Source organism: Mesoplodon bidens, assembly GCF_964165515.1.
Source record: "Mesoplodon bidens genome assembly, chromosome: 9".
NCBI lineage: Eukaryota > Metazoa > Chordata > Mammalia > Artiodactyla > Ziphiidae > Mesoplodon > Mesoplodon bidens.
The window spans coordinates 94,675,362-94,795,822 of NC_138166.1; the positions used below are offsets into that span (position 1 = coordinate 94,675,362).

The 120,461-nt window shown below is 41.7% G+C and overlaps 1 protein-coding gene across 1 annotated transcript; it reads left to right on the top strand.

Moving 5' to 3' along the window:
• Window positions 1-20,155: 20,155 nt before the first annotated feature.
• MGAM (maltase-glucoamylase) lies at window positions 20,156-107,536 on the top strand. The gene is made up of 48 exons (XM_081243929.1): window positions 20,156-20,208; window positions 20,343-20,469; window positions 22,759-22,901; window positions 28,925-29,045; window positions 30,116-30,225; window positions 31,019-31,170; window positions 31,766-31,937; window positions 33,975-34,074; window positions 36,238-36,350; window positions 36,645-36,770; window positions 37,571-37,702; window positions 37,853-37,969; window positions 39,409-39,522; window positions 40,583-40,667; window positions 42,014-42,131; window positions 48,692-48,863; window positions 50,148-50,264; window positions 50,831-50,985; window positions 53,202-53,286; window positions 54,554-54,610; window positions 55,147-55,271; window positions 58,137-58,225; window positions 58,882-58,931; window positions 59,363-59,530; window positions 62,292-62,444; window positions 63,506-63,703; window positions 65,722-65,876; window positions 67,195-67,363; window positions 67,640-67,736; window positions 68,820-68,932; window positions 70,068-70,193; window positions 71,567-71,695; window positions 71,939-72,049; window positions 72,348-72,410; window positions 76,971-77,105; window positions 77,574-77,661; window positions 78,489-78,627; window positions 79,475-79,608; window positions 79,727-79,761; window positions 79,855-79,971; window positions 83,240-83,388; window positions 83,999-84,083; window positions 84,983-85,039; window positions 93,906-94,030; window positions 95,157-95,245; window positions 96,565-96,614; window positions 97,209-97,379; window positions 107,291-107,536. Exons 2-48 carry the CDS (start codon window positions 20,343-20,345, stop codon window positions 107,444-107,446), a joined length of 5,592 nt encoding a protein of 1,863 aa, XP_081100055.1. The 5' UTR covers window positions 20,156-20,208; the 3' UTR covers window positions 107,447-107,536.
• Window positions 107,537-120,461: the final 12,925 nt, after the last annotated feature.

A 120,461-nucleotide genomic window follows, 5' to 3' on the forward strand; every position in this document is an offset into this window, starting at 1 on the left:
TACCTGGTCTGCAGGTCTTACTGGTTCCCAACATTTCTTTTTTTTCTTTTAACGTTTTGTTTTATATTGGAGTATGGTTGGTTAACAATGTTGTGTTAGTTTCAGGTGTACAACAAAGTGATTCAGTTATACATATACATGTACCTATTCTTTTTCAAATTCTTTTCCCAATTAGATTGTTACAGAATATTGAGCAGGGTTCCCTGTGCTATACAGTAGGTCCTTGTTGGTTATCCATTTTAAACATAGCAGTGTGTACATGTCAATCACAAACTCCCTTTTTATTTATTTATTTATTTATTTATTTAATTGGAGTATAATTGCTTTACAATGTTGTGTTAGTTTCTGCTGTACAATGAAGTAAATCAGCTCTATGTATACCTATGTCTCCTCCCTCTTGGATCTCCCTCCCACCGCCCCCCCCCCAAGTCCCACCCATCTAGGTCATCACAGAGCACTGAGCTGAGCTTCCTTTTCTGTTGGTCGATGAAATGAGAAAAATAAGGACAAGAAAGTGAACTTTTCAAAAAGATAAATTCATTCCATTTTAATAATCTGTGTCGACAATGAAATAATGATAATAGATGGTGACTTTTGTTTAGTTTTTCTCGGTGATACACAGGTTATAAATTTAGGTCCCTTGGCCTAAGTTTCTCTTGAATTTTTACTGACCCATAAAAGCAAATGACCAGGAATAACAGTAGCTGAGCAGAGCTTTTAAAATGATCCATGGTAAAAAATCAGGTTTTTTAAAAAACAAAAATTTCCATTATGTCACAGACTGAGACTTTTGTAGATATAAAATAAAAATACATTACTAGAAAAAGAAAATTAAAAACCATGTATATACACAAACACAAACTCCAGTTTTTAATTATTAGGGTCAATGGACATAAGTTACCATGACAAGTGGCAATAGAAGCTTCTAAATATTTATCCTCAGTTTTGGTACTTATTTCCTTGGGACTGGCAATAATGGGTTCATGGATCACTGGCATCACTTGGAGTGGCACCCAGGCAAGGACACTGCCCTCCTTTGAGGGAGGGTCTGCCTAGCAATAGAGTGGAGTTCTTAACCTGGGGTTTGTGCATTTAATTCAGAGAGCAGGTGAACTTGGAAGGGGAAAGTGTTTATGTTTTTTTCTTTGCTGACATACTGACATTTAATGTGTCTTTCAAAATATAAAATTAGGCCACAAATCACAGTAGTGTGAGCAGTACCTAAGACTTTGATTCCAAGAGAGGTCACGGATACTTTTATATCATATGTTGAAGATAATCTCAAAATACTGTTTACACTATCTTGAAACTGCAGTAGCTATTAGACCAGCTGCTAGATTTGTTAGTTAATACAATATATCATTAAAGAAGCACATACATTACTATAATTTAAAAAGTATTCTACTAACTGTAATTCAATGAAATTGGTTTCTTTTGTATGCTTATTTTGTATTTTGTCTCATGCATTTAAAAATGTAATTCTAAGAAAGATGTAATTCCAAGAGAGGTACCCTAGGAGGTATTGGATGGCCAAAGGGCCTCTTTAACATAAGAAAGCTTAAGAATAACCCTCCTAGAGGCAGGAAAAGAAGAAACTATTTTGAAAACATTTTCAGAATTATTTCCTTCAAACACAGATCAGTGGATGAGATTAGGGGTCATTGGGAGAGATGGGGCCCTTCTGGGGCAGCAGGATCATTTTTTTTTTTTGCTCTTTATCATCTACACTTTGTGTCAGTCTTGTTCTGCTACCAGGCACAGGGAGCGTCCTCACTGCAGCAGAGACATTCAGTGCCCCAGGGGTCAGGGTGGTTACTTCTTGCCCCAAGGGCTTAGGGATGACTGCTTCAGGGAGACTTTGATTACTAATTAACTAGCAAATCTGATCCTGAGAAAGAGCCAGGGTGGTCATTTGCTTTTGAACTCCGTTCACATCAGTACAGTAATCAGTTACCAGGGCTGTGGCTGCTTTCTGTGGACTGTGCTCTGCCTTGATTGCCAGCCCATCCTTCAGAGAGAGGGAGCAGCAGCGGGGGTGATGAGGTATGTACCTAAACTGTGTGCTCTCTTATGGCTACAGATATATATGTGCAAGTGTGCCTGGACTTGTGCTCATCTCTTTCAATCAAATGCCCTTGTGAACTGGTTAAACACAGACAAAAAAAAACCCATCAACAACAAACCACAAAATTACACAAACACATATTAAAAAAAATTCAGCTCTTTTTTTCTTGGGATGTATGTGTGTGTGCATGTCTGTGTGGTGATGAATGATTTAATATTCAGGGTGAGGTAACTGGTAGAAATTCTTTCTGATTCTTGAGATGAGGTGGGGGAAGCGAGGGGAAGGAGTTAGAATTGGGAAGTTAGAGTAGGGCATTTGAGGATGTTCCTCTAAAAGGATGTGGAGCTGTGACTGAGAAGTGGTATTTAGAGAACCCATCACGGTCAGGAAATTGAGAAATCTATATATTTCTATCCCTGTGAGTTTGGTGCCTTTATTGATCAAATAAAGAATTATTATGGGGAAGAGTCTAAAAGTGTATGTGGGGTGTGTGTGTGTGTGTGTGTGTGTGTGTGTGTGTGTGTGTGAAGTACTGGCGTGTGTGCATGCTTTGGTGTGTAGTGATTTCCTGTGGGGTCTGGAAGGAGGTTATGAAGGGAAAGACTTGGCATCTGAACTGTCTCCTGTCAAAATGGAACGAAAGTGCCTAGGGGAAGGGGGAAGGTGATGGATTGTTGCAGGCTCCTCTCTGGTAAAACAAAGTAAGAGAGGGTGGTATCCTCACTAGTTGTTGAGAGTCTAGCTAAACACACGTGGGCATTCCTTTTCTGATGGGCCATGGAGGTGAGAAGGGAGAGTTGCAACTGGAGAAACAGGAGACCAAGATCAGTCCCACAGGTCTCACTAGAAAAAGCTTCCATGGGTTCCTGATAGAGGGTCTGAATGGCAACTTTCATGCGCTAAAGGGACCTCCAGATCTCCAAACTGTCTATTGCTCTTTGTCACGGTGTGGAGCAGTGTGTATGTGTGGTGGGCAGGTAGGAGGAAGAGGGAGGGGTCTTTGGTTTGCTGTGCTGAGAAGGACCAAATGATGTGGAGGACCTTCTGTCCTGTACCCCCAACTGAAGATAGCTCATCGCTGTTTCACTCACGCCTCCGCAGATGCCAATGATTTTTATTATCCGGCATCCCTCACAAATGAGAGTTTTGATGGGCTAATAACGTTACTCTATAAACTGCTCCCTGAGCATGGAATACTAAGGACTAGATGGCCTTAGAAGAAGAAATTATCCATCTAAAAATTTCCAAAACTGCAGAACGTGGTGGAGCAGATAAGCCTTTGCACACCCTGCTGCTGGGGTCACTGTAGGTCATAGCTGTCTTCTAGACACAATCCCTTTGGGTTCAGATGAGGAAAATGAGGCTCAAGTTTTTCCAAGGCCACACAGCTAAGTCGGGTCAAGCTGGCTTTTAGATCTTTGCACTTTGGATGTGACCAGACTAGGGAGAAAAAGATCGTTAGCTCCTTTTTTCCTTCCCATTCTCTAAGTATCCGGACGACAGTGTACAAAGTCAGTAAATTTTGCCCAGGAGTTTTGAGGAATAGCTGTGACTTGCTGGGGTCCTCTTTGCAAGTTATTCTCGGCCTCTGTAAAACTAACCCTCTCTTTTCCATGAGAGCTCTTGCCTTGTGTTATCACAGGATTTTTGAAAGGAACGCTTAGAATGCCATATGTAAATCAGCTAATGGCTATAATTCAGAAAAAAATGAAAATTGATTATCCAGTTTTTCCTAATGAATTCAGATAGCCATCTCAGTAGTTTGGGCCCTACCTGCTTTATCCATCTACTTTGCCTAAATGATTATAACAGTACCAGGAAAATGAGCTTTGGCAATTATTCGTATAACCATTTTAATTCAAGGAAAAAATTACCGTTGGAGTCTGCACGATTTATGTACAGTAATAATTTGCAGCTTTTCCATGAGATTTTCCCTAAGCAGCCTAATTAAAATTGCAACCCTCATTCACGTTCCTCGTCCTTCCCCCGCCCAAGCTTTATTTTTCTCCACAGCATATTCATTTATTTTTTTTGTCTCTTTTTTTCTACCCACAGGAATATAAGTCCCATGAGGGCAAGAATTTTTACCTTTTTGTTTGTTGTTGCATAACCAGCTCCTGGAAGAGTGCTTGGCACATTGTAGGAGTTTAATAAATAATTGATGAGTAAATAAATAAACTGCAATCCGATCTCCTGTTCCTCCAAAGACAGAGGATTGATAAACACGGGGGACTCCTTCTCCTGGCTCTCACAGAGAATGTAAAACAGTCCTGTGGGTTGTAAACTTCAAGTGAATTGACTACTACAACAGATGCTTACAAAACTGCTTCGAAACCCCCCAGGGGCTGTGGAGACGGAGATGTTGCAGAATTCTTTCCTTTTCTTTCTGTAAGCTTCCTACCGGAGGTTGTCTTTGGAAGGACACAGGCATCTCCCATGCATGCTCCATCCTCTTAAATTAAAAACTTTTATCATCACGAATGTGTAAGTTTTCTGTACTTGCATCATATTTGGAAGTGGGCTTTGGATTCAGACTGCCTGGACCTCAGGCAATCTGGGGTCTCTGAGGCTCAGTTAGCTCATTTGTCAAATGGGGATAATACAGTCTCAGCTTAGAGGGTGGTTGTGGGGACGAAATAAAATAATGCATCTAAGTGCTTCGCCCAGTGCCACACACGTTCGAAGTACGTGGTTAATGACCCAGGTACTATTTGACGAAAGCACAGTCTCACCAAAAGCCTAAGCTGGAGTACACTGCGGGCATTATTACATGGAATACAGGGTAGTGCTCACAAGTTCTGGCTGTGAGGTCCAAAGGGCGGGTATTCAAATTGTGGCTTTACTCCTCATCAGCTGTGTGACATCAGGCAGGTTATATGGCCTTGCTAAAGCTTAACTTCCTCATCTGAAAGCGAAGATGGTAGCAGTAACTCACTGGGGGTCATAACAAAGATTACATGCAATGGATTATGTAAACTTCTTAGAATGTTACTCAATTACTGGTAGCAATTATTATCATTAAAATTGCACAGTTTATGTTTCTCATATGAAATAGAATATCCAAAGATTGATGACAGACTGCCAAGTAACAGTTTTTTAAAACATTTTTTCTTTGATCTTGATTTTTTTCTAAATTGCATTTCAAATTGAGATTATAGGTTTCACTACTGAGATCCATATAATTTGGGAAGTAAGGTGAATCAGATGATGCTGATGAGGGTTTTTTTTTTTCCCTTAAGGTTTGAGGAAATGTTTCTCTTCTATAGCTAGAAAGTAATTATCATTGTTCCATAGAGCCAGTAGCCATATTTGAATATGATGCAAAAGGACTTTTGATAGGAGGCAAACAGATTTTTTAAAATGCAAGTGATATTTATTCAAAACTCATATTTACCCGTGTATATTAATCATCTATTGCTGCATAACAAATTACCCCAAAATTTCACAGCTTGAAGCAATGAACATTTCTTATCTCGCAGTTCCTGTGGGTTAGGAATACTTAGGTAGGTGGTTCTGGTTCAAGGTCTCTCCTGAGGTTGCAGCCAGGATGCTGCCCAGGGCTGCTGTCCTGTGAAGGCTTCACTGGGGCTGGAGAATCTGCTTCTGAGATGCCTCACTCACATGGCTGTTGGCAGGAGGTCTCAGTTCCTTGCTGGCTTTTGGCACTTTCTGTAGGTCTGCTTGAGCGTCATTATGGCATGGCAGCTGGCTTCTCCAAGAAGTGATCCAAGAGAAAGAGGAAGGAGGAAGATGTAATGCCTTTTGTATCCCAGGCTTGGGAATCACACACCATCCGCTCTGCTGTATTCTATTTGTTAGAAGTGAGTCACTAAGTCCAGCCCACTCTCATGGGCTGAGGGATGGGGGGCTTGGCTCCACCTCTTGAAGGGAAGAGTATAGAAGAATTTGTGTATCTTTATTTAAAAAAACCCCACCATATCATGATTTTGAATAATATTAAGTTTTATTTCATAATTTACTCCATCCTCTCTCTATAGGTATCTACACTATTCGCAATCTTTTGCTGTTATATATCATGTTACAGTGAAGAACCTGTATCTGTACATACATTGCTTTCCACACATACAAGTGTATTTTTTTTAACATTTTTATTGGAGTATAGTTGCTTTACAGTGGTGCATTAGTTTCTGCTGTATAACAAAGTGAATCAGCTATAAGTATACATATATCCCCATATATGTATGGGGATATATGTATCCCCATACATATATCCCTCTTGCGTATCCCTTCCACCCCTCTAGGTGGACACAAAGCACTGAGCTGATCTCCCTGTGCTATGTGGCTGCTTCCCACTAGCTATCTATTTTACATTTGGTAGTGTATATATGTCCATGCCACTCTCTCACTTCGTCCCAGCTTACCCTTCACCCTCCCCGTGTCCTCAAGTCCATTCTCTATGTCTGCATCTTTATTCCTGTCCTGCTCCTAGGTTCTTCAGAGCCTTTTTTTTTTCTCTTTTTAGATTCCATATATATGTGTTAGCACATGGTATTTGTTTTTCTCTTTCTGACTTACTTCACTCTGTATGGCAGACTCTAGGTCCATCCACCTCACTACAAATAACTCAATTTCGTTTCTTTTTATGGATGAGTAATATTCCATTGTTTATATGTGCCACATCTTCTTTATCCATTTATCTGTCCATGGACACTTAGGTGGCTTCCGTGTCCTGGCTATTGTAAATAGAACTGCAGTGAACATTGTGGTACATGACTCTTTTTGAATTATGGTTTTCTCAGGGTATATGCCCAGTAGTGGGATTGCTGGGTTGTATGGTAGTTCTATTTTTAGTTTTTTAAAGAACCTCCATACTGTTCTCTATAGTGGCTGTATCAATTTACATTCCCACCAACAGTACAAGAGGGTTCCCTTTTCTCCACACCCTCTCCAGCATTTATTGTTTGTAGATTTTTTCACGATGGCCATTCTGACCGGTGTGAGGTGATACCTCATTGTAGCTTTGATTTGCATTTCTCTAATGATTAGTGACGTTGTGCATCCTTTCATGTGTTTGTTGGCAATCTGTATATCTTCTTTGGAGAAATGTCAGTTTAGGTCTTCTGCCCATTTCTGGATTGGGTTGTTTGTTTTTTTGATATTGAGCTACATGAGCTGCTTGTAAATTGTGGAAATTCTTTGTCAGTTGCTTCATTTGCAAATATTTCTCCCATTCTGAGGGTTGTCTTTTCATCTTGTTTATGGTTTCCTTTGCTCTGCAAATGCTTGTAAGTTTCATTAGGTCCCATTTGTTTATTTTTGTTTCTATTTCCATTTCTCTAGGAGCCGGGTCAAAAAGGATCTTGCTGTGATTTATGTCATAGAATGTTCTGCCTATGTTTTCCTCTAAGAGTTTGATAGTGTCTGGCCTTACATTTAGGTCTTTAATCCATTGTGAGTTTATTTTTGTGTATGGTATTAGGGAGTGTTCTAATTTCATTCTTTTACATGTAGCTGTCCAATTTTCCCAGCACCACTTATTGAAGAGGCTGTCTTTTCTCCATTGTATATTCCTGCCTTCTTTATCAAAAATAAGATGACCATATGTGCATGGGTTTATCTCTGGGCTCTCTATCCTGTTCGATTGATCTATATTTCTGTTTTTGTGCCAGTACCATACTGTCTCGCTTACTGTAGCTTTCTAGTATAGTCTGAAGTCCAGGAGCCTGATTCCTCCAGCTCTGTTTTTCTTTCTCAAGATTGCTTTGGGTATACGGGGTCTTTTGTGTTTCCATACAAATTGTAAAATTTTTTGTTCTAGTTCTGTGAAAAATGCCATTGGTAGTTTGATAGGGATTGCATTGAATCTGTAGATTGCTTTGGGTAGTATAGTCATTTTCACAATGTTGATTCTTCCAATACAAGAACATGGTATATCTCTCCATCTGTTTGTATCATATTTAATTTCTTTCATCAGTGTCTTATAGTTTTCTACATACAGGTCTTTTGTCTCCATAGGTAGGTTTATTCCAAGGTATTTTATTCTTTTTGGTTCAATGGTAAATGGGAATGTTTCCTTAATTTCTCTTTCAGATTTTTTGCTGTTAGTGTATAGGAATGCAAGAGATTTTTGTGCAGTAATTTTGTATCCTGCTACTTTACCAAATTCATTGATTAGTCCTAGTAGTTTTCTGGTAGCATCTTTAGGATTCTGTATGTATAGTATCATGTCATCTGCAAACAGTGACAGTTTTACTTCTGCTTTTCCAATTTGGATTCCTTTTATTTCTTTTTCTTCTCTGATTGCTGTGGCTAAAACTTCCAAAACTATGTTGAATAATAGTGGTGAGAGTGGGCAACCTTGTCTTGTTCCTGATCTTAGTGGAAATGGTTTCAGTTTTTCACCATTGAGGATGATATTTTTATCATAAATGGGTGTTGAATTTTGTTGAAAGCTTTTTGTGCATCTACTGAGATGATTATATGGTCCTTTTGCATTCCTTGGATAAACCCCACTTGATCATAGTATATGATCCTTTTAATGTGCTGTTGGATTTTGCTTGCTAGTTTTTGAGGATTTTCACATTTATGTTCATCAGTGATATTACTTGTAGTTTTCTTTTTTGTGACATCTTTTTCAGGTTTTGGTATCAGGGTGATGGTGACCTTGTAGAATGAGTTTGGGAGTGTTCCTCCCTCTGCTATATTTTGGAAGAGTTTGAGAAGGGTAAGCATTAGCTCTTTTCTAAATGTTTGATAGAATTTACCTGTGAAGCCATCTGGTCCTGAGCTTTTGTTTGTTGGAAGATTTTTAATCACAGTTTCAATTTCATTACTTGTGATTGGTCTGTTTATATATTTCTTCCTGGTTCAGTCTCAGAAGGTTGTGCTTTTCTAAGAATTTGTCCATTTCTTCCAGTTTGTCCATTTTATTGGCATAGAGTTGCTTGTACTAATCTCTCATGATCCTTTGTATTTCTGTACTGTCAGTTGTTACTTCTCCTTTTTCATTTCTAGTTCTATTTATTTGAGTCTTCTCCCTTTTTTTCTTGATGAGTCTGGCTAATGGTTTATTAATTTTGTTTATCTTCTCAAAGAACCAGCTTTTAGTTTTACTGGTCTTTGCTATTGTTTCCTTCATTTCTTTTTCATTTACTTCTGATCTGATCTTTATGATTTCTTTCCTTCTGCTAACTTTGGGGGTTTTTTGTTCTTCTTTCTCTAATTGCTTTAGGTGTAAGGTTTGGTTGTTTATTTGAGATGTTTCTTGTTTCGTGAGGTAGGATTGTATGGCTATAAACTTCCCTCTTAGAACTACTTTTGCTGCCCATAGGTTTTGGGTGTCGTGTTTTCATTGTCATTTGTTTCTGGGTATTTTTTGATTTCCTCTTTGATTTCTTCAATGATCTCTTGGTTATTTAGTAGTGTATTGTTTAGCCTTCATGTGTTTGTATTTTTTACGGATTTTTTCCTGTAATTGGTATCTAGTCTTATAGTGTTGTGGTTCGAGAAGATACTTGACACGATTTCAATTTTCCTAAATTTTCTAAGGCTTGATTTGTGACACAAGATATGATCTATCCTAGAGAATGTTCCATGAGCACTTGAGAAGAAAGTGTATTCTGTTGTTTTTGGATGGAATGTCCTATAAATATCAATTAAGTTCACCTTGTTTAATGTATATTTAAAGCTTGTGTTTCCTTATTTATTTTCATTTGGGATGGTCTGTGCATTGGTGAAAGTGGGGTGTTTAAGTCCCCTACTATTATTGTGTTACTGTCGATTTCCCCTCTTATGCCTATTAGCATTTACCTTATGTATTGAGGTGCTCCTATGTTGGGTGCATAAATATTTACAATTGTTATATCTTCTTGGATTGATCTCTTGATCATTATGTAGCGTCCCCCTTTGTCTCTTGTAATAGTCTTTATTTTAAAGTCTATTTTGTCTGAAATGCAAATTGCTACTCCAGCTTTCTTTTGATTTCCATTTGCATGGAATATTTTTTTCCATCCCCTCACTTTCAGTCTGTATGTGTCCCTCGGTCTGAAGTGGGTCTCTTGTAGACAGCATATATAGGGTCTTGTTTTTGTATCCTTTCAGTCAGTCTATGTCTTTTCGTTGGAGCATTTAATCTGTTTACATTTAAAGTAGTTACTGATATGTATGTTACTATTACCATTTTCTTAATTGCTTTGGGTTTGTTATTGTAGGTCTTTTCTTTCTCTTGTGTTTCCTGCCTAGAGAAGTTCCTTTAGCGTTTGTTGTATAGCTGGTTTGGTGGTGCTGAATTCTCTTAGCTTTTGCTTGTCTGTAAAGTTTTTAATTTGTCCATCAAATCTGAATGAGATCCTTGCTGGATAGAATAATCTTGGTTGCAGTTTTTTCCCTTTCATCACTTTAAATATGTCCTGCCCCACCCTTCTGGCTTGCAGAGTTTCTGCTGAATGATCAGCTGTTAACCTTATGGGAATTCCCTTATATGTTATTTGTTGCTTTTTCCTTGCTGCTTTTAATATTTTTTCTTTGTATTTAATTTTTGGTAGTTTGATTAATATGTGTCTTCGTGTGTTTCTTCTTGGATTTATCTTGTATAGGACTTTTTGCAGTTCCTGGACTTAATTGACTATTCCCTTTCCCATATTAGGGAAGTTTTCAACTATAATCTCTTCAAATATTTTCTCAGTCCCTTTCTTTTTCTCTTCTTCTTCTGGGACCCCTATAATGCGAATGTTAGTGCGTTTAATGTTGTCCCAGAGGTCTCTGAGACTGTCCTCAATTCTTTTCATTCTGTTTTCTTTATTCTGCTCTGTGGTATTTTATCTTTCAGGTCATTTATCCATTCTTCTGCCTCAGTTATTCTGCTATTGATTCCTTCTAGAGAATTTTAAGTTTCATTTATTGTGTTGTTCGTCATTGTTTGTTGGCTCTTTAGTTCTTCTAGGTCCTTGTTAAACGTTTCTTGTATTGTCTCCATTCTGTTCTCATGATTTTGGATCATCTTTACTATCATTACTCTGAATTCTTCTTCAGGTAGACTGCCTATTTCTTCTTCATTTGTTTGGTCTGATGGGTTTTTACCTTGCTCCTTCATCTGCTTTGTATTTCTCTGTCTTCTCATTTTGCTTAACATACTGTGTTTGGCGTCTCCTTTTCGCAGGCTGCAGGTTTGTAGTTCCCGTTGTTTTTGGTATCTGCCCCCAGTGGTAAGGTTGGTTCCATGAGTTGTGTAGGCTTCCTGGTGGAGGGGACTGGTCCCTGTGTTCTGGTGGATGAGGCTGGATGTTGTCTTTCTGGTGGGCAGAACCATGTCCAGTGGTGTGTTTTGGGGTGTTTGTGAACTTATTATGATTTTAGGCAGCCTCTCTGCTAATGGGTGGTGTTTTATTCCTGTGTTGCTAGTTTTTTGGCATGGGGTATCCAGCACTGGAGCTTGCTAGTTGTTGAGTGGATCTGGGTCTTAGTGTTGAGACGGAGATCTCTCGCTGATTGATATTACATGGGTCTGGGAGGTCTGTGGTGGAACAATGTCTTGAACTTGGTTCTCCCACCTAAGAGGCTCAGGCCTGACACCCGGCCGGGGCACCAAGGCCTTGTCAGCCACATGGCTCAGAAGAAAAAAAAACAGAAAGAAAGAAAGATTAAATAAATAAAATAAAGTTATTAAAATAAAAATATATATTATTAAAATAAAAAAGTAATTAAAAAAAAGAAAGAAGAGAGCAACCAAACCAATAAAAAATTCCACTGATGATAACAAGTGCTAAAACCTATTTTAAAAAAAGCAAAAACGGACAGACGGAACCCTAGGACAAGCGGTAAAAGCAAAGCTATTCAGACAAAATCACACAAAGAAGCATACACATACACACTCATAGAAAGAGAAAAAGGAAAAAAATATATATATATCAAAAAAAAAGGAAGAGAGCAACCAAATTAATAGACAAATCTACCAATGATAATAAGCTGTAAATACTAAACTAAGATAGACATAAAACCAGAAAGAAATTGCATGCAGAAAGCAAACCCCAAGTCTGCAGTTACTCCCAAAGTCCACCACCTCGATTTTGGGATGTTTCATTGTCTATTCAGGTATTCCACAGATGCAGGATACATCAAGTTGATTGTGGACATTTAATCCGCTGCTGCTGAGGCTGCTGGGAGAGATTTCCCTTTCTCTTCTTTGTTCGCAACTCCTGGGGTTCAGCTTTGGATTTGGACGCGCCTCTGTGTGTAGGTCACCTGAGGGCAACTGTTCTTCGCCCAGACAGGAGGGGGTTAAAGGAGCAGCTGATTAGGGGGCTCTGGCTCACTCAGGCTGGGGGTGGGGAGGGGTTCGGAATGCTAAATGAGCTTGCGTTGGCAGAGGCCGGTGTGACGTTGCACCAGCCTGAGGCGCACCGTGTGTTCTCCCGGGGACGTTGTCCCTGGAGCACGGGACTCTGGCAGAGGCGGGCTGCACAGGCTCCTGGGAGGGGAGGTGTGGATAGTGACCTGTGCTTGCACACAGGCTTCTTGGTGGATGCAGCAGTAGCCTTAGCGTTTCATGCCCATCTCTGGTGTCCGCGCTGATGGCCACGGCTTGGGCCTGTCTCTGGAGCTCGTTTAGGTGGTGCTCTGAATCCCCTCTCCTCGCACACCCCGAAACAATGGTCTCTTGCCTCTTCGGCAGGTCCAGACTTTTTCCCGGACTCCCTCCCAGCTAGCTGTGGTGCACTAGCCCCCTTCAGGCTGTGTTCATGCAGCCAACCCCAGTCCTCTCCCTGGGATCTGACCTCTGAAGCCGCAAGTGTATTTATGGGCTAAATTTCTATAAATGGACATCCAGATTACGGATGTAAATAACTTGAGTAGCTTTTGCCAAATCTTTGTTGAGCATATAGTGTTTACAGTTTGATTAGTAAATGGTGGGTGGCTTTTTCTTCATAGCGTGTAACACAGTATGTTAATAACCATTTGGGAAAAATTTAAATATTAGTATGAAGAACAGTCTCCTATTTCACAGCTGTCAGCAACCACCAAAGAGAAGGAGACGTGGTCACTTCCATAGGCATTCTGATAACACTGTTCCTTGCCAGTGAACATGAGATCGCTCTTGATCTCATTCGTTAATTTAATTATAGCAGGCATGGAAGGCTATTAATATTTATGGAGTTTTACATGCAAGATTAGTATTATGGAATATCTTATAAAGCCTTTGGGGATGTGATGTATTGGGGACAGGACAGGTATGAAAGATTAGAGCTGGGTCATTTACTTTAGAAAAACCAAGGCAATCCTTGTTGTAGAGAAGGGTACAGCCCGATTTCCTTTTGCATGTTAAGTGGGTATTACGGTGACAAATAGAGATTTCTCATCAGTGTATGAAAAAGGTTTCTTCTGCCTGAGGACCATCTGGAGGTTGTGTGAGGACACATTGATTGGGTGGACAGTGAGGCTGCAAGAAAATATCAAGCAACTAAGTTGAGCTGAGGATTTAAGATTCGCAAGCTGGGGAGTTTTGAATGAAGACTTCAGGGAAGAAGAGAAGGGATGTGCTTTTTGAGTAAAAATAGTGTGATTTACAAGGCAGCCCGGGAGAGGAGCCATGAGTGGGCTGGTGGAGAATCGGACTTTGAATGAGCAAGATTGCTGCTCATAGCTCCTGCTGCTTCTTCCTAGATTTCTGCACCTGTGTCTCAGGTACCACGTGCGTCACCTGAACCATGGGGCCGTAAAAGCACTTAACAGATAGGAGTTCATATCAGAACAAGTTCATAAGGACAGCTGCCAGGAACGTGCATCTTCCACTTTACAAAGCACTGAGTAAGGTGGGGTGCCACCCTCACGGAGAGAGGGATTGACACAGTTCTTAGGAACATGCTGTTTTGTACCCAAGAGTATTTTCCCTATGGTAAGTAATAAATAAGGATATGTAATGCTTTATTATTTAAGATGTTTTTATTTGATTCTCACAATAAGAAGATGATGATAGATAGTAATAGATATTCTTAGTTCCATTTTTACACATCAGAAAACTGAGATTCAAGAGTGTTTAATAAATTCTTTGGCCACAGCAAGAAATGGTAGGGCTAAAAAGCAAGCTCAGGTCTTCTCAAGCTGTGCTTAGCATGCTCTCACACTGAGAAAGAGAACTTGGGCATATAATGAAGAAGGAAAATGCCAATGATGTATTTAGCACGGGGATCTTCTGTGGAAGAGAAGAGTAAAGTAGCAAGCAATTTGGGTGACTCACTCAAACATGACATATAAAAGCTGGTATGAATTTTGTAGATCTTCTCGTTCAACCTCTTTAATTTGTAAGCGAGGAGACAGAGAACCAGAAAGCTTAAGTAAATTTCTTAAGGTCATCTGGCTAGTTATTTTCAGAATGAGGAATAAAATTAAGGTCTTCTGATTTTCAAGAAAGAGCACATCCCTTCTCTTCTTCTTTCTACCATACATTGCCTTTATTGGGTAGAAGGAAATAGTGGTATTGGAATTTAAGTCCACTTAAGGCAGGTACCATCATTGTATCCTCTAAAGTACCTTCAAGGTGTACTATAATTAGGAAGTATTCAGGTTATTTTATAAATACTCAGTCAAGGAATAAAATGTTATTGGTCAGTAAGTACTGATTATGTAGATTCTGCTTGTAGGTATTTAGGAAGGAAATAAAGAAGAAGAAGCAGGCATAATTCTCACACCCTAAGAGCTTACAATTTGAAAAAGAAAAGGGGTTTTGTAAACCTAAGAAAGTAGACATACCTTTGGGGGAAAAGCCTTAGGAAAACTTATCCTTGGTCACAAATGAGCTGAGGTTAGAGAGGGTGCATTGATATACTGGAGATACTGGAAGAGTTGGGAGGGGTGCTTTGATGGGGCTGAAAACTTTCAAGGAGCCACCCATCCCCCACTACTCCCTCCAAATGTATTTCATTTTTCTTTATTACTGTCTCCTACTTCATTTTTGACCTGTATTGCACTGTCCTTAATTTACACCTGCTGTTCCCCCTCCCCCTCATAGGGTAATGTCATTCAATGTTATTAAATCCACTGAACTCAAGGTTTCCCAAGTGATTCTCAAACAGGAGTGGAGGGGAGGTGAACATCAAAGTGATCTAGGGAACTTTTAAAACCTACATAGAAGGGTTCCAGATGGTAGACTGATCACAGGATTTTACCTTTTTTCCTTTCCAGACTTCCCTTGACATTCTAATAAAGATATACTAAATGAAGTGAGTCTGTAACAATATGGATGAAGAAAAGCAGACAGAACCACTGTGCTGGGGATTCAGAGCAGAGAACAGCTCAGCTCATAATCAGCCTGGGAAAGGGGGTCTGCAGTGGAGTTGGGGGCAGTTCTGAGCTGGGAGTAGGAGGGTACAGAGAGCAGGAGAGGGATGTGGGGCTGTGTTCAGCTGTGGTTGGGCTTAAGAAGGGGCTGTGAAGAGTGTTGTTTTCCAGAAGGGCATTTACTAGGATATATTCTGGTAAAGAATATAAACTATTCATTTATAAAGAGATGGTTTTCAGCCATTTCTTTGTATGTTACAACTCACATGAAGGCTATTACTGGTTATGAGCAATCGTTACACAGGTCAAATGGAGAGGGAAGTAGCTGTATATTCTTAAAAAAAATCTCCCTGGAGATATTGATGTACCACTCCTTCATACTTCAAAGATTGATTTAAAGAAAGCTTGACTTGGATCCTTTTATAAAATAAATAACTGCCCTCTATCTTATATTATTTTTTAAATCCAAATTTTATTTTTTCTTTCCTTTTCCCTAGTGCCCCTGTGATTACTGGTGAGGTTCCTGGGATGAAGGCACACTGGTTCCCATTCCTTCCCCACCTTTCCTCTTGGGAAACAGGAACGAGGACCCTGCAGTACATGCATGGCCAAAGGATCCTGTGGTGGTGTTTCCACTCAGTCTTGCTCCCCAATCAGCAAATACTCACTTAGAGCACCTGCCAGGTAGCGTGCACTGAGGCATGGTGGAGTTCTTGCCAGCACTGTCCACATCAGAGAGCACAAGGAGAAGGAAAAAAAAAAAAACAATTATTAAGAAAAAGATACAGTGATAACAGACTTAGAGAATGAACTTATGGTTATTACTGGGGCAGGGGGTGGGGTGGGATAGATTGGGAGATTGGGATGGACACATCCCAACACACTGCTATATTTAAAATAGATAAGCAATAAGGACATACTCTATAGCACAGGTCTGTAATAACCTAAATGGGAAAAGAATTTGAAAAAAAGAAAAGATATAGGTACATGTATAACTGAATCACTATGCTGTATACCTGAAACTAACACAACATTGTCAATCAGCTATACTCCAATATAAAATAAAAAATTTAAAAATGATACAGTGATTAAAAAAAAAGGAAGGTGGCATCACTCGGCTAATTGAAAGGGATCTGGATTTCCAGGGGCGGCAACTGCCAGCAGAAGAATGGCCCTGGACTCTGCCCTGGCTCCACTCAGCTGCCCCAGAGCCAAGGGAATCGGTATCTGAGATTCTCAGGCCGAGAGAGATGACTTGGGGAGGGGCAAGAAACTCGTACTCACTTTCCTCTAGTAGCTTCAAAGTTAGTAGGGAAGACAGATTCTCATCAGGGTTATAAGTCTAGATAGAGTGCTTGGGAGCGAGAGAGGGAGGGTTATTAATTTGAAGTCCTGGAGGAGATATTGTTTGACCTGATAAGTGGAGAAGGTGCTGTCGGGGAGTGTGTGTTCCGAGAAGCCAGTCCCCGGAGCGCAGACTGGTAGTGAATTTCAGCTCCACCATTTGTCTGTGGTTGCTGACAAGTTTTATACCGTTTTGACCTCTGTTTTCTCGTTTATAACGTAACTACCTTTCAGGGTTATACAGATATCTAATCAAGCTTGGAAAATACCTGGCACATAGAAGACCAGAAACTTAGTGATAATGATTTTTAAGAGTCAGATGGTAATAGACGACACAGTATTTAGTCTCATAAGCAATGGAAACCATTTTAAACTTGTGAGACCTCAAAACCAGTGGCCCATTAGTATAGATAATTCTGCTCCTTCCACTCTCTTCTCTCCTCTTCTTTCTCTTTACACTTTTCAGTATGTCTGATTCTAGATATGGCTAATGTACAATTTTTCATAACTTGTGGAAATACAAGAAGCTAGTTAGGTCAATGAAACTCATTTTGGGAATCATTCCAATCACACCACTCAACTTGATAATGGATTTGTTTACTTCATCTTTCGACAAGATATTTCTCCCTTTCTCTGGTTTGTGTATTGATTGTGACTAGCTCTAGGTTTCACTCCCTATTGAGTAGTGCATTTCTGCATTAAAGTATGGCTCTACATAGTTTCTCATGCTTTTGGAGAAGTGCTATATCTGTGTCCACATTCTTGTACAAAACGTAAAAGATGGTGTGCCCTCCCCTAAGAGACAGTGAGGTCCTTCTAAAGAAGGACAGTAGTGGGGTCAGAGGAAAGAGGTACATGCAGTCATATCTGGGCCATCCAGGGGAAGGACGTGAAAGGAGTGATGGGGGTTTATTTACTTGCTGCCCATGGAGGGTAGAGCCACAACTCAGTCCAGAATCAGAATTGATCCAAACAAAGGACCAAGTCCAAGGATGGAAGCACTGAGGAAGATTTCTAGAAAGGACTGCATGTGAGGCATAATCCCCATTTGAGTTTGTGCATGGTGGTCTGTGCCTTCCTGGTCAAAGACTAAGGGAGTCTGCACAGAGGCCCGGGTGACACTGATGGTCCCAGTGGTCCCTGCTTTAATAGCTGTCAGGTTTTTCTCTCCTCAAGTCCTGTTTCTGTGTCAATCACAATACTCACTCTTAGGAACGTGGTATTTTATTTCTTCGTTCAGACACGTGCTGTGTTGCTATGCTCCATATCTGGACAAATGATATCAGTGTTCATCCCTCTGAGCAGTTGAGTTGATCTCTGGGCTCTCTAGGTTTCCCTGTGACCTCCCATAGCATGGAAAGAGTAAATGTGGATGACTTTGCTGAATCCTTCCTCACTAATAAGAAGATACTTCAAAGCCCAAGTTATGGTGGATCTTTGAATATAAAGGATAATGTTTTTAGGTTTTGAACTTCATGAATCTTTACTTCAAAGCCAAATTTTGGCTTAAAGTACTCTAAATTTAGTATCCCAACAAGATGAGCTTCATGTGTTCGATCTCAGTGTTCTATACACTTGAAGAGCACACAGGATTCCTAGCGCACTGCAGAGATACTATAGTTTGTTTGGCAGGGAGCCAACAGCGAACCTATAATAGACGGGTTCACTGCTTTTGAAACATGATTGCATATCAGAATCATCTGTGGAGGTTTTTTAAAAATCAGATACCCAGGCCTTATCCCCAGAGATTCTGATTCAGTAGGAGTGGGGCAGGGGCAAGTGCCGAGTGTCTGATTTCAACTTCTTGACAAAATATTGTAATCCCTAGCTAGGGTTCATAATGAGTCTAACATAGATAAATGTGCAATTTCTGTATTTTTTTTGAAATTAAAAATCCTCAAGGACCCCTTGGGGCTCCAAAGGCAGCACTGGTCAAGATGATCCATAAGGTCCCTTCAGTTCTGGAATTCTAGGTTAAATTTCACAGACTCTATCCAGATTATAGTTTCTAAATACTGTTGCCACTAAAAGGAAGCAGGACTCCTTAGAAATGTTTGATTTGAGACGAGGGGCAGGAAATGTAGGAAAGGAGCCTAGGTTATCATGTTAAATCAGCAAGCAGGGAAAGTGCCAAAGGGTACCAAGAGCCAACTTGCAGAGACCGTCAGTGGGCAGAGATGGGGCAATATGAGCATTAATAATAATAATAACATCAATGGATTAATACAGATGAAGTGTATTTAAATCTATGAGTTCATAAAGATATTGGACCAAAAAATCTCATTGATCCCCTTTGGAGGATGCTAGGGAAACTACTCCTTATTTTGAAAACCAGTAAATAAAGAGTCAAACATTTATCCTGCCTTTCCTATACAAACTGTACCTTTATGAAACAAATGATAGATGAGGGGAAGTTTCTTTCTATAGGAATATTTCATTTAATAAGTGAACAAAGAATGATAAAATTACAGTGTCACTGCATCACAACTCCTAATGAAATAATGGATCGAAGAAATGCTCGCCAATGGCTGTGAACATTTTTTTAAAAAAAGGAGACTGCTGGATTTTATGTTTCTCTTGCTGGAAGATGTTGTACCATCTATGCACCAGTCATATTAAAAAGAAACCAAACTGTATCTGTCAAAACTGTAGATATAATAATTTATAGGACATACAAGGATAGAGAAACATGTTGGCATGCATGGAGATGCAATCAACAAAATCCAGATTGTGGGCAGATCTACAGAACAAATCTTACTGGTTAAAAAAGACTTAACAGGGCTTCCCTGGTGGCGCAGTGGTTGAGAGTCCGCCTGCCGATGCAGGGGACGCGGGTTCGTGCCCCCGTCTGGGAAGATCCCACATGCCGCAGAGCGGCTAGGCCCGTGAGCCATGGCTGCTGAGCCTGCGCGTCCGGAGCCTGTGCTCTGCAAGGGGAGAGGCCACAGCAGTGAGAGGCCCGCCTACCGCAAAAAAAAAAAAAAAAAAAAAATACTTAACAGACATAAATCAATTAGTCATATATAAATCTTATTGGATCCTTATGAGAGTAGAACAAACAAACTATAAAATGCTTATCAGACAATGAGGGAAATTTTTAAAAAATAATTCTTTAATTTGATGATTAAAGAATTATTTTAAAAATATTTTAAGTGTGATAACAGTATTTTGCTTGGCTTTTGTGAAATTTCTTATTTTTAAAAAAATATGCTTAAATATTTTCAGAATAAAAGATATGAAATCTGAGATTTGCCTCAGAATAACCCAAGGTTAAGGAGAGACATGAATAAGAATAGATATAAGAAAAATAAAAGTTTTTATATTACCTTTAAAAAAAAAGAATAGACAGAATGAGATTGGCCACTTGATAATTGTTTTTTTTGCGGTATGCGGGCCTCTCACTGTTGTGGCCTCTCCTGTTGCGGAGCACAGGTCCGGACGCGCAGGCTCCACGTCATGTGGGATATTCCCGGACCGGGACACGAACCAACGCCCCCTGCATCGGCAGGCGGACTCTCAACCACTGCGCCACCAGGGAAGCCCCACTTGATAATTGTTTAATCTAGGTGATGGGTACCTGGGCGTTTATTATGTTTTTCATTTCTCTTATGTATACCTTTGAGCTTTTCTGTTAAAAAAAGTTTGCTAATCACATGTTAAATAAAACTCAAATCTAAAATTGTTTTCTCTTTCTTTGTAGATGGCAAGAAAGAAGTTGAAAAAGTTCACTACTTTGGAGCTTATGCTCAGTGTTCTTCTGCTTGTGGTGTTTCTCATCACTATTCCTCTCTTTGTGCTTTCAGCCAGAGATTGTTTGGAATCAGAAGGTAACAAGGAACTCTGGTGTTCCCCCCTCCATATATTGCTCTTATCAGAGCAAACACCTCAGAAATGGCAGGGCAGTGATGCTTTCATATTCACTGGTGTGAACGTGTGTGTGTGTGTATTATATGTGTGTGTTGGGGACCACCTGACTCAAACTGTGACAGCACAGTAGGTATTCATTGTAGGCCTAACTCTGACACTTTCGTTTCCCACCTTAGCACAGCGCAGGATTCTGCAACTGGCACTTGAAATATATTTGCTGAAGTTCACTGAAGAATTGTAATTTTGTTAAATAGTAATCAACAATACCCTTATATGAAATGTAGTCAAATAAGTATATAATGAATTAAAGTACCTTCGGCCCAAGTTTGGTTCTTTAAAAAAATAACAGCTACCAGAGTTTTTGTATTAAAAGTTTATTGAACTGTTTTATTTTAACAGAAGGGCTGGATTGTGCTGAGTTATCCATGATTTCTTATCTGGGCTTCAGCTAGGAGCAGCTTCCTAGGTGGGGCAGATGATGAGGGGCCAGTGTGTTGCCAGAGGAAAACCTTTGCCCCCTCCCCCTACCTCATTCTCAGTCATGCCATTTCTACTTCTGTGGGAAGTTAGATTAAATAATCTCAAAGGTTGTTCACTTCTTAAAATTCTATGATCCTGAAGATGAAACTAAAACCCTTATGTGGAAACTGGCACAAATATAAAGTTCTATTACTCCACCACTTTTGAATTGGAAACCTTAGTGAAAAGAAAACTTATTAGGAGCCTCATTGTTTTTTTTTGTTTTTTTTTTTTTTTGCTGTACGCGGGCCTCTCACTGCTGTGGCCTCTCCCGTTGCGGAGCACAGGCTCCGGACACACAGGCTCCACGGCCATGGCTCGCGGGCCCAGCCGCTGCGCGGCAGGTGGGATCTTCCGGGATAGGGGCACGAACCCGTGTCCCCTGCATTGGCAGGCGGACTCTCAACCACTGCGCCACCAGGGAAGCCCAAGCCTCATTGTTTTGTCTTAATATTGTTACCAGCTTATTGTAGACTGCCCTAAAGAAATCTAACTTCCTTATGTTAGAATGCAATAAACGTGCCTTCTTTATTTTACTGACTTTTTAAAAAATTAATTAATTTATTATTTTTGGCTGTGTTGGGTCTTTGTTGCTGTGCGCGGGCTTTCTCTAATTGTGGCGAGCGGGGGCTACTCTTCGTTGTGGTGCGTGGGCTTCTCATTGCGGTGGCTTCTCTTGTTGTGGAGCATGGCCTCTACGTGTGTGGGCTTCAGTAGTTGTGGCACACGAACTCAGTAGTTGTGGCTTGCGGGCTCTAGAGCACAGGCTCAATAGTTGTGGTGCACGGGCTTAGTCGCTCCGTGGCATATGGGATCTTCCCAGACCAGGGCTCGAACCTGTGTCCCTGCATTGGCAGGCGGATTCTTAATCACTGCGCCACCAGGGAAGTCCTATTTAACTGATTTTTATGTCTGAATCCATCAATCAATTGGCATAGATTCTAGATGCCAGTTTCTAGTTTGGTGACCTCCCTTTACATTTTTTGTCCTATGAGATTTTACATTTGTATAAGAATGCCATCACTCAGAAGTGTTCCTTGTCAAGGGATTGCCTGTTGACTGAGCAAGGAGAATTGAGGTTACTATGATTAGGGTAACATTCAAGAGAACAATATATATTGCATGTGATCTGTTTGCAAACATTTCGTGAACCAGCTGCCTGGGTGGAAGTACAGGACCAAAGCAGAGTGTACAGACTTCTCTGTAAAGGGCCATATACTTAATACTTCAGATTTTGTGGGGCAAACGGTCTCTGTCCTAACTACCTAATTCTGCCTATAATAACAAAAGCAGCTATAGACAATACATAAAAAATCTGGGTGTGGCTGTGTGGCAGCAATATTTTATTTACAAATCAGGCTGTGACCTGATTTGGTCCACAGGACATAGTTTACCACCCCCTGGAGTAGAGAAGGTAGATTTGGTTCCCATTTTGATTTTGGTGAGCTTCCAATCTAATGTTGGAGTCCAACTCCTTGCTCTTATATGCACTGTCTCATAGGGGAGGGCCTTGCTGGTAGAAGGAGATGGTGCAGGTATATGTAGAGTTAAATACAGTCAGCAAGAACAAAATGAGACTTTATAAAGTGAATGTGTACATTTCAAGGTCATAGAGTGAGGCCCAATCAGTAGTGGAGACCATATAATTGGAGGTGTTGAGAACTATGGGGGTATTGAATGCCTGTGATATTAATTCTGTCACCTTATGTTTGCTTTTGGGGTTATCCCAGGTCCTAGGACAACAGTTACCTCAGGTCCTGGAATGACAGTTACTCCAGATCCTGGGAAAAGTACCACTCCTGGTTCTGCTGAGTGCCCAGTGGTAAATGAATTGGAACGGATAAACTGCATCCCTGACCAGTCACCAACAAAGGTTTGACTTTCAGATCTTGTTTTCATTTAAGAGTTTGTGCCATTGGATAAGGGTTTGTTTTCTTTTTTTTTTTTTCTGTTTGTAGCCCCCAGAGTTGTTTATTGTTTGCATTGCAATTATTGGTGGCTCAGGAAAAGAAATCCTGTATTCATGTTTATATGACAGCTCAGCCTTGGGAGAGGAAGAACTAGAAAATTTCCTTGTGTCAACAGATTCAGCAAATAAAAGTACATGCTGTCCATTTAGGTTTGAATTTCAGATCAACAATGAATAAATTTTTAGTATAATTATGTCCCGTGTAAGACTTGGGACTTACTTATACTAAAAGTATATTTGTCTTTTATCTGGCAACACTACTTGGTTACTAGTTCTCTCTGACTCTGTTTCTGACTCTGTTTCTTGGCCTGTCTCTGTCTCTCTTTTTTCCTTATACAATTCTAAAAGGTTATCTAGGCTCTACAATAAAAAGTCATCCATAGGCATAAAAGAGTATTTCAAATAAGGATAAAGTTTCAAGAGCCAAGTTTTGAAGGAAAAAGTAATAAATACCAGATTAAAGATAGTGCAGGCATCTGGGCATTTACTTTTGGGCAGTGTTTCCTGATCATCACCTGAAGTCCAGTTGAATATTTGATTATAAAATGCATTGCACACACCATATCAGTCATGTTTCATGTTGAGAGTGAATAAAAACAAAATGCAGCCTTCTGAGTGAAGTCCACTGACCTGAAATGGCAGATTTGTATCAGACACAGAAAGGATGCTTGCTGCATGTGATTCTTGGGCATGTGGCACTCTCACATTTATCTCTGTAGCCATCCTGTTGTTCACGGGCTGGAATAATCTGTGATGTTCTTGAGAGTTACTATTTTGGTTTGTCTAAAGGCCCTAATACCAAAAGACATTTTATTTCTGCATTTTGTTTTCTTTCATACTTCTGAAGGCTAGAAGTCCAAAATCAAGGTGTCATTAGGGTTGGTTCCTTTTGAGGGCTCTGAGGAAGAATCTGTTCCATGCCTTTGTCCTAGCTTCTGGTGATGGCCACAATCCTTGGCGTTTCTTGGCTTGTAGCTACATTACTCCATTCTCTGCTTCCATCTTCACAAAGCATTCTCTGTGTGTGTCTGTGTTCAAATTTCCCATTTTTATAAAGTCACAGATCACATTGGATTAAGGGCCCACACAACTCTAGTATGATCACACCTTAACTAATCACATTTGCAACAATCCTATTTCCAAATAAGATCAAGTTCTGAGGTACTGAGTATTAGGACTTCAACATATCTTTTCTGGGGACACAATTCAGCCCATAACTTGGACAGAGTCACAGAATGTGAACTGTGGAAAGTGAGAATGGTTACACAATTTGAGCCTTTGGTATTGATTGAAATAGCATAGATGCTGAGTCATAGAGAACCAAGACGGCAAAGAAATAACAGATGAGAAATCAACCGTAGTGATAGACTGGGGTTTTGGGGAAGCTGGACGTTAAGGCAGAAAAAAAGAACCAGAGCCAGATAAATAGCTTGGAGTAGAGAAAATGCCTGGGAACTGTAGTTAGGAGCAGAGTGATTGGACAAAACTAGTCAGGAAGTTCAGAGGCTATGTTGAAGGCAAGAGAGAGCACCAATATGGTAAATAGTCGAGGATCAGGAAATCCCCAGGACAGGACAAAGCAGTGAGAGCACAGAAGGGCATCAGCCTGGACAGCAAGCCTGCCAACGTGGGAAGGAACCCCAGTTAGAGCACTTCATCTTACCAAGACTATTGCAGTATTCAGTCCCTTTCATCTGGCGTCTTACCCTGACTGAATGAATGTAACTTTCTCTTGGATTAATGAAGAGACATGCCTGCTTGGAGTAGGGAGAAATGTGTCTGAACAGAAAAGGTAGATTCAGATTTTGGAAGACCTTGGATTTCTGGTAGAGGAGGTTGGCTTTTTATGTGATACATAACAGCTAGGAGCAGCCACTTAGGGCTGAATGAAATCACGAAATGGGAAACCAAGAAGAGAGAGAATAAAAGACAGAAATAAAGGAAAAAGAAGATAGAAGAGAAAAAGAAAAAAAAGCGCTTCATATGGGGCCAAATGTCATAAAGTTTGGTGTTTTAGATGATAGGTTCAATAGGTAGAGGAGATAAGCTAAGTAAATGAATAACTAGAATATAAAGCAAACCTTTATAAGATATAAACGAAATACTGTGTGGATCACAAAGCAGAAGAGATTATTATCAAGGAGAAGGTGACAGTCTGGAATTAATAATAAGCAGGATTTTGACAGAGATGAGAGGAATGGAAAGTGAATTCAGAATAGAGGAGACAATGCACACAAAGTGACAGAAGAGGATATTGTGGGGCACATACATGACATATTGAATGGTCCCATATGGCCAAGATACAGGATGAGTGCCAGATGGCATATAATGTTTAAGACTATAAGGTAGTTTGGAGCTTGATGATAGAGGACCATTAATTAATGTGCTGCTTTGCCAATAGGAATGGGATGTCGTGGTCTAGATATTGCTGTACCTAAACAGGACGTTTCCAGAAAGTTGGTCCACACCCATTTACTTGCCCCTGTCATAGTGTGCTAGGAAACTACTTGCTCAGAAGCCCACCTGGAAGACTAATGCATCCTCAGTCTGTACACTTTCCTGCAACAGCCCATCTTGTTATTGGCTACATGAACTTCAAATGTCATTATTGCCTCAGTAATGCTTCTTTGGTTTTATAATAAGACTGTTTAATACTGTGGTATCAAGATTGTAGTTCAATAAACAACCTTTGCCTTTTTTCTAAATGTTATACCCAAGTGAATTAATCTGTGACCTTTGCATTCATTCACTGGCCTGCTCCTCTTTAGCTCAGCCAGAGAGAAATACTCTGGGAGCACTTTCAGTGACCTCGTTTTTCATAGAAGGTATTTCTTAGGTATTTTGTTGTGTGTTTTAAGTATCCTGGGTGCCATATGCTAATCTAAAGTGTTGTTGAGAGGCTGATTCAATGGATAATGTTGTGTATATGTATATATATATATATATATATATATATATATAATGTGTTTGTTGAAGGAAAGTATATGGCTATGTGGAGGAGGGGAGTGGGAAGGAATTATGAATATGACACCTGCCTAGGCAAAATGTTTTACTGCTGAGGCCATTGCTATATCATTTTATCATTCCTCTCTAGTTCTCTCCTCTGGGATTAAAGAACTAAGAGTATAAATGTCCCTTCAGACGATTCTTTGTTGTAAATTCCATTGTTTCTTATCCCAGTAAAGGGAGGGAATTCTGTGTCTAAGACAGGACACATAAAGGCTGTGGAGAGATACTGGACAGTACAGAAAGAACAGGATGGAGGGATACAGGGTTAGAGGAGCCAGCACCCAGGACAGGATGGTTGGCAGGGCTGAATGAGCAAGGTCCACTGTGGTCCCATTCCCTCCAGTGGCAGGAGATGGCTAATTCTGATTCACTCAGGCCAACTCTCACTGCACCTGGGACACTTCCTTTTCACCTGTTTGCATTTGTCCTTGCAACTTTGCTTTCTGTCTTTTATAAATGCTACAGTTGCTGAGGTCCTGATTTGTTTTTTTGCGGTACGCGGGCCTCACTGTTGTGGCCTCTCCCGTTGTGGAGCACAGGCTCCGGACACGCAGGCTCAGCGGCCATGGCTCACGGGCCCAGCCGCTCCGCAGCATGTGGGATCTTTCCGGACCAGGGCACGAACCGTCTCCCCCGCATCGGCAGGCGGACTCTCAACCACTGCGCCACCAGGGAAGCCCTTATCCTTGTTTTTTAAATTAAGTATTTAAGCCATATGATAATTGACATGAAAAACTTTTTTCTAGGGTCTCATTTTGTGTTTTCCATTTGGTCTGTTTTTTATGTACTGCTCCCCATTCACGCCTACCCCCCGTATACATGTTTTCTTTCCTTATTTTTTGCATTGAGAATTTTTCCCCTTACTTTTCCCCTCAATACTGTATTAGAAATTATACACTCTATATTATTTTGGCAGTTTCTCTTAAATTTTATTTCTCATGTTCAACTTAAAAGGACATTTTGTGTCTCAAGTTTGGGTTTAATTCCTTTTGGGTGCCTTCAGTCCTATTCAGGTTGTCATTTTTTTATAGCTTCTCTCTACAACTCTTTTCTGAGGTTTCACCTACTCTTTACTCTCTTGTCTATTTGCCCTGCTCTCTGCTTCTCCCCACATTGCTCCTCATAACTGCTTGGCTCCGCTGCAGGGCCTGGGATTTCCAGGTGGCCAAGAGGCTGTTCACTTTTCATGCTGCTTTGGCCACTCTTTGATCTTTGCCCTTTCCAGTTCAGTGAAGAAGTTATTAAGCTCTGGGGAGCATGCAGAAACCGTTCTGCTTAACACTCTTTTCAACATCTTTCTCTTTTCAGGTTATACTGAAGTTTCATATGAGTGGGTTTTGAAAAGAAAAAACAAAAACTGCTGACTAGTTGAGTTCACAGTGAAGCCTGATTCCATAGCAATAGAAACCACAGATGGACACTGTTTTTCGATCCTTAATATTGGTTATTAGCAAAAAAAGTAGCATTTGATTAAATCTAATTGTTCATATATCTAAGCAGTTTTTTTGTCTTACATTTGTAAAGCATTGCCATATCCTCCTGAAAATATGCTCAGCAGATACTCAACCCAGACTATAGAAAAAAGGAAATAGATAACAAGAGAACTAAGTTTTGGTCCTTGTCTTCTCAATAGCTAAGTGACCTTTGGCACATCACTTCACCACTGTGAACTTTTACCTCTGTGGCCTGAGGTTCTTCATCTGTAAAATAATATAGCAGGGTATGTTAGTTATCTATTGCTGTGTAACAAATTATCCCAAAACTTAATGGCTTAACACAACAAACATTATTTTCTCACAGTTTCTGTGGTCAGAAATCTGGCCTTGGTGTATCTGGGTGCTTTTGGCTCATAGGCTTCCAGAAGACTGCAATCAAGGTGTCTTCTGAGACTGAGGGATGATCCTTTTCAAGCTTGTGTATTGTGATTATTAGCAGAATTTAGCTGCTCAAGGATTGTTGGGCTGAGGACCTCAGTTCCTTGCTGGAGACCTCCCTCAGTTCCTCACCATGTGGGTCATTCTGCAGTCCAGCACCTCACTTCTCGCAGAGTGAGAGCTCCAACAGAGCAAGTGAAAGGGAGGGAGCAAGCAAGACAGGAGACACTCTGTAATCTAATCGTGGAAGCCACAACCCATAATTTTTGCTATGTATTTTATTAGTTACTCTAAAGAGGAGTGGTTTCCTTGTACTTTTTTTGTATTTAACCTGATTGCTTCTTCCAAATTAGTTATATGAGAAAGAGATTGTATCCATTTTAGTCTCCATGTGATTCAGTCATTAATTGTAGTAAAAGGCAGGTACCTTTCTTAAATAAGAATCAGAATCTATTTGGGTTTCAAGGAACAATTACTTACTGCCTTGGGAGGAGTTAAGAGACTATATATACACACACATATATATACACACACACACATACATACTTATACTGTGCATATATGTATAATATATATGTATATATGTCACATATACTAAATATACCCATTTGTAATATACACATTTAAAAGTCAAAGCAAAATTGCCTTGATTTCAAAGCTTCTGATTAAAGTTAATTGCAAAGTTTTTTTTAGAGCCCAAAGCCAATATCAATGAAGCTCCATTTGTCATTTTGGGTTACTGGTGGTATAACTATATAGTAGTTTAGAATATTTAAATAAATTTACCAGGTTTATTGTGATGACAGGTAGAGAATGCATTGTGATCATATATTGTTATATGATAACAACAACAAGGAAGGATATTGACCAGAAAAGTGAGTTTTGAGTGCAAGCACTGCACTGGCTGGGATACAGCACAATTTCTTTAAATATCAGGTCCCTTATTGGTAAAACAAGGCTCATGAGACTGCAAGCTCAAATTATATTTATCAATGATAGTGTTCTATACATAGTGGAGTTACTCTAACTAATCTCTTATTTCAGGCCATGTGTGACCAGCGTGGGTGCTGCTGGAAACCTCAGGGAACCATAAGTGTGCCCTGGTGCTACTATTCTAAGAGTCATGGCTATCAAATGGAGGGCAACCTTGTGAACACAAATGCAGGTAAGCCAGACTCAGCCTTGAGGAAGGAGCTCCAGATCCTCTGGGGAGGGAGGTTTGCAAGCATTTATTGTAGGCCAGGCACTGGGCTGTGTCCTCTGCAGGTTGGCTCTGTACACTGCAGAAGAGAGCTGTAGCAGCAGGCGGGGTGTTACTCTGTACGGCTACCACAGCGTGTGACAGGAGGCGGCCACTGCCCTTGAGCAAGGACTAGAGTCTATTTTGGCATCAAGGAAAAATATCACTCTCTGTCTTGGGAGTCAGGAGACATGTTCTATTCCTGACTCTGTCTTTATGTACCTTTGTAACCTTGTCCAAACATTGTAACTTCTTCGTTCCCCAAGTTTCTAACTTTTAAAGAGAGGGATTTGAACTCAGTAACCTCTGAGACTACTAACAACTCTAATATATAATGTAATTTTAATGATATGGAAACAATTCCAATTTTATCAATGTTTTATGAAAGTTAGCTAGCCAGTGTCAGTGTTCATGGACTAAACATCCCCCCTTCTTTTTTTTTTCTTTCTCCCACCTCAAAATGCAGACATAATAATGAACATGCTGGGGATACTTGGGGAGGCTCTTAGCATAAAGGAAGAGGCGTGCTCCTCTTCCAGGGCCTCTTGGCCTGATGGGCTTTTCTAATAAGGTCTCGACTCTCACCTGGCTTGTCACATAACTGGGGAGATGGCATCAATGCATACGATCACCTGTGGCGTAACATGAAGATAACTGAGAAGGAATAACGGATGTGAACACCTTGAGGGCTCAGAATATAAAGGGTATATGAGTGATGGATGGGCTGGTGTAATGACAGTTAGGCCTTTGAGGGATGTTTCCATTCAGATTTTGGAGAAGAGAGGCATGGTTTTTGAATAAGATAATGACAATACCTAGCTTCAGAATCTGGCCCAAGACAGTATGTGTGTATGATGAGGTACACATCCGTGTCTCCTCTTCTTATGGGAAGTAAAGGCTTTTCGCCAGCCCCTTTGACATAAAGCTTAATAGTATGTGGCTGTTTGTGAATTTACACAGCCAGCTATGAAAACTCTTTACCCCCTTCACATTAGGATTCACAGCCCAGTTGAAAAGGTTGCCTTCTCCATCTCTTTTTGGAAATGATGTCAACAACGTCCTTCTCACAGCGGAATACCAGACGTCTAACCGTTTCCACTTTAAGGTTGTAGTTTGTTTCTTTTTTTCATATTCTTTTCCATTATAGTTTATTACAAGATACTGAATATAATTTCCTGTGCTCTACAGTAGGCCCTTGTTGTTTATCTACTTTATATATGGTGGTTTTTATCTGCTAATCCCAAACTCCCAATCCATCCCTCCCTACCTGCCTTTGGTAACCCTAAGTTTGTTTTCTGTGTCTGTGTGTTTCAGTTTTGTGAATAAGTTCATTTGTATCATAGTTTAGATTCCACATGTAAGTGATAGCATATGATATTTGTTTATTTAACATTTTTTTGGAGAAGTTCTTGTTCCCTACCTGATGACTGCAGTTACTACAAAAGAGAAAAATTTGCTAATGGAGGTATTTTTCTCTACTGTCGTTATTCTCAGCATGTGTATGTTGAGAGCATTTATAGCCTTCCTTCAGTGTGATAACTTTCTAACTGTATATTATGGAGTTCACTGGTGAGCTCTGGCTTTCATTTTTTTCCCCCTTTATACCATGTGAAATGATATAGGGACGGAAAAAAAGAATGATCACAACTTTGAAAATTCTAGAGATAGTTTATGTCTGCAGACTTGTAGTATATATTTCTACCTAAAGACTAACTTATGTCCAAGTGTTAAACATCTGAATTTGGTGACATAATTTCAGACATAATGTCATTTGCTGCACAGGTTCCTGTACCAGGAGCACAGATGTTGGGAAGCGCTGGTGTTGGTGGGCATGCTTCTATTTTAGAAAAACAGAGACATTTTCATTTTGACTGTCTTTCCCTAATCTCTCTGGACAGTTAACTGACCAAAACCAGGACAGATACGAAGTGCCCCATGAACATGTGCAACCCTTCAAAGGAAATGCTGCTTCTTCCTTGACCTATAAAGTTGAGGTCTCCAAACAGCCATTTAGCATCAAAGTGATCAGAACGAGCAACAATCACATTCTGTAAGTTTTGCGAACCTATCTGGAGATTCAGTATGAAGGTTATGGGGGAGGGAGGTTTGAAGCCTGAAAAAGGATGCATTTCTACAATATTCCTGAAGGTTGTGAGCCCACTGTTGGTGACCAGACTCTCTACCTCCAAATGTATACTTTTTTTCTGCCTTCCTTCCTCCTCTTCCTCGTCCTCCTCCTCTTTTATTACTAAGCATTTATTGTAGGCCAGGCACTGGGCTGTGTCCTTTTTCTCTTTTTTCCTTCCATTTGGTCATTTTTCCTCCTTATTTTCCCTTTTTTCCCTCCATCCATCTAACACCTATCCAGCAGTAACTCTCTATGGAGCATCTACTATAATGTATGACTAATATTCTGGTCATGTGATAGAGAGTCAAGGGGACAAATCTAAGAAATGTGCTGAATGGTACCTGCCCTCAGGAAATCCTGATCTCTTGATGTCCATGGAAAAATGTCACAGGAGGGCAAATGGGGCCGATTAAACAGGGAGTATTGAGTCTCTGAGATACAAGAACAATTTTCTAAGCAGTTGCATTCCCTCCTCTCCACTTGCCCACCCATCCCTGTGTTTTCCACCCATGTCTAGGTTTGACTCCAGCATCGGGCCCCTGCTGTTTGCTGATCAGTTCCTGCAGCTCTCCATCCGACTGCCTAGTGCTAACGTGTATGGTCTGGGAGAACACGTGCACCAGCAGTACCGGCACGATATGAATTGGAAGACCTGGCCCATATTTGCCAGGCACACAATCCCCAAAGGGGTAACCTTTCAGTATGGGACCCTTTCCACTGAATATCATAGCCTCTTTCATGAAGGTCACTCCTAGCAGTACAGTATAACAGTTAAGAGTCAGGTGCTCGGGTGAGGCTATCTGGGTCTGAATTCTGGCACTGCTACTCACCAGTTTTGTGGTTCTGGGCAGGTTTCCTCTCTGTGTCTTTAGTTCCCCATCTATGAAATGGGGGTAATATACTTACTTCATAGGGTTGTGATGGGAATTAAATGAATTGATACATGTAGAGTCTCTAGAAGAGTGTCTGCCACATAGAAAATTCTCAATAAATACCAAGTTTTTTTCATCACATTTTCGTTTTGAACTAACTAGTTGTGGAGAAAACTAATATTGATTCGGCACAATATGCTGGTTATGATTACCATATTTTAGGTTGACCTTTACAAGTCACCAACTTACCAGATTTGTCAGCAAAATAGGATAAAATATCAACTAAAATTCTGTATTAATCATTCTTTGTGTGAAGAATGTTTGGGGCAGTGAAAGAATAGAAGGAGTAGAGTTTTGTTGTTATTATTTCATTTTGTTTTTTCTCTCTTGGTTTTGTTTTGACTGCTAAAACTCAAAGCAGAGGTATTTTCTAGACTCAGCAATACTACATTCAGGTCTTGTTTAGCAACTTTCCCAATTAAGCAGAACTAGTGTCTGGATGAAAGGAAATTAGAGGAATAATTTATTAAGTGAATTTTTAAATATATTATCTCTATTTACCAAAAGGACTCTGAGAAAAATAAGTCTAATTTACTCCATTTAACAGACAAGGAAACTGAGGTTTAGAAAAGCCAAATGTATAGCCCAATGTAAAAAAAAAATAGTTCGTAAGGAGCAGAGATAGGACTAATCCCTGGCCCATGCTCCTCACCATACCATAGGCCTATCAGAAAAACAGGAAAGGTGTTGGGTCCGAGCAGCTCATCTGGGATATGGCTGGTGATGCTTGTTTAATAAGGAGCCTTAGATCCTCGCTGCTTGAAGTGTGCAGTATGTGCACCACCACGTGACAAATTTGGGCTCTCGGCTCCCTCTTCCATCTACTAAATTAGACCCCACACTGAAATGAGGTTCCTTTGTAATTTGTATGCACACCAAATTTTGAGATATGCTGTCCCAGAGCAGTGATTCTCAAACATGATTACACATTGGAATCACCCAGGGAAATTGAACAAACTATCAATGTTTGCTTCTATTCCCAGAGATTCTGTTTTAATTGGGGTGGGATGCAGCCCAGGTTGAGAACTACCGTTCTAAAGTCTAGAAGACCAGCTCAAGTTCTAATGTATGCTGTTGTAAAGACTAGAAGACCAGATATCTTAAGTAGAGCTCCATCTAGTTGCAAATTAGAAAGGTGCCTGATTTATATTAGGGCTTGATGGAGTTTTTGCAGATGAGGTTAGGTCAAGACTCTTTGAGTCAAGGTCAAGCCTCCTTGAGAGAAGAGCTCTTTTTTAAAAAAAAAATTTTTTTATTGGAGTATAGTTGCTTTACATTGTTGTGTTAGTTTCAGGTGTACGGCAAAGTGATTCAGTTATACATATAAATACATTCATTCTTTTCTCATGTAGATTATCACAGAATATTGAGTAGAGTTCTCTGTGCTATACAGCAGGTCCTTTTTAGTTATCTATCTTATATAGTTCACCCCAAGCTCCTGATTTATCCCTACCCCCAACGTGTCCCCTTTGGTAACCATAAGTTTGTTTTTGATATCTGTAGAGAAGAGCTTTTTTGAACTACAGTTTCAAACCTCCTGTTCTCCCACATCCTAACATATCACAAGTTCTCACATTTCTATTAGATAAGTGGTCATAGCTGGCTCATTCTATATGAAAGTGCTAATTCACTTGATTAACATCAACCAAGTATAGACCTTATATTAAAAATTTGTATCTTCTTTGACATGAATTCCTTGTCAATTCCTCACATGATTAACATTGATTTCCTAAGCTATTTCTGGCCATGTGGGGTTTATTTGTAAATTTTTGGTTTTAAATTCTCTTTCTGCAGGATGGAACTAACTTGTATGGTGCACAGACATTCTTCCTATGCCTTGAAGATGCTAGTGGATTGTCCTTTGGAGTGTTTCTGATGAACAGTAATGCCATGGGTAAAAGACTAAAGGAATATTCACATACAAGCATGATTTTCAGTCCCTTTCTTACAGCATTATGATAAAGGAATGGCGCCCTTTAGGAATGGCTGAGCTGTAGCTTGGGACCTTGTATGTTCTCTGCTTGTGCCATTCATACTTCATTACCTGTTGACCCATGGAAGCCATGAGTAGAGTTTTCTCTCTTAGCTTACGATTTTCTTGAATCTGGCTGCCTCTGTGGGAATATTTACTATTATAGTGTTAAAACAGCTAACCCTTTCCTATAATCTATTCTAAGGCAGTTTCTACCAATTTGTTCTTCTCCTTCCTCAGACTTTCATCCAGTACAGGGCTTAATAAAAGCTCTGGTAAGAAACAGGTAATAGCTGTAATAGCAGGGTGTAACCAAGGAACTACAACTGAGCTGTGAATGTTACATCGAGACATCCAAGGGTAGCAAGGTAAAGTGGAGTGTGAGGGTCAGGCAGAATACAATCAGATTGTTTAAGACCAAATGGTATACTATCATAGGATTCCAGGAAGTAGCTTGCTTCCTTATCTTTGAAGGTTTTAGATCAGATCAATGATTCTCAACTGTTTTTCTGCTTGTACCGGTAACAACCAATCCCAGGGCAATGAATCAATCCCTACAGGGAAAGAGGAGTTGTCAGAATCTCCCAGGGTTGATGGTCAGCACAGGATATTGATCCCCACCCTCTTCTCAACTGGGACTTGATGGACTAGATCAGTACTCCTTAAAGTGTGACCCATGGAGTGTTCAAAGACTGTTTCAGGTCTACAGTAAGATGAGTATAAAATTAAGAGTAAACATTGCTGTAGCATCCAAGTGCATGTATGAAACTTTTTCTAATAATTCATTTTCATGTTATTTTATAAAAGTAGCAGTTTGCAAAGAACTGGAAATTTAAAAAATAAAGATCTGATCCTTTACCACAGATTGTTTGAGAATCACTCTAAGGGATCTAAGATGATTCTAAGATACCTGATAGTCAAAGAATAGACTGAGATAATACAAGGATTGTACAGTTTCAGGTGGCTGAAAGGAACCAGAAAATAATCTGTGTCAGGCTTAGAGGGAAAAGTCACAGAATCCTAGATACTCCGTGTGAGTTCTTATGCCTGAAGAGTACATTTTAGTCGATCTTGAGACCTTTTATCCCTAATGCAAATCAAAGCTGTGGGGAGACTTCATCTCTGAAAATTGCATTTGGGGCTTAGAGGGATTTTGAATGTATAGTATCATCTCTGACATCTTTTTAGTGTGGCTCTTGCTTGATGTGAGATCTGCTGAGGCTAGTACCTCCATGTGTCTAGCCAGGTTATGTTCCTGCAATAATGATGGGATATGGGGTGGGAACAGCATATTCTGTAGTTGTGAATGTCAGAGAAGAAAATTTTTTTCTCTGTCCTCTTAGGTTTGGTATTTGGGGGCCTGTGAATCAATCTGACAAAAGACAGGTTAGCAAGAGAAAAAACTAGGTTTATTTACATGTGCAACCTGCATATACACAAGAGTGCTCAGTGAGTAACTCAAAGGGGTGGTTAGAATTTGAGACTTAGAAACCATCCTAATAGGGGAAGAAATGTACTTAGGATGAAACAAATGGCTTCTTAGAAGGGGTGAGAGGGATAAAGGGCATTTAATGGAACAACAAATGACGTTTTGGAAAGATCAGTGAGCCCTTAGGAGAATAGTGGGGGCTGGGTATTGTGTGCTGCCAATTTATTGTCTCAGAGGAGATTAGTTTTGCTCCAGGGCAGGGGGTTTATGACAACTGAGTTCATTTGGGAGGCTCTGCGTTTAGGTGGATAAGGGATTTCAGAAACTCAAACGTTTTCAGCTTACAATCATTTTTATGCCACAATGGCTTATTCTGGACCCCTTCCTGAAACTGGTTGCTTTTTAATGAAATCTTGACACAGCAGTTAAGACACTGCAGTCACCAGTTATGGAAATCTGTCACAGAACAAATGCTTTGGCCTCTTGTGCTGTGAGGGTGGACTTGGTCAGAGTTTGTCCCTTTTTATACAAAAACTGAGGCATTAGGATCACTTCATTAGTGTTCAGATGACTGGTGATCCTCTGGTCTAAAGCTTTGCAATTATTACTCTAGAATAAATTCTAATGTTTATTTGCTTCATTTTTAATCTTTCAAGAGGTTTCCCTCCAGCCCACCCCAGCTGTCACTTACCGCACCACTGGGGGCATTCTCGACTTCTACGTGTTCTTGGGAAACACTCCAGAGCAAGTGGTTCAAGAGTATCAAGAGGTAAACTTATAATGTTATGGTTATGACTGAGGAAATTGTAAATAAGAGCAAAGAAATGGAAATTTAATATGCAAGTGTGACTCACAAACATATGCTATTATAAGCAGCTATTATAAATGTGCTGTTAAAAATTGATCCGAACCTCAATGGTTTATTAAAGGGGCTAGCGTTCTAATATTAAGGAAATAGTGTGTTGGAAAGTGGGGTATGTTTTGTGCCCCCAAACTAATGCATAGAAAAAGTTTTGTTAAAAATAGAGTATTTGCTAACTTTCATTTCACATCATTCTTTCAGCTCATTGGACGGCCAGCCCTACCCTCATACTGGGCACTTGGGTTTCATCTCGGTCTTTATGACTATGGAACCCTGGGTAACATGAAAGAAGTCATGGAGAGAAACCGTGCCGCACAGCTGCCTTACGTAAGTGAGGCAGCAAAAAATCCTCCAAAAATAAAAGAATTTTCTTGGGGAATAAGAACAACTGTTTATACTGTCTCCTCCTGAGTTTTTTTTTTAAATATACAACAAAAATATTTTTATATATTCAGAATGCTGGACTTTTTTGTTGGGCCAACCATTCCTTGAAGGAACTGATTTTCTTATACTTACTGTATTGATGACATTCTACACAATGCATTCTTATTTGTATTCTCAAGGCATTTCTTTCCCTAGTTTAAGGGAACAAAAGAATACAGTTTATACATGTAATAAATATTTTTATGATTTAAGTGGCTAAATTTGAATGTGTCTATTATATAATGAGTAACGAGGTCTTACAAGAGATGCAAAGAGAAACACCCAGTAGTCTCTGGAATAATCCTCTTCTCTCCCTTACCCCATTCCCTTGGAGGCAGATGCTTAGGTCTTGGAGCAAGAGTCAATTTCATTCTGGGCTCCACTATTTTCATACAAGTAAAATTAGGAAAGAGCAAATACCAAAGAAGGCTTGAAGTGGAAGAGAAGCAACAATACAAAATGTAGTGTAGTCAAATGCGGGAGAAGTGGGAGAGACAGTCCCTTCTCTCCTTTATCTTGTGGATGACATAGCATTTAGGTAATGGATATGTTTTGATAGCCTTAGTGATATTTTTTGTAACTGTTGTGGTTTGTTTGTTAGATTGGTTTTCAATGCCAGCGCGCCAGGCAACAAGGTAGGGTGACACAGCTAATCTGATTCCAGGGGTGGGCTCATAAATTGTGGACGTTGTGTATTCTTTCAGGACGTTCAGCATGCTGATATTGATTATATGCATGAGAAGAAGGACTTCACTTTTGATCCAGTAAATTTTAAGGGTTTCCCTGAGTTTGTTAAAGAGTTACACAATAACGGACAAAAATTGGTCATCATTGTGGTATGTGCTGTCCTCTTATTCCCCCACATCAGGTCCTTGCTCTTCCTTGTTATTACACCCCCTTCCCCTCCCTCATCCCTCAATCCCCAGTTTCCTTTCAGTGCTTCTAGCTCAAAGCTAGGTCCCTCATTGTATTTTTCCCCTTCTTAGGATCCAGCCATCTCCAACAACTCTTCCCCAAGTAATCCCTATGGCCCGTATGACAGGGGTTCAGATATGAAGATATGGGTGAATGCTTCAGATGGAGTGACTCCACTCATTGGGGAGGTATCTTAATGGGGAAGTGGGGGCTGGTGGAGGGGCTGTGGCAGTGTGTGTGTGTGTGTGTGTGTGTGTGTGTAATTGTTTTGTTTTACATTTCCAGGTGCCTTATATATGCTGGGGATCAACTTGCCCTTGTCCTTTTCATCCTCAAATACCTACCAGTCATCCCAGTTCTTACATTCCCTTCACAGCAAAGTCCCTTTAAAAAGTAGACTTAGGGCCTCCCTGGTGGCGCAGTGGTTGAGAGTCCGCCTGCCGATGCAGGGGATACGGGTTCGTGCCCCGGTCTGGGAGGATCCCATATGCCGCGGAGCGGCTGGGCCCGTGAGCCATGGCCGCTGGGCCTGCGCATCCGGAGCCTGTGCTCCGCAACGGGAGAGGCCACAAGAGTGAGAGGCCCGCATACCGCAAAAAGAAAAAAAAAAAAAAAAAAAAATAGACTTAGATACTGAATGTCCACCTCCTCACCTCACCCCCCATTCACTTTTTTTAAAATTTATTCATTTTATTTATTTATGTTTGGCTGAATTGGGTCTTCATTGCTATGTGCGGGCTTTCTCTAGTTGCGGCGAACAGGGGCTACTCTTTGTTGCGGTGTGCGGGCTTCTTATTGCGGTGGCTTCTCTTGTTGCAGAGCATGGGCTCTAAGCGCACGGGCTTCAGTAGTTGTGGCACGCAGGCTCAGTAGTTGTGGCGCACAGGCTTAGTTGCTCCACAGCATGTGGGATCTTCCCGGACCAGGGCTCTAACCCATGCCCCCTGCATTGGCAGGAGGATTCTTAACCGCTGTGCCACAAGGGAAGTACCCCCCCCATTCACTCTTCAGCTGACTGCAGTCTACTTTCCTCCCCCATCACTCCACTGATGCTGCTTTGGCACCAGTTACCTCCTAACTGGCAAATCCAATGAAACTATTTCATTCCTCTTCTTACTCAGTTTTTCTGTTATTTGGCAAGTTTGACTAGTTCTTTCTCAAACTTATCTGTCCTTGTTTTCCATGAAGGTATTATCTGCTGGTTCACTTCTAACACCTCTGCTGACCCGAGTGCCTAGTGTCTGAGAAGAAGTGGATAGGAAGAGAATAGAGAAGAGTAATTGATGGTTAGAACCCATAACTTGTCATGGGTCAGTTGAAATTATACAGTACTCTCCCTCATTTACCATTCCTAGGATTAGGAGTAGAGAAAGTGTGAGGAAAGGGTGAGGCAGAGTTGAAGATTAGCAAAGACTTAACCATTTTTTTGAAATAAGTTTTTTCTCAAGTGACTATTTGACTCCTCCTATTTAGTCTAAATATTTAAAGCACTTTACATTCCTAATTGAAAAGGACCTGTGCCTGGGCACCTCTTTTGCCATGATCGTATTAGGAATTTCTTTGTACTCTGTTTTACTCTGTATTCATTTAACTTCCTTTGATCAATGTTTTTCTTTTCCTCCTGCAGGTCTGGCCTGGAAAAACTGTGTTTCCTGATTACACCAACCCCAAGTGTACTGCTTGGTGGGCAAATGAATGTGAGCTTTTCCACAATCAAGTAGAATTCGATGGAATCTGGATTGTGAGTTCTTAACATTTTGATTACTAAGTGGCTAACATTCAGGCTGTGTATCTCTATATCATCGAGTCATGGAGCACAGGGGGAAGAGGAGGAGAGGAAAGCAAGTATGACAATAATTCTAGATATTCTCTCTCTTACTATTCAAATAAGCTTACCAAAACATGTAGCTTAGACTTCAAAATCAGATTGTTAGAAGTGGAAGGAAGTAAACCGAGATATCTGTTTTTTCCGAGTCTAGCTCTCCTTTTACAAATGAATGAGCTGAAGTAAAAATAGGTCATATACTCCTTACGTTGTCACAAAGTACACAAATTGTTCAATTGCCACTTCAGGCCTCTTTCACTTGGACGTGTTGGATAAACTGATCAGAGCCAAAGTACTCAAGTGAGCGACAGAACTGTGGCTGCAGAAAGGATAAATGTCTCACATGATGTCAAATGAAAACAAATGCAAAGCAGCAGGTGTCCGGCACAATTTACAGAGCTCTAGAGTTGAACTTTTTTCTATTTATAAGAGAAAGGTAGAAAATGCAAACAATACAAAGAGCTAAACAGATGAGGAGAGCTAAAGTGATATCAACCAAAGACATCTACCATCAATATTTCAGTATGCATCTTTACAGAGCCCTCACTTGCACAGCTGTGGGTACATGCTTGTTTTCTCACTCTCTCTGCATATGTTTGTATTATATATGTATATGCATTTATATGTGTGTGTATTCATGCTATATTTGAATATTTAGAGAATGTATAAGTTGATATACATGGGACCATATAAATTGAAATATTTCTCACCTAATATTTTTGGAAATTTTTCATTTTCAATGATTATATACATATATCATTTTGAAGGGATTTTAAGAACCTTCTCCACAAAGCCTTCAATGGGTAGAGAAGACAGGACAGGAACATCTATTTCTCTCCTTAACATAAGAACCTCGTTAAAAAAAGAAATATCTAGAATCATTTCTCTGAATCCTAAAAAAAAAGAAAGACACCATCAGTACAACATACGAGGACATGTTACATTTTCTTAATAGTCTTTGTTCTTTGTCTTCTAGGATATGAATGAAGTCTCCAACTTCGTGGATGGTTCAGTTTCAGGATGTTCCACAAGCAATCTAAATTATCCCCCATTCACTCCCAGTAAGTGCTGATTAGTTTGATTAAAGTGGCAATGAATATCTGGTATTTTAAATTCATAAGGATATATATGAATAACCTGGCAAGGGATTTTTTACATAAATTGCATAGGGGAAGGAAAATGTGGGTACTGTGCAAAGAAAATCAAAACACTCTATGCTTTCCTAAATGAGGCATAAATTCAAAAGGAGCAATCAATCTAGTCCTTCTACCTACATCTGATCTGTTTCTGTTCCAGAGAAGATATGGTGCAGAAGCAAGAGGTTAGTGGTTAGTTCATTTTCCTCTCAAGTGTGTGCCCAGATAGGTTAGGGCTAACCAGAGAGAGACTAGGTAACCAGGTTAGGTCTTCATATGAAGGTCAGTCTGGTAATGTCAAGACAGTGAAGAACAGATTTGGACCATAAAATGAAAGGAAGCCAGAACCCATGGCTTGGTTGGTGGGGGGGGAAGGGGGGCGGGTCAACGTCAGAGTCAGTGAATATGATGCTAGTGAGTTCTGTTTGAACTTTGAACAACACTGTATCCCAGGGTGTGGCCCTGGAATCATAGCATTTATTGTAGTTTGAAGAAATCTAGAGGCTCACAGATAAATTGTATCTTGATTAAGAAAGGAATGAGCTGCTAGAATTATAGCATCTTATGAAAACTTCCAGTCTGATGGAAACATAGGAAATTAGGGCAGATGGGTCAGGATCAAATGCTGAGAGACTCAGATGGGAGGCTTCATTCTTTTGGTGATAGAAATTATTTAAGTTTTAGAGGGAAACATGACAGTCAAATGGTTTTGGAAATATTGATCTGGCATTAATGTGTGCTTCTAATATGAATTAGAAGATCAGTAGATCAGAGTTAAATAAGCCATTAAGAAAATGATTGCAATGGTTAAGACAAAGGTAATTTGGATCTGAACCATAGTAGTGCAAGGGGAGCAGAAAAGATTGGATGAATGAAAGAGAGATTGGCCAATCATCCCTTATAACAGCTTAGAGAAAGGGTGAGAAATTAATTTACACTTTCATCTAATATTTTTATTCTTAGACCACTTAATTTAGCTCAGTTTGAAGACTTCAGATCTAACTTCAAGTCTAACTAGATCCACTTACTTCCAAATACTTGCCTCTGGTCACATGTGCACCCAGGTGGGAGAATGTGTATGGGTCAGCACAATTTTTTTATATATCAGAGAAACTACTGAAAGTATATATCCTTCTGATAGTGAGGAAGCTGTATGATCATTTCCAGGATGGCCACAAAAAATGCCTAGGGAGCCACAGTTTCAGGTGGTAGTCGAGAAACAGGGAATATGCATCTCAGGCTCTCATTGACTGATCCCTCTTTTGTCGCAGGAATCCTGGATGGGTACCTGTTCTGCAAGAGTCTCTGCATGGATGCAGTACAGCACTGGGGCAAGCAATACGATGTCCACAATCTGTATGGCTACTCCATGGCAATTGCCACAGCAGAGTAAGGCCATTATTGCTATGGACTTAATATATGATCAGATTTACTTAATACATGATCAAATTCTTAGTCTCACTAGATGCCAGTTGCCAGTGTGTTATTTTTAAGAACTCAGCAAGGGAGATTGGTTCAAGATGGTGGAGTAGAAGGACACACGCTCACTTCCTCTTGCAAGAGCACCAGAATCACAACTAACTGCTGAACTGCTGAATCATTGACAGGAAGACACTGGAACTCACCAACAAAGATACCCCACATCCAAAGACAAAGGAGAAGCCTCAATGAGATAGTAGGAGGGGCGCAATCACAATAAAATCAAATCCCATAACCGCTGGGTGGGTGACTCACAAACTGGAGAACATTTATACCACAGAAGTACACCCACTGGAGTGAAGGTTCTGAGCCCCACGTCAGGCTTCTGAAGCTGGGGGTCTGGCAATGGGAGGATGAATTCCCAGAGAATCAGACTTTGAAGGCTAGTGGGATTTGACTGCAGGACTTCGACAGGACTAGGGGGAACAGAGACTCCAGTCTTGGAGGGCACATGCAAAGTAGTGTGCGTATCAGGACCCAGAAGGAAGGAGCAGTGACCCCATAGGAGACTGAACCAGACCTACCTGCTAGTGTTGGAGGGTTTCCTGCAGAGGCGGGGCCAGCTGTTGCTCACCACAGGGACAAGGACACTGGCAGCAGAAGTTCTGGGAAGTACTCATTGGCTTGAGCACTCCCAGAGTCCGCCATTAGCCCCACCAAAAAGCCTGTAGTCTCCAGTGCAGGGTCACCTCAGGCCAAACAACCAACAAGGAGGGAACTCAGCCCCACCCATCAGCAGACAAGCAGATTAAAGTTTTACTGAGCTCGGTCCACCAGAGCAAAACCCAGCTCTGCCCACCACCAGTCCCTCCCATCAAGAAGCTTGCACAAGCCTCTTAGATAGCCTCATCCACCAGAGGGCATACAGCAGAAGCAAGAAGAACTACAATCCTGCAGTCTGTGGAACAAAAACCACATTCACAGAAATATAGACAAAATGAAAAGGCAGAGGACCATGTACCAGATGAAGGAACAAGATAAAACCCCAGAAAAACAACTAAATGAAGTGGAGATAGGCAACCTTCCAGAAAAAGAATTCAGAATAATGATAATGAAGATGATCCAGGACCTTGGAAAAAGAATGGAGGCAAAGATCGAGAAGATGCAAGAAATGTTTAAAAAAGACCTAAAAAAATTAAAGAACAAATAAACAGAGATGAACAATACAATAACTGAAATGAAAAATACACTAGAAGGAATGAATAGCAGAATAACTGAGGCAGAAGAACGGATAAGTGACCTGGAAGGCAGAATGGTGGAAATCACTGCTGCAGAACAGATAAAAGAAAAAAGAATGAAAAGAAATGAAGACAGCCTAAGAGACCTCTGGGACAACATTAAACGCACTGACATTCACATTATAGGGGTCCCAGAAGGAGAAGAGTGAGAGAAAGGACCCAAGAAAATATTTGAAGAGATTAGAGTCAAAAACTTCCCTAACATGGGAAAGGAAATAGCCACCCAAGTCCAGGAAGTGCAGAGAGTCCCAGGCAGGATAAACCCAAGGAGAAACACACCGAGACACATAGTAATCAAACTGACAAAAATTAAAGACAGAAAAATTATTAAAAGCAACAGGGGAAAAACAACATACAAGGGAACTCCCTTTAAGGTTAACAGCTGATTTCTCAGCAGAAACTCTACAAGCCAGAAGGGAGTGGCACCATATATTTAAAGTGATGAAAGGGAAGAACCTACAACCAGGATTACTCTACCCGGCAAGGATCTCATTCAGATTCGATGGAGAAATCAAAAGCTTTACAGACAAGCAAAAGCTAAGAGAATTCAGCACCACAAAACCAGCTCTACAACAAATGCTAAAGGAACTTCTCTAAGTGGGAAACACAAGAGAAGGAAAGGACCTACAAAAACAAACTCAAAACAATTAAGAAAATGGTAATAGGAAAATACATATCGATAATTACCTTAAATGTAAACGGATTAAGTGCTCCAACCAAAAGACACAGGCTCCCTGAATGGATACAAAAACAAGATCCATATATATGCTGTCTACAAGAGACCCACTTCAGACCTAGGGATACATACAGACTAAAACTGAAAGGATAGAAAAAGATATTCCATGCAAATGGAAATCAAAAGAAAACTGGAGTAGTAATACTCATATCAGATAAAATAGACTTTAAAATAAGAATGTTACAAGAGACAAGGAAGGACACTACATAATGATCAAGGGATCAGTCCAAGAAGAAGATATAACAATTGTAAAAATATATACACCCAACATAGGAGCACCTCAATACAAAAGGCAAATGCTAACAGCTATAAAAGAGGAAATTGACAGTAACACAATAATAGTGGGGGAATTTGACAACTCACTTATAACAACGGACAGATCATCCAGATAGAAAATTAATAAGGAAACACAAGCTTTAAATGACACAACAGACCAGATAGGTTTAATTGATATTTATAGGACAGTCCATCCCAAAACAGCAGATTACACTTTCTTCTCAAGTGCACACAGAATATTCTCCAGGATAGATCACGTCTGGGGTCATAAATCAAGCCTCAGTAAATTTAAGAAAATTGAAATCATATCAAGCATCTTTTCCAACCACAACGCTATGAGATTAGAAATAAATTACAGGGGAAAAAATGTAAAAAACACAAACACATGGAGGCTAAACAATACGTTGCTAAATAACCAAGAGATCACTGAAGAAATCAAAGAGGAAACCAAAAAATGCCTAGAGACAAATAACAATGAAAACGTGACAATCCAAAACCTATGGGATGCAGCAAAAGCAGTTCTAAGAGAGAAGTTTATAACAATACAATCCTACCTAAAGAAACAAGAAAAATCTCAAATAAACAATCTAACCTTACACATAAAGGAACTAGAGAAAGAAGAGCAAACAAAACCCAAAGTTAGTAGAAGGAAAGAAATCATACAGATCAGAGCAGAAATAAATGAAATAGAAACAAAACAATAGCAAAGATCAATAAAACTAAAAGCTGGTTCTTTGAGAAGATAAAGAAAATTGATAAACCACTAGCCAGACTCAACAAGAAAAAGAGGGAGAGGACTCAAATCAATAAAATTAGAAATGAAAAAGGAGAAGTTACAACAGACACTGCAGAAATTCAAAGCATCCTAAGAGACTACTGCAAGCAACTCTATGCCAATAAAATGGACAACCTGGAAGAAATAGACAAATTCTTAGAAAAGTATAACCTTCCAAGACTGAACCAGGAAGAAATAGAAAATATGAACAGACCTAGCACAAGTAATGAAATTGAAACTGTGATTAAAAATCTTCCAACAAACAAAAGTCTGGGACCAGATGGCTTCACAGGTGAATCCTATCAAACATTTAGAGAAGAGCTAACACCCATCCTTCTGAGACTCTTGCAAAAAATTGCAGACGAATGAACACTCCCAAACTCATTCTACGAGGCCACCATAATCCTGATACCAAAACCAGACAAAGATATTACAAAAAAAGAAAATTACAGACCAATATCACTGATGAATATAGATACAAAAATCCTGAACAAAATACTAGCAAACAGAATCCAACAACACATTTAAAAGATCATACACCATGATCAAGTAGGATTTATCCCAGGAATGCGAGGATTCTTCAATATATGCAAATCAATCAATGTGATGCACCATATTAACAAATTGAAGGATGAAAACCATATGATCATCTCAATAGATGCAGAAAAAGCTTTTGACAAAATTCAACACACATTTTTGATAAAAACTGTCCAGAAAATGGGCATAGAGGGAACCTACTTCAACACAATAAAGGCCATATATGACAAACCCACAGCCAACATCATTCTCAGTGGTGAAAAACTGAAACCATTTTCTCTAAGATTAGGAACAAGACAAGGTTGCCCACTCTCACCACTATTATTCAACATAGTTTTGGAAATTTTAGCCACAGCAATCAGAGAAGAAAAAGAAATAAAAGAAATACAAATTGGAAAAGAAGAAGTAAAACTGTCATTGTTTGCAGATGACAAGATACTATACATACAGTATCCTAAAGATGCTACCAGAAAACTACTAGAGCTAATCAATGAATTTGATAAAGTAGCAGGATACAAAATTAATGCACAGAAATCTCTTGCATTCCTATACACTAACAACAAAAAATCTGAAAGAGAAATTAAGGAAACGTTTACCATTTACCATTGCAACAAAAAGAATAAAACATCTAGGAATAAACCTACCTATGGAGACAAAAGACCTGTATGCAGAAAACTATAAGACACTGATGAAAGAAATTAAAGACAATACAAACAGATGGAGAGATATACCATGTATTTGGATCGGAAGACTCAACATTGTGAAAATGACTATATTACCCAAAGCAATCTGCAGATTCAGTGCAATCCCTATCAAACTACCCATGGCATTCTTCACAAAACTACAGCAAAAAATTTCACAATTTGTATGGAAACACAAAAGACCTCGAATAGTCAATGCAATATTGAGAAAGAAAAACAGAGTGGGAGGAATCAGGCTCCCTGCCTTCAGGCTATGCTACAAAGCTACAGTGATGAAGACAGTATGGTACTGGCACAAAACAGAAATATAGATCATTGGAACAGGATAGAAAGCCCAGAGATAAACCCACACACCTATGGTCAACTAATTTATGACAAAGGAGGCAAGGATATACAATGGGGAAAAGGCAGCCTCTTCAATAAGTGGTGCTGGGAAAACTGGACAGCTACATGTAAAAGAATGAAATTAGAATACTCCCTAACACCATACACAAAGATAAACTCACAATGGATTAAAGACCTAAATGTAAGACCGGACACTGTAAAAATCTTAGAGGGAAACATAGGAAGAACACTCTTTGACACAAATCACCGCAAGATTTTTTTTGACCCATCTCCCAGAGTAATGGAAATAAAAATAAACAAATAGGACCTAATGAAACGTAAAAGCTTTTGCACAGCAAAGGAAACTATAAACAAGATGATAAGACAGCCCTCAGAATGGGAGAAAATATTTGCAAATGAATCAATGGACAAAGGATTAATCTCCAAAATACATAAACAGCTCATGCAGCTCAATATTAAAAAAACAAACAACCCAATCAAAAAATGGGCAGAAGACCTAAATAGACATTTCTCCAAAGAAGATGTACAGGTGGCCACGAGGCACATGAAAAGCTGCTCAACATCACTAATTATTAGAGAAATGCAAATTAAAACTACAATGAGGTATCACCTCACACCAGTTAGAATGGGCATCATCAGAAAATTTGCAAACAAATGCTAGAGAGGGTGTGGAGAAAAGGGAACCCTCTTACACTGTTGGTGGGAATGTAAACTGATAGAGCCACTATGGAGAACAGGATGGAGATTCCTTAAACAACTAAAAATAGAATTATCATATGACTCAGCAATCCCACTAGTGAGCCTTTACCCAGAGAAAACCATAATTCAGAAAGACACATGCACCCCAGTGTTCATTGCAGCACTATTTATGATAGCCAGGTCATGGAAGCAACCTAAATGCCCATCAACAGACGAATGGATAGAGAAGATGTGGTGCATATATACAATGGAATATTACTCAGCCATAAAAAAGAACGAAATTGTGTCATTTGTTGAGACGTGGATGGACCTAGAGACTGTCATACAGAGTGAAGTAAGTCAGAAATAGAAAAACAAATATCATATATTAATGCATATATGTTGAATCTAGAAAAATGGTACAAATGAAGACACAGATATAGAGAACAAACATGGACACCAAGAGGAGAAGTCGGGGTGGGGGTGGTGGGATGAACTGGGAGGTTGGGATGGACATGTATACACTGATGTGTATAAAATAGATAACTAATAAGAACTTGCTATATTAAAAAAAATAAACCAGCAATACAGAAAAAAGAATGTAAAAAAAAAATTCGGCAAGATAAGTATGGTTGTTATTATTGAATGAATGAAGAAAATCCTGGTCACATAGGGAGGAAGGAATCCAATAAGTATTTGTGTACTGTGTATAATGAAAGAAAAAATGAATAAATGAATGAATGGAAGGTTGGTAGAAAGAAAGAGAAGTAATTTGACCAAGGTCAAACAGCTAATAAAATGTAAGAGCAAAATTTGGACTCATTTCTGCGTGAGTCCAAGGCCCATGTATTTTCCTCTCTGCCATACTGTTATAGACTGGTGTATGGAGGGTTAAGTAACTTATAGACTTCATGTGCTTTGGGGTTTTAGGTACTGGCTTAGTATCCTTCTACTGAACTTTGAAATTATGGAGTTAATGATGTACATAAAATGCCTAAAACAAAACGAAATATAAACGTACTCAATGGTACAGTCTGCTCCCAACAGCAACTCTAACTCTACAGGAGAGAACTAGAAGAGAAGAGTGAGGTATTAACTTGAGATCCTGGATATTATCACTCTGTCCTCTGGGCTAAGACACACTAAGGTCAACATTGACTCCCTAAGTCTCTCTCCCTTTCTAGAGCTGTCAAGAGTGTGTTCCCTAACAAGAGAAGCTTCATTTTAACCCGTTCTACCTTTGCGGGGTCTGGCAAGTTTGCAGCCCACTGGTTAGGAGACAACGCAGCCACCTGGAATGACCTTCGATGGTCCATCACTGGCATGCTCGAGTTCAACCTTTTTGGTATCCCAATGGTGAGTCCACATCCCAGTCCCCAGAATGCCTCATGCTAGAAGTTTTTCAAATGATAAAGCTCCCCTCTACTGCCCTCCATGGCCCAGGGATTTACAGTCTGGAGGGTTATGTGCTTCATCCACATCAGTATGACACTGATGCCACGACATTCTTTCCTGTACTGCCTTATAAGGATAGAAGGTGCAAGCTTGAAGTGGTATCGTTGGAATATTTTTTTTTAAAGTACAACATACACACAAAAAAGTGCACATGTCCTTAAGGTTACAGTTGGCATCTTTTAGTTAAATTCAGCATATCTGTTTATTGAGCTCTTACTTCGAGCAAGGCATTGAGCTAGGTATGCATGGTGAGGGGGGAGAGAAACATAAATATAGTAACAGAAACACCTTCCTTCCGCACACCCCCAAAGTCTCTCTTTATCTGTCTCTGTCTCTGTCTCTGTCTGTCTCTCTCTCTCTCTCTATATATATATATACACACACACACACACACACACACACATATAATTATGACAAGCTAGAGTAAAAGTGCAAACAGGAACATATCATTTCAATGTTACAAGAAATCCTGAGAAAGGGACTTAACAACTCTAACAAGACTACAAGGAACAATGGGAGTCCCGGGAGGGAGTAAACAGTAACTTCATGCAAAAGATAGCACTTGAGTTTAACCTTGAAAGTGGGTATGTTTTATCAGACTGATGGGGGGAGGTCATTTTAAGACTGAGAAATGTTAAGACTGAGACCAGCAAGGGGCAGAATTTGAGTGTCCCTAAGGAGTGGAGTGTAGGACTGGAGTGAGACATGATGCTGGCAAGGCGGGTTGGAACCGGGTTTTGAGGTGCTAGCAGGGCAGGCAGCAGGAGAGCCTGGGGATTTGTGAATAGATGAATGACCTGATCAGAATTAGGCTTTGGAAAATTAATCCTCCTCGGGCTGTGGTCAAAGTAATAATGTCAACGGTATTTCTAGTTGGTATCCACCAAAAAACTACCGTGCATCAAGTGTTGTACTTCCATTTTCTCATTTACTAAAACCCTAGAGTGCCCACTTTAACAAAATGAGGAAACTGAGGCACAGAAAGGTTAAGTAATTCATTTGCATTCACCTGGCAGTAAAGAGTGGACATAGGATTTAGCCCAGTTCCATCACACCGAAGTAGCCTTCTCAGGAAGAGGTTAGCCAAGTACAGCTGGTAGGTCCCTGGTGGAAAGCAAAGCCCAGGAGCAGGGGCGGTAATGGAAGTGAGGTACACATGCCGTCGCTGTCTGTGTGTCCTTCCAGGTGGGTTCTGACATATGTGGCTTTACATTGGATGCTCCCGAAGAGCTCTGCAGGAGGTGGATGCAGCTGGGAGCGTTCTATCCATTTTCCAGGAATCACAATGGCCAAGGCTACAAGGTAAGTCTCCCAGGAGATATGAGCAAAATAGACTTGGCATACATTAGGACTGGATCTACCTGCATCCTGTCCAAGAAATCTGTTGAGCCAGCTTCCTACCTGGTGCTTCACTTAGGCTAATTGGGACCACCGTTTGCAATTAACCAGGACTCATGTTGCACCATTAAAATGCCCTGCCGACGCAACCCCTGCTATTTCTACCGCGGCAGTCAAGGAAATGGCGAGTGTGAAGGTTTTTAATCAAACCTCTATATACTTTATTTACATTGCTCATTTTGTAGTGAGAATCAAATGAGGAAATACTTCAAAGTTATTTAAATGGCAGTCTACCAAGAGCACCCATAGAATGAATGAGGGGGGATGCAGTGCAGGGTGAAGAATGGCCCCTTAACTTGGTGGAATGATATCCCTTTGCCCAACCCTACTGCTCAGAGGCAAAATTTGCAAGGTAGGCCCCAGGTCTTGCAGAAACAAAACTCTTGGTTGTGATGAATGGGGTCTGATATCTCCAGAGGCTTTTCTTATTTGTAACCAGGTGTCAATTGCAACCTCTTGTTTCTTCCCAGGCCCAGGATCCTGCCTCCTTTGGAGCTGACTCTATGCTGTTGAATTCCTCCAGGCACTACCTTACCATCCGCTATGCTCTATTGCCCTATCTCTACACCCTCTTCTACCGTGCTCACAGCCAGGGGGACACGGTGGCCAGGCCCCTTCTGCATGAGTAAGTTTACCTAACCCAAAGGAATTTTGTTAATGTAACTGGGTGACATTGACTGTATCATCAAATATAAGAGTGAAGGGACTTCCCTGGTGGTCTAGCAGGTAAGACTCTGTGCTCCCAATGAAGGGGGCCTGGGTTCAATCCCTGGTCGGGCAACTAGATCCTGCATACAAGTCAAAACCAAGAGTTCTCACTCAACTAAGAGTCTGCATGCCGCAACGAAGATCCCACGAGCTGCAACTAAAACCGGCAGCATTCTAAATGAATAAACAAATATTAAAAAAAAAAATGAGTGGGGCTTCCCTGGTGGTGCAGTAGTTGAGAGTCCGCCTGCTGATGCAGGGGACCACGGGTTCATGCCCAGGTCCGGGAGGATCCCACATGCTGCGGAGCGGCTAAACCCGTGAGCCATGGCCGCTGAGCCTGCGCGTCCAGAGCCTGTGCTCCGCAATGGGAGAGGCCACAACAGTGAGAGGCCCGCGTACCGCAAAAAAAAAAAAAAAAAAGTGAAAATTAAAACAAACAGTTACTCAGATATATTTTTTTAACTTGAATAATGAGTTGGTATTTGCAAGGCTATTGCCTATGTACTATTTTAGTTATATTTAAGTATTATAGCCTGTTCCCTTCTGGGGAGAGAACTAGACTAAAAGTTGTGGAATTTGGGGTCTTTGTTCCACCAACTAACTCTATACCTTAGACAAATCATTTAAGTTCTTTCATCCTTAGTTTCTTTAGCCTTAATTTAAAGGATTTGATAGCTTGAACCTGATGGTCGCTTTTGTAATGCACCATGTTCAGGCTCTAGGAATGAGCCTGTCATTTACATACTAATAAGAATAGTATGGAGGATTTCCTGAATTCAGACTTTTTACTGTCAGCCAATGAGTATCTCTAATTTGACTCTAAAAACAGAACACTTAAGAGACTTTCCTTAAAGCTGGCCACTTAGTATGAACTGATGCCTCTATAATATTAGCCGGCAAATAGCTCTGGGGTTTCCAGGCAATGCTGTTTTGGGGCTGGAATCTCGGGGAAGCTGCTGTGAGGCACCGGGGAAATTTAAGCTTGGTGGAGATTTGTAGTAGGAGAGGGTGTGTCCTCGCTTCCTAGCTAATGCTGTGGGACCCTCTGGTGGCTGCGGAGTGAGTAGCTCTGCAGTGGGGTTTGCTTTCTCATGACTGGCCCTGGCAGAATTAGGAGCCGGAAGCCTTGTTTAGAAACCTGAGGATTGAAGATGGTGCTGGGAAGTGTACGGAACTGGCTTGAGACGGAGGCTGTGATTTAGGCGGGGACCCTGCCCCAGTCGCTCATGCCTTTGGTAGCATTTCTCAGGGCTTGAACGGTGGGAACAGTAATGCTCTGTGTACATGATGCAAAAAAAAAAAAAAAACCATGAAAATAGAGATATTAGGTTGAACTATGTTTGATGCTATGTAGAGAAAAGCCTCAACCAGTTTTATTGGTTGGCTTTTAAGTGAATTCATTCTAACAGTTTTGAGCACAGATATTCTGAAAGCCAGAGTGCCTGGATATTGGAGGATATACTTGCTGGTCATCAATGGGGGCATCTTTGAGGTCTATATTGGTCATATCATAGAAAAAGAAAACAGTAACCCAGGTCTCGCTTATTAAAAATTAACACAATAATTTTATAGTCTATGAAATAAAAGACTTTTTCTTGTCAAAATCAAAATACAGTTAATTCCCTTCTGTGTCTGACATTTTAGGCCCTCAGGCATATATTATTATAATATATATTATATATTCATTATTGTGGGTAAGTCCTAGCTATCTCCCAGAATGCTCTATTAAAAGGTAGGTATCCTAAAAGAGAAAAGAGTAAAGTTTTTGTCTGCTTTTTTTGGGTGATCAGATCTAGTTCCTTTTGGATAGCTGAAGTTTTAAAATGTCTTGCTTGTTTTACTTATTTTTTTAAGGGGGATATGACAAATAGAATTGTAGCCTGGAACCTGCCTAGCATAGAGATACTGAAATAGGAACTTCTGTCCAAATTGGGGAAAGAATAGGAGGGTGCAGGGGCTAGGGAAGGTGGATCTGCCTGCAGGAGTGGGGAGACAGGGATTGAATAGGTGTCACGGAATAATTTTGGGAATTTGCCCCAGGCAGGGAGCCTGCAAGTTTTAGACAGGCTTGGGGGAGAGCTGCCAGAAAGCACTGGCCCAAATGTCATTGAAAATTTCTCTGGTCTCTAGGTTCTACGAGGACAGCAACACTTGGGATGTGCAGCAACAGTTTTTATGGGGGCCCGGCCTCCTCATCACTCCGGTTCTGGCTGAGGCAAGTGTTCCCGCCGAGACACACTGGTGGTCTCTGTTCTGCTCCTGCTAACTCCCGACTCCTCTCTTCTTGGAGCCATTTGTCCTCTTTCTCTTCCAAACCCATTTCCAACATCTGTGGCTGGGGCAGCCTTGAAGATGGTGTGTTGGAGTTTGGGGAAGATGGGTATCTGATGGGTACACATTTTTGTCTCTAGAAGTCTTTTGTCCTTGACCAAGCTTCCAATCAGTATAGAAGCATCTACGGGTGCCTCTGGGTTTAAGAATTGTCCTATGTGTTGTCAGATTCTCATAGCAGATGATGACTTGTCCCAGGATGCAGAGGCAGGAGGGAGCAGTGACCCAGCACTCACTCTAAGGTCAGGGTGATCTGGGTGTGTTTGTTGTCTCTGCCACTTGGTACCAGTGCCATCTGGGGGAAATTATGTGCTGCTTCCTCAGCTGTAAGATGAGATAATAATAGTATGTATCACTGGAGACTAGTGGGAAGATTAAATGAGGTACGCAGTGTAAAGCTGGAATTAAAAAAAAAATATTCAAAATCCCACCCTCCAGCCCTGCCCTCTCTGCCAAGCCCAGCTTCACAGCACTGATGTCTCACGGCACTTCTCTTACATCCTTTCCTCCAAGCAGAACTTGCCTCTCAACCAGTGAAGGGAGTCCCAGATTTTCCTGGTTCTTGTTTCATCACTTCTATACACCGTCATGTCCTTGTTCCTGTTTTCCACCTGGCTGCAATTGACTTTGCTAACTGGTCTGGTTTGTGTCTAGAGAAGGCTGTATTAGTTTCCTATCGCTGCTGTAACAAATTACCACAAATGCAGTGGCTCATAACAACAAAAATCTATTATCTTACATTTCTGGAGGTCGGAAGCCCAAAATGGGTCTCACTGGGCTAAAATCACCATGTTGGTGGGGCCGGTTGCTTCTAGAGGCTCTAAGGGAGAAATCCATTTCCGTGCCTCTTCCACCTTCTAGAGGCTGCCCGCATTCCTTGTTCTGTCTCTTTGCCTCGCTGTCATCACATCTGCTTCTGTGACTCTAAAGCTGGAATTTTTACCACAACACCTATTTCAGTATTATGATTATTCCTAATATGGTTCCATCTGGAATTTTTCTTTGAGTGGCAAGTTATTGCCTCTGTTAGAAGAAAAGCACAAGTTGGTAGAGAAAAGAAAGGCCATTTATGCATTCTCAGTGTGTGATTAAGAAGTTTTATCCCCTTCAGAGGCTGGGCCATAAAGGACAATAGTTTGTTTTAATTTCAGGGTGCAGAGAAAGTGACAGCATGTGTGCCTGATGCCATCTGGTATGACTATGAGACTGTAAGTAGCTTTGACTTTTCTTAAACTCTTCAAGCTGCATAGACAAGATACGTCTGGGTAGACAGAAACATCTATCCATGCACTGAGGAATGTTTCTATCGTGTTTGCAGTGATTTCATAGCAGAGTCAATAAAGTGAGACGAAGTCACTCGACATCAGTCATGATGAAATCTGAAAAAGATACTTTCATATACTTTATTCAGCAGCAAGATAAAGATGGAAGTAGAATGTCTCGTGGGCAAATATTGGGGCCGATGGACAATTTGAGCCTGGTTATAAGTGAGATTCTTGTTCAGAAAACTATCAGTTTGTATAATGTATGTCAAATAGCCTCAGCGTGATATATTTTCCCCAAGCCCCCAGCTGATCACAAAACCCGTTGTTCTTAAATTCTTTCCCTTTTCTTGCTTGATGCCTGACTAGATAGCAATTCAACTAGGTGGGAGAAGGAAAGAGCTGGAGATAACTCTGCATGTGGTTAAGAGGTAGCGGTGATGTGCTCATGCCAATGTGTTTGATTTGTCTACGTGTATCAGGGGGGCCGAGTGAAATGGAGGAAGCAAAAAGTGGAGATGGAACTTCCTGGAGACAAAATTGGACTTCACCTTCGAGGAGGCTACATCTTCCCCACACAGCAGCCAGCCACAACCACTGTAGCCAGGTATAGCATGGCTGGGAGTTTCCTTTAAGGGGGAGGCTGACAAACCTAGTTGTTTCTGTTCCCATCTGTTGCCCATGTAGAAGATGCTGAAGCATTACGTGGAATGTGGGGAGGAAGGGTACGTGTGTGTGTGTGTGTGTGTGTGTGTGTGTGTGTGTGTGTGGTCATCAAACTGTTCCCTGGATTTCTGTGGGCCTCTTCTGGGGAAGCTGTGATTTAGAGCTGCATCCAAATGGATTTTGAAAGACCTAATCCTGTCCTTCCTTAACCCCCCGACTTTCCCCTCGAAACATACTGACTGCTAGGATGGTGAACCTTCCTAGTTTTCCTAGGAACATGTCAGTTTTAGCCCTGAAAGTCTCATGTTTTGGGAAACTTCTCAATTCCGGGCAAATGGGGTCTGTTGATCACTCCACCTGCCTTTATCAGACCATCGTTCTACCTTGCTAGGCACTCGACTCTTCATTCTCATTTCTAGGGAGTGGGGTCCACTTTCCACTCCCCTATAATCTCAATTTCCTGTTTCTTTCTTCCCACTGAGCCATTTCTTTCTTGTGATGCAAAACGTGGTTCAAAAATTACGTCCTGTGCACTTCATATCTCCTTCATGTCACTCATTTCTCCTTGATGATTCTTTGATGCTCAAATTATAGACTCCATCTGTACTAAAGAGGCACACATTCACATCTGTGTCTCTAAACGTATTAGCTAATTTGCTTTTAATAGATGTAGTTTTTTGGAGGTTAGAAGTCTTTTTCTTTTGAACCTTCCTTACTGCCATAATTTTTCAGATTTAAACTTTTGTGATACTGATGGAAAATACATATATATCCAAATACTACCTGGTTTCTTTTTCTCTAACTATTCAACTTCATGCTGTTCTGCACACTGATACCAAAATTGTCTTTCCACAGTGAAGATCTCAATTTGTTGCTTCCCAGATTAAAGTCTAAATTCTATCATTAGTAGGTTGTTCAAGGCCAACCATAATCTGGTTTCAAGTTAACCTGTGTCTCCTGACACACCTTACCACACACCTATAGAACAGCCATGCCAAAAATCTTGTTATTCTCCAAACATACTCATCTATTTCCCTGCATTTGGGCTTCGGCACTTATTACCCTTTTCAGCATTCTTTGCCTGATACATTCTTAATCATCTTCCAAATTACACTCTGATTTCATCTGCGAGAAATCGTCCCCTACAATTCCCGCAGGGGGTGTGCTGCCACTTCCAATTTTCTGGTCTTTTTTTTCTTTTTTTTTTTTTTTGCGGTACGCGGGCCTCTCACTGTTGTGGCCTCTCCCGTTGCGGAGCACAGGCTCCAGACGCACAGGCTCAGCGGCCATGGCTCACGGGCCCAGCCGCTCCGCGGCATGTGGGATCTTCCCGGATCTGGGCATGAACCCGTGTCCCCTGCATCGGCAGGCGGACTCCCAACCACTGCGCCACCAGGGAAACCCTTCTGGTCATTTTTTAATACTTTTTTTCCCTTAATATTGTTAAGTATTTCAGTCATAGTTATTCTATACTTTGTAACTGAAAAGTCTATTATCTAAAATCCTTAGTGGAATCTAAATCTATTGTTAGTTGTTTTTGCCAACTTTCTTTCATGTTGGCCTGTTACCTTGTGTATTTAGTAATGTTTTGGTTTTTCAAATGTGGTGATCTCAAGGATCCAAATAGGTTTCATTCCCCCAGAGATGATTAGCCTGCTCTTTGGTTGCCAGCCAGGACTGCTGTCAACTTGGGTTTCACATTAGCACCCTTCAAGGACCATGTGTTTAATTTATCTAGGGCCAAGTAGTATTTTAGTGGGTGAGTCCTTAAGAGTATACAGTGTCCTCCAGAATATCTAGGCCACCATACTGCTCCAAGTGTCACTGTGGACTCCTGTAAGGCTTTTAACTTTTGTGTCACTCTTTACTTTCTGTTTTGACTATTTGGTGAATATGTTTAATCTTTCTTACAATATTTAAGGTCATCAATGTAGTTCTGGTCTATTTGTTTTTGTATCTCTTAGACTTCCTAGCAATGAAAGCTATTCAGTACATGCGTGTTAAGTGAAAGCAGGTGATTTTGTTGACACTGGAACCTGGCTTGCACAGGGCACAGTGGAAGGCTGACCTATGAAAGAATATAATAGGGGGTGTGAGGGATGCAACAGGAGTAGGAAATCGGGAGGTGGTCTAGAGGAGGGGTGAAATAAGGAGAGATTTAAATGCAGTTGCTCCTTCTTTCTCCCTCTTTCTCTATGTGCATCTATTTCAGCATCTTTTGAGTAGTGTTTTGTGTTTTATATTCTGAGTTATAAAGCAGATAATTAGAATGTTTTCTTTTTCTCTCTCGTAATGAACTAATAATAAATAATCAAATTAGGAAAATTGCCATTATATAGATGGACCTTATTGTATTTTCTTGCTTTCTGGGTCAACATGGTTCTTAGGCAGGGAACAAATATATCCCCCCTGCAGTTAATACTTTTCCTCCATGTATCAGCTGTAAAATGATTAGGCTGAACCAATTATTGTCTCGGATTTCTTTCTCTTCTAATAGCCTGTATTCAAAATAATAATAGCATCAGCAGGTTTTATTGTAGCTATTTCAGTGATTCTGGTGATTAAATTCTTGCCTCCTTCATAGATGTTTATTGCTAATGTTTAGAGTGGTGCTCTCGCCTGTGACATTACCCATCCTAGAAAGTGATACCCCTGTTGATTTTGCCTTTGTGCCTGAAGAAAAGCAGAGCCATCTGCTGCTAGTAACCTGTCCAATTTGAAATCTGATAGAATCCTTCACAGCTCATTTAGCAAAATTCTTTGAGTCCCAAGTCTTTGCCTCTCACATAAATCTTGTTTCTCACAGTCGAAGGAACCCTCTTGGTCTTATCATTGCCCTGGATGACAACAAAGAAGCAAAAGGCGAACTTTTCTGGGATGATGGGGAAACGAAAGGTGAGCACAATGTTGCCTTTTCCAAACCTGCATCTTCGAGTTACTCCTGCTGGTCATTCAGCGGTGGGAGAAATCTCACCAGGCCCAGTAACATTAATCACTCAAGAGAAGAATTTTGATTTCAGTTGTGCTGTTCAGGAATAGTGGTAGTTGGACCACAGGTGGAAGGAAAACACATCTCTACCTCTTAGAATTCTCCCACTGGCCAGCTGCATATATAGGCTCTCATTGTATTATCAAATGGCACCTGAAAGAAATGTTTTCTAGACTGTTTCTGCCATTCAGTGCACACATCTTCCCTGCAAATACTTAGGAACAAACGTGGATGATGTGTAAAACCTACCTGTGCTAGTCAGGCAGTGAGAAGACACCTTTCTAGTGCACCTGAATCTAGCCATGCTTCTTAATCTGTCTCTAATACATTAACGATTCTTGTGGCTCAAGCTTAGGAAACAGCTTCACTTGAGGCATATGCCATGGAAGCGAACCTTTTCAAGGTTAAGGTAGGAAGCAAAAGGGAAAACAGTGTCTTGGCCTTGGAAACTCTCTCTCTAATCTTGTCATACTCAACATGTAGCTTCAAGGAGTGCCAGGATGAAATCTGTCCTTCTGTAGTGGGCAGGCCAGAGTCTGACTTGTTTTAATCTCACTTTCAGATACTGTGGCCAATAAAGTTTACCTCTTATGTGAGTTCTCCGTCACCCAAGTGAGTAGTATATTTTTATGAATCTTAAGTATGGGCTTTTATCTGACCATTAGCTCATATGTGTTTGTGAATGTGTGTAATTATATTTGTAGCTTCATTTATAACAATAGGTGACCACATTTCAGTTTATGACTTAACACCTAATAATTGAATCCTTCTTGTTAGTAAAAAGAGGCAATGATATGGATAAATCAAAGCAGTCTTTTTAAATGAAGTTTAAAAAAATTTCCCTCTCTGTATGTGTGTTTCTCTCTCTCTCTCCTTTTTCCGCCCCCCTCAGGGGAAAAATAAGTTTGTACTTGAGCACACATTAGTAGAGACAGCTAAGAGCCATTCGGAGCGGTTTTGAGTATCTGGTCTAGGACGAAGTATTGGAGTGATTTGAGAATATGTGTATTTAAGGCAGATCTTTGTACTTAACTGTTTTGCAGAACCGCTTGGATGTGAAGATTTTGCAATCAACCTACACAGACCCCAATAATTTAGCATTTAAAGAGATTAAAATCCTTGGGACCCAGGAACCTACCAATGTTACAGTGAAACACAACGGTGTTGAAGTTCCAGTTTCTCCTAATGTCACTTATGATTCTAACCTCCAGGTAAAACCCCATTTTGTTGAGATAGTTTGTAAAGAATTCTTCATTGCTTATGATGTTCCTTCTTGCCAAGGTTGCATGGGTTTCTGAAGGACCAGAGCACACTCTGAAGACTGGGGTGGGGAGTCAGAGGGTTAGGACAGAAAAAAATAAAGAGTGGGCCAGAGCTGGGGTTAACAAAGGAGCTGCTGAGACATGGGAGGAGGTAAACTGGTCCTTTCATCTTTATTCCCGTATCTGTCCCTCAGTCTTCTGTCCTCTCTGACTGGAACAGAAGAAGAGTGAAGTCAGGAGTGTCGGGAACAGGATTGGAGGAAAACTGGGTCTGAAAGCTGCTGATTGATTGATGCTAGAAGGGTTGAGGTGGGAGGTGGGATTCCCATTATTTAAAATTTCGAGGTGCTTTTTTTTTTTTTTTTTTCCTTTTACTGTATTGAGCTATATAGAGTCTCACTCCAACACATACATTTTTAGGAGATATTTTAAGTCAAAGAATTGGATAAGCTTAGCTAATGGCTACTCACTTGGTTAGGTGATAATAATAAAATAATTTTTCCTCACTTTTAATGAGGCCTGAAGTTCCTGGATAGGCTGTAATCAGCTCCTCTGAAATCTTAGTGTTATGAGGAATCCTTTCCCCCACACACTCCCTGCTACAGGTGCTCCAAATGATCTGGGATTGGGAGCTGCTGGGTCAGTGTGGTTTGTGAGGGACCGTCCAAATTTGGAGAAAATAAGTAAATTTAATCTTCTACTATAATGATATATTGGTTGCATTTGACATTTTGTTTTGACAATATACATTGAGGGTGCATACATTATAAAGTTAGAAATAAAGTATTATATGGCTAGTTGTGTGTACAGCAAAGTGCAAGCCATTTGAAAGATGCACATATAAAAATAAACTAATTAAATGTTTGATAAATATATTAATAAATATACAACCAAAGGAACTATTTTATTGTTTGAATTTAAGTGGTGGAGAAACACATGAAACTATTGGGAAGGGGACAGGCAACCCAACCCTACCTCTAGGAAATGTTAATATATATTCTGCCCAATTTCATGTTCAGAGCTTAACGGAGTCATTGAGCAAACCTTTGGAGACATCAGGGCTAGAGCTGGACCTTGAAAGATGGTACATCTGGTAGAGATTTGTTCAGCTGCAAGTGACAGGAGGCTCAGCAAAATGGTAGTTTAAACAAATTGGGATTTTTTTCCCTTCTGGGATTAGAAGTTTAGGAAGTGGTCAGTTGCTGGCATTGGTTCAGTGGCTCAAGGTTGTCAGGGTTGAGGTCTTTTCTTCTCTTGTGACTGGAAATGGTGGCTTAATTCCAGTCACTCTAGCCTTGTTAGAGAACAAATAATAATAAAGAAGAAGAAGCTGGAAGGAAAAGGGAAAGGTGTAGGTGAAGGGAAGGGAGGGGCAGGCCCTTAAATCAAGAAAGAAATACTTGGCCAGTGGACTTGCACTTACCTATTAATGGCCACAGCTGTGTTACATGGCTTCAAAAAAATAGTTCTTAATGGAGAACTTTAGTGCTCTAAACTGAAATAGTAAGAAGGGAATTTTACAGAGGGCAGGCAGCTAGCAGTAAATTCCACAGATAAGCACCATTTTCCTAGAAAGGGCATTTGCTTAGATAAAGCAGTCAAGGTTGAGTTATCAGAATAAGCCAGTCTTGGGACTAAGAATAGCCTTTTGTTAGTCTGTGAGTACTGAATAACTAGAATAGGTAGGATCCACTTTTGGAAGGGGATCAGTTTGGACAGATTAACTTGTGGTCAGATTTTGGAGGGTTTTAGGTGCCAAAATAAGAAGGATCTGATCTGATTCTCAAAGGGTCTCATATTGATCCTTGAATCAATATGTGCCATTGTGAGAGCGTTGTTCTGGGGTGGGGTTTGAGGTACAGGGAAGTGCAAGATGAATGTAGACTGGGGAGAGACTGGAAGAAGGATGATAATCCTTAGCATGAGATTTTATGCCTCTAGACAAATGAGAACTTGCACTATGGAAATTACTAATTAAAGAGGAGATGACCATAAGAAAAACACATAGAAAAATATTAAATGTTTGAATTAGTGAATGGGACTCAAAGAAAATTTCAAGTCTTGAGGCTCTGGGCTTGGGGAAGTGAAGAGGCTGGGATGTTAGAAATGGAAGAAAATGTAATGATTTTGCCAACTCACCAGTTTTGCAGTTGGTGAAACTGAGACCCAAGGAATTGAAATAGTTTGTCTACGTTTCCACAGTGCAATGGAGGGGAGAACCCAGGCCACACATGATTCTTATTTCTGTGTTCTTGCCCCTACTCCAGACCAATGGGGAATACTGTTTGGGGAATGCTGTTTGGGGAATGCTGTTTGGGGAATGGAGGACAAAATGATGAGCTCGGTATGGGGTGACACCACGTGGTTGTGTGTGCTGTGCTACAAGGGGGCTGCAGAAGAGAGCCTTCCTGACAAAATAAGGAACAGAAGAGGAGTCAGGGGAGGAAAGAAAGGGGTGATTACAGAAGGTTGTAGTTGACCTGATTCTTTTCAAAATGTTATGTACAAATTCTGATAGAATTGTGCCATTGGCCCTGTGGTTACTGGTTAGATCTCTGACCTCTCTCTCTTTGTGTAAGCTCCAGTGCTATATTGCTTAGATTGTTGAGAGCCTGGTCTGATTTCTATTTTCTTTCCTAAAAGAAGTTTCAGACCTTACAAGGTCTTTGACCTGAGGGTACATTTGCTTGATACTGTCCCATTCTTACAGGTGGCCCTTATCACAGAAATTGATCTTGTCCTGGGAGGAATATACACAGTGGAGTGGGATGTGAAGATAAGGGATGCAGAAAAAATAGACTGTTATCCTGATGAGAATGGTGCTTCTGCAGAAAACTGTACTGCCCGTGGCTGTGTCTGGGAGGTAACCATAGTGACGGTGTTAATGTACATTAATATCCCAGGATATTGAATATAGTTCCCTGTGCTATAGAGTAGGACCTTGTTGTTTATCCATCTTCTATATAACAGCTTGCATCTGCTAGCCCCAAACTCACAATCCATCCCTCCCCCACCCCCTCCCCCTTGGCAACCTCAAGTCTGTTCTTTATGTCTGTGAGTCTGTTTCTGTTTTGTAGATAGGTTCGTTTGTGTCATAGTTTAGATTCCACATGTAAGTGATATATATGGTATTTGTCTTTCTCTGTCTGACTTACTTCACTCAGTACGATAATCCCTGGGTCCATCCATGTTGCTGCAAATGGCATTATTTCAGTCTTTTTTATGGCTGCGTAGTAGTCCATTGTATATATGTACCACATCTTCTTTATCCATTCATCTGGTGATGGACATTTAGGCTGTTTCTGTGTCCTGGCTATTGTGAATAGTGCAGCTATGAACATAGGGGTGCATGTATCTTTTTGAATTGTAGTTTTTTCTGGGTATATGCCCAGGAGTGGGATTGCTGGATCATATGTCAACTCTATTTTTAGTTTTTTGAGGGACCTCCATACTGTTTTCCACAGTGGCCGCACCAATTTACATTCCCACCAACAGTGTAGGAGGGTTCCCTTTTCTTCATACCCTCTCCAGCATTTGTTATTTGTAGACTTTTTAATGATGGCCATTCCTAACAGTGTGAGGTGGTACCTCACTGTAATTTTGTAAAATCCTCTACACTTAATCTACAGTTTCACAAGCATAGCACCAGTGCCTATATCACTACTTAAAATCCATAGAAAGGACAGACTTCCAAAGTAACCTGAGTTTTTATCTGGATGTGAAGAATAGGTAAGGATGGGAGTGGGACTTTTTTTTACAAATATTTTACATGGAGACCAGGAATGAAAACTTATGTCACTACCAAAGAGTATATAAGAAAATGACTGGTTTTATCTTTATCTCCCTGCAAATTGCCTTTTCTAGCCCCTTTATATTTGATAATATTAGAACTCATGCTGAGCTGGATTTGGCTTTACTTTTCAGGTATCTGGTTCTCTTGGAGTCCCTTTTTGCTATTTTGTCAATGATCTATACTCTGTCAGTGATGTTCAATATGACTTACATGGGGCCACAGCTGTCCTCTCCTTAAAGTCTTCGTATGCCTACTTTTTGCCCTCCGTACCCGTGAACTCCCTCCGTCTGAATGTGACCTACCATAAGGATAATACGCTGCAGTTTAAGGTATGTGTTTACTGTATACGTGTCAAGTACCTACTTGGCACTTTTCATGTCCATTAATTCTTTGCTAGTCAAGGTTACAGAACCCTGAAATCGGTCTGCTCTTCTAAGTTAGCCATGCTACAATATACTAGATCATTATCCTAAGAGTAATTGGAGACCATTGATGGAACAGTGACACCTGTTCTAAATTGCACTTTGAAACGATTACTGTGTCTACTGTAAGGAAAGTGGTTGGGAGGACAAGATTGAAAAAGGAGAGACAAGTTAGGAGGCTACTAGTTAGGAAATCCAGATGAGGGACTGAGCTTAAACCAGGAACAGAAAGGAGATGGAGAAGTGGACATCTTTGAGAGAATGAGAAGTAGCATTATGGGATCTGGTGATTAATTACAAGTAGTCTATGAGGGAGAGAGAAGCATCAAGACGATTACCATATTTCTAGCTTGTGTCTTTATATGGATGGTGGTGACATTAACTGGGATGGGAAAACTGAAAAGGTTTGAGCTTAGGCAACATAAAATGATGAGTTCAGTTCTGAACACTGAATTTGGGATATATGAAATACCTACAAGAGTGTACTGATCTCTTTCTCTCCCATGATGTTATTACATCTCAGGACAAGCGTTGGGCTGTTTTTGATATCTTTTTCACTATTGAATTGTAAGTTTCTCAAGGACAGGAATTTGTCCCTTCATCTCTGTGCTCCTGAAATGTAACGCAAAGCTTAGGAGATAGTAAGTTCTCAAAAGTTTATTGAGAGAATAAATGAAAGACTCAGGCCAGTGTAGCATTGCTTGAAATGTTCTTGACAATCTGATATCAACCTGGACAGTGAGCTCTTTCACGTCTTCTAATGTAGGGATGATACTCTTTTATCTTTCTATCCTTACTGTAACACTGGCATGTGGTAAGCGCCTAATGGGTTGTTTTTTGTTTTTTGTTTTTGCGATACGCGGGCCTCTCACTGTTGTGGCCTCTCCCGTTGCGGAGCACAGGCTCCGGACGTGCAGGCTCAGCGGCCATGGCTCACGGGCCCAGCCGCTCCGCAGCATGTGGGATCTTCCCGGACCGGGGCACGAACCCGTGTCCCCTGCACCGGCAGACGGACTCTCAACCACTGCGCCACCAGGGAAGCCCCGCCTAATGGGTTTGAAATAAATGAACTTGATCAAGTTTCCAGGTTTAATTCTTTCCTATTCTACCTCCTGATTATATAGTAGCCTCTCCAAAATATTTGCCTCTTTCTTTTAATTCTCTGTGCCTTTGCATTTATATCTCTGCCAGGAAGCACTTGCTTTTCATTCTGTGCTTGTTTAATGACTGAAAAGCTTTTTAAGACTCAGCCTTTTCCCTCATGAAACTGTCTCAGTCTTCCAGAAACATTGTTAGGCATTTCCTTTCCTATAACCTCACAATACTTCTGTATAGCTCTACATTAACACGTATCACTCAGGTAGTGTGGGCACCTCTCTTTCACTTTCCATTAGTATGTGGACTTCTTAAAAGCAATAACTGTGTCTTACTCAGTTTAGTAATCCTTGTGTCTAGTACAGTATCAGGTAAGAATATAGTAGGTACTCAGTGAATCAATTTAGACCCCATTTTTAACAAGGACATCTATGATTATTTTAATCAAGTAGGGTTCATGTTTTTTGGGGGGGATTTTTTTTTCAGTTCAGAAGTGTTTTCAGGTATTCACATACAGTCACACACCCACACACCACACACAAAGTAATAAAGCATATATTCATAAATTCCAGACTGATTTCCCAAGGTAGAACCAATATCAAAGGAGTGTGTTTATGTAATACAGGCTTTTAAAATGAGATATGACAGACTCAGATCAAAATAGTAAATGTGACATTGTTCTTTGATTTGTTAATTAACTTTCCAGTATCACGAGCTTAAAGAAGACAAATGTAGCATCCAGACTCTTTGTCAAAGACATCAAGTTCCTGCTAAGAGTATAGGTTTCAAGATAACTATACTTGCCTAAAATCTATTTCCTCTGGTCCTAGATTTATGATCCCAACAACAACCGGTACGAAGTTCCAGTCCCTCTCAACATACCCGGGGTTCCATCCAGCACCTCTGAGAGCCGACTCTATGATGTCCTCATTAAGAAGAATCCTTTTGGGATTGAAATTCGCCGGAAGAGTACAGGCACTGTAATGTAAATGGCTCTTAGTCTGACTTGGAATTGATGATTACCTGTATCATTGCCAGGTCCATTGTCCTTGGAGATATCTTGCTCAAAGCAACACACTGTCCATTTCCAGATTCATGAACAAGTTATTTCCTTCTGTTCTTATGAGAAACCTTTCGTGCCCTGGGAATAATTCCTGAGGCAGCTACATGTACCTACGGATTCATTCAACAAATGTTTATGGGGTGCCTTCTCCATAGTACGTGGTTATAGAAGATGAGGTCTTTCTTTTTATGACAAAAAATACTAAGGTAATAACAAAAATAATTTAAGTTAAAATATGTAGAGGGGGCTTCCCTGGTGGCGCAGTGGTTGAGAGTCCGCCTGCCGATGCAGGGGACACGGGTTCGTGCCCCGGTCCGGGAAGATCCCACATGCCGCGGAGCGGCTGGGCCCGTGAGCCATGGCCGCTGAGCCTGCGCATCCGGAGCCTGTGCTCCGCAACGGGAGAGGCCACGACAGTGAGAGGCCCGCGTACCGCAAAAAAAAAAAAAAAAATTATGTAGAGGTTTAGATGGTGACAACTGCTATGCAGGAAAAAGAACAGGGTAACTGATAATTATGGGGAGGTTACTGCTTTTAATACTGTGGTCAGAGGTGTTCTCTCCAAGGAGGTGACATTTGAAATAGGACCTGGATGAGCAGAAGCAGCCTCCCCCGTGGAGACGGGGGAGGAGTGAGAACACTTCAAGCAGATTGAGTAGTCAGTGCACAGACCAAGAAACAGGAGCCAACTTGCCTTATTAAGGGGACAAAAGTCCAATGTGGTGGCAGTAGTATCGTAAGTAAGGAGGTGAGTGGGGGGAGATGAGCCAGGGGTCCAGGTGGCTTCAGATCAGGAATGGCCTTGAAGACGTCACAAGATGTTTCAATGAGAATCACTGAAGAATTGCAAACGGGTTGACATGATGTGAGATGCTTAAAAAATAATCATTCTGGATGCTGTGTAGAAAGTGGACTACAGTGGGGCAAGGGTGGAAACTAGGCCTGCTGTGAAGTGGTGGCCGCTGAGATGGTGAGACTGATTGGATTTGGCATTCTGGAGGGACCAGTAGAAGGAGGTAGTGATAGAGGAAAATAGAAGAAAGAACTGGCTCCTGGGCTTGTATAGCAAGGGAGTCTATGATTATTTTAATCGTATAGACTTTATGTTTTGTGTGGGAGGTCAACAGGGGGGTTCTGGGTGGGAGGAGGAAATCAAGAGTTCAATTTCCCTGAGAAGTCAGTTGCTTGAAGCTATTAGAACAGCCCGTTTCTTTTGCAAACATACCCTTTTGTGTTGCAGTTGGGACTCTCAGCTCCTTGGCTTCACCTTCAACGACATGTTCATCCGCATCTCCACGCGCCTCCCCTCCCAGTACCTCTATGGCTTTGGGGAAACTGAGCACACAGCCTTTCGAAGAGACTTGAACTGGAACACGTGGGGAATGTTTTCCCGAGACCAGCCCCCGGGGGTAAGGGCAGAGCATTTGGGATCTGTGTCTTTGCCTCTGTCCACCCACACTGTGTATGCTTCATGTTTCATCTCTCCAGCACCCAACTTGGATGGTCACATTCTGCTTTTAGGCCAGTGGGCCAATTCTCGGGTTTCTTTGTTTCTTATGTGTTTATTTCACAGAGAAGACTAGGCACACCTTATCAATCGATCTGTTGAGTTTCTTTCTCAGTCTCTGTCTTTTTTCCCCCTTTGTCTTCTAACCTCCTGCCACTTCTCCCCATGACTCTCCCAGTACCAGAAGAATTCCTATGGTGTCCACCCCTACTACATGGCACTGGAGGAGGATGGCAGTGCCCACGGGGTCCTGCTGCTGAACAGCAACGCCATGGGTAAGATGATGCTGGCATCTCCCCTTACTTTTGTGAGTCAGTCAGCCTTGAGGAACTTCAGAATGTGTTGGATCATGTTGCCCCTGAAGTTGAGATTATTATCTTGTGGAGAGTGCTTTTTATTTCTTTTCTTCGTTCTCTTTAGCAGTTCTGTTTATTTCAATTCAGTAACGTGTAGTAATAAGAATTAACTCTTATTTGGCATAAACAACGTAAGAAGGGGTAGCAAAACCAAGCAAGTCCCAAGTATCCTGGAGGTCAGCCAGTGGGAGCCACTAATATAATTTGAATTAGTGATGAAGCTGGGGGTCAGAGCACTCGCTCTGGGGGTGCGAGGGTGTAAAGAAAATCTGCGTGGTATATTGAAAAGGGGGTGGAAAATCAGGAAGTGGGGTTAAAAATCATGCTTGTGAAAACTGGTGAAATCTGAATATGGCCTCTACCTGAGTTAATAGTATCATATCAACATCAGTTTCCTGGTTTTGACAACGTACGATGGTTATGTAAGAAGTTATCATTAGGGCTTCCCTGGTGGCGCAGTGGTTGAGAGTCCTCCTGCCGATGCAGGGGACACGGGTTCATGCCCTGGTCTGGGAGGATCCCACATGCCGTGGAGCAGCTGGGGCCGTGAGCCATGGCCGCTGAGCCTGTGCGTCCGGAGCCTGTGCTGTGCAACAGGAGAGGCCACGACAGTGAGAGGCCCGCGTACCGCAAAAAAAAAAAAAAGAAGTTATCATTGGGGGAAGCTGGGTGAATTGTCCAAGAGAACTCTTAGTACTATTTTTGCAACTTCTTGTAAGTTTTAAACTATTCTGAAATAAAAATGATAATAACAATTTTAAAAGAGCAGAAGGACAAAACATATAATAAGGTAATAAGTGCATGAAAGGGAAGAAAATCCAGGCACAGATTACCCTGCAGACCTTCACTTAACTTTTTAAATTCTGAGTAGGTATAGTACAAAATACCTTCTCTCAGTACTCTACAATAAGGAGGCATAGGAAGAGGGAGAATGTATGAATTTCAGAGGTAATTTCTCACTTGAAGGTTTCCATATTGATTGGTATTTTCCTACATTTCCAGATGTGGCATTCCAGCCCTTGCCTGCCTTGACATACCGTACCACAGGAGGAATTCTGGACTTCTATGTCTTCTTGGGGCCAACTCCAGAGCTTGTCACTCAGCAGTACACTGAGGTAGGAGGGAGTTCAACTGGTTACCAAGTATTAATACAGCACATTCTGTAGTTCTTAGATGATAACTAGAATTGTTGGTCTTTCTGGGAGACAGGTAGGCTGTAGAATAAGGAACAATAAATACATCCTGATAACCGTTATATTCTCTATAACCGTTATAGCCTCTCAGAGCATTGCAGACTAGCAGAAGTATCAATAGTAGTGGTGCCACTGGTGGTAGTTGGCAGTGACAGTGGTAGTAGTGGCGGTGGTGATGGTGGTGGTGGTGGTGATGATGGTGGTGATGATGGTGGTGGCAGTGAGGGTGGTGATTGCGGCGATGGTGGTGATGGTGGTGGTGGTGGTGATGATGGTGGTGGCAGTGGTGGCAGTGAGGGTGGTGATTGTGGTGGTGAGGGTTGTGGTGGTGATGATGGCAATGGTAGTAATGGTGGTGGTGGCAGTGAGGGTGGTGGCAGTGACAGTGATAATAGTGGTGATGGTGGTGATGTTGGTGGTGGTGATGATGGCGGTGATGATGGTGGTGGCAGTGAGAGTGGTGGCAGTGAGGGTGGTGATTGTGGTGGTGAGGGTTGTGGTAGTGGTTGTGGTCATAGGGGTCCCAACAGTTGCTTTGGCAGCAGCAACAAACACAGACATAAAACTTACTATATGTCACTGATATGTTACTTGTTGCACGTCAGAGCACTTTACATACGTTAACTCATTCAGTCTTCACAAAAACACTATGACACAAATATATTACTATCCTCAATTTACAAGTGAAGAAACAGATAAGAAGAGGTTATTTTACTTTTGCCCAGAGTCACATAGCCAGCAGAGACTGGATCCCATATGGTTACCCAGACATTTTGGTATTTTGCTTCTGAATTTCGTGTTCTTAACCAGTAAGCTGGTCTGCCATTAGGAATCAGAGTACAATCAGGTTTTCCAAACCTCCTAGGGAGAGAGGTCAAGTCTGGCAGGAAGCTTTCTCCAAGTTATCTCAGTGGCTCTGCATCCTCTTAGTTTCTCTCTGGATTTGAATTTGTTGATTATCTAACTGGGGACACTGGAAAAATATTCTTATTACTTCGTGTACAACTTTAACCCAGATTCTTCTTTTTAAGGACTAAATTTTCTGTTTATTTTCTAGTTGATTGGTCGGCCAGTGATGGTTCCTTACTGGTCCTTGGGGTTTCAGCTGTGTCGCTATGGATACAAGAACGACGCTGAGATTGGTAGCTTGTATGATGAGATGGTGGCTGCCCAGATCCCCTATGTACGTTGTCAGTCCGTGGGTTACTGGCTCTGGGACCGCATGGCCAACCCTTGTCTCTGTATCTGGATTAGTTTGTCTGATTTTTATCAGGTTCTATAAAATTACAAAGTACTTTCTCATACAGTATCACACTTAGCCTCACCCCTACCCAGTAGTAATATAAGGGGGGGGGGATGTCATTTTCCCCAACTTGAAGAGTCACAGTGATTTGCCAAAGGAGGAAGGCATTGGGTCAGCCCTGAGGGCTCTTTCTGCTAGATCATGCTTCCGTTTCTTTCACATGACTTCACAACATCTAGTCAAAAACATTCTTGCTACTGTAAAAATGTTGCCCAGAGAGTAGTTTTGCTTAATTAAAAGAAATTGACTGGGCTTCCCTGGTGGCGCAGTGGTTGAGAGTCTGCCTGCCAATGCAGGGGACATGGGTTTGTGCCCCAGTCCGGGAAGAACCCACATGCCGTGGAGTGGCTGGGCCCGTGAGCCATGGCCGCTGAGCCTGCGCGTCCGGAGTCTGTGCTCCACAACGGGAGAGGCCACAACAGTGAGAGGCCCGCGTACCTAAAAAAAAAAAAAAGAAATTGACCCAAATTCAGTCAGACCACCATGTGTGTAGATATAACCTCAGTTCCAACGCTTTGCTGGCACTGCAGCCCAGTGTTCCCACAGCTTTGAGCTAATTCCTGGTTGAATGTAGGGATCTTGGGACTGGTTTCCAAAGGAAATAATTATGGAAACAAACTCCACCTTCACTTGAAGATGAGAGGGGTCCACTAATCAGAGAACTGGTCCCATAAACCATTTACATACTTAATTTTATTCTATTGATTTTTCTATTGTTTATGATTGTTCCTACTAACGGAAAGTATAGCATGCAATATTTTATTCTTAATAAGAAAGCTGTGTCTGATAACCCCCAGGATTAGTGATTCCAAAGCAATTACAGTTGCTTTTGTTTGTTTTGTTTTAATGGGCTTACTATCCATGTTGTATTAGTACCGGGTAGTTTACATTATGTTATTTTTTCTGAGTATGAGCCACTGATACCAGGGGCAGCCTCTGGGGATGGGGGTGGTAACCACAGTCGCTCCCTATATGGGCCCTTCACAAAGCACTTTCACCTGCTGCTTTCATTTATCTCCACAGCCTTGCCAGTTCGGCATTATCATCGTATTCTTTGCAAATTTAGCTTTTTTCTATTTTACGACTCAAAATTTGAAAATTAGGTGAATTTTCCAGAACCTAATACCTAACAAATAACAGAGGTGGGATTTGAAAGAATCAAAAAGATGCTGACTGAAATTCACCATTGGTTAGTGGAGCGCTGTTCTCACGTGGAACCTGGACTTTTGCAAGTTTCCTTTGTCCTCTTCCAGGACGTGCAGTACGCGGACATCGACTACATGGAACGGCAGCTGGTCTTCACCCTCAGCCCCGAGTTTCAGGGGCTTCCAGCTCTGATTACTCGAATGAAGGCCGATGGGATGCGGGTCATCCTCATTCTGGTGAGTCCCTGTGTGAATGGGCGGAGTCTGTTTGGAAGAGTGAATGGGATTTGGTGCAGAAAGCTTTATACTTGTGTTTTCTTCCATGCTATGAGTAGAGAAGTTGAGCTTCAATAAGTGTATTTCCCCGGATTCACAGAAGCTCTACAGCTCAGGTGGAAGCTGATGCCTCCGCTTTTGAAGAGTTCTCCATTTTTCTACCCTGGCTTTGGTTTTCTCACCTGACCTGTGCTTTGATTTCAGGACCCAGCCATTTCTGGCAACGAGACAGAGCCCTATCCTCCTTTCACGCGGGGTGTGGAGGATGATGTCTTCATCAAAGATCCGAATGATGGAAGCATTGTTTGGGGAAAGGTATGCTCTGAGCAGTGATCCACTAATCCCCACACTGTTAGTGTGTTTGTACATTTTTTTTTTTCTTTTCTGTTTGGACTCTGAGGTCAGAAGTTGTCATTTTCTCCATCAGTATTTGTCACCACTGTTAAGGAATTTTAAAGGAATGTTTGTGCCTTGTGAGATCCACTTTTCTTTAGATCAACCCTACAAGAAAATCAAATTAATCACCTCTAGGACATGGTTTATAGTTTCTTAGGAAATGCTATGTAAGAGAGATTATCTAGTGCATTGCTTTTAAACATTTTTCTCTTCACAGGTCTGGCCTGATTTTCCTGATATTGTTATCAACAGTTCTCTAGACTGGGAAAGTCAAGTGGAGGTAAAGGGCCTGTATGGATGTTGGGTGAAATCAGGGTTGCCAGGAAGGTGCAGCCATACTTAGGATACTGGACATCCCCATGGCATTGGCATGGGCGCGAGATGAGGAAACTTACGTGGGGAACATGTCCTGTGTGTCTCTCTGTGTGCCAGTCACTTTACATGCAATATTTTACCCCAGTTGGGAGGTAGATATTATTATACTTTGCATAACTAAGACTCAGAGAGCTTAAATTACTTCTGTCCATGCTTTTAGGTGACAGAGTGGTGATTTCCAATCCAAGGCTGTCAGATTGCAAACATCCATGAAATTTCTGCTGAATGATACCTCGAAGAAACAGTGCCTTTTGCCTGAATTAGTGTATTTATTGTTGTTTTCATTATTGTTGTATTTGCAGTTGTTTTTGCCTTGCGTATGCCTTTTAAACAGTCTCCCACCCCTGTCTTTAGTGATTGGGTAATTTTCTCTGTACCTCTTTTTTTTCATGGACAGCCTTTTCCATCTTCTCTCTTATAAATCCCCCCATCTTTCCTTGGGTTTCCCAACTTTGATCTTATCTCCCAGTTTCCAGCCATACGTTAAAACTTGCACTCTCCTGGGAACAGGTTCTTACTTGCAGTGGATCTCAGATGAGGATCCAAGGGAGAGAACCTAGCTTGCTGTAATCTCTGTTGCTTCTCACAGAAGATCACTTTAAGTTTCATGGTCCAGGCAGCCCACATGGACATAGGAATCCGCCAGAGAAATTCAGGGTCATGGGCTCCTTGACTTTATTTATTTAGTTTTTAGCATTTTCCGCCAGCTTAACGGCATATAATTGACAAAATTGTATATATGTAAAGAGTACAATGTGATAATTTGATATACATATATATCATGAAATGATTATGAGAATCAGGTTAAGTAACGCATCCATCATTTCACGTAGTTGCCATTTGTGTACTGTGTGGTGAGAATGTTTAAGATCTACTCTCAGCAACATTTAAGTATACGATACAGTATTATTAATGACAATCATCATGTTGTACATTAGGCTCAGAAACGTATTCATCTTATAAATGAAGGCTTGCAACCTTTGACCAGCATCTCCTCATTTCCCCCACCCCCTGACACCCGGTAATCACCACTCTACTCTCTGTTTCTATGAGTTCAACTTTTTTGTTTTTTTTTTTCCGATTCCACATATAAGTGAAATCATACAGAATTTGTCTTTCTCTGTCTGGCTTATTTCACTCAGAATAATGCCTTCTAGGTTTATCCATTTTGTTGCAAATGGCAGGTTTTCCTTCTTTCTCATAGCTGAATAATATTCCATTGTATGTATAGACACCACACAGTTCTTTATCCATTCATCTGTGGACAGACACTTAGGTTACTTCAACATCTTGGCTATTGTGAATAAATGCTGCAGTGAACATGGGAGTACAGATATCTCTTCAAGATGCTGATTTTGCTTCCTTCAGGATATATACCCAGAAGTAGAATTGCTGGATAATACAGTAGTTCTATTTTTAATTTTTTAAGGGAATGCCATACTATTGGGTTGGCCAAAAAGTTTGTTCTGGTTTTTCCATAACATCTTATGGAAAAACCCTAACGAAGTTTTTGCTAACCCAGTATTTTCTGTAGTGGCTGTACCAATTTATATTCCCCCCAGCAGTGCACAAGGGTTCCCTTTTCTTCACATCCTTGCCAACACTTGTTATCTCTCATCTTTTTCATAAAAGCTGTCCTGACAGATTATGATTGTGGTTTTGATTTGCATTTCCTTGATGATTAGTGTTGCTGAGAACGTTTTCATGTACCTGTTGGCCATTTGTATGCCTTCTTTGGAAATATGTCTGTTCAGGTCCTTTGTCCATTTTTAAATCAATATATTTGTGGGGGGTTTTTTTGTTTTTTGTTTTTTTTGCTATAGAGTTGTATAAGCTCCTTATACACTTCCGATATTAACTCATCAGATATTTGATTTACAAACATTTTCTCCCATTCTGTAAGTTGCGTTTTCATTTTGTTGATTGTTTCCTTAACTGTGGAGAAGCTTTTCAGTTTGATGTAATCCCACTTGTTTATTTTTGCTTTTGTTGCTTGTGCTTTTGGTGTCAAATCCAAAAAAATCATTGCCAAGACCAATGTCAAGGAGCTTTTTCCTGTGTTTTTTTCTAGGAGTTTTATGGTTTCAGGTTTTCCATTTAAGTCTTTAATTCATTTTGAATTAATTTTTGTGAGCAGTGTAAGATAGGAGTCCAGTTTCATTCTTTTGCATGTGGATATCCATGTTTTTCTTTTTACTTAGATTCATCCCACCCCCGCCCCCCGCTGCTTTCCCCCGCTTGGTGTCCATACGTTAGTTCTCTACATATCCACGTTTTTCTAACACTGTTAACAGAAGACTGTCCTCTTCCCATTTGTGTTCTTGGCACCCTTGTCAAAGATTAATTGACTGCACATGTGTAGGTTTATTTCTGGGCTTTCTATTCTGTTCCACTGGTCTATGTGTCTGTTTTTATGGCAGTACCACGACTTTTAAATCAGTATGCTGGGGAGAGGGCCACTTCAGCAATCAAGAAGTTGGCTACCACTGTGTGAGCCCTACAGTGCATCGGCCATTAGAGGCAATACTGCCACCTTGAGGGCATTTGGAAATCTGTGGGACAGTTTTGATTATTGCAAGGGGAGCACCAAGTGACATTTTGTAGGCAGTGACCAGGGATGCCCAATTGCAGGGGATTTTCCACCAAGAATTCTCCTGCCCTAAATGCCAATTGTGCCCCTAATGAGAAATACTTCATTAGGGGGTTGCAGTGTTTGTTAGGTAGCACATAAGATATTCTCAATAGCTAGAATGATTTTAACTATTTATATTAATAAGACCCACTTGATGAGATTAGTGGGCCTGAGGCTACTGGATCTGAAGCTTAGATGTTTAATACAGTAAACCTGGCATGGAGCCTAGGAATTGCATCTTGGTAGCACACAATGGATTGTGATAAGTAATCCTGGGACCAGACATGCAAGTGGGTACATCATGAATTGAGGACTAGGGAAAGCGAGGACAGAAGCAATGAGGCGAGAGTGGAATACAGACAGGACTGGGGCAGAGCCAGTACCTTGGAGAACAGCAGAACAGTTTTAATTTCATGGGTAAGGGTCAGAGCACCTTTTAGTGGGGTTAATAAATCGTAGTCAAGTTTCTCACTTGTATCTCATTTGGGATTCGGTTATCACTTGGACACAGCTGGTATTGACACTGTTTATTCCAATTCTCCACTTCCCTCCTCTACCCCATGTTTCTAACCCTGCCTGAGCTGGAGCTCTCTGTTTCTGGTGAAAGGTTCTATTTTGTTGGGTCCATGTTTCTACCTCCATTTTCTAACAAAAAGGCAACCTTGGCATGCCTCCCTTTCACGAGATGCTCAGTGGTGTGGCTCACTACCTCAGAAGTTCTCTGTGAGCTGGATCCCTGTACACTGATCCATTTCTGGTTTTTTCTTTGTGTTCTTTTTGGCCTTTTTTCTAGACATTTGGATTCCACTTGCCTTTTGCCTATCATGTATAGGTACTGGAGGTTCCCTAGACCAAGTCCTTTTTCTGTTGTTTCCTCCCCACCCACACTCTTGGCACCAGCATTATTTAGCTTTTTAACTCTTGAAATGCACTGATGAACACAGAGGAACCAATTTACTGAGACATACAAAAGACCATAAAGCTCCATAACAAGCATCATAGCTATATAGAAATTTAAGAATATTTGATATTGCTAAGTGGTGTGAATTTACAATTATGCTCTGAACATTTATCTTATGTCAGCTACTAAGCTAAGCATGGTTGGGGAATACAAAGGTCAACAATGGCCTTGCTCTCAAAAGGGCTATAGTTCAGGAGTTATACCTGGGGTCCATTTTCCAGGTTAAAATAAAGACAGTTTTTTCCTATTTGAAGAAGATAAGAGAAAGGGAAGTTGAAGCTTCCTCTTTAAGTCTCCCAATTTAGTTGACACACAACTGCACTTTTCAAGTGATTCTGAAACCATAGAAAACCCAGATACATATTAGTTAGATAGTCTTATGTAATAAAATGCAGTCTTACTTCTCACCCTTTTTTCCTACTGGGAATGAGATAGGAGAGGATCAGCTGGATGTTTCTTTTCAACCTGTTGACAATGCATCTGCTGTCTGCCCCTTTTAAGCTGCAGTCTCCCTGGCTCATGCTTTGTGTTTGAGGAGTGCTTAGGACATCGCAGGACAGAAGTTGAGGGGTGGGTATCTAACGACGGAAAAAGTGAGTTCAGGGTGTTGATGGCTACCATTCATGTTGATACAAAGAGGAAAACAGTCCATGGATGCTTTCCAAATGATAAGACGGTGTCTCATTTGTGCTCATTTCTGTTCTTTGAGCTCATTGTATTTCAAATAAGCCAAGAACATTACTAAAGCTCATAACTCTGGATTAACTATCACCACACAGTATAGGCTTTGCATGAGTTAAGCTTTTAGGAAATGCCTGTTTTCTGTCTGATATATTTGTTTGGGACAAATAAATTGTATTTACTTTTTACAGCAATACCGAGCTTATGTGGCCTTCCCAGACTTTTTCCGTAATTCAACCATCTCATGGTGGAAAAGGGAGTTGAGAGAAATGTACACCAATCCACGGGATCCAGAGAAGAGCTTGAAGTTTGATGGCATGTGGATTGTAAGTGTGTGTGTTTGTGTCTGTGTACATGGGGATAGGTGTGTTTCTATCTCTGTGTGCCTAAGCATATGTATTACTGACCTTTAATCAAAAGGGGTAATAATCATCCAAGAAAGACTTTGGATGTATCAGACTGCAGTTCCTCCAATTTGGAGTGGACCATTCTGATACTCCTCATACCTTGTACCTTGTCTGAAGTTCTTGCTGTAGAATTCCAAGCTGATTACCAGGAATTCCTTGGAACTGAGCCCGCCTCACACCCTGAGTGAGAATTATTTTTCAAATCCCCCGGCCAGTCATTCTGTAGGGCTTAATTGATCTTTTTCAAGCTGGGTTTGATGAATCTCCCTGGGCTGGTATCTATGGAATTACTGGATGGTGAACAATTATCCTCTACTTCCTTGTCTCTGAGTTGACAGTATATAATTCTTTTTAAAAGTAAAGTATTCCTGTGTTTGACATTTCTAGGATATGAATGAACCGGCAAGCTTCGTGAGTGGGGCAGTCCCTCCAGGCTGCAAGGATGCCTGTCTGAACCGCCCTCCCTACATGCCATGTAAGGACCCTTGGCCTCCTCTACTGGCAGTGCCATGGCTGCAGGGAGTGAGCTGCAAGAGTCCAGCAGCCAGACATTTATCCTGATGTTCAGGGACATCCTGACTGACACTCTGGTTTTGGGGGGACCAAAGACAAACACACTCCAAGAACTTTACCCAGTTGGGTGTGGGCAAGTTATTGGCCCCTTTGGGTAAGTTTCTCAAATTTTTTTCAAAAAACACTTAACTGTGGTGGTGTCTCCAAAGGATCCCACAGCTATAGTGCCTTACTTCTTCAGGCTCATGTTAATCCCTCCACAGGAATTTATTGTGTCACCCGTGGGTGGAAAGTAATGGCCTCACCTTATCATGGAGTCAATGACTTTGGTGTTGTACTTGTGTTCATATCTTGGCTCCGGAAATTATACTCTCTGTGAGTTGTGTGACCTTTAGCAGATTACTTGCTATTTTCTAATCTCAGTTTTTTAAACTGTAAAAGGAAGCTAATGATATCTTCTCCATAGAACTATGATAAGAATTACATAAAATAATGTACATGTTAAAAGCCTAGGTTGGAGCCTGTCACTCAGTAAGTGTTTGACAACTGCGTTCTTCCCCATGCCCCTGCTTTCTCCTGGGGAACCCTCCGGGGCCCTGGATGTTGAAAACACCTGTGAGTTCCGTTGTAGCTCAGAGCCGGGCATGTTTCCATGCCCCTGGGGAGGAGAGGGACCCATGCAGGGGTCAAGTTAGTCTTATGATCCAGAGTCCAATCCCATGAGGAGAGGTCAAGGACAAACAGGATCAGGCAGGGGTGGATTTCACATCACTAGATCTTTCTCCTCAGATTTGGAGTCCAGGGACAGGGGCCTGAGCAGCAAGACCCTGTGCATGGAGAGCCAGCATCTCCTGCCTGACGGCTCCCCGCTGCGGCACTACGACGTGCACAGCCTGTACGGGTGGTCCCAGACCAGACCCACGTACGAGTGAGTCATCAACTGCCTTCTCCAGTCGGGACAGCCTGCAGGGACAGCCAGGGACTGATGAAGCTACACTGCTCGTCCTTTCATTCCCTCTTCCAAGAGTTAAGAAGACTTTAATTATAGCTCTGTCGCAATTCTCATTTATTAAATATTCATGAGCACGGAGCCAGACCCTGTGATCCTAGTTAGCAGGACCGATTTAAATAAGGCGTGGTCCTTATTTAAGTAAGAGACGAATAGTCCTAGTGGAGGAAATACACGTGGAGACATAAGTTTATCACGCAGCGTGGATGATGCTATAATAACTTTAGTTATTGTAAGGGGACACAGAGGACTGGCTACCTCTTTCCTTTTCTTCAAAAGTGACTCATCTCTATTAGAATTTATATTTTGTCACTCTTGTTGGGTAGCCAACTGGTGTTCTACTTAATTATCACTGTACCATTTTGTGTGCTCATTCCATGCTTAATAAGAAGTATCCTAAGGAAAGCCTTATAAAGGAATTCATCTTCTTCTTTCCCAAATATATAAAACTAAGTATTGAGTAAATAAATAGCAAAATTTAATGATTACCTATTATTTTTAGGTGATCCTGTGAGTTTATTACGTTGTGAAGCTTTTTTTTATATGAAACACTATAAAACACAATGTAAAGACACAACTTTTAATATCACCATCATATGGAGTCAGTCAGTAAGGAACCTCATGGCTTAGATTTCCATATTCCCTTCTGTGACACAGGAGATATTTTGTCACCATGCCCTAGGCTCAGGAGCTCTGGGAGGAGAAGGTTTGTGGCCTTTCCTCACCTGCTGTGCCTTAAATCACCCCCTTGTTCCCCTCCGAGCAGAGCTGTGCAGGAGGTGACGGGACAGCGAGGGATCGTCATCACTCGCTCCACTTTTCCCTCTTCTGGCCGCTGGGGAGGACACTGGCTGGGTGACAACACGGCCGCATGGGACCAGCTGAGGAAATCTATCATTGGTGTGTGGGCTGTTGGGAGAGGAGAGGAGTTGGGGTCTTCGATCAAGGCTTCTCCAAGGAGGGAAGAGGAGGCAGGTCATGAGTGCCTTGTCTGACACAGCTGTGGTTCTCGTTGCAGGCATGATGGAGTTTAGCCTCTTCGGCATATCCTTTGTAAGTGTCCTTTGGATTACTCCTAATCATCAAGCAGATGGTGATATCTTTCGGAAATCATTAACGGCCACATTTTATTCTACCCTGTTTCAGACAGGAGCAGATATTTGTGGATTCTTTCAAGATGCTGAATATGAAATGTGTGCTCGCTGGATGCAGCTGGGGGCCTTTTACCCCTTCTCGAGGAACCACAACACCATTGGGGCCAGGGTAGGACATTGAGCTCAGAGCTCAAAAGTTCTGTGTCACCAGGAGCACAGACTCCCTTTTTGAACTACAAGTAATGTAGTCTATGTTCCCCAAGGACATCTTCAAAACCATTAAACCCTCATGTTTCTTTTTTTAAATTTGATATACTTATATATTGTGAAATGATTATCACAGTAGGGTCAGTCAACACCTCTATCATGTCACATAATTACCATTTCTTTTTTTTTTTTCTTTTTGCGGTATGCGGGCCTCTCACTGTTGTGGCCTCTCCCGTTGCGGAGCACAGGCCCCGGATGCGCAGGCCCAGCGGCCATGGCTCACGGGCCCAGCCGCTCCGCGGCATATGGGATCCTCCCAGACCGGGGCACGAACCCGTATCCCCTGCATCGGCAGGCGGACTCTCAACCACTGCGCCACCAGGGAGGCCCACCATTTCTTTTTTGTTGTGAGAACATTTAATATCTACGCTCTTAGCAACTTTCAAGTATATAATACAGTATTGTTAACTATGGACACCATGCTGTACATTATATCACCAGAAATATGTAATTTATAACAAGAAGTTTTTACTCTTTGACCAACATCTCCCCATTTCTCTCACCTCCCAGCCCCTGATAACTACCATTCCAAGTCCTAAGAGGGAAGTTTATAGAAAAAGGAAAGATATCAAATAAGCAGCCTAACTTTACACCTCAAGGAGCTAGCAAAAGAAGAACAAACTAAGCCCAAAGTTAGCAGAAGAATGGAAATAACAAAGATCAGAGCAGAAATAAAATAGAGACCAGAAAATAGAAAAGATCAATGAAACTAAGAGCTGGTTCTTTGAAAAGATAAACAAAATTGGCAACCCTTTAGCTAGATTTCTTAAGACAAAAACAGAGGAAGCTCAAATATAAATAAAATTGTAAATGAAAAAGGAGACATTATAACTGATACCACAGAAATATAAAAGATCATAAGAGACTACTATGAACAATTATATACTGACAAATTGGACAACCTGGTTGAAATGGATAAATTTCTAGAAACATGAACCTACCAAGACTGAATCATGAAGAGACAGAAAATCTGAACAGACCAGTAATGAGTAAGGAGATCAGTAATCAAAAATCTCCCAACAAAGAATATCCCAGGACCAGATGGCTTCCCTGGTGAAGTCTGTAAAACATTTAAAAAAGAATTAATGCCAGTACTTCTCACCTCCAAAATATTAAAGGTTTGGGAACACTGCCAAACTAATTTTAGAAGAACAGCATTACCCTGATACTTAAGCAGATAAGGACACTACAAGAAAAGAAGAAGAGGCCAATATACTACAAGAAAAGAAAAACAGGCCAATATCCCTGATGAATATAGTTCTAAAAAGTTTTAACAAAATATTAGTACAATGAATTTGACAGCACACTGAAAGAATGATGCATCATGATCAAGTGGGATTTAACCTTGGGATGCAAGGCTGGTTCAATATATGCAAGTCATGTGATATACCACATTAATAGAATAAAAGGTAAAAATCATATGATCATCTTAATAGGTGCAGGAAAAAAAAGACTTGACAAATACAACATCCTTTCATGATTAAAAACTCTCAACAAATTGATTATAGAAGGAATGTGCCTCAACATAATAAAGGCTGTATATGACAAGCTCACAGCTAATATTATACTCAACAGTGAAAAGTTGAAAGCTTTTTCTCTAAGATCAGGACAAAGACAAGGGTTCCCACTCTCACTACTCCTAGTCAACATAGTACTACTGGAAGTCCTAGTCAGAGCCATCAGATGAGAAAAAAAAAAAAGCATTCAAATCAGAAGGGAAGAAGTAAAATGGTCTCTGTTTACAGTTTATATGATCTTATATACAGAAAATCCTAAAGATGTCACCAAAAAACTATTAGAAACTAATCAATGAATTCAGTGAAGTTGCACAATATCAAATCAACATACAGAAATCGATTGCCTTTCTATACACTAACAGTGAAATATCTGAAAAAGGAATAAAGAAAACAATCCCATTCACAATAGCATCAGAACACAATAAAGTACTTAGCAATAAACTTAACCAAGGTGAAAGATCTGTACACTGAAAACTGTAAGACACTGATGAAAGAGACAAGTAGAAAAATATTCTGTGTTCATGGATCAGAAGAATTAACATTTTTAAAATGTCCATACTAAAACCATCTATGAAGTCAATGTAATTCCAATCAAAATTCTAATGGGATTTTTCACGGAAATAGAAAAAAATATCCTAAAAGTTGTATGGAATTACAAAAGACCACAGACAGCTAAAGCAGTCCTGAGAAAGAACAAAACTAAAGGCATCAGGCCTCCTTATTTCAAACTATATTACAAAGCTATAATAATCAAAACTACATGGTCTAGTAATCAAAACAGTATGGTATTGGCGTAAAAAATAATAGACCAATGGAACAGAATCGGAGCCCAGAAATAAACCTTTGCATGTACTGTCAACTAATATTTGACAAGAGAGCCAAAAATACTCTGTGGAGAAAGCATAGTCTCTTTAATGCATGATGTTGGTAAAACTAGATAATCACAGGCACACTCACAAAAATAACTCAAATCTTACCACACTCACAAAAAATTAACTCAAAATGGATTAAGACCTGAAACCATAAAACTCCTAGAAGAAAACATAGGGAAAAATCTACTTGACATTGTTATTGGCACTTTTTTTTTTTTGATATGACACCAAAAGCACAAAGAACAGAAGCAAAATTAAAGAACTGGGACTACATCACACTAAAAAGCTTCTGCATGGAATCAACAAAATGAAAAGACAACCCACAGAATGGGAGAAAATACTTGCAAACTATGTATCTGATAAAGGGTTAATATCCAAAATATATAAGGCACTCATACAACTCAATAGCAAAAAAAAAAATTTAAAAAATCTGATTTAAAAATGGGCAGAGGAACTGAATAGACATTTTTTCAAAGAAGATACACAAATAGCCAACAAGTACATGAAAAAATCCTCATGTTTCAATGAATCAGTATTCTTTCAGTTTGGGCATTGTACCAAATATATACCCCACCCCCCATTTCTTATGGGGAATTTTTTCAACTGTCCTGGGAAAGCTTCAGTGACCTCTTTTGGTCTATTAAAAATATTCTTTGAGTCTCATCTATAGTCATCGTTGGTTTAGCTTTGTTTGATCTTCCTTTGGAATAAATGTTCAGTGATCTCCTTACGTCCCCCAGGTCCCCTAAGTTGAGCCTGGAACACTTTTTTTTCTCCTTAGAGGCAAGACCCTGTGTCCTGGGATTCTACCTTTGTGACTATCGCCAGAAGTGTCCTGCAGACCAGATACGCCCTGTTGCCATATCTGTACACCCTGATGCACAGGGCCAACACGGAGGGCAGCACTGTCGTGCGGCCTCTTCTCCACGAGTGAGTGTCTAGCGAGGATACCAAAGACTAAGTGATAATTTTATTCTATATGGTGGCGGTTGAAGAAAACAATTCTTCCAAATTAAAGGCATGACTGCCTTTGCCAAAAGCTCTCTAGGCACAGACCGTACGTTATGACTCCTTTTAGCATGGTGTCAGTCACACCTTAGCTCTTTGGTAAAAGACTATTGATTTTTTTTGAAAAATTTCAGAATGATATACAATACAACACAGAATAATTTCTTTCTAATTTGGGCCTGTAAAGACCTACCTATCCTTTATAGTAGCTCAGGTCACGAAAGAAGGCATTCCAGGGGGATATCTGAGGAATGGAGGCCATTCTTGTGTTAAAATGTGCTGTGGTTAAGAAACGTGTGGAGATATTGATAGGTGAGAATGTGTCTAAATCCAGCCATTTCTGGGGTTTGAAGAACATGACATGTAGAAAGTGAGCATGTATCTAATTAAGGTCGACCTAGGGAAAGAATAAAAGATGGTATAGGATGTGGCTGGATTTCCAACTTGGGTCTGAACTTGAAGAGTTTCTTCAAGGCCTCGATCTGGAGTCCTGTAGGGGTCCTAATTGTGATACCTTGGTTTCCCTCTCCAGGTTTGTGTCAGACCAGGTGACCTGGGATGTAGACAGTCAGTTCCTTCTGGGCCCAGCCTTCCTGGTCAGCCCCGTCCTGGAGCCTGTGAGTATGGAGGCCTCTGATGAATAGAGGATCCCAGCTATGAGGCCGGTGACTAGTCGAAAAGAAGAGGCCTCATCTGATGGGGTCCTGAGATGTGGTTTCTTATTCTACCTCTGTCTCTTCCTCTCCCTCTGAGCTGAAGTTCGTCACTTAGATGTTCTGGTCCTCAGCTCCCTCGTCTTTAAAATCAGTATAACGAATTCTGATTCATTGGATAATCAAGAAGGAAAAAACCCTTTGATATATTTGAAGATATAATCATTTCTTCTTTAACTGAAAGAAGGAGTGTGAGTCAGGTGGGGCAGAACTATAAGGAAATCCTTGCTATCCTCTATCACCATTAAAACAAAACTTTTCAGAAGGATTGTTTGTAGCAACGTGTATAATTTTGTTGCCGGCTAGCTCTTCCCTTCCTCCAAAAGAGGTCCTCAGGCAGCCATTTCTTTACTTCATTTATCAATGATTAGGCTTCTAATTAAAATAACAGTTAACCGGATCTTCTCCAAAACTTACTGCACTAATCATAATTTCTGAAGTATTGGTGCCGTAAACCTACACATTTTTTTTCTGCTCTAGACGCCCCCAACCTCAGTTTGTCTCTTTAGAGAGGGTATGGGATAAGTCTATAAGTAAATGATGATTTTTTTTTCCCCCTTAAGTCCCGGATCCCAAAGGGTTTTACAGAAGCCACCATCTTTGGTTACGCAGATCTCCCCAGTTTGAGAAGGGATCAGAGAAGGGAGCCTTTCCCAACACTGGTGACCTCTAGAGAGAAGAGCCCTGTGGGTCCAAGGCCATTACATTGTTTTGACCCCTTTACTGTGCAAATGGTTACTCTGCCCTAGAGAGCTGAGCCTACTTCTCATGCCTTGTTTTTTTGTTTGTTTGTTTAATTTTAGAACGCCAGAAATGTCACTGCGTATTTCCCTAGAGCCCGCTGGTATGATTACTACACGGTAAGTTTTTCTGATTGTTTCTATGCAACCTGGGGAAATGATAGCATGCACAGGCTTTAGAATCTGACAGACCTCAGGTCAAATTCTGTCTCCGTAACCCACTTGCTGTGTGTTCTTGGACGTGTCACTTTTAACCTTGTAGCCTCATTTTTCTCACCTCCACGTGGGGAAAGACGGCTTCCCTCACAGAATTGTTCTGAAATGTGTAAAAGCATCTCCTGTAGTGCCTGGCTTTTTGTAGGTGTTCTTTATGTGTTAGTTTTTATCTTTCCTTATACCACCACTATTCACAGTGGTGTAAAATGGCAGACACTGACTGGTAAATGCTTGAAGTTGTGCTGGAAACTATGGTTTTTGTTTATATTCTCCCTGCTAGACTGGAGGTTCATAAGTGTTAGGAGGCTTTTCCCCTCTGTCTTTTTACATAATACCTTCTTTTATAGCATAGATGCCCGAAGAGGAGTGTTAAATGTACTTTCCTAAGGTAAGCAAGGTCCTAGGCAGTATGTAAAATGTACACAGAGGTATAAGGCCCGACTTTTGTGAGCTGGTGTAATGCAAATGCATTTAGAAATGGGGAAGGAACACAGCCTTCTCTGTCATATGACTTTTCTGGGCTAGTCTGAACCCCAGAGACTCAGTTGGGGAAACACTCTTTCACAGAAGCTTCAAGCAGTGTTCTTTTTTTTTTTTAATTTTTATTGGAGTACAGTTGATTTATAATGTTGTGTTAGTTTCACGTGTACGGCAAAGTGAGTCAGTTATACATATACATACATCCACTCTTTTTTAGATTCTTTTCCCATATAGGCCATTACAGAGTACTGAGTAGAGTTCCCTGTGCTATACAGTAGGTCCTTATTAGTTATCTATTGTATATATAGTAGTGTATTTATGTCAATTCCAATCTTCCAATTTATCGCTCCCCTCCCTTACCCCCTGATAACCAAAAGTTTATTTTCTACATCTGTAACTCTATTTCTGTTTTGTAGATAAGTTAATTTGTAACCTTTTTTTAGACTCCACATATAAGCGATATCATATATTTGTCTTTCTCTGTCTGACTTACTTCACTCAGTATGACAGTCTCTAGGTCCATCCATGTTGCTGCAAATGGCATTATTTTGTTCTTTTTTATGATTGAGTAATATTCCATTGTATATATGTACCACATCTTCTTTATCCATTCCTCTGTTGATGGACATTTAGGTTGCTTCTATGTCCTGGCTATTGTGAATAGTGCTGCAGTGAACATTGGGGTTCATCTATCCTTCCGAATTATGGTTTTCTCTGGTGTATGCCTAGGAGTGGGATTCCTGGTCATATGATAGTTCTATTTTTAGTTTTTTAAGAACCCCCCATACTGTTTTCTGTAGTGGCTGTACCAATTACTAGAGAAATGCAAATCAAAACTACAATGAGGTATCACCTCACACTGGTCAGAATGGCCATCATCAAAAAATCTACAAACAATAAATGCTGGAGAGGATGTGGAGAAAAGGGAACCCTCCTACACTGTTGGTGGGAATGTAAATTGGTACAAGCAGTGTTCTTCTGCAGGGACACAGACAAGTCAGAGTTTGATTTTTTTTAATAAGTTTATTTAATTCATTTTTGATTGCGTTGGGTCTTCATTGCTGCGCACAGGCTTTCTCAAGTTGCAGCGAGCGGGGGCTACTCTTCGTTGTATTGCGGTGGCTTCTCTTGTTGTGGAGCACAGGCTCTAGGCACACGGGCTTCAGTAGTTGTGGCACGCAGGCTCAGTAGTTGTGGCTCGTGGGCTCTAGAGCACAGGCTCAGTAGTTGTGGCTCACAGGCTTAGTTGCTCCATGGCATGTGGGATCTTCCCAGGCCAGGGATTGAACCTGTGTCCCCTGCATTGGCAGGTGGATTCTTAACCACTGCACCACCAGGGAAGTCCAGAGTTTGATTCTTGAGGAAGAATCAAAGATAGTGTCCTCCTCTCCTGACTTTTCTGAGCAGAGCAAAGCAGCAAACTAGAAATACAGCAAAAGGATAACAGCAGGAGGACAAGAGGCAGAGCGTGCTCTGGGCCCTTTCAGCCAAGCCATTTGTAGTGGGACTGGGTGAAAACCCTGCAAGGACAATGGAGATTTTGTTCCTTTTCTTCTCTGTCTTATGGAGCCCTGAGTCCTCCCTGACACGCCCTTTTTTCCTGAGCTAGATCTGTCCTCTGGTTGGCAGTAGGTTAAGACTGCGCTGTGCTTCCCAGCGAGGGCTTTCTGGGAGGGAGCAGCCAACTTCCTTTATGTGAGTGTAGCCTTTGTCCTGAGTTTGCATGTTGACTGGCTTATTCACTAACAGGCAGTCATTCTGAGTACACTGAGGCTCCTGGGTGCGGGGCCAGGGCCAGGGTGAAGCAAGTAAGGTGCCTAGGGCACACGGTTTAAGGAGGCACTCCATTTTAAGGCAGCCCCTGTGTTTGCAGGACCCTGAGAGTAAGTGCCTTCTTAAATGGTTCATACTGGGCACCTTACACATCTCACTCTAGTCCCAACCTTTCCCAGGTGCAAACCACCTTACTGAGCTCTGGGTGTGGTATATACTGGAAAAGTTTCCCTATGGAGTTCACCATCTAATCTGGAGTTAATATTTGCATGTTATAAACACTAATACATATGTACATAATTATATATACCATATGAAAGAAAGTGAAGTGTGAGGGCTATCAAAGAAGAGAAAACTTTCCTGGAATTGCTGGTTTTATACATGGCTTTTAAATAGAAAATAGCTTTTTTTTTTTTAACATCTGTATTGGAGTATAATTGCTTTACAATGGTGTGTTAGTTTCTGCTTTATAACAAAGTGAATCAGTTATACATATACATATATCCCCATATCACTTCCCTCTTGTGTCTCCCTCCGTCCCACCCTCCCTATCCCACCCCTCCAGGCCGTCACAAAGCACTGAGCTGATCTCCCTGTGCTATGTGGCTGCTTCCCACTAGCTATCTACCTTACATTTGGTAGTGTATATATGTCCATGCCTCTTTCTCACTTTGTCCCAGCTTACCCTTCCCCCTCCCCATATCCTCAAGTCCATTCTCTAGTAGGTCTGCGTCTTTATTCCCATCTTGCCCCTAGGTTCTTCATGACCATTTTTGTTTGTTTGTTTTTTAGATTCCATATATATGTGTTAGCATACGGTATTTGTTTTTCTCTTTCTGACTTACTTCACTCTGTATGACAGACTCTGGGTCCATCCACCTAACTACAAATAACTCAATTTCGTTTCTTTTTATGGCTGAGTAATATTCCATTGTATATATGTGCCACATCTTCTTTATCCATTCATCTGTCGATGGACACTTAGGTTGCTTCCATGTCCTGGCTATTGTAAATAGAGCTGCAATGAACATTGTGGTACGTGACTCTTTTTGAATTATGGTTTTCACAGGGTATATGCCCAGTAGTGGGATTGCTGGGTCGTATGGTAGTTCTATTTTTAGTTTTTTAAAGAACCTCCATACTGTTCTCCACAGTGGCTGTGTCAATTTAAATTCCCACCAACAGTGCAAGAGTGTTCCCTTTAAATAGAAAATAGCTTTGATTTAGTCTTTCAACTTTTTTTGTTTCTTTTTGAGACAAAACAAAACATAGGAAGCCAAATGTTGATGGAACAAGCCATTTAGAAAAAAATAAAATTTTGATGTTTAGTTAGAATCAAGTAGTTTTGAGTAGTTTCATCAGAGGCTATCTGGCCCACAAAGTGTAAAATATATCCTATCTGACCCTTTAAAGGTGAAATTTGTTAATCCCTATTCTAGAGGATACACAAAGTGTATGAGACCTATTTCACCATCTGGTCATGTGAAAAGGAACAAGTTAAGGAACCTACTGTATAGCACAGGGAACTCTGCTTAATACTCTGTAATAACCTAAATGGGAAAAGAATTGGAAAAGGAATAGATACATGTATATGTATAACTGAGTCTCTTTGCTGTATACCTGAAACTAACAAAACATTGTTAATTAACTATACTCCAATATAAAGTAAAAATTAAAAAATCATTCGATATAAGGAACACTGTGGAATATTAAAATATAGTGTAGAAATTTAGAGGAAGAAGAAATGCAAGTATACTGGTTAAAGGATGGAAGATATCAGAGGAATATGGACTGGAAAGGTACCCTGAAAGACAGATGGGGTGCCAAAAAATTAGGAAAGTAAAAATCCCTCCACTAGTAAAAATTCAAACATTGGAAAAGGGAAAATGGAAAGTAAAATTCACCATTCTCCCTGTCTCCCAATCCTTGGTCCCCCTTCTAAAGCTAACCCCCATTAACAATCTGTTATATATCTTTGCTGATAAAAATTTGTGCATAGATTAGCATATGTGTATCCTTTTTTTATTGACACAAATAGTATCTTACTGTGCATACTATTAGACCCCTTGATTAATTCACCTAATAACGTATCTTGAAGATCTTTGTATGTCAGCACTTGAAGCTCTTCCCCATTCTTTTTAGGAGCTGTGTTATGTTCCATTGTATGGAATCGTTTAGCAAAGCACCTCTGTGGATGGACAGTTAGGATTTTAGTTTGTTTTCTTTTTATAAGTAATGGTGCAGTTCTGTAGGAAATATCACGGTACATATATCTTGGTGTAAGTTTTGGTCAGTGAATTTGCTGGGGTAAAGTATTTGACATTTTGACAGATGCTGGCAGATTGCTTTCCAAAAGGTTTTATCAGCACCCAGTCCCACTGACAGTTTATAGAAGTGTCAGTAAAATATACTCAATATTTTAAAAGATGAAGAGGAAGGATGTATTTCAGATGTTAGCAAAAGCATGGAAAAATTTGCACCTGGTAAATAGAATGGAAACTTAGGCTCTCCACTTGGAGCAGATGACTCAATCAGATCCTGTTTCTGAACTGGGTTTCTTTGTTGTCACACAGGTTATTATATGCTTAAGTGAGGTAGGAATTTATGTATAGTTCATATAATTCCTGTTTCTACAGTACCTAAATTTTCACCTCTTCCATTCAACAGAACATTGTTAACCTAAATTTCCATCTTGTCTGTTCAAGAGAGCATGTCTTTCATGTGCTCCACTCGCACCCATCACCCAGTGGTTTTCTGAATTTCTAGCCAGAGAAGATGCTTAACACAAGAATCCTTAATAAAAGTTGGCAAAATTTCAGAAACAACTTACATTCCCATCAGCACTTGATAAGAGTGTTCATTTCCCTAGTCATTGTCAGCTTTGAATCTTCGTTTTTAAAAATATTTATATTCATCTTTGTATCACTCTTAAAGGCATTATGGTTCCTAATGCTCATCATTGATTTGATTTGTGATCATCTTTGACAGCCCATTTATACTTCTGTGACCTTTCTATTCTTTTGCCAGTTTCCTATTAAGATAAATTAATTGTACTGATTTTTAAAGGATATTTACACACTTAAGTTGATAACACTTTGCCGTGTTTACTGGAAGTATTTTTCCACGTTGTCATTTGCTTTTAAATTTTTTATAATTTTAGATAGATATTTTAACTTTTATGTAGTCAAATTAATGTTTTTTCAGTCACTGGAATGCATTTGGTGAATAGCGAAATGTGAGGATACAGCCTTTTTTTGGTTAAATTTCCCAATATTTTTGCTTTGCTAAGCTTCTGTTATTATGTACTGTTTTTTACACATGGTAGAATTTGTCAGAAAGGTCTCTTTTTTCCTTTCTGTTTTTGATTTGTTAATCTATGAATTATGTGTTCTGTCAGTTCTGAACATTTTAGTGATTACTTATTTATAATACAGTTTAATGTATGATAGACCAATGTGTCATCATCTTTTTTCAGAAATATGATTGTTATTTTTATATATTCTCCCAGATTACCTTAAAAAATATTGTCAATCCAGAAAATAAAAACAAGCTTGTACTAGAATTTTCATTGTGTTTAATATATATTGTATATCATATTTTATCACTATATATTATATGTATATTATGTCAATGTACATCTGGGAAGAAATGATAGTGTTATAGATTTATTCCTAAAGTGTATATATTTTCTCCAAAAAAGTCCAAGAATGTTTCATAGCAGCACTATTTGTAAAATAGCAAAAAAAACCTGGAAATAAGACAAATGTCCATAAATGGTGAACTCGATACATAGATCATGTTCTATTTTTAAAACTGAATACTATAGGGCAATGAAAATAATGAACTGTTGCTACACAAACAAAGATAATGAACATCACAAATGTAATCTCGAGCACAAATAGCCAGATTCAAGACAGTAAAAAATGTAGGATTCCATTTATGAAATACAAATTCGAAAACAGGCAAAAGTGATAGAAATCAGAATAGTTGCCGCCTCTGGTGTGGTGATTATTATGAGAGGGGATGAGAGAGCCTTCTGGGATGCTGGTGATAGTCACTTCTTGATTTAGGTGGTGGTTTCATGGGTGTGATCACTTGGTAAAACTTTATTGAGCTGTGCATTTTTTATTTGTATAATGTTCTGCACATATGTTATTAAGAAGTTAACTAGAAAATTTTTATCTCCTCAGGAAGATAAGATGTGCTTAGAATAAGAAAACATGCTTTAAACAAAGCATACTCACAAAGCAATCTTGAAAATTAAACGCATGATGCAAGAATTAAAAAATTTTGTTTAAAAAGAAATTGTAAGGTGCAATCTAGGAAATTACCCAGAAAGCAGAACAGAAAGGCAAAGAGATAGAAAGCAGGAGAGGGAAAAATAAGAAAGTCCTACCTGTCTTGAGAGCTACCACTTTTGCCCAGTTTCTCTGCTGCTTGTCCAGTGGAGCTGGAAATGAGCAAATGCCTGAGTGAAGGGTGGGGTGAAGAAGGTAAGACTCCTATCTCCCTGTCTCTGTGGTTCCCACTTCCCAGGGATCATGACTTCTCCTACCATTGCCACCTTAGTAGCTGTGGACTCCCATCCCACCCTGTCCCTCCTGTGCTCATCCGACTGCAGAAGCAACAAGCCATCCTAACTGCTTGGCCTTTAGACTGCGCTTGTTTGATGAAGGGGCACGTGCCTTGAGGCAGGACAGGCTGATGTGCTTCTGGCAAGGCTGGATCTTCATCTGCTCAGGCTCTCAAGCTGCAAAATCAGCAGTTGATAGCTCTTTGACGAGCTTTCGTCTGTCTCCGTCATGCCTATGCGACTGAACACGCCATGAAGTTGTTTTCTATCCATCCCTCTCTCCTTTCTGTCATATCGGGCACTATAGCTTGTAGATTGTTTGGGAGAGGGAGAGGCATTGAATTACTCTGACTTGTCTTATTGATACCTATTTTAGTGAAGATTAAGAGCAGACAGTGTGTGTGAATTAAAGTTTTTATCTACTTCACTCACGGCCATTTTGTTTATTTGTTTACAGGGTAGAATATATATTGGATTTTTAAAACAGTGCTTCTCAATCATATTCAGTGACTATGCAGTTGATGAAAATTCCCCTTTACAAAGTCACATTAGGTTGTCATTTCTTATTTTAATAATGCTGCTTTTAGATTTGATCTTATAGTCATGTCTTTATCGATATTTTAACAGGAATTTTTTTAGGCTAGCCTGGTCAGAAACTATTTAAAGGAAAGGAAACAAGCCTGTGACTCATTAGGTGCTGGAAAGGAAATCATGAGAAGGTAGCATATCATATTTAGCCACAATGTGTAGTAGAATGAAAAAAAACATTGAGAGAAATAAAGAATTTGGTAGAAATATAGTTGACGGTTTTACATGTATCAGATTTTACTTGAAGGTAGGACAATCAATGGAGGAAAAGTCCAGCATTCATAAGATACTAGAATAAAGTGTCATTAGAAAGCATATAATTTAGTTTTCTCATGATATCAGTAAGAAAACCGAAGAAGCCCAGAGATGTGGGCTGGAATTTGTATTAAGTCCTATGGACTCTGGGGTCCTGAGGCAGGCCCACGAAGCAGAGTCCACCCCGGCGAATGTGATATAGATCGAATCTGCATAAAATGAGCATCGGGGACCAAAAGTGAAGAAATGTGATGGTAGCTGTGCTCCTTACCTCTAAAGTGGTGATTCTCAAAAGGAGGGACCTGCCTATCAGGGGACATTGGCCATGTCTGGAGACATTTTTCGTTGTCACAATGTGGTGGGAAGTGGGGGAGATGCATCTAGTGGATGGACACTGGTCAACATCTAGAAAGCACAGAACAGTGCCCACAGCACAGGGTGTTCTGGCCCAGAACGTCCACAGTGCTGAATTCGAGAAGCCTTGCTCTAGGCTGAGAACGTGTGGGAGGACGGTTTCTTAGGAATCGAGATTTATGGCCTGGGGTGAGAGATGCTTCTCCCTGTCACAGGCAAGATCAAGATGTGAAACGTAAAGGAGGATATAATGAGTTAAAGATAAGGATTTGTGAAGTAAGGCAGTTCACTTTAATTATTTCTGTCAAGTAGGAGTCAAAGGTGTTAGTGAACTTGCTGAGGGTGGGGTGGGGGGCAGTGGAGGGAGACGGAGGTGGAGTGGGGACAAACAAAGGGAAGGTCTGGACGTGTCTTTGGGGGAGTGAATCAGGAGCCAAACAGAAAGAAAGAAGGCTCGCTCAGCCTCCTCTAGCAGTACTTCCTACACAGAAACAGGATGTGGGGTAAGGGTAGGGTGAGAGGCAGCTGTGATCTCATGGGGTGTGTACAGCAGAAGCCCCCAAAGACAAGAGATCCTGACATGATGCCCTGGCAGCAACTCACGATCCCATAGAGCAGCTGGGCGAGCGTGGAAAAGTGTGATAACAGGTCCTGAACAGGCAGCAGGTTCCGAGCGTGGACAAGATGTCTGGTAAATGCATCATTCGGGCTGATGTGTTCTCTCCATCACCTTCTTCTGGCCCACAGGGTGTGGACATTCAAGCCCAGGGAGAGTGGAAGTCCTTGCCAGCGCCTCTTGACCACATTAATCTTCATGTCCGTGGGGGCTACATCCTGCCCTGGCAAGAGCCTGCACAGAACACCCACTTAAGGTGAGTGAGGGCACCACATTTCTCCCTTCCACGCCAGGCAGCTCAGATCCTGGTGAAGCCCACCAATCTGTAAACTGCACCCTCAGGCCCCAGAGCACTTTTACTAAACAGTTTTGTTTGCTTGCTTGCTTACTTGTTTGTATTTTAGCCTTTTTTGGATTCTGTACTCTGAACAATTCTTAATTAACAGCTATTTTAGATCTAAGTGGGTGTGATATTAGGTCTCATTAGTGACGTTTGAGGTGGAAGTCAAACCGGAGCAACCGTGGTTCATGCTAGTTTTAAAAGACTGGATCATAATTGACTCTTTGCTAAGAAAATTACTGCTGAAAAATTGTGTAAGCCATATGGCAACTGAGGCTGAGATCCCTTACATGCAAGATTTAAAAATTCTAGACCTAATATATAGCCTGTGTATTCTAGACCTATATAATAATTGATAATAGCTGACAGCAGGTGAATGCTTGCTCTGTGCCTAGAACTGTACTAATATGGAGATTTCCATTTGGAGATTATCTATTTTTCCTAACAAAAGGAAAGATAAGCCCTATGGTGTAAGTACTGTTATCATCCCCATTTTTCAGATTAGCAAAGAGAGGCTTCAGGAGGCTTAGTGATTAACTCAGAGTCACACAGTTAGTAAGGAGCTGAGCAGGGACTAAAATCCATGTACATCTGATGTCAGACTAAAATTCTTGAAACCCTACTCATTTTATTGCAAAAATTCTGTTGAAAACTGAAGAACTTAGGACATCTGTAAACAGAACTCACTGTACATGTGGACATTAGGTCATGAAAGAAGAAAGATTGAAGCACTAGGCTTTTCCTCACGGTGGAGAAAGGAAGGAAGCCAGTGAGTTTGCTTGTAGCTTTTTGTAGAGATTGTAGAGCTCCTATGAGCTTATACAGCCTTAAAGGAAAATTCCCTTTGATTCATTCATTCATTCATTCCTGACATGAAGTCATAGAGCTTATGGAGACAGAACTAGAACTAGATCCCAAGTCTCCAGAATCCCAGTACCGAGTCTTTATATCATGAAGCACTTCCTTTATGTTTTTATGAAAACGCTTGGTTTGTGGCTGTGGCTTTGTTTTTATCCAATGTCTCTTTCCTCCGTCACTGCAGCCGTCAGAAATTCACAGGCTTCAAGGTTGCCTTGGATGATGAGGGGACTGCTGAAGGTTGGCTCTTCTGGGATGATGGGCAAAGCATTGGTGAGTAAGGGCCACCTCGGATTCATTCATGTCAATACCATTGGCTAGGTTCCTGGATATCTTATAGGGCTGCTATTTCCTTTTCTGTGTTAAGACAATCGTGCACTTTTAAATATAGCCATTTGTTACTTTTAAGTTTATAATACATGATCCTTCTGCCTCATGCATATGAAGCTTAACTCTGAATCTCTCACCGTTATCCAGCTGTCCTAATCCACTGTGGAAAACAGCAGTATAGGAGCCATAGGGGGAGTTTCTTTGTAGCCAACTGAGCTATACTTCCATATCTGGTTTATGTTCAAGGGCACATTCCCTAATTACATGTCCCAGTAAGAGAGGCAATGCCTCTATCAGCTGTGGTATTTATTGGGGGGAATTTTCCATTAGGAGTTTACAGGAATTAGTAACCTCTCAGGAGGATGTCTCAAGTACCATTAGTAATTTCTAGGCCCAGTGATATCCAAAAGAACTTTCTGTAGTGATGGAAATGTTCTATATCCGTGTTGTCCAGTATGCTAGCAAGTAGGCATATGTGGCTATTGAGCACTTGAAACATGACAAGTGCATCTGAGCAACTGGAGTTAAAATTTTATTTAATTATAATTAATTTAAATTTAAATAGCTACATTTGGCTAGTGGCTACTATCTCAGACAGCACAGCTCTAGAGGATAGCCAATGCCTTCTGACCGAGTGACCGGCAACTTAGAAAGAGGCAAGTGTATGGGGAAGAGTGAGAAAGCCACCGAGGTAGGGTGTGGGGCGGGAGTACCTGTAACAAAGCTCTGGCTAGTCCACCTTTAAGGATATTCTCCCTGGACCTGCGGCATAAATTAAGGATAAAGGACAAAGAAGTCTGTTCTCTGGAGATGGCATTTAAAAAATTGCCTGAGACCTCTCAAGGTAAACTGACCAATTACACACCAGTCGTGGTGTTTGTGATGTGGTGTGCATGCACGTGTGTACAGATATGTGCATCTCTAGCAGCAGTCTGGAGATTCTGAGGTGACTACCAAGACATTGGGAATCACAGACCACAAGAAAGAGAAGTGGACTAAGTGTGGTGTTAGAAAACTATACTATATGAGGCGACTCTCTTAGACAGAGGCATCTATATACACTCATTTCAAACATTTTGTGTAAACTGAGGTTGGAGCCAGAGTCTGACTAAATCTCCCAAAATGGAACTCTGTAAAGAAGAAAAATAAGATAAAAAACCCAAACAAAAATCATCCCTACTTTCTCAACCAAGGTAACCAGGTAGGCAATTAGAATTCTAGAGCATGTTCCAGATCATGCTTACATTGTTCTTTGTTTGCAGATACCTATGGGAAAGGACTCTACTACCTGGCCCACTTTTCTGTCAGCCAGGTGAGTGTGACTGGGACTGTGAAGGGAGAATGTAGAGTTCTACTGGCTTATAAGATGCTGGGAATCATGACATAAATCCACCTAGAATTCCTTCACTGTTCATCTTACGAATTTGCAACTTCCCCATCCTCTAGACTTCAGATAGAGATATAATATGCTCCCCAGAAGTTTTCTGTGATTAAGCCCATTCATATTTCATCAGTAGCTTATTCCAATTCACCAAGCACGGATGGACAGGCTGTTTCGATGTTTTCTAGCCCTTGTTCCTATGTCACCTTGGAATGGTCAGCATATTTTGTGACTTCCCCACATGTGGAATATAAGGTTCCTGATAGCTGAGATTCTTTGTCTTCTTAGAGTTGGGATGATTCTAGAGACCCTGCCAGTGCTTAACCAATGCAAATTTGGATGGTAGTTGACAATAGGAGATAGAATGCTAAAATCATGGTCTCACTATCCAAGGTCACAAAGGGGGGGGGCTCTTAAGTTATCTTACTTCATGGTCTACATTTGTGCCTAAAAAGAGGTTGTGAACAATTTGAACAAATTTTGCTATTTTTCCCCCCTCTGGTTTCTTTTATCTCCAATTGACAGAATACAATGCACAGTCATGTAATTTTCAACAAATACATCAGCGATACAAACCCTTTGAAACTGGGCTACATTGAGATCTGGGGAGTGGGCAGTGTCTCCGTTTCCAGTGTCAGCATCTCTGTGAGCGGCGTGGTTATAACACCCACCTTCTCCTACAACTCTACAACACAGGTTTGTGACCAGTGAAAAGTCCAAATGGTATTTCCCAACCCTGAGCTACCTAAGGGCAGTTCCTTCCTGCTTCCCTTCCAGATGATACCCTCTCCTGCAAAGCCCTTCCCGAATCCCTCTGTGTTCCATGTGTCAGAGAGGACAGCACAGAGATGAAGGGAAAATTCAGGGTTTACATCATTTGGAATTGATGGTCTGGATCCTTACTTGTCATGTATGTCTTCTTGTCTGCAAACCTATGTAAAACTTTGTCTTTGCCTCAGAGATCTACTTCTCAAACAGCTTGAACTACCATATTTCATCAATTATAAGACACCATCAGTTAAAATTTGCTCCTTTATTTCCCGTGCCACAAAGAAAGAAAAAGTCTTACAAAAGTATGATTCTATCACTTAAAACTTCTATTTTAAAAATATAGAAAGCTTTACAAAATTTCTTTAACCAAAGATTTTTATCATTTTACTATGATACTACAGAGGAAAATGTTGGGTGGAGATACGTAGACATTGATAAATCTGCATCAGGGTAATTTAGGAGAGGGAAAATCTAAATGTGAAGAAATATTAGAAATATCTTAACCGTTTTATATCATTTAAGTTTTATTATTTAAATTTCTAGGTAAATATTTTATTATTTTTTTACATCATTATTGGAGTATAATTGCTTTACAATGGTGTGTTAATTTCTGCTTTGTAACAAAGTGAATCAGTTAAACATACACATATGTTCCCATATCTCTTCACTCTTGCGTCTCCCTCCCTCCCACCCTCCCTATCCCACCCCTCCAGGCCGTCACAAAGCACCGAGCTGATCTCCCTGTGCTATGTGGCTGCTTCCCACTAGCTATCTACCTTACGTTTGGTAGCGTATATATGTCCATGCCTCTCTCTCGCTTTGTCACAGCTTACCCTTCCCCCTTCCCATATCCTCAATTCCATTCTCTAGTAGGTCTGTGTCTTTATTCCTGTCTTACCCCTAGGTTCTTCATGACATTTTTTTTCTTAAATTCCATATATATGTGTTAGCATACGGTATTTGTCTTTCTCTTTCTGACTTACTTTACTCTGTATGACAGACTCTAGGTCTATCCACCTCATTACAAATAGCTCAATTTCATTTCTTTTTATGGCTGAGTAATATTCCATTGTATATATGTGCCACATCTTCTTTATCCATTCATCCAATGATGGATACCTAGAACAAAAAATTTCACAATTTGTATGGAAACATAAAAGACCTCGAACAGCCAAAGCAATCTTGAGAACGAAAAACGGAGCTGGATGAATCAGGCTTCCTGACTTCAGACTATACTACAAAGCTACAGTCATCAAGACAGTATGGTACTGGCACAAAAACAGAAAGATAGATCAATGGAACAGGATAGAAAGCCCAGAGATAACCCCACGCACATATGGTCACCTTATCTTTGATAAAGGAGGCAGGAATGTACAGTGGAGAAAGGACAGCCTCTTCAATAAGTGGTGCTGGGAAAACTGGACAGGTACATGTAAAAGTGTGAGATTAGATCACTCCCTAACACCATACACAAAAATAAGCTCAAAATGGATTTGAAACCTAAATGTAAGACCAGAAACTATCAAACTCTTTGAGGAAAACATAGGCAGAACACTCTATGACATAAATCACAGCAAGATCCTTTTTGACCCACCTCCTAGAGGAATGGAAATTAAAACAAAAATAAACAAATGGGACCTAATTAAACTGAAAAGCTTTTGCACAGCAAAGGAAACCATAAACAAGACCAAAAGACAGCCCTCAGAATGGGAGAAAATATTTGCAAATGAAGCAACTGACAAAGGATTAATCTCCAAAATTTATAAGCAGCTCATGCCGCTCAGGAGCAAAAAAACAAACAACCCAATCCAAAAATGGGCAGAAGACCTAAATAGACATTTCTCCAAAGAAGATATACAGACTGCCAACAAACACATGAAAGAATGCTCAACATCATTAATCATTAGAGAAATGCAAATCAAAACTACAATGAGATATCATCTCACACCAGTCAGAATAGCCATCATCAAAAAATCTAGAAACAATAAATGCTGGAGAGGGCGTGGAGAAAAGGGAACACTCTTGCACTGCTGGTGGGAATGTGAATTGGTACAGCCACTATGGAGAACATTATGGAGGTTCCTTAAGAAACTACAAATAGAACTTCCATATGACCCAGCAATCCCACTACTGGGCATATACCCTGAGAAAACCATAATTCAAAGAGTCATGTACCAAAATGTTCATTGCAGCTCTATTTATAATAGGTAAATATTTTAAATTATTTTATTTGATTTATTATTATTTAGAAGAAAAATATGCGGCCCAAATTGGTTAAGATATTTCCTCTGAACTATCAAAGGTGTTGGTGATACATCATTTCATAAAAATTCTTTCCCTGCTGTCTATGCAATTTACTCCAAAGCCACTAAGATCCTTTATACAAGTTTTCATCGTAGCATTTTTAAAATTTTACTGTCAGCCAAGATTCATATTCCTTTCTAAAATAATTCTTAAGTGGTTTACAGTCCATCCATTTGTAACACCAGTAGTAGCAATGAAGTTCACACGTGTACAAACAGTTGTCAGGAGGGCTACTTGTTCACAGTATTTCCAAGCCTGTTGATTGTAAGACACATTCTGATTTCATGAACGTTAAATATGTGAAAAATATGCACCTTGGATTTAATGCAGTATTGTGGTTCCAACCCCTAGCCTCATGGTAAATGGGCTCTTTCCTTGTGTGCTTACTTCTTGCTTTTTTCAGAACTTTCTTTTTTCATAATCCTTCCTGATTACAAAGCCTGAAATGAAAGTTTTCCTTCAGTTTGTATTTTTTATTTGTTTCCTCATTTTTGTGGTTTTCTTGTCAACCAACTTCCCCAACTCGACCAAGAGCTTATAAAGGACTTTGCCCAATTTTGTTGCTGACAAACAAGCTAACTACTGCACATGCGGTGAAACTTTATGGAAAGTATTTGCCTAGAAAAAAACACTGAAATATCGGACTCTTACTGGGCAATCATCAAGGCGCCATAAGGGAAGAGGAGAAGCAGGAAATAAAAGGAGGGTTCCGAGGACATTTTCTCCAACTTACCCAGTTGTTTCTCTGCAGTGGTTGTTTATTTCATTATGTAGGGTCTTGTCGTCTTTTCCCTACATACCGAATGGTTTTTGTACTCTAAGGGATTAAGAAATACCCTTCTCACCTGAAAATCTTAGGGCAGTCTGGAAGCTAGGCAACGACTTGTGGAAGTGTATATGGACCACTGGCTTGTATCTGATTTGTTTGACTGCAGGAAACTTCAATCACCAGATGCCCAATGCTTTTTCTTTGGTTCCCAACAGGTGTTAAACATTGATGTGACCAGCAGAAACCTCAGCTTACATAATTTCACTTCATTGACATGGAGAGCACTCTGAATTTTTAGAGCAAGATCCTAACTACGAATGGCTTTGATACTACTTATACGTCATGGTCATAAAATTATTGTGTGCTGCCAATCAGTTCATGCCCAGTACAGCTAAAATATTTTCTTGGTTTTGTTTTATGTTCTGTCTGTGTTTTAGCCCTGTGCTATAGGCAGTAGGGAGGTGTGGAAAACTGTGGGTTACCTTGATGTCTCTCTGTGATTAGTATTGTACTGATGGCTAAGCATACATATACTGAAGACGCACTGGGTCCATGATGAAGCATGTGTGCATGTATATGTGTGTGTGATTAGGGGATGGGCCCACTCTTGCTAAATATCCAAGCTACAGCTTTCCAGGATAGTCCGGATCCTAGAGCTAACTAACTCCTCAAAAAAGTATCCAGAAATAACATCTGCCAGGTAGTTACAGGGAGATGGGATAATTTGCTGAGAGCATGATATAAGGGGAAGAAAAGGCAAACGCAGGGAAGGTAAGCAGGAAAGATGAGAGAGAACAGATGATGAGGATAAAAGTGACCATGACAAGTAAGAAGATAACATACAAATATTAGGAATAGTAGCCTCATGGGAAGGAGAAAGGAAGAGCTAGCTCATTTGAAAACAAGAGGAGGGGCTAGGGGAAATCCTTAGCCTATGGGAATAGGGCTGGGTGAGATTTAAGCAGGCAAAGTTGAAGGAAGGAATTTGAATGTAAAAAATAACTTATTTTTGCTGTGGTGTGCTTTGAAATATGTAAACCTTATTTCTCTACTCTGTGCGTAATGTATATAACCACAGTTCACACAAATGCATGCAACTCATGTGCCAACTAAAAATAGGCAAGCAGATTTACAAAAGATTTTGAATTTTGTGGTAATTTGACCGTGGGTAATCTCACTTCGGCATTAAAACTTCTTTTTATTCAGCAAACCCTTTTGAATTTGTCTTGTTCTCTTCGGCATCAGAGTTCCTGTAGGCTAATCCACCAAAGAAATGATCAGATTTATGGTTATTCACCCTTTTCCTTATACCTCTGGCATGCGTTTTCCTTAGATTTAGGTTTGTGGGAGGGTGTGCTTGGATGTTTGTTGTTTTTTTAATCATCATAGAAGTACTATACTTGGTAACATAACTGGCAAAAACAGAATTTGCAACACTGTTGTTTAAAACACTAGGTGGTTAGATACACTATGGTGTATCACATTGATTGATTTGCGTATATTGAAGAATCCTTGCATTCCTGGGATAAACCCCCTTTGATCATGGTGTATGATCCTTTTAATGTGTTGTTGGATTCTGTTTGCTAGTATTTTGTTGAGGATTTTTGCATCCGTGTTCATCAGTGATATTGGCCTGTAGTTTTCTTTCTTTGTGAGATGTTTGTCTGGTTTTGGTATCAGGGTGATGGTGGCCTCATAGAATGAGTTTGGGAGTGTTCCTCCCTCTGCTATATTTTGGAAGAGTTTGAGAAGGATAGGTGTTAGCTCTTCTCTAAATGTTTGATAGAATTTGCCTGTGAAGCCATCTGGTCCTGGGCTTTTGTTTGTTGGAAGATTTTTTATCACAGTTTCAATTTCAGTGCTTGTGATTGGTCTGTTCATATTTTCTATTTCTTCCTGATTCAGTCTTGGCAGGTTGTGCATTTCTAAGAATTTGTCCATTTCTTCCAGGTTGTCCATTTTATTGGCATAGAGTTGCTTGTAGTAATCTCTCATGATCTTTTGTATTTCTGCAGTGTCAGTTGTTACTTCTCCTTTTTCATTTCTAATTCTATTGATTTGAGCCTTCTCCCTTTTTTTCTTGATGAGTCTGGCTAATGGTTTATCAATTTCATTTATCTTCTCAAAGAACCAGCTTTTAGTTTTATTGATCTTTGCTATTGTTTCCTTCATTTCTTTTTCATTTATTTCTGATCTGATCTTTATGATTTCTTTCCTTCTGCTAACTTTGGGTTTTTTTGTTCTTTCTCTAATTGCTTTAGGTGTAAGGTTAGGTTGTTTATTTGAGATGTTTACTGTTTCTTAAGGTAGGATTGTATTGTTATAAACTTCCCTCTTAGAACTGCTTTTGCTGCATCCCATAGGTTTTGGGTCGTCGTGTCTCCATTGTCATTTGTTTCTAGGAATTTTTTGATTTCCTCTTTGATTTCTTCAGTGATCACTTCATTATTAAGTAGTGTATTGTTTAGCCTCCATGTGTTTGTATTTTTTACAGATCTTTTCCTGTAATTGATACGTAGTCTCATAGCGTTGTGGTCGGAAAAGATACTTGATAGGATTTCAACTTTCTTAAATTTACCAAGGCTTGATTTGTGACCCAAGATATGGTCTATCCTGGAGAATGTTCCATGAGCACTTGAGAAAAATGTGTATTCTGTTGTTTTTGGATGGAATGTCCTATAAATATCAATTAAGTCCATCTTGTTTAATGTATCATTTAAAGCTTGTGTTTCCTTATTTATTTTCATTTTGGATGATCTGTCCATTGGTGAAAGTGGGATGTTAAAGTCCCCTACTATGAATGTGTTACTGTCGATTTCCCCTTTTATGGCTGTTAGTATTTGCCTTATGTATTGAGGTGCTCCTTTGTTGGGTGCATAAATATTTACAATTGTTATATCTTCTTATTGGATTGATCCCTTGACCATTATGTAGTGTCCTTCTTTGTCTCTTGTAATAGTCTTTATTTTAAAGTCTCTTTTGTCTGATATGAGAATTGCTACTCCAGCTTTCTTTTGATTTCCATTTGCATGGAATATCTTTTTCCATCCCCTCACTTTCAGTCTGTATGTGTCTCTAGGTCTGAAGTGGGTCTCTTGTAGACAGCATATATATGGGTCTTGTTTTTGTATCCATTCAGCCAGTGTGTGTCTTTGCTGGGAGCATTTAATCCATTTACATGTAGGTAATTATCGATATGTATGTTCCTATTACCATTTTCTTAATTGTTTTGGGTTTGTTATTGTAGGTCTTTTCCTTCTCTTGTGTTTCTTGCCTAGAGAGGATCCTTTAGCATTTGTTTTAAAGCTGGTTTGGTGGTGCTGAACTCTCTCAGCTTCTGCTTGTCTGTAAAGGTTTTAATTTCTCCATCAAATCTGAATGAGATCCTTGCTGGGTAGAGTAATCTTGGTTGTAGGTTTTTCTCCTTCATCACTTTAAATATGTCCTGCCAGTCCCTTCTGGCTTGCAGAGTTTCTGCTGAAAGATCAGCTGTTAACCTTATGGGGATTCCCTTGTCTGTTATTTGTTGTTTTTCCCTTGCTGCTTTTAATATGTTTTCTTTGTATTTAATTTTTGACAGTTTGATTAATATGTGTCTTGGCGTGTTTCTCCTTGGATTTATCCTGTATGGGACTCTCTGTGCTTCCTTGACTTGATTAACTATTTCCTTTCCCATATTAGGGAAGTTTTCAACTATAATCTCTTCAAATATTTTCTCAGTCCCTTTCTTTTTCTCTTCTTCTTCTGGAACCCCTATAATTTGAATGTGGGTGCATTTAATGTCCCAGAGGTTTCTGAGATTGCCCTCAGTTCTTTTCATTCTTTTTTCTTTATTCTGCTCTGCAGTAGTTATTTCCACTATTTTATCTTCCAGGTCACTTATCCATTCTTCTGCCTCAGTTATTCTGCTATTGATCCCTTCTAGAGTATTTTTAATTTCATTTATGGTGTTGTTCATCATTGTTTGTTTCATCTTTAGTTCTTCTAGGTCCTTGTTAAATGTTTCTTGCATTTTCTCTATTCTATTTCCAAGATTTTGGATCCTCTTTACTATCATTATTCTGAATTCTTTTTCAGGTAGACTGCCTATTTCCTCTTCATTTGTTAGGTCTGGTGGGTTTTTACCTTGCTCCTTCATCTGCTAACTCTTAGTGGAGTGGGGGTGGGTGGGGGGGCAGGGGCGGGGCCGCTGCCAGCAGAAGAAGTAGGCGTGCATCCTGCATCCCTTCCCAACACCTAGAGGGCTCAGCCAGCCTCACCGCCGCTCTCCCGTAAATACTCTAGGTGCTCACCAGGAAGACTGTGCAAATTGCTGTAGTGAATCTCCAGTCGGACCCACTGGGGGTCCAAAGGCATCCCAGTAGAGATACCCCCGTCACCTGGAAACTGGTAACTCTGTTGGATGGAGGGTGATTTGCCGGCAAGAATGGCTGGGAAGTAGGTGCAGGGACCCGGGCCCACCCTTGTCTTTTGGCCCTCGTCCCAGACCTCCCATTTCCCCACCTTCCATCAATCCAACAATCCCAGTTGCCCAACCACACGTGTCCCCTTAGTGGCTGATTTCACTCATCACACGACTCACTGTGCCCCCGACAGCCCAGCCCACGATGATCTGCGAGCAGAGGGAGGAGGCGGGGTCGGCCCCGTAGCAGTCGCTGATGCCCTTGGGGAGAGCACTGGCATTGCCGCAGGCGTACACCAGGATGTGGTGCACCATCGTCTCCTTGTGATGGATCAACTTGGGCTCAAACTGGGCGGGGGACGCAGGACAGAGTGTGGTCAAGGTCTTCTGGGCCATGTCCTTATCCCCCCTATTCCTTTTCCCCAAATAAAACTATGCCCAGTCCCCACTTCTCTCTCTTTCTCTTTCTCTTCCGTTTCCTCTGTTTTTTTTCCTTCCCCAACCTATCATTTCCCCTGCACTCAGTCTGACTCCTCTCTCAGCCCTCACCCTTTTAAAGTCCCTTCCTGAAAGCACAACGCACTTGATCCAGCCAGGAACATCCCAAGACTTTCTACTTTCCCTTAAGAATCTTGTCAGTTCTCTATATTTGAGCATGTGATCATGCCTTGTTGGATTCACTCTCTAAAGAAAACAATGGCTCCCACACATTTGCCACTCATTGTAAGGTCATACTTTTATTTATTTGATCAATATTGAAATCACTCAAATGTGAAGTCAGATGACCGATTTGAGTTTCCTCTAGCCAGACTTTCCCAACTTGACAGCCTTTGGCCGTGTTTCCCCAGCCTGCACCTCCTCCTGGGCTAAGAGAACACAATTCTGGGCCCAGGGCAGGACTTATACTTTGTTCTTTGCAAACACTTATTAACCAATGACCGTCATCAAAATCGCTGCTGCACTGTGGGGCATGAATAAAACAGTGCTGGGAGCTATAGTTCTGGGCTCAGGAAATCATGGAACTGCCACCTCCACCAAACCTGGCCTGGCCCCCATGTTCTCCTGACCACCTCCCTCCTGCATCCTCCCAGCAGTTTTCTGAACACCATCTCTTCAGAGTCAACCATGCCCACTGCCTATCTCAACCACCTTGACAATGTCCTGAAGTCTGTTTCATGGTACCTTGTAGATATGGTGCTTCTTGCTAATGATGGAGAGAGGGAAGAAGGTGCAGGCATACGTGGTGTCATCCTCTGGGATGAGGAACTGGAGCAGGACACACAAGACGCTGAGCAGGTGGTAGGGAGGCTCCCGGAGAAGCAGGGGAAGGGACAGGTCGGGGAAGGGCGGCCACTTGAGGGCCAGTTTGACCATCCTCGGGGGACCGAGGGGAGTCAGAGGAACCTCAGTTCCAGGAACGTACTGAATATTGGGTGCAAGAGGAAGGCCTGGATTGAGAGGAAGGTGGGCAGTGGCTGGAGGCGGCTGGGTGGGGAGGAGGGGTCTTACATCAGTGATCTCCAAGTCATGGATGATGGTGTCCTCGGGGACATCGGGGTGGACAATTTGGAGCAGGAAGATGGACTTCACAAAAGTACACTCCCAATCCAGCTTCAGAGTGTCATCTGGGCCATAGGCGGCAAGCACCCTCACAGTGTCACTCTGGGGGTGTCAAGGGCATCGAGGTGCTGCAGCCCATGAGCAGCACTTTGCACACACCCACACCCAACCACCAACACAAGCCACTTGCTCACATCGACACAGTGGAACTTATAGGGACAGAGTAAAGGGACAAAGTAGGTGATTAAATAGTTAATCCCACAAGGGGATTGTAAGTAGAGAAAAAAGTATGGCGGACCCCTGTAAGCTAATTCTTACTCAAGAAAGCAGGTTTAGGGCTTCCCTTGTGGCGCAGTGGTTGAGAGTCCGCCTGCCGATGCAGGGGACGCCGGTTCGTGCCCCGGTCCAGGAGGATCCCACATGCCGCGGAGCGGCTGGGCCTGTGAGCCATGGCCTCTGGGCCTGTGCGTCCGGAGCCTGTGCTCCACAACAGGAGAGGCCACAGCAGTGAGAGGCCCGCGTACCGCAAAAAAAAAAAAAAAAAAAGAAAGCAGGTTTACTTAACCACAAAACTAAGCAGGCTTGCTTAGCAACAAAACCATGCAACAGAAGCATGAGACATGCCCCCAAACAATCAAACAATGGTGACATGAGACCCACATCCTGCCCAGTGAGCTCAGTAAGTTAATGACCCCTAGGACATGCTCTCTGCATCCATAAGAAACAATAATTTATGGAAAAGGTGACATGTCAAAGTGAAAGACCCTCACTGTACTGAGACCTGAAATAATTTTTCCATAGTGCCACGACAGTCCTGGCTTGATCATGTTGGGACAAGAAAACTCCCCTGCCCAACCTGGAGGCGGAGCTGATGATGGAAGCTTGTGTCTACTCAAGAATGAGGAAGAAGTTGATCTTCTCCCCCTCCCCACTTTTCCTTTGATTGTAAAACTGTAGACCACTAAGTTCTATGGGGCGGCACCCTCTCACCCACCTGATATAAGCCTCACAAGCTTCCTTTTCTTTTTTTTTTTTTTGCGGTACGCGGGCCTCTCACTGTTGTGGCCTCTCCCGTTGTGGAGCGCAGGCTCCGGACGCACAGGCTCAGCGGCCATGGCTCACGGGCCCAGCTGCTCCGCGGCATGTGGGATCTTCCCGGACCGGGGCACGAACCCGTGTCCCCTGCATCGGCAGGCAGACTCCCAACCACTGTGCCACCAGGGAAGCCCCAAGCTTCCTTTTCTAATAAATCACTTCTTATCTATCACTTTGCCTCTCCTTGAATTCTTTCTGCACTGAGACATAAAGAACCAGAGTTCCTTGGAGCCCCACCAAACGCCACCTAGCAGTATCAGAAAGGAGAACGCTTCAGACTGGGGGTCAGAACTAGTCAGGTCCCAGTTCTGCTTAGAGGCTGACTTGCTGGAGATGTTGAGTAAGTCACACCCCCTCTCATGTCCCTTCTCTGAGCCTGTGTCCACATCTGGTTCATGACACTGAAGTTCAAGGAGATCAGACAAGTTTCTTCAGGAGGGGACACTAGGGAGGGTGGCATGGGGCTGAGTCAGTGGGAGGCCACCTGTAGAGGGCTGGTGGAATCAGAGGCAGCAGGATTGGGGCCGTGCCTGGGAAGGCTGAGAGAGACGAGGGCCCTGGAACCAAGACTGGCTGCCTGACAGGCACGGCCATTCCAGGTTGGGGGTGACTTCACCTCCTAGAAGGAAGGCTGCTTGTGAGCAAGTGCTCCTCTCTCCTCCCTCTTTTACAGTGACGTCTTGGTCTTGAGGGTCACAGGAGCGGAAGGGCCTGGAGAAGTGCATGGTGGTATAGATGGCGTCTTCTGTCAGTGCCTGCAGCTCTGCGTCCTGGCTCCCATCCTCCTCCAGAGCGTCTTCATCCACCAGGTGCTGATTCTGGGGTCCAGGAAAGGTGAAGGGGTAAGAACCAGGAGCCCTAAGTGGTCACGGATTCAGAGTAGTCTGAGTCCATTTAGCCCCACTAAAGTACCAAATTAGCAGAACCCAGGTCTGTATTATGTATTATAATTTGCTCCTAGGACAGAGTATGGCATCGAGGGGGGATTCGTGGGGAAGAGGGATAGACGGTGTCTGATGGAGTTTAACCACTTGACCTTGCTTTACTTCTCCCATTTCAAATCTCATCTCCATAAATCCTAATATTCCTATATCCCTAAGTCTTAAAAGCTCACTTAGTCTCTGAACTGTCTGTGCTATTCCTCTTCTCATGGGGCTCTTAACATGGGCACTTCGCCATATAAATGAAGTTCAGATTGAGTGAGACTGGGAGACGGGTGAGCTGTGTCTTCATCTGTAAAATGGGGTAAGAAACCTCATGGTGATGCTGTGAGGTTTAATGTGCAAGGAATTTGGACCAATGCTTGCTTAACCAAAAATGAGTAACAATTTTAAGCTATTATTGTTGCAGGTGCTGATGTTGTTGTTAGATTATTTTATGTTGTGGTCTATTTGACTGATCCTAAAGGTAACTGAAGATGAGGACTGTGTACCAAACAGCTTTGACTCTCCCCGCAGTGACTTGCACCGAGACTGTGGTCCAGGACTCTCTCTCTTTCAGTCCAATGGCTCCATTCCCTTGGCAACTTAGAGACATGCAGTCTGGAAGACCTAGATTCAAACTCTCCAACGGACCATTTCTGTAGGGAGAGGTCAGCCATCAGTTGGTGCTTTGGGCCTGTGCCTGGATTTTTTTGGAAAATGCGGATCCTTCCTGGACTCAGAGCCACCCTCCACCCAGCAAGAGACCCTCACGCTTGGGAGGGAGTCACCCTCACACTCACTGAGAAATAGACATTGCCGTCCGGCGAGACTCCTCCAACAACCAGATTGCTTCCCACTCTGGTGTAGCGACTTGTGATACCCAAGCCCACCCAGCCAGCTGTCTGGACCCGGAGCTCAAAAGTGATGATCTCAGCCTCAAGGTCAAAGTCCCAGTGCAGGAAAATGACATTAGAAGGATCTAGGAACGTGGAATAACGCAGACGTGATGTGAGGCCCAGGTGGTTGTCTTGAGAGGAGGTCAGCAGGGCCGTAAGTAGGAGAAGCCAAAAAGAGAAGGGCACAGGCCATGGCTCCTGGGGTCTGAAGCATCTCTCCTTAGATGGACACTCAAGAAGTACGGACTTATATGCACCTCTGCCTGTGCCAAGCACTGTGCCACGGGGGAGGGACAGACTGGGGCTCTTCTGATCTGATTATCTCTGGGTTCAGAGTGGTGCCACTTACATAACTTGGAGGTGTAAGGTGCCAGAGAAGGTTGCCCTTGCCCTGGAGTAGAGACCTGGCATGAAATTCTTGGGAATGAATCACTCAGTCTCCTCCATCCTGACCCAATACCAGTGTCCTACCCATGGGGACCCTGCAGAATCAAGGAGGTTTTGTTTCTCCCTGCCTCTCCCTCTATTTCTCTCTCTTCCTCCTTCCAGTCTCTCCCTTTCTGCCCCCACCATCCCTGTATCCTTGGATGTTCTTACTGAGCGCTCTGGCCTCTGGCACATGTCCCTCACCCCAACTTCTTATGGGCATTTTCTGTTTTGTCTCTATATAGAAGTGATGCACAGACAGGGAGTGGGGGTGGCACTCCAAGTGGCCCCGCCTTCCAGCCTCCCTACGGTGCAGGAGGAGAGGAGGTGTTGGGAGATGGGGAGGCGAAGGCTATGGTCTCCATCTCCTGGAGGAGTCTTTACTACTAATCCCTGGAAGGACATGTAGAGGTGAAGGAGCCATAATCAGCTTTCCAGATGGGCACGTCTGGGGCAGCTTCAAGTTTCTGCACATCACTGGGGAGGAGCTAAGAGGAGGAGGAGGAGGGGAAGGAGGGAGAAAATGGGGAATAAATGTGAATTTGCCTTTGGGATGCTCTGCACGTTGCCCTTCCTCCCACAAATTGCCATTTGGAGAAGTCACATTCGGGGACCCTCCACTGGAGTCTTGGCCAGCTTCCCCGCTGGCAAGCTCTTTGGTACGAGGCAAACAGTAGAAATGCAGAGGAATATTAAAATATCAGAACACCAGAGTGAAAAGGAACTTTAGATCCACTTGATTTTCCAAAAATTCCAGTCCACTTAATTTTGTGATGAGGAAATGGAAACGTCAGGGAGTAACATGCGTACTGCCTGAACCCCCTTCCCGTCGGTGCAGAGCTAACTGCGAGACCACAGGGACCCTGCCCCCAGCATGGTGCTCTTCCCATTATTTCCTTAGGTCACAGACACCCATAAGACACGCAGCCCCCTGGAGGCATCTCTGCCATGGCTTGTCCTGGTGGAGGGAGCTGGTGTCATTTGCTGGCTGCTCCTTAGGGAGGGGACCAAAGTCTCTAATCCTAGAGTTCTTTCTTCCAGTGTGAGTGACAGAGCTGATAATCATTTGACCCTCAGTGTTCTTCCTCCATCAGACAAGGAGAGGATCTGAAAACTTAACAAGGATACATGCCTCGAGGGCCTCGTCCATCACAGAATCCGGGCCACACATCTCCACACAGGGATCCAGCTGAAGTGAGGGTGGGAAGAAGCTGGCACCTCTGTTTATGCCTCCATTCAGGCCACGCATATTCTTCTTATTACCTATGGAGCCCATCGAAGCTGGTAAGGATCCAGCTGAGGTTGTTTGCAGCTGCTGTGAGCACCTGAGTAGTAACTGGGGCGCAGTGGGGAGAAAACACCATTCCCAAGAGGGCAAGCATACCGCCCACCTCTGAGCAGGCAGAGAAGGTGGGGAGCTAAGCAGCCACCTGGAAGAAAGAGGCTTACTTTGGCCCAGGACGGGAGCCTGGCCAAGGCCAGAGGATGGAGCCTGGGGAGGCACCGACCTTGAGGAACCGGAGCCCAGGGAGGAGATAACAGGGGTGTCAGAGACACTCTGATCCCAATCGCACTTGGGGATTAAGACAAATGGAGAAGGGGGCCGGGAGATAGGACTGCCAGCCCTGTAAACCAAGATGGGTCCAGGATCCGTTATCCTGCAATCCGCTCACCGGCCAGAGTGCTGACCACCACAACGCAGGGAATCTCTTCTCCTGGGTCCTGTCTGTCTGGCTTTCCATGGGGCTTTTCTCGACTTCTTCTCCTTTTCTTCCCCAGGTATGGTTTTCTCCCCTCTCCCAGCCCCCTTTCCTTTCATCATCCAAATCCCAGAGTTGACTCTCTCGGCAGCAAACCTCAGGATTAAGTGCACGAGGCTTGTGAGGACACACCATCTCGGCGTGTCCTTTGGTCTGGTATTCAGGAGGTGTGATTTGGGCAATGCTTCACAGAGCTCATCTCTCTCCCTCTCTGGAGTGACGGATGTGGCTGGGAATAGGTAAGGGGGCCAAAGACAAGAGTGACTCAGCACATGAGATCAGAGCAGAGGTTACCCAAGGGGAAGGGGACATGCGGTCAACTGCACGGTGATGGGTGGTAACCATACTTGTGGTGGAGATCACTTTGCAGTGTGTACAGGTGTTGAATTATAATGCTGTACACCTGAAACTTACGTACAAAAAAATCAGATTCCCGCCTCCCCCCCAAAAAAGGGAATCAGCACATGTTACTTAGAATGTAGTGCAATTGACATTTTGTGCACATTTAGATTATGCAAATTTGAAAGTGTGATATAGAAAATATTAATGAAGTTACACATGGAATTGTACATAATGAAAATCTGTATTTTTAAAAAATCAGGAACCACACGGTTTCAAAACTCTCAAGCCAAGTGAATTGTAAACTGTATTATGCCATCACCCAATGCCATCAGTGACTGTTATCTTTTGCCAGACTCAATGTGAACCGTATTGTTGCATGTATTAAAACTCCAGCAGATTAGAAAAAATAGGGACTCTGGGAGGCACAGACCCCCAGGATGCCAGGCCGCTGCTGGGCCGCGACACACAGACCCTCTCGGAAGATGGGTCTGCAGTCTCACCCTGCTCTAATTCCCTTCTCCATTTATGGAGTGTCCTGACACCAACGTGAATAGTGTGCAGCCCCAGGTCCTGAAAGAGTAAAGTTTTGCTGCTAGACCCCTCTGTGTCTCCATAGTTCTGTCTATAAAATGCTGAGGTTGTAGCCACAGTAGGTGTGGGTCTTTTAAATCTCATTTCCCAGATCATTGGTTACCAAAACACGAGGCCTCTTATCAATGTTACAAAGTTATGAGAACTTGTGATTTGAATCTCAGTTGATTACTAAGTGATAGGAGATTAAAGACCAATAAAAGCCACTATAATTATGTTTTTATCCAAAGTTTACAATTGCAATAATAGTGGTCAACTCATTAAGGGATTAGTCTCTGCCAAGTTTTATTCTCAGAAATGTTCATGTATGAATCCACTTACTCCTATGAAATGGCTTTCATTATTATCTTCATCTTACAGAGGAAGAAACTGAAGTCCAAGTTCACACTGCCAGTAAAGTGGCAGCACTGTGAGTTGCTGGGAAAATACAATTAAAAACAAAACCCCCTCCCAACTCAGAGAATCTCTCCACAAAGGTAGAAGAGAAAGAAAACAGTTTTATTATTGAATACTCATTAAGTCAGAATGTGATACACATCACAAGCATTTTGTTAAGAGATTGCAGAGACAAAAAGAAATTTCGGCCTATCATACAGGCCAGCAAATCAAACCCACTACACACGTGTTCTCAAGATAAGCAATAACTAGTCCCCAAATGAGAGGACTCGACAGGACCTTTTGTTAACCCACAGTTCATGCTGAAGTCACTTGGTAATTGGGCTGTCTGTGTTTGCAAATTGGCTTTACCAAAGGAGAAATAAACATGTTATATCTTTATGATGGAATCATTTTGCAACTCGGTGCCAGCCATCTGCTCTAGACCAAGTTAAGCTCATCTTCCTTGATGTTTATATTCTGAAGAGATGGTTGCAGGTCCTTGAGAAAGACATTCCTGGGTCTTAATGCTGGGAAGAGGTGATTTAGCTTTTAAGAGTGTATGCATTTCAAAGAGACAGAGAAAGAACTACACGTTTTCTACAGTAAATGCTCTAAGAAAATGGAAGGGGAAGGAAGTCTCTCCCCTTATTTTCAACAGGAGAATTGAGCCTCTTCCATTTGGTTTGTCTTTGCTTTTACAGGTCATTGGAGACGAGTGTCCATTGCCGACCGCCCAACACTGACCTGCAGCAGCCTCTATGCCTGTGAGAAGATGTCTTTGTTCAATCTGCAAGTGTGGCTTCGTTGCAATGAGTTATTTTCATTCCTTGCAAAAATTTGAGGCACGGATTCAGCATGGAATCTCTGCGAAGCAGTTGAGAGGGTGCAGGGCCAGGTACCTTCACTAAGGCCCCCAGTGAGCCTGGGGAGTGTGTACGAGTGTGAGTGCGCGTTGGCGTGCCAAAACAGGAATCTCCAGTTTGAGGTTTGAGCCTCAGTGAGAAGATAAGATATTGAGTTTCCTGGAAAAGCCGCTCCCTTTTGAGTGTCGGGCCCAGAGAGTCTCAGACACTAATCGCCACCTTACAGGCTAAGATCAGCTCTCCTGCCTAGGCTGTCCCTGTCCCACGGTCCCCCGTCCCACTGCCCTGCTGGAGAGGCCCGGGAATGGCCCCGTTTCCCATCCTGTGGGGCTGGGTTCTCATGGCTGCAGTGAGTACAGGTCAGAGGCCAGGCAGAGACAGCCACTCGGTGGCTTGAGGGAGGGAAAAAGGGACTGGGTCACTGGGACCCCTGTAGGTACAGAAGGTTTTGCTCCCTGATCCCAGCTCTACGTATCTCCTCGCCCTGGGAGAGTGCCTGTCCTGTTCCCAGCAGCCTCCTCTCGGCCTTACTCATAGGACCCTCTCTTCAGGATTCGGCTGTAACTAGTTATTTCTGGCAGCGACCACTACCTCCAGGACCTTTAGCCTGGCCTGCTTGTGTGTTTCAGATGCCGACACAAGCTTGGTGGAGCAAAGCCCCAGGTGGGTCCTGGTACCTCGCGGACAGGCCGAAACCCTACGCTGCATCCTGAGGGATTCCCAGTACCCCTGGATGAGCTGGTACCAACAGGATCTCCAGGGGCAGCTACAGGTGCTGGCCAGTCTGCGGAGTTCCGGGGGTGAAGAGGTCATATCCCTTCCTGGAGCAGATTACCGGGCCACGCGGGTCGGTGACAGAGAGCTGAGCCTACACGTGGCCAATGTGACCCAGGGCAGAACCCTATTCTGCACCTGCAGTAAAGACACAGTGAGACATCCTTCTTGGGCAAATGAATAAAAACCACCTCTGGTTCCCGACCACAGACCCAATGTCCTCCTCCTCTGCCCTTATGGCCCTCTGCAGCCTGCTTCCTCCCCACCCAGAGACGCCCTTCTGGCCTCTTTACTACAAGCAGACCTCCCCTGCCACTTTCCCACTGCGCTTCAGAGACACTCAGCCAAATGAGCACAGCAGTCGATCCGTGGGCTCTGCAGGGCTGGGGGCAGCCTTGGCTCTGCCACTTGGGACTTTGGGGAAGACCTCATCTCACTGAAACTTAGTTTCTGTGTCTGCAAAGTACAGACAGTAACTCTACCCAACTCAGAAGGTTGCTGCTAGGATTAAACAACACAATTCAGGTGAAGCCTTTAGGAAAATACAGAGGCACGTAGGAAGCACTTAACCACTGTTAGCTATTTTCTCCACAGTATCGTGTATGAAAAGCGTATTGCATTTCAACACCAGTATCAGTGCCCAGAGGGGTGCTGAAAAGAAACCCAGAGAAATTCTGGGAGCTCAGAAAAGGGGTAGAGTGAATATCTCAACGTATGACCCCCCACTCACACCCCTGGAATAAATAAGCACACGTTTTTTCCAATTAGATCCACATTCTCGGCACTCAGCACTGCCTAAATTTCTCACACCTCAATCTCAAGTCGATCTTTCTAAAATTAAGATCCACAGAGAGGGCCTGACCTAGAAAGGACCAGTGTCTGGGTTCCGTGGTGGAGGACGTACCAAATATTGACCTAAAAGCCGTGGCTCAGAACTGGGTCTGCAGCCTGAGGAAGGGCACACATGGAGTGAGGGCAGAACAAGGAGACTCAGCCCCAGACAAATGGCCGGGAGCCAGCGGGAGAGGCGCTATGAGAGAGACCCGCATCCTGAGACCCCTGCAGAGATGGGAGACCGGACCGCCGCTAATCCACTCTGCTTCCAGCTCGGAGCTTCTCCATCCCAGATGGTGTGGACCACGTGAGCAGGTAACTGGGGTGCAGGGTGGGAGTGAGTGAATAAGGAGGCATTTCAAAGGCAGCTCCGTCTCTGATGGCCGGGTGGGTGGGCATGTGGTTTGCGGCGCAGAGCTGCAGGCACTTGCTCTTTCCTCAGTGCTTGTGGGCGGTGTGAAGTTTTTTCCATCAGGGAGCGCCATCTGCCCACGGATCTCCACGACCTGCACCAAGGGCATGACAGCAGCCATAGGTGTTGGTCTTCTCTCAGCCCCTTTCAGGTGTGGTGGTGAACACCTGCCTGGCTCTAGAGGACAAGGACAGGGATGAAGAGGAGGTCGAGAGCCTGGCCCAGAGCCCTGGGGGCATTTGGAGACCTGTGTTCTCTCATTTCTCGAGGAAGGGTACCTCTGTTTGAGAATATCACTGGGAGGTCCGCAGTCAGAGGCCATCGAGAGGCGGTTTAATACAGAGGAGATGGTAGGGCAGGGAGGCCCTGGGCCACTGACTCTTAAAGGAAAGCTGGGGCCCTCTGCTGGCAGTTCTTAAAACAACTACAGCCAAGCATCTGGCTGGAGTGATGGAAAGGACCATTGCTCTGATGGGTTCCCTTCAACCTCTCAATCCTGAGAGCTCTCTGGCGACTTCCTGGATGCAATTCTGCTCTCTCAGACCCTGAACTATGCCTTAATACTATTGCCTGTATCCTTGATTCCATGGTGAGGAAACTAGCCCTCGCAGAATGGCAGATGGTAGGGGTTCAAACGATGCTTTTTGACTGAATGGATAATGTTATTCCCTGGTTACCCAGATAGGAAATATTGATCAATGTCCTGTGAGTCTCCCGTCTTCAGGTTGATAAGAGTGATTTGTCCGTGTCTTTGCAAAGTATATTTAATTTCATTTTCTCCTTCAATACTTTCAAATGCTCTATTAGGCAAGTACATACCACCATTTTTTTTAAAATAGAGAAATGGATGCTCAAGAGTTTGGATGACTTACCTGATGTCACATAGCTAATAGTAGTAGAACCAGGTCTCAACAAACAGGAATTCTGATTCTACGTCTAGGACTCTCAACACCCCTCTCTGCATAGTGAATACATTACTACTGGGGTGGGGGGGGTGTTACCTGGCCGGCATCTTTGCCCCCCTCCAGAAAACCGATGCACATAACATTGCTAGTGATGTGGGAATTCCCTGGTGGTCCAGTGGTTAGGACTCGGTGCTGTCACTGCTGGGGCCCAGGGTTCAAACCCTGGTTGGGGGAAATAAAAAAACATTGCTGGTGATGCCATCAGGAGAGGCCGTTTGGCGAACATGGTCAGAGAACGCAGGGAAGTCTACATACCACATGGAGCAGGTCAGGTGAGCGGCCCGAGAGGAAGAGTGAGGAAAGGGCCAAGCTAGTCACACTGGATGCAGGATCAGACGGGAATAGACAGAATTGTACTGATTAAATCTAATCACTTGGAGGGAAAAGCAGTGTATTTCCTGATTGTGTAAACCAGCTTCTGCCCCATAGTTACCTTCACGGTTTGGATTAGTCTGAAGATTGTGGAATTGAAGGACTGGCACGTGAATACAGTCACCAACGACAGCCGTCTACTTGTTCTCCTTTGTCTCAGTCACTCTCTCAATCAATCAATCAATGTATAAAAATGCCTGCTCAGTTGTCAGTATTTTACTAGATAGGGTGTGACTTTCAAGAAATATGAGGCATGTTTTCTCTTTACTCCCTCCAAATTTTACCCCTCTTATTTCCTTCCTTATTCTTTCATTTAGAAGGTCCTCAGAGAGCAGAAAGCATGAGCTCAAAATTTTGCTTGTAGTTTCGAGCGGCAAAGAAAGGAGTTATATACCTTTGTGTAACATCTTGGTTATAATTCAGACTCTGGAGCCCCAAGCAGAAACACAGCTAGTATTTAAGACCCATATGCCAACGTTTCAGGGCCCCTGAGTAGGGGAGCAAGAGGGGGTCTAATGTGAAGGTAAGGGATTAAATACAGGTGGGCTTGGGGAGAGGGGAGTTGATAATGAGCTAATAATTGTTAGGGTTTCAGGATCCACGCAAGGGTCCCTTGAGCTTAGGCATACACACAGAGTGCCCTGGTGGGAGCTTGTTGATGATAAACTGGGATGAACTAGATAAACTGGATTTGGGATGAATCCTGACATGTTTGGACATGAAAATAGTTTTCATTCTTTTTTTTTTAAGATTTTTTTTTTGATGTGGACCATTGTTTTAAAGTCTTTATTGAATTCGTTACAATATTGCTTATGTTTTACATTTTGTTTTTTTTCGCGGTGAGGCATGTGGGATCTTAGCTCCCCGACCAGGGATCAAACCCATACCCTCTGCATTGGAAGGCGAAGTCTTTACCACTGGACCACCAGGGAAGTCCCAGCAAATAAGTTTAATTCTAATTGAAGAAATAAGCACAGATGTAAAGAAATGGTGACTGATTCCCAGTCATCCCTTGGTAAAGGCTTCAGTGGAATTATGATTTCTTGAGTGCCTACTATGTGCTAAGTATTATGTTACGTGCCTTACATAAGTTATTTATGCCCAACAATCCAGAAAAGTATTATGGGTCCCATTTGAGAGAGAAATACACTAAGGCAAGAGAGTTTAAATTACTTAATTACTTGCCCAAGGACACACAGCTAGTAGCTGTTGAAGCTAGGATTAAATACCAGCTTGGATCCCAAATCCACACTCCTTCAACTACACTGACCCTAGGTCACTCTTTGGGGGAATCTAGAAATTAAATGAACTTGCAGTGGTGGGGCAGATGGTAGGAGTCAAAGAGCGGATGGGGGTGACAATAACAGGAGGGGGTCAGCTAAGCTAACACCAAAGCATACTGACGTGAGGGTAGAAGGGCATCCAGGCAGGCTGTCAGGGCCAGGTGGCCAGTAGAGGCGTGGCAGGCCAGGGAAACTAAGTGTATGGCAGGCACTTAGCAGCAGGACGTTCTGACAGCAAGAAGCTGGCCTCTTATGGGTTTCTAGCACCACCTGGGGAGAGTAAGGCAGAGTCCAGGCTTATAGGAGCCAGAGAATCAGACAAGGTTGTCAAGTCAAAGACAGCATTAATGCAACTGGGATACAAGGGGTGAGTTTACTGCAGGAACAGAACAGAAGCCCAGTCATTAGAATTGGGCCTGTTAAGGTAGAAAAATGTAATAGCAAGTTTGGCTTGGTGATGAGTCACTTGAATAAGGAGGATGTTTAAACTCCTTTCACAAAGGATAGCATTGGACCCCGGTCTTGGGCTGCTGTTGTAGATGGAGCTCTACGGATTATAGATGTGCCAATTAAATTGATCAGAGCTATCTTCTGAGGGTTTCAGTCTCTCTCCTCCCAAACCAGAGGTCGTCTGCTGAAGGCGAGCCCTGAAAGTTGGAGGAAGAGAGGAGAACATTTGAAATGGTCATCATGGAGAATGTTATAGATGATGATTTGGAAAATATAGGATGGTCAATAAGTGCTGAAGATGTAATTGAAGAGTTACATGAAGTTAACTGAATCACTTTGCTGTACACCTGAAACTAACACAGTGTTGTAAATCAACTATGTCAATTGAAAAAAAAAGTTACAGGGGCTTCCCTGGTGACGCAGTGGTTGAGAGTCCGCCTGCCGATGCAGGGGACGCGGGTTCGTGCTCCGGTCGAGGAGGATCCCACATGCCGCGGAGCGGCTGGGCCCGTGAGCCATGGCCGCTGAGCCTGCGCGTCTGGAGCCTGTGCTCGGCGACGGGAGAGGCCACAACAGTGAGAGGTCCACGTACTGCAAAAAAAAAGTTACAACAAGTGATCAGATGAGCATTTTATTAAAAACTCTGGAACAAATATAGATGTGATTCAGTAAAGGGAGCAGGGAGCACTCGTCAGTGAATCAGAGACAGGAAGCAGGGCGTAACTGGGGACAAGCCCACTGGAGAAGAAAGGCAAACACAGGGGCTTGTGGTTCCGACGGGCCAAATATTACAAGAAAAAGAAGTGTAGTTGAATTAAATGGCCTTAGTGTCCAGATTTGAGGATATGGTTTTTCTCTATGTGCCAGGATAAGCTGTGGTCTTAGTCATAGCCCGGATGGTTTTTCTGTTTTGTTATTGTTGTTTTGTTTTGCTTTGCTTTAGTAGGAGAGAAAAAGCATCCATGCTCAGAGTATTATCAATGACCAAAACCCAGCCCACCTCAGCAATCTCTACAGACACACAGATTCACCACCTCCCTCATGAGATGCAGCTCCAAATCTCTTCACTCTTTGCAGAGTCTTTTTCTCCTGTGTCATGATTCTCTCTGCTCATCTCACTGGCCCTCTCTGTTCCTCTTTCCCTTTTTAACAGGTAATCCCATATCACACTGCCCCTCCCCTACATGTAACTCTATAGCCTCTCATATATCACTTGAACCCCTACTTTTGGGTCATTCAGCATCCTCTAAATTCTGTATTCTTAGGTGTCCTGGTCAATGGGTTTGGGATGCTGTACATCTTCTCACTTTGTGCCAGTGTGAGAGAAGCACTGAGCATCCATCAGAGCTCTTCCCAGTAGCACAGAGCTTTACTAAAGTCTGCACCTACTACCTATAAACACAGAACCCACCCCGTTGTTATTATTTGGATATCACCTGAGAGCCAGATCTTTGTCTGCTTGAAACGACCATCTCTAGTTCCTTCAAGGACCTCAAATATAACATGCCCCATCTCTCTGATTCATAACCATTGTTCCTGACCCATTACACATGAAAACATTGCTTCTCTTTAGATTACTGTTTAGAACCACCATCTAGGCCATTGTGA

Coding starts and splice junctions, on each gene's coding strand:
- MGAM (XM_081243929.1), top strand. CDS start 20,343: ATGGCAAGAAAGAAGTTGAAAAAGTTCACTACTTTGGAGCTTATGCTC. Junction 78,628..79,474: donor CAGACCAGACCCACGTACGA/GTGAGTCATCAA, acceptor CCCTCCGAGCAG/AGCTGTGCAGGAGGTGACGG. Junction 79,609..79,726: donor GCTGAGGAAATCTATCATTG/GTGTGTGGGCTG, acceptor TTCTCGTTGCAG/GCATGATGGAGTTTAGCCTC.